Source organism: Anopheles marshallii, chromosome 2, assembly GCF_943734725.1.
Source record: "Anopheles marshallii chromosome 2, idAnoMarsDA_429_01, whole genome shotgun sequence".
Lineage (NCBI taxonomy): Eukaryota > Metazoa > Arthropoda > Insecta > Diptera > Culicidae > Anopheles > Anopheles marshallii.
Window position 1 is genome coordinate 27231618 of NC_071326.1, and position 144179 is coordinate 27375796.

The 144179-nt window shown below is 43.3% G+C and overlaps 5 protein-coding genes across 5 annotated transcripts; 2 read left to right on the forward strand and 3 right to left on the reverse strand.

Annotated features, from left to right (window-relative positions):
- The first annotated feature begins 27533 nt into the window (after positions 1–27533).
- On the forward strand, positions 27534–28153 carry LOC128708198 (probable 39S ribosomal protein L49, mitochondrial). Its single transcript, XM_053803159.1, has 2 exons — positions 27534–27623; positions 27686–28153. Exons 1-2 carry the CDS (start codon positions 27534–27536, stop codon positions 28151–28153), a joined length of 558 nt encoding a protein of 185 aa, XP_053659134.1.
- A 324-nt stretch (positions 28154–28477) lies between these two features.
- Positions 28478–29330, reverse strand: LOC128707944 (breast cancer metastasis-suppressor 1-like protein). The gene is made up of 3 exons (XM_053802902.1): positions 29132–29330; positions 28817–29061; positions 28478–28744 (listed from the first exon to the last, which is right to left on the reverse strand). The coding sequence occupies exons 1-3, from the start codon at positions 29328–29330 to the stop codon at positions 28478–28480; spliced, it is 711 nt and encodes a 236-aa protein (XP_053658877.1).
- Positions 29331–32284: 2954 nt separating this feature from the next.
- On the reverse strand, positions 32285–61877 carry LOC128708378 (uncharacterized). The gene is made up of 16 exons (XM_053803354.1): positions 61812–61877; positions 61443–61622; positions 61297–61354; positions 54855–54985; positions 54098–54763; positions 53761–53885; positions 40687–40817; positions 39868–40613; positions 38013–38213; positions 34625–34805; positions 34333–34547; positions 33972–34262; positions 33016–33901; positions 32819–32950; positions 32551–32732; positions 32285–32464 (listed from the first exon to the last, which is right to left on the reverse strand). The coding sequence occupies exons 1-16, from the start codon at positions 61875–61877 to the stop codon at positions 32285–32287; spliced, it is 4371 nt and encodes a 1456-aa protein (XP_053659329.1).
- Positions 61878–63842: 1965 nt separating this feature from the next.
- Positions 63843–74228, forward strand: LOC128710372 (mitogen-activated protein kinase kinase kinase 10). The gene is made up of 11 exons (XM_053805424.1): positions 63843–64521; positions 64595–64757; positions 64825–64991; positions 65062–65237; positions 65523–65543; positions 66150–66347; positions 66427–66574; positions 67922–68104; positions 72068–72620; positions 72697–73043; positions 73114–74228. The coding sequence occupies exons 1-11, from the start codon at positions 63843–63845 to the stop codon at positions 74226–74228; spliced, it is 3750 nt and encodes a 1249-aa protein (XP_053661399.1).
- Positions 74229–125502: 51274 nt separating this feature from the next.
- Positions 125503–135187, reverse strand: LOC128717796 (uncharacterized). Its single transcript, XM_053811473.1, has 8 exons — positions 135073–135187; positions 134763–134962; positions 134166–134379; positions 133546–133864; positions 132759–132883; positions 132586–132627; positions 129954–129980; positions 125503–125642 (listed from the first exon to the last, which is right to left on the reverse strand). The coding sequence occupies exons 1-8, from the start codon at positions 135185–135187 to the stop codon at positions 125503–125505; spliced, it is 1182 nt and encodes a 393-aa protein (XP_053667448.1).
- Positions 135188–144179: the final 8992 nt, after the last annotated feature.

Consider the following 144179-nt stretch of genomic DNA (forward strand, 5'->3'; position numbering starts at 1 on the left):
TCAACAGGTTCTCGAATATGGAACGGACTTCCCAACCGGTCACCACTGCCACTTCTTCCCCGGAAGAGCTGAGCAAGAAGGCGAAGTAGTGGAAAATAAATAAAAAAAAAACAATTTGAAAACTTCTGCTCCAGTGTCACCTACGCCACCTGTTTCCAGCCACTGGCCAGCCTTGTCTTTCGAGTTAATTCACTTCCCGTTTCCGGTGGAAGATCTTGCAGCAACGGGGTGCGCCACGAGGGATCGACACCGGCAAACGAAGCAAATAATTAAAATTTCCTGACCTTGCCCGGGAAAACTCAATTAAAAGTGCCACTGGATACGCAGCAGCCCTTTTTTGGCGCTTCCGGGCGACGGTACAAGGGTTAGCGAGAAAAGGGTTGACGATGGGTTTGGGGATAATTTTTACGTTGACTCAATACTTCCGGCCCCGAAGCTGGACGCGGGAGTTACGCTTCGAATGGCTCTATTTGGAGGGACGGTTTTAGTACTGACGCGGTAAATTGGATGATTTGCAGGCTGGATTTTGGTGCTTATAATCGATAGAAGCGTAAAATATTATCGTGAAATGGATATAAATGTTAGAGATTGAGGGAATATTAGTAAAAACTGAAATTTAAGTCCATGCATTTTGTTCGCGATTCCTGTTAGGTTTGGCCAACCATATAAACTGATCATGTAAGCTGTTACAAGGAAATCATTTCACCGAAATCAATTTCCGATCACGCAACATACACAAAACGCAACCGGAACCTTTCGAGTGTTTAACGAGCAAATCCAAAGGGTCATCACTAGGGCGCGATTTACCCAACCGTTACGGGTAACGCTTCAGCTCCAGCACAAGGTTAAAGAACTGCCGAACACTTACCTTCGGCCCAAGCCGTCCATCTCCAAGGGACAATCGTGGGTCATCGAGATAACCAAGACAGGTGGATTCTAAAACTCACGTCCAGCGTGTGTCCCGGTCCTAGACAAATAGATTTGACTTTCACCGTACGTTCGCCGGTCCGGTATGGGTGGCGCGTTTGTGCGACCCGAGATTTCATCCACGCAAATCACGTATAATGTGACCATTACAGTGACCATGTTTGGCTTGCGAAGGATGCCCATTACATCGCCAATCCGACACCTTTTTTTTCTCGTTGAACTGTGGCAGCCACCCGGGGGACCGGCTGTTATAAATCAGAACCGCAGTGTTTGCGTACTGGGCACCCGTATCAAGAGCCGTTGGGAGGAGGCGTGGGAGAAATCAAGAGGTAGCGAAAATATAAAAAAAACATAGCAACTTAGATGGCCACCGATGACCGTGTCCAAAGCAGTGGCAAGCTGGGGGTGTGAAAAAGTTAACCCTCATCCAGACCGGAGAGTCGTAACAAGTGGCGAATGAATTTGAAAGTCAACCAAGCGGAGATAATTTATGTGGGTTTATGATAACTTTATTTAACTTTGGACACAAAACAAAACGAAGCTATTACATCGCTTAAGTTTTGCAGGAGCAGAAGGATCAGTGCAAAAGGCGCAACGGTGGCCGCTGGTCAGCCGTGACATTATTTTCGAGAAGAAGCTAGAAGGACGCTTACCGGCTGTAGGAATGCTCCGAAAGATGAACTTTTATGAGGCCTTTCCTTCGGCATAAGCTTACATTTGCTTACATTTGCATATGATCCACATATGATGGTTTATGGTAAGCGGGAAAAATAATAGCTTCTTCGCCTGTAACTCACCTTCCCGCTGGCTTCATCTTTACCAAGGTAAAGGTTTGCATCCATTGCGCCTATGCTGATCGAACGAAGCGTAAAAGGATGCGAATTGGGCGACATACATGTTTTCGTGCCCAACCAAATGATCCGAACGAACGAATATGAGATGAGAGCGAAAATAATATGCATGTTTGCCGTACCGCCATTGTTCCGGTTGAATATGTTTTCCCGGGATAATCTAGCGACACGAGGATATCGAGTCTATCTTTCGCTCTGTGCAGCTGTTTTGGATGTGGGATACTACTTTTCTTGTCTCCAATGGGACGTTAAATAGGTTGCTGGCGGGTTGCATGATCTATGCATAAGCAAGGTTACGGCCGGTGAGGTCAAATTGTTGGCACCGTTTGGAAACAGGGCGAATATGGCCGCAGAATAAGGGTTGGCCGTTATGGAAGGTATAATATTACATTTTTTTTTGTAAATCCACATCCAAAAGCAGAACGTGAAATAACGTGTGTACAGTGTGCTGAATGAGGAGTCCATTGTACAGGCAGGATTATTTTGTTGTATGATATTCACCGCCAGGTGGAATTATTATCATCTATTATCATATTTTTGTTAGCTGTCTTTAAACATATTAATGCTATGTATTGTTAATACTTTATGAAATTCATCATAATCCTTACTTTCTAATCTAAATATTAAAGTAGCAGTCTATACATTTCAATTGTTCAACTTTGCTACAGCAAAATTTTCGAATCAAAACACCTGTCGTGAGGAACTGAGACAAATTAGTCCCAGTACTTACATACGCCTCTTAGAACTGGACTCGGTCCAAAACCGACTAAACCTTCTTAGCCGCGTTTGATAGGAAGGTGTTCTTAAGGATTTTTGGTATGTGTCGAAGGATATTGAAGCAGCCTCCACAATAACGAACTCTTCGAGCTGTACGTTGAACTTACTGTCGTACAACTAATTAGACTCGCCAGACTCAGGTAGGTTGATCACGTCATCAGAATGAAACCGGACGACCCAGGACGTAAAGTGCATTTTGGTTCTCCAGATGGATAGTCGGGATGGGTCCATTCTGAGATGGTGTAATGACGTTGATACGTTAGTCAGAAAGGCCGCGATTATGAATTGGCTGACGATAGCTCGCAATCGACTCGAGCCGTTCAGAGATCTCCTGCGGCAAGCCAATTCCACGAAACGGTTGTAACACCGGATAAGTAAGTTAAAACATCAGATAATTGTATCAAAAATATAAACTTAAAAAAAAACTACTACAAATGGAAGTTTCACTGTACATCGAAGGATGACACTTGTCAGCATTGGCTCCCTGTACCAAGGACTGACTATTCGAATACGTGGTAAAATCTTCTTTGATTCACTATCAGGACTTCATGTCTGAGCATTCTATTTCTGGTTTTTGTTGACTTATTCATAAGCTTTTTCGACTTATCTAGCTCAATCAGGAAAATTTTGATTTCGAAAAATTCAATGGAATTTAGTACCTTATGTAGTGTGATAGACCGGTGTCATTTCCACTAGCGCACAGAAGCGCAAATTTAAAGTTGAGTGTAGTTTATCATTTCAACAAAGAAATTTAGCTTCGTAAATCGTTATACCAAAACAAAAAAGGAATAGTTCAAAATTGTTGGCTGAAATTGGTCGGAAAACAATGAAATTCTTAAGAAGGGTCTACTCCAATACCCAAATGAATTAGAATAGATATGACCGATATCTAGTATGACCGGAGAAGTTCTTTCGAAGCAGAAAATAACACACAGAACCTCTCTCTTCTTGGCAAAACGACCTACTAGGCCTTGCCTGCTTTTTCCGGCTTACTAGATTTAATTTTTTCCACGTAGCTGGATAGTCAGTCCTTGCTAGGGGGGATTGGTCCGGATGGGATTTTCGACCGGTCAAGTCGTGTGAAGACCGGCCCTACAACCAATACACCACCAGGCCGCTCCAATACACAGAATCATAAGGTCATCAAACCTAGCTGATTATTATCGATAAAGAACACGAGTTGATTGTTGTGCCGACTAAATGGTTCTTCCTTTAAAAGTGTCGCAACAGTTCATTAAAAGAAGAATCAGTTTGTGGAAGTTTGTTGCTTCCTGCTGGGATGTTGTTTGTTGGCACAAGCTTTAATTATCAATTAAACGATGTGTAGGGAAAATTATCGTTCTATCATACACGTAAACCAAATCATGTATGCTGGAAGGAAATTATTCAGCCCAGGATATGGTTCGGTAAAAAACTAACACACTGTCATTACGAAAGTTTTCCACTGCGATGGTGTCATAAAACCGTACACCTAAAGACACACCGGAAATAAAACACCTGACGGAAGAATCCGTAAAGATGGTAATGAAATGCAACCCATTTATCAAACAAACCCGGTGACAGCGATGGGAGACGAGCCGGTTTGTAACATCGGTGAGTTTTTATGACCGTCTCTAGCCGAACCTGCGCGAGCAGCTGTTGGGCGTGATGAAATGAATGGTGCCGAGTAAAATCGTCACGTCGGGCCACCCAAACCGGGTGGAAAATTGGGAAGCATTGCTGATTTCATCATGTTCTGAAATTTTAATGATTATTTCACCAGCTCCACAACTTGACGAACAGTGCAGATAAGACAGCGCCGTCTTCGCAGTGCCTTAAAGATGGCTTAACCTGCGACGGGTGTTTTTAAGAAGAGTGAACCAACCGAATACCACCAGAAAAAAAATAATACAGAACGTGCCTGACGAAGTTAGGAAATTTGCACGTGGTTTTTCCACAGCAATGAGATTTCAGGCGTCCCCATTCGGCGATGCGGCCCTTTTGCCGTTCCTAACCACCGGTAACGATTGTTCTAATTAGTCGCTTTATTTAAATTAACTTTTCATTACTTAATCTCGGCTTGGTTAAATCGGCTACACCGATGTGATGGAAGGACTCGTTTTTTTGCGGGATGGGAGCTGAAATGGGGGGCACCTCGTCACGCTTCACCGGATCTGCCGGAAACGCTGTTGCCAAACTTCAAATCGAGCGGCAAAGATGTACACAACCGCGTAAACAGCCACCCGGAAAGATATGCGAATGTGGCGAATGTTTGGGCAAATATTTGTTCCCTTCACTCCGCCAACCGGCGCAGTCACACAGGTAGCAAAAAGAGAATTGTGATTCCGATGCCACCACCTTGATGATGATTGTTTCGCCCCGATGGGGCGAAGAGAACGGTAGTTTGGTGTACCGGTCGAGTTGAGCAGGCACGTGCACAAATGACTGTATGCTGAAATATTTATAACAGTTAATTAAATTAATTTAAATTACACCCAAAAATGGGGTGGAAATGGAGGAAGCAAAACGCGAGCGAGTGAAAGAGGACCACCTTCCTAACTATGTCGCTTGTGCCGGTCCTTTCGCAAGGAAATTTACGGTGGGCTTAAGAAAGTGAGAAACGGGAGGATAGAAAGAAAAAAAAAATACGGAAACCCTCCCCGGTGTATGTCTTCAACGTTTGCGCCACCAAAGGAATGACACCTAACGGTGTGTACGTGCGTAATGGGTGAGAGTGTTTTCCTTCTAGCATTTTCCTGCACTGCGGGTATGGTATGTGTATGTGTGTGTGTGTGTGGTGCGTACGATGCACGAGGAAAAGCAGTGCATGGAGCAAAACAGACGAGTAGCGCATTGCTTAAGCTTCCACGCGGTACTGAGGGTAGGCAGGCAAGTATGTTGCAAATTCCTTCCATTGTAGGGGTTTATGGACTTCCATGCGGGTGGAGATGAAGGGAGTAAAGGACAGTAAGCAGTGCAATTTTCCACTGACTGTGTGATGTGAATGTGTGGTAGTGAAGGAAGGCAGTTAGTGTCAGCATGAGAGAACAGCTTCATTCGATAGCACTGAGGGGCGCTTAGGTTAATTTAGGCAGTTTTTCTTCGTTTCGTTGTATAACATGTTTTTGTTTTATTTATTCTTGTATGAGAAAAATTTCAAGCCAATGAATACATAAAATAACATTGTTATTTATGTGTTGTTAATTGTCAAAAATATCAGTGTGCGGTATTGTGGCTCTTTTGATGATAAATCTGCCATTATAAACAGAAGTTACAGCACGAATGTAAATTAAAATATGTTCCATCTTATTTCTATCCTCCTGTCTTATATATCAATTTTAAAGACATTTTTATGAAAGGCTTCAAATTGACAAATTTTTGAACCCTCAAATGTGGACAGTAAATCGCAAGAATATCATATACTACGACAAAACATTCGTTGTGAGATATATTGTTCAAAATTTTGATTTTACAATGCTAAAAATGTTTCATTTGTTTGTTTGTTTTTGTTGGAAACAAATTAATGTTGTGTGTATTGTGTCAACGATCCATTGTTACTGGATTATTCCGATCCGGTTACTTGTTTGATAGCCCGCGATCTGTCTATTGGTTTGACTAATTTTGTTCGTAATTCGGGAGAGCATTAGGTTAGCGTTAGAACAAATTATAATAAATTACAGCTAAGGGACTTTGTATAGAGGCTACGAAAGCTGGATGCAATAAAGGGTAATAAAGAACAATAGTAACCTTCACGTACAAAAGAACATTGAGAATGGAGATTACACTGGAGATTGGGTGATATTAGCCAGCACTGCTCTGCTCGAATTATCACAATTACCGATATAGATCACTGATACTTCTGGCAGATCACAATATCATGCCGGGCACTGGTCTAAATGCTAACAATCGTCATATAGACACAATAAAATACGAAGCTCGTTTATGGCTGTTTAATCGCAGTAGATCTCGCATCAGTAGAGTTGTACCAGGGTTTGCTAGGCTAATTTCGCATTCACTATTTTATCCTGGGCCATCGATCATAATTTCGCATACAAATTCCAACAATAGTTATCTTTAACTCCTCGAATCTTTTAATTTCCCTAAATGCTTGACTCTCGTGACACGTGACGTGAACGTGACTTGTTTGATTTTTTCTGTGATGGGGAGTAGAAGTTAGTAACGTCCCGTAAAGGTTCAAGATATCACACAGAACATAAATGACAATATTTAGAGAAAAACCGATGGTGTATTTGGTGTTTGGATCTTCACACGGCAGGGCCGGAATGAAATCCCATCCGGATCAATCCCCCGACCGCGGGACTGACTATCTAACTGCGTGTAAATTAAGACAAAGAAAACTAGAAAGGGCTGGTCTAGACCACTTGAAGTTGTTGGGCCGGTAAGGAGCATTTATGGAGAGACATCTGTGAAGCGCTGTCAGAAATACGTACACCAGCGTTGAAGTTGTATAATTTAAGTACCATGAAGATAATCTAGACTTCAGTGAAGTAACACATTTTAATTTTGTTATAACTATTTCTGGATAAACTAACAATCTAACAACAAATAACATATTTATCTGCTACTCGTTTTCGTCACTTTAAATGGTATTTGCCACCATCTTCTCAATCAGAATGCGTCTCCATCCGTGTTCACGTATGCATCGGCATGAGCAATGGAGCAATGTATAAATAAATGAATATCGGAGGTACGCAAGATGCAACTAATAGCATCCAATAGCGCCGTAGTCGTGAAATTGAGGGTTCAAAATTTTGGCTACATTAGCTATTCAAGGCATGTCACGAGAATTTGCCGAACTTTCGTACAGTGGAGTCGTACGGGATTGTAACGTAATTGAACGCTATCCATCTTATCCGGCGATGCCAAGGTTGGAAAGGGAACCTGTGTCTACCGACCGTCGCGCAAAGTGGCCGTGCCACACTAGCTGTGAAGATACACATTGCCATAACGCGAACGGAGCGCGAAGGTCTAGTGATGTAAAATAAACTCCTGCCGGAAACTTTTATTGAGGTAGTTCCGTCGGCGCTGGCAAGAAGGTATTTTCGACCGTCTTTAGCGTAAAGGCAGAACGAATCATCGTAGGGCAGCTTGAGGCATGTGTTAGAACATGGATTAGGTACAGCTTTATAAAACGTTCCACTCAACTCCTTTCGCACCCTTGTTGCTAGAAGAAGTAATTTCACGAACGCGGAGGATGCGTACAGTTCGCGTCAAGTTCTTGCGAACGCACTGTCGGGAAAGCATCGTCACGAGAACGGCAATGTTTTGCGCCATGTTCGAAGTATGGGTTCATAATTTCAATATTGAAATTTAGCTTCCAATCCTCCTCACGTTGGGCGAGTTGTTTGCCGGGCGAGCTCCGAAAAAGCTATTTGTCTTTGAATTATGAAATGCAACATGTGGAATCGATCGATGGTGCGGTGCCCGTAACGTTCGAGAATTCATACCGCTACTAATCCACTGCGTAAATAAACCTAAGCGCAAAACTGTTTGCCTTTGAGAATGGTGGGAGGGGGTGGTGAAAACGATTACAATGGATTGGATATACTCGGGAAAAAGGTTGTGTGTATGGAAAATTGCTATAAAAGTAAAAGCAAATTGTCTTAAAGTATGATGAATGTCTGTAACGTATTAATCCTAGCTTGGTTAGGAAATTAGTTACAAGCTTCTGGAGTGAGTTAGCTTAGCTAATGCTTATTTTATTGTAATTGGCTAATAAAATTTAAGAATAGTAATAGAGATACATATTGAAAAATTTGTTTGGAAAGTTTCAGCTTTGAACATATGAGAAACATCAAGTCAGGTACACAGCTAGGTCTGAAGATCACAAGAGCAGCCTCGTGCTCGATATCTTTAGAATGTGCTGCGAAATAAGTATTATTAGAACATCGACGTTCAATTGATCGTATTGCATGCCAACACAACTGAATCATACACAAAGAGCAAAGCTTACTATCCATCAACAATCCTAATCTTTAGATCAACCTGATCTTTAGATATTGAAGATCATTGGAGATCCTTTATCAACTAATGAATTACTGGGCCCTGCAAGAAACAAAATGCTTATAAAATCCTTTAAACAAAAATAAATCTCGTTCTGTATGTCTTGAATAGATAGCTGAATCTTGCGACAGTTCCCTTGCGCATCTTTCCTCATGTACATCATCTTGTAATAAAATCAATATCATCACAATCAGCATCAGTTTCCGAAGGCAAGTCAAAACGACTACCATCGTTCATAATGAAGCTAGCAACAGCTTCTGCCAAAGCTGATCGAATCATAAAATTCATCTCCAACAATAAAGCACCATAAAACACTTCACCCCAAACGGGCATCGGGTTGGAAGCACGGGGCGGTAGCATCTTGGAGCGAAATTCCATCCATTTGTCTTGGTCAATTGAAGTCAATCGTCGTTTTGTCAGCATGCGGGCCGGAGCCCTTCCTGCCCAAATTTGACCACGATCATCAAATGGCGACAGCTGACGGTGCCATTTCGAAGGGCAAAATTCGAACAAAACCATTCCGCCAAGCTGCTGTCAGTCAATTGGGGCTAGGCCAGGACTGCTGGAAGGCAGCCCGAAACAACTGCTCCAGTTCGGTGATTGTATTGAAATTGAATGCGAATAGTTCTTTGCTCTTACGAACGATACAAAACGAGCTCCATTAGGCAGATAATCAACCAGCTATTTATTAAAGTACATTGGCTTTTCGGGGTGGAGAAAAGTTCAGCGAAAAGCCTTCCCGCCCTTGGTGGAAAACAAACGGACGGATGGTTCTTGGTAGAAAGTGTACCTCATCCAGGGGAACAATTATGGTGCTGTTGATCCGAAAACAGGCTGCATTTTTAATGAGTGGACGGTGGCTTACACGTGGGCTGCTGGCGGATGAAACGTATTTGATACTAAGACCGTTCTTGGTGATGCTTTCTAATGCTAACAGAGCGCAGACCGGTGGGCGGTAGGAGATAAAACTGACAAGCATTTTAATGCGTGCTTGGAGGCAAAGTAAATACTCTTTTTGAGATATAACTCATGCCGTTAATAGTGCTTGTTGTAGTATATGAAAATATTTTCAGATTTTTTTTGTAAAATAACGCGACTCTCAACAGTCAGCGAAGCACCATGATGGCATTGATTCTGTGAATAAAATTTACGATTTTTTTTTTCTTCATGACGATTTATGACACTTATGGAGCAAGGACTAAAGGACGAAGAAGTTGCACTAAATTATTGTTGGACCAAAGTACGTCAAAGCACGCAGTCTTAAAAGAATAATAATGACAATTCAACAAGCGAGAATATTAAGAATTATTATATATATTATATCTCGTGAATTATATAATCGGTTTTTGTAGCTTAAATCAATCAAATAAACTAATCATGTAACTAGCAAGGCGAATCATACATTATTCCTTAATAACTTAGAACGCCGCTCTTAACATATGTAAGGTTGATAAGAAATAATCTATGTTCACATATTTGCACATGTTCCCAAATCGGTAGAAAGCGGTCGAAATAAAGCGATATGTTGAGATTTCTGTATTTCTTGTGAGTTGCGAACTTTGGCCCCCTCATCCGCTAAATCCGCTTAGACCGTTAAATCCCTCCACTGGACCTTGCAATTATTGGGATCCCGATAGGATTCGAGAACGGATGTTTGTCCAAAGCACGCTGCAACTAAAGTTTTGGCAGATTACGTCATTGATGCAAGATCGCGGTTCGTGTTTAACGATTACAGCACGGACGATCGCTCGGTGTGGTCAGTATATTGGTCTCCTCCTAGGTAATCTTTCAGATGCACACTACAAGAGTCTTAAGATAAGGATCACATTTCGCGATGACGTCAGCGGACCAAGTACCTTCACACGATAAAGTCGAATCCTTTGCAATGTGTCTCATACAGCATTTCTTTCCATGTAAACAGAATCAATTAAAAACCACAACAACAAAAAAAAAAAACAATCGACCTTAAAAAAGTGCCCAACAAGTCCATCGTTGTAATCACCATTCGCTTCATTTGATTGCCATTTGTTACGGCTAGTTATCGGCGTTGGGCGGCTGTCACTGTCACCGCTAATTTCCGCCGATCATCAGCTTGACGCCACTTGAGCTTACACTTTTTATTCTGTCCATCGAATATCCCTCCCTCCTGCATAGCCCTCAAAGCGCGTGGTTTGGTGGGGAAAAAATTATAATTACTGTACCAGATGAGCAATTAAGATTTGGTTTGCTTTATCTGTCGCTACCAGATTTCGTGACGGTTCCATCTTCGTACCGTTCTAGACCCTTATAGCTACCGAAGGAAAGAAGTATAAATTGGCCGAAAAAAATGACCCAAACCCGGCCAACGAAGGATACGATATAAAAACTCGCCTTGCCATCCCATCTTCCCAGTGAGTAGGGATGCGGGACAGCGCACTCGGTTTTGACACCAACAGACACGGCCAAGGACACGGGCTGGTTCGCTGTTAGATAGCCGGATTTAAATTTTTTCTTTAAGATTTTTTATTCTGCCCCGTGTCCTTGAACGTCTTCCGACGGAGTGAATGCAAAGACGCTTTTCCATGCCCAACTCAACCTCAACTCCTCGAGGCGCTAAGGGTTTCTGAGTTTTTTTCTTTCGGTAGACACTTCCTTTCAGCCGACAATTCTACGCAATTTGCATAATATTATCTCGTTTTTCTCGTACTCGTTCGTCGCTTTGGGGTAGGTTTCGGGGGGTTTATTTCACTGCTCCATCTTCCACGTGCGTAAAACCCACGGACCGTTCCGGCTTTTCCCGCTGACCATTAGATCCTGCCGGTAGCTGGCAAATGGCGCTTCGTTTCCTTCCGCGTCCTGGGCTGTGGCCGGTTCGGGATGCTTCCGTCAAAATTTATTTACATTTTTATGCTGCTTGCACTCGCCCGGCCCCAACCTCATGGATGGATTCGCTTTTCAATTTCCATTTGCTAGATGACATTTCCGACCGATGCGGGGGCCTGCTTTATGGCCCCGCTGCAGCAAACCTTGGTTGTGCTTAAGCAGCGCTACAAATCCACACCAAAAACAAATTCCGCAACCTTCGTTTTCGGTACGTGAAGTGAAGGAAAAGACGTTTTTAAATCGTTCTGCTTTGCCGAACTGTTCGAGGCGTCTTCACTTTCTTTTCGCAAACATTCGGCAGAAGCATATCGTTCGAATTGATTGTTTTTAATGGCGCCATCGGCTGCAAACGTGACTGGTGTTTGGAGACATATTTTTTGGGGATTGCACCGCAGGATGAATTGGTCGTCGGAGGGGACGGAAACAAAGAGCCATAGTGCTCGAAGGATGGAAAATCGTGCTGAAAAACGGGAGGTAATTTCAATTAAATGTCGAGATGGTAGATTAAAGAAATATTATTAACGTTTGGTCCGATGTCCGATGCAGATTTTAAATGATGTTTTTACTGATTGATATTATCAGCGGAAATAATTATCTAATACAAGTCTTATTGAATATCTGTAGTTGCTCGTGTTAGTGCAACAACAGAACTGTTTGCATTAACTTATTACATCCCGGAGATACGAAATCTTTACCGAAAAGGCATGAAGCTTCCTTCATCAATCTGTTTGTAAATGTCCCAAAATGGGGGACAAAACATTATTTCCATTGGACCATATTCAGTACTCGAGATATCTAATGAACAAAAATTTAATTTTTCCATATAAAATTCTTTATTTTCTTCGAATGCTTAATTTTCTTTGCTCAAAAATATACTGAAAAGCTTATCTATAATCATAATCAAAGCAAATTTCATCGATTTAGATTAACTTAAGTAACATTTTTTTCATTTTTTTCAGATTTTTTCTGAACTTTTGGACTCTATAAAAGATTACATAAACAAATAACGCAAAAACGCATAAAATTAACCCACGATGGCATTATTTCTGGCACTAAAGACACTCCAAAATTGTCATCCTATACCATACCAAAAACTGGCTGGGCCTTTTAGTTTAATAAATGCAGCTTTTTTTAAAATAGAGTATTTTTGTGGATGAAATTACATACGTTTTATAAAAGAATAAATCACATTCCGCAAAGAGATATACAAACTTCGACAAAATACAATTTTAAATTTAGAAGCGTACGAACATTAATGTCGGGACCAATAGTGGTGGTAGTGGAATATAATACCATCCTTAACAACAAATTAAATGCAATAATGATAGTTATAACAATACGAAATGTTCTCTGATTTTCTATCGTTTAATCGTGTAAAGTATGATCAAATTATGTGTTAAATTAGTTGAAATACTCAACTTTTCCAACAAGCTGGAAAATTATAAAAAATTTCTTAGGCTTACATAAGGAAAATAATCTTTTTCTTAAGCTTATAAATGAAAGGAAAATCATTAAAATTGTGTGAAGTCTACCCTGCGGGTGTCGGCAAAGGTCATACGCGTAGCACAGGCATGGTCACGGTTCAGACATCCCTAGACACTTTGTATCCTTTTACATCCACTCACATCCTACTTCGTTTCATTTCATTTTATTTTTCTTTAATGCCCCTATTTTTTCCTTTTTTATTTCATCTATTTATTTACTTTTCTTTTTTTTTTCTTGCCTCCTTTTCACATTATCATTATTATTATTATTATTTCATTTTTTTCCCAGAGATGAAAGAAACTCTAATGTTTCAAAGTCTCTAGAATCATTAAAAAAGGTGTAGTAAATTCTGCCTTTTTAATGACAAACAAAATTGCCTTATTGACCAAATGATGATAACGAAAAAAACAAGGAAATATGGGTGGCGTCCATGGATACTTGGAGCACTGTTTTGGTTGGTGGGCTACTTCAGTTGATGATTGCGTTCAAAGCTCATCAACAAAATTTGGTACAAAAGATCAACAAGCACTTGTTGGCGGTAAGCGCGTTTTAGATTTCGAAGTTCAAACAAACGATCCTCACAAACCAATCTCCTCAGTAATAATCAATAGCATTTTTTTTGTAGTACTCAAAAAACACACGACACAACTATTCGTAAGAACAGTTCACCTACACCCATCAATCTCACCAGAGCCAGATGTTACAGAGAGTTTAAAAAAACGCACGACACAACTTTCAGCATACTGTCATTGTGTCAACAACAGTAATCCAGCTAATTTGTTGCTCCTCTAGCAACCTGCGCCAGAAGCCACTGAATAGATGAAGGAAAATCAGATAGTAGACTCGCTGCGCTGGTAGAATTTTAATGGCACAATTTGCATTCCATCAGCAACTCGCTGACCGATCGCCAGCGAGAAAGTTTCAACCATACCGGCAGTGAAAATGCTAATTCGGACCAGTGTTTAACTGTTGTGCGCACAAGTGACCGTGCTTTTTCGCATCTTTTTTTGATGTTGCGTACAGCTCTCATTACCCCAGCAAGCGATAGTCATTTATTAGAAAGTGTAGAACGAACGATTTCGCGTTGCATATTTTGAGAGTATCAAGTGGCAAATTTGTAATAAAACCATGAATGAGAAATCTTTCTCATTAAATTACACTCACTACCTTAAGGTGAAAAATGTGAAACCTCCTAAAATAGTGTTTAAATACTGCAGTGAATTTTGTATAAGTTTTCTAAAATTGTAGACTCCTTCACACGTGACAGCAAATATTTTTCACCTACATTCCACAGCCTTAGTCCCAGCCGATTGGCTCCTAATTGCGGTCTCAGCTAAGGACATAACTCATCGAAGCTTTCCAACAATTTGCATCAGGCGCTTGCGGAGCGATCTGCTGGAGACAAGCAAAACAAAAGCAGTAAGTAAGAAATATCACGAATCAAATCAACCACAGCAGCCCCACTGTACGGTCACGTTAAACCTTCCACCGACTTTCCCTGCCTTTATGCCCGACCCACGCCCGAGCGAGTGGTCCCACATCGAGACATCGTATCACCCGGAAGTTTGCCGAGAAATTAACATATTGTCATCGTTACCATTACAGGTTCACAGAAGTCATCTGAATTATGTGCAAAACCTCACCCACAACCACAACCACGCAAGCCAACCGTACTGGTCAGGTTGAACTTTTACCGACTCCTCGCTCTCCCTCCTTCCCTTTGTGTGATATGATGTACATCAACGTGGAATGCCTTTTTTTAACTGTTGGGTAGCATGGAACCCCAACGTACAGAACCGTGGCGATAAATCAACCACCCCTCGAGAAATGCTCGGCCGATTCTCGACGTCTAGCGACATTTGCTTCACCATCGGTGGTACACGGTAAAGTGAAAAAAAAAGCGGAGAGAATATTTTATGACACCAACCAACCCGCGCCCGCGCAACCATGTCCAAAAGGATCTTCGCCGACTGGTGGCAACGATGGCGTGCTGTTGGCGTAATTGCAAGGATTTGGTTTTGTGCTCCTGGCGTCCCATAACGGACTGTTTACCTGATCGAGAGCCTAGGTGAAGTTGTCCGCTGGTGATGCTAGAATAGGAAAAAAAACCACCCTCCCATATCTCGCGTGTGTCCATGGGACGCATCAGCCATCGGGGCACATTGATAAACATGCCTTTGGAACGCTTGTGTGAAAGCTGCACAAAAAAGCTTCCCTGCGTTCACTTGCTTAGCGATTGTTCCAAGTTTATCAGCGTTCGTGCAAGGGGGAGAAATGTCTTGGCGAAGAAAGCCCACAAGGAGCAAGTAGTTCGCAGCTTGTAGCACCATTTTGTAAACCTTTCATCCCTGCTACCTGTCTTTCAAAATTCTTTTGGTTTGGGAGATTTTTTTTATTCTCTTTGGTGAATCATACGCGTATTTACTATTTTTTGCTACTTTTAGAACAGAGGCTCTTAACTTTCTGTGGACAATGGTTAGTTAGTGAATGATGTTTTATTCTTGATATTTTATAAAGCAATTTGCAGAAGAATAAATATATTTATTTTTGTACATTAATCGCAAAATTAATGGTTTCGTAGGTACTTTTAATTGATGGAAATACTTTTTCATTACACGATATCATCAGCAATTTATTAAAGGACTGAATTCTGCAAAAGAGAGTTATCATGACCTTGCAAGGGATATTCATACAATAGTTTTGTATTTTGTGATGCATATTTTATTAAACTAAAAATACAATAATTTACTGGGTTTAAAACAATAAACCGTACCCAATACAACACCGTCCTTACCAACGATCGACGATTAAAGTTCGTCACTCATGGGACCCTTCCAGCGTCCCGGTGTACACATCAACAAGGTGACCATCGAATGTCACTTGTGGCTCATCGGCTGTACACAGTAGCAATCCGCAAGTGACCTGTAGGTACAAGTAGGTTCGGTAGTTGCAATGATTCCAGCAGGTGCACGCTGCCATAAGCGACTCCGACCCGTGAGTGCAACGAGTCCGGGTCAGAGTTGGGTCGAAGTAGCTTCGCTACTTGCAACGATTCCAGTAGCTTCCATCTGCCATAAACGGATTTTGGATGAAAACTTCATGATCTTGAAGGTCTCAGAATCACGTTTTGAGGGTTTTTTGTTAGTAATAGATGCCCAGTAATAATAGTTAGTTAGTAATAGAAAACATTTTGATGTTTTGGTTGTATAACTTAGGCCAACAATATACCCAAAATGAACCATTTTGGTTATCCCGTCGAGTATCGCGCCCTTTTGTCCTGGATCCATGGGCAGGTAGGTGGATGGGTAGAGTAATAATTATGACAGGATTATCGTCGTCTTATTAGCATTTAGGCTAGTTTGAAATTTAAACGGATTCAAAAATATGAAATAGAAAAATTTGGAATTACAATTGTTAATTGTAGTGTAATAGAATGGACAATTTCTCAAGTCAACTAAATTGATGACCAACGGCTCGCATAGTACATCTCCATTGAGAAACACTGCAATATGCATGTACTGCTACACATCTTCTACATCACCCAAATTCTACATCACGTACCACTTTCGGGTCTCTTCACAACAGACACACTTGCGCGACCTAATAGAATGTACACAAACTCAGGCAGACATTTTACTTTCCGTCGCTTTTCCCTACAATTTTCCTCCACATAGGAACGTGTGTGTGTGTGTGTGTCTGTGGGTATGAGTTTTTTTGGATTTATTTTTCATCCCATGACTTTGTTCCGTTGTCCGGGTGAAGTAAATTTATACTCGACGGAGCAATAAATTTAAAGTACGCGGAGAGGGTTTTTTTGTGTTACTGTATCGAACGTACTTCGTGGAGCTCTGAATTTTTTGTTTGTTTGGCTGTTGAAAGTGAAAGCACCCGGGAAAAGGGACCCGATGGTGGAGCGAAATGATGCATGGGTGACTTATTGGATACATGGCTGTGGGTGTTTATGTACGCGAGCGAAGCTACGGAAATCGTTTGAATGGTTAATGTTTTCGTTTTGCACGTTATTGGGTTAGATTGTTGGATTTAAACCATGAGTTTCAGTAAGCCGGACAGAAGAAATTTGCATAGGTAAGATAATTTTGTCGATTGACGTTGATCGGGAGTTATGAAAGGTGTTGCAAACTATTTCACTACTGTGATCGTAGTTACTGACAACCAAACATAAACCAAAAATAAACTATTTTATCCTAATGGTACAAAATATTAATTCAAACGGCATGAAAAGTTGTTAGAACTTGTCCCAAGTTCTAGTTAGAACTGTCCCAAAAATGGATCGTTGGAGCACAGTTTTATGTTTGCTTTCTTCAGAAATGAAGTTATTTTATTTTTTTCCCATTTTAATTACATTCTTCTAGACGCAGCCCAACGGTGTACTTCGTATCAGCAACGGTCTTCACACGACAACACAGAGACAAAATCTTAAAATTTTTGCCCATAGCACTGTCTGTCAACTGTCAATCCGTCGATACAGTCTTGGCCGTTCTAGTGAAGAAAATACAAAATTCTTTAAATTTTGTTCAAAAGTTTGTTTATATGGTTGTCTATTATCATTGAATAATAAATTAAATAAACAACATAAAACTCGTCAACATGGAAATTTTTAACGCTTGATTGTACTCGAATCATAAATACTGGTCGCTTAAGTTTACGAAATACAGGGACATAAATAGGTTAGGTTATTGGGTGTTAGAACCGCTTCGTGGTTTTAAATGGTTAAACCGAAAATTTTTACGTACAAAATGCAATTGGTTGTAACGGATTCTTTATAGTAACTATAATTAAACAAATTCGCTGTGGCTTGACTATAAATAGTATAGTAGTATAGTAGTAGTAGTATAGTAGTAGTAGTATATGACTATTATAGTATGAATGAACTATAATTAAACAAATTCGCAGTGGCTTAATCATAGACGTTTTATTCCTGAAGTATCTCGTATTTATACTTCAAAAGCTCTGTCGTTTGGAGCGGTCCGATGGTGTATTGGTTGCGGCACCGGTAGTCACGCTACCTAAAGCAGGTCTAGTAAGCCAAAAATGGCAGGCACTACCTTAAAGGTCATTACGCCAAGAACAAGAAGATGAATACGAACAAGCCAAAAATGGCAGGCATGACCTAGAAGGTCGTTACGCCAAACTGGTAGCGGGAGAGAGAGGAAACAAGTGATCAAAATTCTTACTGAGAGGGTCGATCCAGGCGGGATACGATCCACAATCTTCACTGTACTAGTCAGCAAGCAAAAGCACGAGACCACGAGTCATCCCCGTGTTGTCTTCTCCAGGGCGCACTCCAGGGTCGACTATAATTTAGTACCAGACTGCTGAGCGGTTTGCAGTGGAATTCAGTATCTCATTGCTGTTCAATCAGTTTATTTTAAACGGGATAAGGTTTTTATGAACTGTATTAATACGTTTTTACTTCTTCCAATGTTTCGTTTCGCGTTATTGCGACATTTCATTTCATCAAACAATTTGCATATCATTGCAATTTGTTTACAGGGCTTTCGGAAGGTTTACAAACAAACGGTATCATATTACAATAAAAAGATATAAATCGATTGTGATTGCAATTGGGCCACCTCTCTTCCTTGTTGGTTTTTCGTCTCTAATTTCTATTTGCTTGATTATCTTGGAAACAGATTCGTTTGAAGTTCTTCCTGCCTAAACCAATTCCTCCCGCTGGGACAGATTGTTTCCAGTGACTTCCAGTCTTACGTGAACGTGAAGCACTACGAAAAGCAAAACAGCATTCGAAACGAGGAAATGCTCGTTGCGAGGAGGCAGCGACAACAGAAACCGGAACAAAAATAAACAGCCCTCCTGATAAGTCGGCAATCAATGTTTGCAGTTCGTATTATTGCGTGGAAAAGAGAGTTCCAAAAACTTCCCCGATCATCTTTCCCGATTTCGACCCATCGTTGTGGGGTCGTCGTTCCGCCGCGCTATCTGTTACTGGACTGTCTGTCCTCGGTTTTCCATGTCCTAGGTGCTGTGCACATTGTGCTTTGCAGCTTTCCAAAGCCAGTGGTCCGGGTCGTGTGTTTACCTTTTTCAAGTGATCCGATCAAAACCCGTCGAGAAAAGTAAATGTTGTCGTTTTGTTTCGTTGGTTTTTTTTTTGGTGCTGCTTCCATATCACTTTTGACGATCGAAATTCTGATCGAATCTTTAGGGAGACTATGGGGCCAGTTTTAAGCACGCTATGTTGAAGATGAGCTCAGTGGTGATGGTTTCCCGTATGAAAGACAATAACAAAAAAAAACCGGAACGTACACCCAGGAAAACTTTCCCAATAGCTGAAGATTCATCAAAAATCATATTAAACCAACCCAGGCAGGAAGTGTACCGTATGCTTTCGCCTTATGTGGGGGAATCTAATCGAGAACGGTGCTGCCGAAGATGAAACTTTTCCATGAGTGTTTTTTTTTTGTTGGGGGGATTTGCAAGCAAAAGGAGGTTTGAGTGGTCGAAAGCAATAATATTGACGGTGCGAAGCGTAGCGAAGGAAGATGTTGAAATTCATTGAGTAGGGATGTTAAAGGAAGGATGTTAAAGTGGAAAACAAAGCACAGATTTGCAGATTAGTATCGTCTATGTTATTATTTCGTGAAACATACGCACCGCATGATTGAGTAAATGTGGGCAATAAACAGTGGGAAAGCAGACAAAAAATTTGGGAGTAAAAGTGTTTTGTTAGGGTTCTTCCGCATCGGGTCTGATGATGTTCGAAGAGCAGCAGTAGGGAAAAGTTGTATTAATTGCAAAATGTAAAATGTATAAAAAAATGAATTAAGTGAAAAATGAATTACTTTGCACTATTAAAACGTACATGGACAGGCAGTTCTACGCTTCCTAGTGCTATGAGATGAAGAACAATAGCCCTACCAATATGTAACCGTACTGAGTCATATCTGTTCTCCATTTCCTATTTTCTCTCCACAATCTACTCACGAACTCTAAAAGAAGTCATTTGGAACACCCACAACATTCAATAGCCCTGCTCGAAGATGACATTCACGTCATCGTGTATTTGAGACTGAAAAGCGAGGCTTAAATAGTTTCAAAATGAGTCAAATACGTCAAACAATTAGAAGCATAGATTAATTCTTAAAGCTCTTTGGTCCGGCAAACCGTCAATATCTGACGGACGCAACAATGACATCTCTCCATGTGTCCATGTGGATGACCTAAAAAAATGGTTACGTGCTGGAGATATTACAGGTCACGCAAAATCGTCACATGCTGGAGATCCGTGAAACATTTGAAACAGATGGCCCGGCCCTGCACTATGAGATCCAGTCCGATCGTCTGTGGGAGTATGAACGCGATTATTGAAATGACTTATTACTTATTTACTTACTTATCCGCCGGTTCAACCGCTTCGCAGTCTTGGCCTGCTGCAGGAGTCCTCCAAACGGACCACGTTCGAGCGCCTTCGTCAGCCAAGCCTGGCGAACGTATCAACGTTATCACTCCATCTCAATTTCGGCCTACCATGCCTCTGTCCATGTGCACGACCCAAAAGGACTTTGCGGGCTGGGTTGTCCGGTGTCATTCTCATGACGTGACCAGCGCCGTCAGTAAGTTCGCCGTCAGAGCTCGTCATTGTAGTGGCTCCTCCAGTTGTCCTTCCACACATACGGGGCCTAACACTCCTTACACTGAGATTTATGTATTGGCTGTTAACACTCGCAATTGGTAATATGTATATCATCATCTTATAAACACTTTTGAAGCCGAATCGGATCTTTCCCAACCATTAGCAGCTTATTTTCCATCATGACAATGTCTGCCTACAACCACATGAGTTAGATATCTGAACTATGGAGAATATTAATTCCAGAGGTCTATGAAGATGGCCTATAGTAAAAGAGCCTACAGAAACTTGCAGTATATCAATCCAGCCAGTTCACATTACGAAAAAAATATTCCTAAACCATTTTATCTAGAAGTTAATTTTGACTCAGGACCTACATATAACTAAATCATCCTGTTTCAATTAAGTCATGCCCTTTTATGCCGATATTTTATAAAGCCTCAATGATATTACTGAGTGTAATCATTTTGGGATGCTGTCACTCATTATTTATTTTTGTTCTTCACCTTTTTCTATATTCTTTTAATGAAAGTTTTCTTTCAATGCACACACCAAATTTGACCGATGCATTATCTTGAGATAAGATAGAAAAACTGGGTAAGACCTTCAATTGAGAATGCAATGTATAATTGAAATCAACATGCCGTCAAATGTTGCCTCTGTGTCAAGAATTTTTGCCTCCACGGTATCAATTTTTGTCCTCAAAGTAACCATTTTTATATGCACATTCATGATCTAGAAGCAAAATTTTATGCCATCGACTATAATGTTAACAAAATTAATGAAAATTTAGAGCATCGCGATGGAGTATTTGGTACAGGTGCCCATTCCACATGAAAGGTTCTGTACAAAATCATATCCAGAACGTTCCTCCTTAGACACGACTGGCTACGTAATAAAATTAAGTGTAGTAGGCTAGAAATGGCAGATATGAGCTTAGAAGCTTAGAAGGCCACGCTACTATAAGAAAAAGATGAAAAAGAAATAAAAGAAAAAGAAAAGGAAGAAGAAGCAGCAGTAGCAGCAGATATGACAGTTATTATATCAGAAGACCACGTTACACCAAGAAGAACAAAATTCATACAATAAAATATTTTTTAATTGCAAAAGTTATTGCACTTTGACTTATCGTGTTATCGAGTTATCATTATATATTGTATCGTGTTTATTCAATTTGATAGGAGGTTTCTTTCACCTAAATGACACGACGCCCGACTCATCATATGGAATCTTAGGAAAGTTATAATTAATCGTGACTGGAAAATCACTTACAATCGGGGAAAACCAGTACGCTCTAGGTCAATTCGACAAATGAAACTCAACCAAACAGGAATTTTCCTTCAAAAAGCGACAGTTTCCTTGTGGCCTTGTGTAAAACCACTCTAACGGTCCACAAACCGTTCTTGCCGTGGTGAAGATAAACGGCTCCCGGAGACCCAAAAACTTTAACGCAAGAAAACCAATCGAATAGTTTTAATTGCTTGTTGAAGAGCTTTCAAAGTGGTGTTGTGGGTTTCCACATGCGTTTAATTAGCTGGCCGTACGACCCGAGAAACGTTTAATTGATCATTGAAAACGATGCATGTGTTGCGTAATGTTGATTGAAATTAATAAATAAAAACAAAGCTCAAAAGTATGTGGAATGTAATAAAGTTTAACTTATTCATCACTTCGTGTATAGGCTCGGATTGCACATTTCAAGTGGTGGTTGCTTTCCGCAACACTTCAAGTGGAAGTGGGCGAAAGCGTTCTCATAAATGTGAACACTTTCCTATTTGCAAATGCTCGGCCCACGGCACCATCTTCTGGCAATGCTTCGAGACAGAGGCACAAATTCAATCCATTTCCAAACCCACCCCGACGGTCCCGAGCACAGTTGGCCAACGGCAGATTCGAAAGCGAATCGAGCGCACGAGGCACGGTCGTTCAGACGCCCGATGACACCCTAGCATAAAATTTATCCCAAAAACATTATGAGGGGATCTTTGCGAACCCACCCACCCCGTGTGAAGCTGTGGATGCGTTTTGTGCCGGCAACCAAAACAAAAAAAGGGTGCGAGAAAATTCGTTCGTCCCGTCTAGCATGGTTCTAGCCTATGTACTGCACTGTGCGGTGCGGTTCGCTTTACATAACGCGCATAGGGTTTATGTGTAACGTTTGAAGGGGCTACAAATGACGCAGTTTGAGGCTGTGCGTTTTGCACGGCTTGGAATTCGGTAGAGACGCATCTTGCAGGCACCACAACACACCGCTGTAGGGATTTTAACCCCCTGGCAGGCACTGTAGCGTGTGCGTACCGGGACGCATCGGCTTTATTTACTACATAGAAGCAACAAGAAAGCAATTAAAGGATATTGCGCAGTGAGGGGCACCGGAAGGATCGGAACAGGGATCGGCCAGAAGACTTTCCAAAATAAAGTAAAGGGAAAAGGGACAGCGTTCGGTTTCGATGGGCTAACAACAGATAAATTATCCACTCGTTCCGTTGAGGCGAATGGTTGGTTCGGCTGGCAAGGACCTTGTTGCGTCGTCATTATTTCATTGTTTGGTATTGATTTTTATAGCAATACTATGGAATTTTCCTTTAAAATTTGATTAAAAAGCTATGTTACATTACGGTTTTGATAATTCACTTCTCGGCAATGCAATGAAGACTACCTCATCAGCACATCAATTTCTGTGGTGTGGTAAAGCAGAAGGAAAATCCCTCCAATCTAAGCTCCAATCGTTGTCGTTTCACTTTGAAGTGCTTTTCATTCGTGTTGTATCGCATTCGCGAGGCCATAAAGAAAGCAAAGATCGAATAAAAACTTTGCGGACAGATGCCTGGTCTTTATGGCAGGCGTCGCACTATTGGCGAAGGACTTCCACTTTACGACCGTCAATGACCGTACTGCTTCGGGGATGAAAAGCATTGCTAAGGGATGGGAAACATAAGTTATAAGTTTCGTTTTTGGGCCGCTTGGACACTTTCAAAGCATACATTCGAATAAAATATTTTTGCTAACACCTTGAAGTTGGTAACTTGAACGTCGCACGGAGGAATAACGTTAATAATAAATAATTCAAATTGAAGTTTGAATTAAGCTTACTTTAAATAAATTAATTACTAATTTGTCTGAGGTTCCGGGCAGACCCAAAGTAGTAACATGCGTCGAAGCTATATTCGAATCCCAATCTGATTCGCACCTGATACGTGTTTACTGAAGCGTTTAGAAATTCTAATCTGTTAACTATTTACTTGTGTTCCAATGATTCTGTATGTAATGTAGTCGACTTCGACAAGAATCGAACTACTTACTTACTTAACTGGCGCTAAAACCGCTTTGCGGTCTTGGTCTGTTGCAGGGATCCTCTAAATCGCTCGTGGTCGAATCCTTTCGTCTGCCAAACTATTATCCCGGCCTTTCTGGCGGACGCATCAACGCCATCACTCCATCTCAATTTGGGGCTACCACGACTCCTCTGTCATTCTGCACTTTACGGGCTGGGTCTTCCGGTGTCATTCTCATGAAGTGACCAGCCCACCACAGTTTGGCGAGCCTGATTCGCTGTACGACAGTAAGTCCGTCGTACAGCTCGTAGAGCTCGTCACTGTAGCGACTCCTCCATTGTCCTTCCATACATAACATACAAGGCCAAAAATCCTTCTGAACATCTCTCGAACGAGACTAAGAGGGTTTCGTCAGATTTGGACAAAGTCCATGTCTCAGAGGCGTATGTGAGTACTGGAACTGTTTAAGTTCTATATAGTGTTAGCTCCGTTCGTCGAAATTAACTGATAACGTTGTACAATTTTTTTATGCACGGTAGGATAGACGAGTTATGTTTCCCAATACATCTCTCTCTCTCTCGTTTGCTAGCTCACGATGGAGCACTTCGTCGTGACATGGGCATGTCAACAATTATTCTCCAGGATACTTGGTCCCTGGCTGCAGTTTTCCATCCATGAAGTCTTCCGATTTCGACAGGTTTTGCCTCCCCAGATCCAGCCAAGCTTGCCCGAGCCTGAGCTCGCTGCGTCCCTCCTGCGACTCGTGCCCAACTGGGGGTCGCTGTCGAACATTTTCTTTGAGGGGCATGAGTTCGGCTTCCTCATAACATGCCCCAGCCATCGTATCCTGCCGTCCTTCGCCACCGTCCAGTTCGTCGCCACATTTCCCATCTCACATTTCGTGCAGTCTCGAAGTTTTGTGGATCTAAGCAGAAGGTGTAGCCCATAGTATGCACCATTCCCATGTACAATGCGTCTTCGGATTTTGCTGGTGATGTCGTTGACCGAAGTAACTTTGAGTCTGGAACAACCAAACACAACCAAAGCGAAATCGATAATCAAAGCTATGGAATGTCTTTATCATGCTGTTATCTTCACCTATACAAGGTTTACGCAACTGGTGGAGTTTGAATTGAACAAACACAGAAATTAACAATATAAATGTTTCCCATCTCTCAACACTACGTCATACACCTGTGCTGTAGTACACCACGCACAGACGTAGAATACAATAACAAAAAGAGCAGATTATCAAAAGCGCCATTCCCGAGTGGCACATGGAAGGTAATTTTTACTCCAAAAAGCAGATGCGTATCGCCGCTCTTTTACATAGTTACTTCCATCAACTTCCCTTCGTTGGATTGGATTGGACACTATTGCGTATCGTTTTGCAGAGCGTTTGTTGGCCTGTAGTTACACATCGGATCGAGTTGCGGTGTCACGAAGAGTTTTCGTCGCAGTTGGAAGCAAAGTGTTCATAAAACGCCAATTGAGTGACGCAGTCGTAAAAGTGTATTATGTACGCTAGCATTCCTCTTTTTTTTATTTTGGGTTCCAATCGATTTTCGACGGAAATTCTGTTGGATTGTTGTTTTTATTTGGTAAGATGCAGAAAAGAGTTTGAACATTAATTAGAATAAAATTAGCATACACTTTCAAATTGCAATTGCGTCGTCGAATCGTCGCTGTCAACTGAGAACAACTTAGAATAGTGAGAGTACTAATGTAGGTTCCTCGCCTGTTCAACTCGTCGTCTGAATTACGAAAACTTATCCCCCAATCGATGAATACGCAGTTGTAAAATTGTGCAACACAAAAAAAAACATCTCAATACTCTACCAATACCCTACAACCATCATCCATCTAAAGGAATTTCTCACAGATGTGCTTAATCAGCGTTATCGATTGGTCTGTTTGAACTTTGGATTGTGACTTCGCTCAAGTGAAATATCAGCTCCAATACAACTACTAGCAAAACTGTCCTATTTACTGATAAGGCGTTCAATCAACTCGCAAAGAAAAACATGGCGTGGGAGTCTTAATTAGATAAGCACAGCCACAAACTCAATAGTCGACTCTCGCACAGTGACGTCCCGGCGCTCGACAGGAATCGACATTTGATTGGAGTTCGCGCCAGAGCTGGACCTCGTTTGCGCAGCCTACGCAAGCCTATTGATTTCAGTTACACTTCACCTAATGTGCTGTGCTCCATTAGAAGCCCCGGCACGTCCGTGTTCCATGTCACCGATCCTCGTTTTTACTGATTAATGATGAAGATAATAAAATAACTGATACATAAAGGGATTTGCCTCGTGACAGCACGTACACAGGCATCTAGTGCCCGTTTTGGTGGGGGGTGGGAGTGGGGAAAGGGTGGCCACTGTCTGTCTTCTGTCAGGACTGCCCTTTACGTTTTGGTGTGCAACGTACGACGATTTACGTTAAAAATCGATACACCTCGTTGGCCTCGGAAATAGAACCAGCGGTGAAGCTTTCGCTTCGCTTTCGCTTGCCATGTGCAGGAAACCGTTTCGAGCAGCGTTTGCCAACCAACCGGCTGCTTGCTGCCGACTCGTACATTATGTACTGATATTTTGGGAAATTCGACGTCCTTGAAATGGTTGTGGCGGAAAGGAACGTTTGGTCTTTTGGGAACGATTTTTTTTTTTTTGGGAAAAAAGAAGATCTGTTCGATATGCAATTCTGGCTGTTCAAAAGCAAAAGCTCCTTGGTTTTATGTGACCATTTGTTTTCCATTTTCTCCTGTAAGCTTCAAGCACATGCTGGCTTATTGTGTACATCTTGAGCAGACAGTACATAACGCTTATCTTCGCTCCACAAAGAATCCAGTTGGTGAAGATGAAGACACAATGAAGACAAAGCAAAAAAATGAGACCAACCACCTCCACCTCCACCGTTGGTGGTTATGGTGGTGATGGTGTGGAAAACTTTGTCCTAAACTTTCCGCGAAAAACGTGCCGAATGATGGAGAAAACGTAATGCGCTGCCATTTCCTTGCCGGTTCCGTGTTAGATTGAAACCAGGACAACCCGACAATGGTGCTGACGGTTAGCGTCAAATCTATTGGAAAGATAAATTGCTAACTGGCAAATATTGTACTTGCTGTTAATTTATAAGACTATGTTAGAACGTTGAGTCATGTCGGGATGCGAATGCGAGTGGGGGGAGAGTTACATCACGGGATGGAAGCTAATTAGGAGTGAAATAAGATTCTTGTATTGAACAAAAGAAGCCATTTAAAAAAATAGTATGAACGGTTCTATTTGCATAGTGAAGCGTGGGTTCGAATCTCGCATAGGCCGTGTCCCCCGCGCAGTATTGATGATTTACGTAAAGACATTTCCAGTATTATAACAGTGTCTACAAACGTAGACCGACAATGATTATTGACCCCAAAAAGAATAGCAACCCAAATAGTAGTCGTTTTTTGAAGTAAAATGATATGCTACATTGAGCTTATTTTTAAAATTATTCCATAACTACTTTAATTTCATACCTTGTCGTAATTTAGATAATTGTCTATCCAAAAGAATGTGCAATGAGTTTAACATTGGCTCCAAAATAATTTATTGCTACCCTTTCATTCTTTTAGATTTCTAACGGACCATTTGAATCAACGTCATTTCGCGTTGGAAAATGTCATCAGTAATTTCTCACACGAACACTTTGACAATCTCGAACACTCGCGGCGACACGAACAAACAGTTTGTTTTCGTAATCATGGCGCTTCGCATGTTGTGCAGCAAAACAACCAACTTTAATCGAATTCTACCTGTAAACTCTACAAACCAACTCCCAAAACAATTACAGGTAGGCTAGAAAAATCGTAACCCACGCCAGAACCATTTCTATTGTCTTATTTTCCTTTTTAGAATGTAACACCTACTACCGTTCGATGGTATTCTTTTCGATCGTCAGAACCGGTCGGTGATGTAGCGCAGTTTCCCGAGGTGGAAGTAGTAAAAAATCCACCGGAATGGAAATACGTTGAACGATTGCTCGCTCCTCGAACAGTACCGAAGCCAATAGCAAAGGAAACCTACCCTTCGGGGTGGAAACCAGCTAACCCACGACCCGAGCTTAAGTATGTAGTGCTACGGACGAAGAATCATATGTTACCAGTATACATACGCCGTGCGTTCCGTGGTCAGCGTCGAATAACAGCGATCCGGCATGTCGAGGGCGATATTTGGCAGTTGGAGGCTGAATTGCGATACCTCATCGAAAAGCAGCTTAATCGTCCCATCATCACACGGGTGAATGAAATGAGCGGTCTGATTGAGCTGAAGGGCGATCATGTGGCTTTCGTTGAAAAGTTCTTGCTAGATAAAGGAATGTAAGGGCATTTGGTAAATACGTTAAATACAGTATGCATCTTAGACAGCTTGAAACGATTTTGGTTGGTTTGAATGTTTCGGGATGTGGAATGAAAGTAGCAACCGTCCGCATGTTCCATATTAAATGTAATATTTACCTTATAATAGCTTAATTCATTATAAGAAACGGCATTTAAAAAAAATGAATGTACACACATGTAAAATCCGTACGTAAGTCTGCGATTCCGCAACATGATAGAGACTCGACACCAAACGGAGGGCAGAAGCGATACTATCCGACGAATGGCGTAAACTGTACAAATGAGTAAGTTCTTACTGCAATAAATATCAGGTAGCGGCAGCGGTCGAACGTTTCAGCGCTTTCCGAATCGAAGTCCAGTCCTCGAGAATTTCCTCCTCGCGCAACATGTACACGATGTACGGCCCAGACACAGTTACAGCCTTCTTGCGCCCCGGGCCCCGGACCTTTGCCGTTCGCGTGTTGGTGCCCCAATCGGCCCACGATATGTCCACATTGTGGCGATCCTCCTCCAATCGGCGCACCTTCTCCATCAGCTCATCGCAAATGCCATCATTGGCGAGATTTTGTTCACTCTGCACGACAGAAAAGCATATTGTTAAATGTATCTCAATATGCTTGCTAGGGTGTGTGTGCCGTTATCTTACCTCAAAATGTTGATAGCATGCTTGCAGTTCCGATTCGAACTTGTTCTTAATGTTATTGACACGATATTTTTTCATCACCTCAGCAACCTCCTTCCGACTGTCCATGTTGTGTTGCAGTTGCTGCAACGGTATAACGTAATCCTGCAACCGGCCACCCCGGATTTGCTGCAGCTTATGGTCAACCTGCACCATGCGTTCCTTGTACAGTTGTTCCTTTAGGATGCCGAATTGTTTTTCCAGGCTCGCTGCAAAGTACAAGGTGCGATTACTGAACAAAGGTGCCCGGATCAAAACTAAGCCAGAGGTATTGCATACTTAGATTATCCTGGCAACTGGTACGCCTTCGTTCACATTCCCCTTCGGACATTTCTGAGGAATCGTCCGAATCTGGTTCGTCCGCTTCCTCCGCACTGGAATCATGATCCTGCCCTTGGCTGGATCCGGAATGCTCGGACTCCGCTCCAGACAAATCACCATCCCCGTCACTATCGCCATCGGTTTTCACTGGAGGCATAATGGGTTTGGTCGTAACAGGCTCTCTAATTAAGCAATTTATTCACGACAGGGAGTTTTTGTTAAAATTTTGGTCTTCTTTACGCCAAGCTACTTTGTTTACAGGTGTTTACAGGGGGCGCACTTTTTTTCGTTGACGCGTTTGACAGCAAGCCAGCCAAACAACTCCACGACGTCACTTTGACAGCGACGTTTGACAGTTCAAAAGAATCCATATTTGGGCCATTTGGGCGATGATTGCAATGTTGTTCGGTGCGTTGAAAATAATCTAGCTGCACAGCAGAAACGCCAATAGTTGGGATTAGCACAATGTATTGCAATGTATAATTTTCTTTGTGAAACAATTTCTTAACAAATTACGAAACGAACAACGATCTCCAAGCGATCGGTCCAGTGCTTTGATATAATAACGTCCGGAAGAACATGCCACAAGCGATGAGAAATTGTGCTCTTATCTTCTGCTCCAATTTAATGGATCAAAAACGAAGAAAATGGTTGGGTATAAGTAGAAAAAGATGCTTCAGTTAAAAACATAACCACTGTCCGTAATTGGAAATGCTGGCTGCAGTAAAAACTAGCAAAGTGATAAGCAGTTCCTAAATGAGTGAGTTTTGCTTCCGTTTACCACAATTTGCATGATCATTTTTCTTTCTATAGTTCTTTGTATATCATGAAATCACTCCGAGAATGCTGTTTTAAACGATTTGTTGTTTATTCTCCTAGTATCATCCGTCAGTACGTAACTACGAGTAGAATTAGATGCAATTTGTATGGATCGCTACCACCATCTCGTACGATCGTTCTGTTTGCATATCAATTGTATTGTAAAAAAATACTACTTATCAAAATAGTTAAGACGCGGGAAAATGAAGTAAAACAGCTCGGGCAAACATAACCTCGAACGCTTCATCTAGCGCTGGATCACTACCGTAGAAAAATACTTGTATCGTTCAAAATAGTTTTTCTCGTCTACTTCCTGATGTCACGAACTGATGATACTTAAGATAAATTGGTAAGTTTAGTAAGTATCTACTTCGAACATTACCTTTGTGTGGTACACCGTTTGTTTCTTAGTAGCCCTTAGTGCCCTCAGCAGTTCCCGTTTAAGCTGTGTTCGTAGCTCCAAACATCTGCACGAATCAGTTCATATGTCTGGAGGGACGAGAAATGGTTACAAATGTGGCCAAACTAGTCACACCAGTAGACAAATAGGGCTGTGGTGTTATGATACCAATTCTTGTAAGTGCTCGACTTGGACGAATTGTATGGCGCCGTATGCTACAGGGATAATGTCCTTTTCAGTCCGTCCGAAATGGGTGTACCGCGAATCATGTGTTAAACTGATCTCAATGGCTAACCTATAACTTTAAGTCAAAATATGCCCCTTTAGTCGATAATCGGACGGGGGAATTTGTTTGTTTCGTCTTTCCAAACTAAAAAAATCCCTCAGGTGGCTCAGAGGAGTAAGCTGGAACAGATTACTTAACATAGCACATATGCCTGGTACTACACACGTTTTCATTGCATTTATTTGTTCTGTCTCTAGAAGAAGGATTTCCCACGAATAATGTTCCTAGGAAACGAGCCATACGAGCATCGGCTGCAGCTTTATAATTATTTTGATTTGTTTTCGTGTAAATTTTTGAATCACTATCCATGTGTACCTAAATCGTCCACTTTCTCTCACACCAAATGGGGTGGGCGGGTTGTTTGCTGCTGATTATTTAAGTTAACCGTATGGGTTTTGTTTTCCTTTTTTGTCTGTATGTTTCTTCCCGCAAAACCATTTCTACTTCTCATCCATATAGTATGCTCTACGTACCTTGTTGTTGGGTTGTTTTGTGTTCTTTATTTCCGTAACTACAATACATTGGTTTGCTTTGAGTTTTCTACTATATTCTGGGGGGGGGGGGGCTTTTTTGAGTTTTATCCTTTCCATTTGTTCCTAATTTCCCCAATTTCCCACCACAACTACGCTGATAGTATTGTTACGACATTTAGAAATTGCTTTTTTATTGTGTACTCGGGTTTTCTCGTGCTCCTTAATGCATTCCTGCTGCACATCCTCTATATCCTTGCTGCCCTAAACGCATAGACTACAATCTGCCTCATACACACTCACACACAGACACATTTGCTCGCTCGTCTCCTATACTGCCACATAAAACTCTAGATAAATAAAACATTCATTATTCTAAAACAAAACGTACGATTACTACTATTAAAAGGGAAAAAGTACCTACGAAAGAACGAGTGGTACCACTGACCCTAGCAAAAAAAAAAAGAGAAGATCACTAAAGTATAACAAACCACCACAAAACCCCCCCACACACTCTGCTCAATCTTAGATTCCGTGTTTTCCACTTCCCCGACCCGTTCCGATTGCACGTACACGTACACAATTGGTTCCTAGGTAAACGTACAAACAAAAGTTTGAAAAGTAGTACTACAATTGTTATCGGCTTCCACCTGCCCAGCGAAGGGCGTAGCGAAATCCGCGTATGAACCGTGTAACGTGTGAGTGTGTGTCTTGTGTAAGTGTATGCTTTTATGTGCATTTACGAGCGCACAGTGAAAAATAAACGTAACAAGTTCGATAAAGTATAGTATTATCCATACATGTATATGTATCTATATGCATATGTATAATAAGAATCTATTGAGTTGTTGTTTCCTTTTTTTTGGGTGGTGGTTATAGGTCACGTCTCTAGGGCCTAGGTGTGATTCGCTCCGGCTACACCGACACATATGGTGGCCTACGCTTTCCGTTCCATTTTGTTCAACAGGTTTGCTTAAATTTTGAATACTTTCAACCGTTCTACTATGTGCTTCTCTGGCTTAGACTACTTCATCCCGTCTACTAGTGTTTCTTCGGACATGTATCATGCTTTGCTCCAGTAACATCTGCCAGCTAGCCCAGCTAGCTCAATCCAGTCCAGCTACCCCCGGACGTTACTAGTTGTGCAGCCAACTGCTCGGAACCCACTGTGGTTCCCGTTCTAGTGAGTTGATCTCCGCCAGCAGCTGATGATAAGCCCGCTCGGTATCGTTATTGATGATGATCATGTCGAACAGATGTCCCCAGCGGGCCTCCATGTCGCGTGCGGTCGCTATGATCTCCTTTAATTCCTCTTCCTGCAATAAAAGAAAGGACATTCGAAAAAAGGGCATTAGAAAAGGGATCGTTTTAGACTTGTTTCAGTTCGTTTCCTAATACAAACCTTGTAAGGTTCTCCGGTTCGTATCCGCTTTTGGCGCAACTTTTCCAAACTTGGTGGTGCCACTAGCACCGTGTACGGTTTCAGATCGGACGATCGAAGCAACTTCAAGCTCTGGGGGTGCAGATTTAGCACACATATCTTGCCACTAGCGACCACCGCTCGGATAGCTTCGAGGGATGTTCCTAGAATGAGGATCACAATTTAATGATCGCTTTTATTTCGTGGAAGTACTATTTAAGGAGGATCCTTCGGATCCACAGGTACATACCGTAATAAGCCTTCTCATATTCACCGTGCTCGACGAACTTTCGAGCCAAAATGTCCGATTCGAACTGTTGCCGCGAGATGAAGTGATAGTCCTGTCCCGGGACCTCTCCTTCCCGCTGGGCACGTGACGTATCTGCGGGGTTTAGAATTACATTACTACCACTTTCTACTGGAGCGTTGTGAACGCTGTCAACTTACGAGGAATAGCAGCTGCAAATCGCTCCGAATCTGCCATTAGCCGTTGCCGCAGTTCATGCCGTCCAATGTTCGGTGGTCCGATCAGCACTATCGGTCGCTTATGGGAGGCTCTCGGATAATACAGTGCCACCTCCTCGTACGTAAGTATTTCCTCCGGATCCGGATCGTCGGCTGTTGCCGTCGCGTACAGCGGGTAGCCATGTTCACTGCTCGCCTTCTTCTTCTTCTTGCGACCCTTCCGTGCACACAGTAACGTAGAACCGCCGCCCGCTTTGCCGTTGATGTCCTTGCGCGTCCTCAGCCCCACCTCACCGGCAATGGCAAGCTTCATCGATTCGCGCTGATGCTGGAACGATTGGCTCGGTATCAATCCGGCCAGTGTTTGGTCTTCCTCGCCCTCCCGGTACGCCTGCCACCAGTTCGGATCGTCGCGCGAAATCACGTGCAGTACGTCACCCTTCTGGAAGCTGATGCCCAACTCCCGGCACGGTATGTACAGATCATCCTCGGGATCGTAATCGAAGTGGGCTCGGACGTGCAGCACCGGTGGATCCCGCATCCCCAGCCCGGGCAGTATCTGGGGCACACCGGCCGGCACCACCAGGAACGTAAGCGTACCGGTCATCGAACCGAGCAATGCGCACACATCGTTCACCGATTTGCCGCGCATTTCGATACCGTTCACCTCGAGAATTTCGTCACCTTCGTGCAGCAGACCGGACTTTTCGGCGGCACCACCACGCACCACCCGCCCAATCACGACCGCTTCGCCCTCGTTCCTGATGGTGGCCCCAAGCGGTTCGGATGACTTCTCTATCTGGATGATTTTGATGTGGTCCTGGCTACCGTCACGCAGCACACCGAGAGGCACACTGATTGGTTCCCTCTGGAAAGGAAGCAAACGCGAATGTTGGTGTTACGGTGCACCTGCACTACTGGGTGGCTGGGTGTCTTACCTTAGCGATATTGTTATTGTTATTGTTCACTAAACTAGCGTTATTTGGAATTGATGGCATGACAGTGGCCGGTTTCACCGCACTGGTCAAGGTGTTATTGTTGATGTTGTTGCTGAGCGATGGCATGGCGACGGTGACCGGGCTACCACCGTACGAGGCAATCGGCGAACGATCCGTGGTCGATGCGATTCTGTCGTGTGCCAGCAGCAGACCCTCCATCTCGTACGTGGACAGCAGATCACACAGTTCTATTGCGGTTGGTGAGCCGGACTGGGCCAGCGATTCGACACACTGAAAGGTGAAGGTGGGTTTGCATTAGAATCAATGTGCAAGAGAGCACCCGGAGGGGGGGATAACTTACGTCCTTGGCTAACGCTTGAGCATTCGGGCAGATCGGGTTGGGTACTTTCGGGCGCCGCCGTTCCAGGACCGCCGTCCGGACGGCTAGGGCACGGGCAATGCCAGGACCGAGCAGTAAACTTTGTGCCGCCGTCACTCTGCCAGCGAGTGTCGCCAGACCGTGCTTGTTCAGGTGTCCCTGCAGTCGCTGCAGTGCCGCCACTAGCTCACTGTACCCTGGTAATGGTAAAAGGAAGGAAGGGGGTTTCGAGCAGGTTAAGTGCTGATCGTGTGCTAACCATGGCCAGACATACCGATAATCTTCTCCACCACCTCATCATCTGCGTACGCCTCATTGTCGACACCGACCGGTGGTTTTTCGATCGGATTGTCCTGCAGCGCACGAAGCCGCTGGGAACCACGCAGGCTGTTGCGCAGGAAGTCATTCTGGGCTGCTATCCGTTCCTCGTCCTCTCTTCGCCGTCGTAGTTGCTCCTGCAATGAAACATATGAGCGGTGATTAGTGTGCAGCAAGGGGCGGGTTTAACGAAAGCCTACACAAACACTGTCCCCACAGTCGTCGCGTAATGAAGCGCTTAGAACTTGCCTGCCTTTGGGTGTATATCGAGTTGGAAGACGCAAGGGCAACACCGTTCGTACCCTTGACCCCGGACTGTTGATGAGCACGGGCGATCATCTTCGATCAGCAAAGATGCAACGCGTGTTGCTTCACTGCACTTCAAAACACACTACCGAGCACGATCGTGCTGTACGCGATCGGCTGGAGATTGGACGCCTTTAAAAAAAACAATCAACACACCGAGTTCGCCACACACCGTAAGGTTTCGAATTCGCAACGAAGCTCACGAGCTGCTAGCAAACCATCGAGACAAGGTCAGAACGTGTATGGAGCAACCTTGTTCCCCCCGTTTGCACATTCGGCGTTAGATAGTGCGCAACGGCCAGTCCCCCACCCCGTTTGGACTGGAGAAATATTGCAACGGCTCGGAACGCGCGCACAACCGCGAACAGGAAGCCGTTCGCCAGCGAAATAGTTTCGGGAACGGGGCGAGACCTTATCGGGGAATTTCTCCAAACAAACTGGTTTCGACGGTTCGACCACTGCTGGCGTGGGCAGAAAGTTGCAAACCCGCTTGTCGCCAGCGCGCTACTGATCGCGCCCGTGGAACTCTGGTGGATCAAGCCGCCATATTGGACACAAGTTGAGTGAATGTGTGGGTTCGAAATAGAAAGTCAATTATTCCCGCAACCGTAGCAGCTGACCCAACCAGTTTGCCAAAATGCACACACACACACACACATACACACGGCGCGGAACTCACTAGCGGGGTGTTCTTCAGGTGGAAGAATGCAAAAGTCGGCCAGTCTGCCCAATGCGTTCCAGAAGAAGGTCACCAAATGTTCACCACACTTGCGCGACGAAACGCTGACGGATCGACGGTTTGTCGGTCATCACCGTGCAACTCTCGCACCCGTACTAACCCGAACCGGCCGAATGCCGCATGAGGGAATCGTAGAAAAGACAACAAACCGGTGTCCGGTAATAGAATTACATCATCATCACCCACCGCCGTCACTGCTTCGGCCAGTCCCGGTCGGTGACGAATCGCAACGCAAATTGTTGCGCCAACGAATTGTCTCCGGCCTGAATTTTTGTTACGAATCGCGGTGGGGCAAATTTGGCCTTATCAAACTCTGGACCGAAGATACCAGCTGAACCAATGCTGGTGTGCACACACTCAAGGTGGCCACGATGGGTAATTTAATTATCTGTTCTTCCCGGCCGGATCGATAGTCGACGTGACACGGTGTGGTGGCGCGTGTAATTACAGCGACTTAAGCTTACAGACACCGAGCGGAGAGGGGGAAAACAAAAGGGTTCCGGGATGACATTCGAGTGCACTGTAGTGTACTAACCACGGCAGCGAGCTGGCCAACTCTAGCCTATCAGCGATCACTAGACAACGATGACTACGCTACACCACCGCTGGAGAAGCACGGGTGTCTCTGTTGTTTTGCGCTTATCGGAAACAATTAAACAAAAAAACCCCGATTACGATCGTAAACTTGATATCGCTTCAACTGAACCTCCGCTTGGTTAGAGTATATGGGTGGGAAACGTTTATAAAAATCAAACCACCATGAATCAGCACCAAGAGCACACTTTATAAGCCACATCTTATCGACCACCCCCCGAAACTGTAAAGCACTTTCCAACCCACACGCGATACCGATGGACGAGAGATACCACCTGCCGACGGGACGGGGGTGTTGGAGCGCTGATTGGAACTTGGGGACGTTAGGGTTTTGCGGGTAATTCGCTTCCGATTTGAGCTGCTCGTATTTCCACCGTAAATTCATTGCGCATTCCACGGCTATCGGTTTGCGTTATGTGTGTGTGTGTGTGTGCTTTTTTCTTTTAATTTTCTTCTTCTTATTTATCCCACACCGAGCTCGGTTCCCGCGCACTCCATGCGGTTCCAGGTTTGTCTTTACGCAAGCACTGTTGTTGTGATACTGTCGCGCATTTCCATCGCGTACGCGGTGTTAGGGCTGTGCGTTTTGTTGTTGTTTTTCCCCCCCCCCCTCTCACTTTTATAACTCTTCCCATACGCACACACACACATCTGCATGGAAAACATGAGCCCGCTGGGTTTGTTTTGATGCATTGTGTGTCGTCTAAAACCCCGGGGCTGGAACCCGAAATTTGGTTGTGACCAACCACGCGGGCGGTGGAGAGTTTGAATTTAAAATTTATCCCACTTTTTTCTACACACACACACACACACACACTCCGCGTTGTTGTTGCTTTACCGTAAACAGTGCAATGTAATAATAATACAAAATGCCGGAAACGCGTGCCCACTACAAAAGGACTGGGGGAGCAAAAGAAAAAAAATGTGCGAGAGAAAACAATGTTTAAATAACAAAAAACTCGAACAAAAAAGAATGGAAAATGTTGCCTCATAATGAAAGTAACAATTTATAAACATACAACATTGTCACGAGGGAGGATAAAAAAAACTGCATTCACAACTTGCAACCAAATTATATTACAAAAAAAAGAACTGAAAACATGATTAAACAACGAAGCTTCGAATCTTCCGACTACTGCGGATGTAAACCGCATGTTTTGGTGTTGCTTTGTCTGTCCAGTGTGCCGTATGGTTTGGTGAATAGATGGGACCCATTCATGGGGTTTGAGATGATTGCATTCTCAACTTTACATGGGAAAGGTGAATTATGCAGGTGCTTATTGTATGCATCGGTGACATGGGAACGCGATTGCAAGAAGTCACGCACACCGTCAAACCGATGCATCCGCACACGCCCGCGTCAACAATTTCACCTGTCCTCCCGGGGCAGGTGTATGGATGCGTGCGGCGTGACGTGTGCAATGGTGTGCGTGCGGTCGAGTTTGTTTGTACAAATTCTAGCAAGCTATGGGGTGCGTTTAGTAGGGCGAGGGCTGTATAGGCACCAGCCGCCGAATGTGCTGCTTAACTAAATCCCCTAGACGGTCGATTGGGACACACCGGTGAGCGATGACTTTATCGCTTACTGACGACACATCCCTGCTAATGAGCGTCCCAATGCAGGCGACGTGTGTTCGAGACGTGTGAATGAGAAAAACAAAAACCGGGTGCTAAAAAGCATTGCCCGTTCGGAACGATCACTCACCTGGAACTTCTTAATGCTATCTAACTGCTCCGATGTCGGTTCCAGGACCTGGCCGATATGCTGGTGCTGTGATGCGATCGGCACAATCTTACGATCTGGCACTTGTGGAGCGGGCACTGGTGCGCGATTGGTGAGCCGGCCGTCCTTCTCTATCCGCAGATGATCCCGGGGCGGTGGCACCGGTTTCGTCGAACCATTAAGCTACGGAGCAGAGAGTGAACGGATTGGAAATTGGAAGATTAGGATCATGCGCTCATGGTGGGCCCCTCATTACAGTGCATGTAAATGGTGTCGACTACATTGGAAGTATTGTGCTGCACGCCACCACACTAAAAAGGTACGGTACACGATCATCACACTGCACCCGCGGTTGGCGACGGGACAGTGGGACAGCCACTTGTACACAAAGCTCGATCGGTAAAACATAACCAAAACATCTCACTACTTTACATCCCCTAAACTGTGGTCCCCTTTGAGAGGGTCGGTGAAACCGATCGCTAGAACAACACAGTACTAAACATATTCTTTCGCGGCGCGCCGAGGAATTAAGGGAGCGATTTCATTTGGGTGGTGTTGTACGGTTCAGTTTGTAGATTGCATTATCCGCATCTGAAGTATTCCGGGCGAAACTTTGCGAGGACAGTGGGAAGGAAGGCTTTTTAGCAAAGAACATAAAACAAACAAAAGATATTGTGCGGTGTAATAGTGTTGGGAAGATTGTTTCAGTAAATATGAACATATTAATTAGACACTTGGAAGCAAACTGACCAAAAAGATGAAACAATTTGAAAATATGTAACTAATTAAGAAGCCTTTTTCCTGAATCTGAATTGTTTTAAATCAAGTGACGAATTCGAATGCTGAGGCAACAATAACATTTTAAAACTATGTTGATAATATTCCAAAATCTACTATTTAGGATATACTGTTTTGACTCTAAAACAAAATAATAAGTCAAATGGTTACTACTAACTTCAATAGATAAATATTCACCCATTACGTCCCACGGGATCGAAATATTAATCCAAATTAATTAATTAATCCAAATGGCATTAAACATTGCCGTTCCTCTAAAAATGAACCAAAACAGGGGACTAGGACATTATTTCCATTTAGCCATCTTTACAACCCGAGATGTCTGAAGAATGAACATTAAAATTTTCCTTACTTTGTTTTTACTTGTCCTTGTTTTTCGATTTTTTTTCTAAAATATATTCTGAAGCTTGCCTTTAATCATTTTATCACAAATTTAAACAATTTAGAATAAGTTAATTAGCATTTTTTTTGGAAACTTTAATTGATCTTTTCTTTGGCTTGATTTTTCTGGAACTTTTCACGCGAGAGTGTTGCTGGTACCAAACACTCTCTTAAATTATCATCTGCTACCATCGACAACAAGCTGGGGCCATTTAGTTGAATAACTATTTTTTTTTTTTAAAGAATATTTTTGTGAATGAAACTTCATACGCTGGGATGTAATGGGTAAAACTATTGATTCAGACTAAGCTACTCTTCGATTCAACTTGTACTAACAAAACTGATTACATATTGTGAATGTGAGTGTCTAAGGATGCAACTAAACGTTACCGTGATGTTGAATTCTCTGTCCAAATCAGTACCGTTTTGAACATTGAACAAGAACTTATACTAAACGTGAATGGGGGGTGCATGCGTGAACGTGTGTATGTTTGGTATGTGTGTTCGGGAGTGTAAAGTAATTGAATTTACGCGCAAACTAGTGGCAAACAAATATAAACAACAGTTAACTCGAAAAATGCAACAGATAAATCAAAAATGAAAACAAAATCTAGCGGGAAGTGAAGGAAAACGGAACAAAAACAAAACAAAATTATACCTCGTTTCGCGCCGGCGACTGTGATTGCGGTATGGGCTTATCAATGGATTCGCTGGATGAGCATGATTCTTTCTTTCTGATAGCGTCTTTAATGAGCAGTGGTTTGGGCGGCGGGTAACGCGGTGGCCCCTTTACGATCTCAACAAAACTGTCCGGCACGTCGACGGGCAGCTCCCGGTGCGGCCCGACATCGTACACGGGCGGTCCGAGATCACCCGACGACGATGGTGACGTGCTGCGGTTGGTGCTGAGCGAGTCGCGCAGATCACCACCGGCGCCGGTGGTCAGCAGCGCACCGTACCCATTGTTGAGGGACGGTTCGTACTCGCTCGTTACCGAACCGAGCGACGACGGGCCCTTGCTGGAACCGCCCTTCTTCACGTACTCCTGGCTGCTGTCCAGCGAGGACAGGTGCCGATCACTGTACGTATCGAGCGGTTCCAGCTCGAGGGACACGCCGCCACCGTTCGCCGGATGATGGTGCCCCGGAGGCGGAGGATGATGATGGTGGTGGAGGTGGTGATGATGATGATGTTGCTGTTGAGGTTGTTGTTGCTGTTGGTGGTGGTGCTTCGCAACCTGAGGCATTGCGTTGGAAACGTGATTTACCTGGGCGGACGCGGGCGGGGCTGGTGTTACGGGTGCCGTGACCGCCGTCGTACTGCGTGGCGGTGGATAGCGCGGAGGCGTTTTGTTTCTGGCTATGAACGATTCAGGTACATCGACAGCCATTTCCCGGTGTGGTCCTAAAATCGGGGAAAAACCAACGTTAGTATATTGTTGTACGGCGGTGCAGCGTTGATTGCCGGTCGCACTTACCATTGTCCTGGTTTGCCGCTAACATATTGTACATTTCCAAGTCCTCCTGATAGTCATCAATAGGTATGGAGGGTTTCAGGGTGTCATCACCGCCCAGCACCACGATGCTGGAGCCACTGCGTCTGCGAGGCCTGCAAAGAGTTCAAGAACGAACCAAATCTTTGTTAGTTTTGTGTGACAAGCAAAGCAAGATGACGATCGTAGTTCGGGTACACCGTCCACTGGCATCAAAAGTACGCATCGCGTCATAAACATCTGTCTAATTTCTGGAAGTCGCATAAACATAACAATAACTCCAAATTGAAAAAGCACTCCTCCTGTATCTCTTCGCAGAACGATAACGATTGTTTGGCCATTCGTCAGAACCTTATTCTATGCAGAGGGCCTGGGTCGTTTGCTAGGCGGATATTTATCTACACAAGATTCTTCATTTACCAAAGAAAAAAAAATGGTTAACAACAGAAGGAGACTTGAAAAAAAATAGGAAGAACGATCATGCGATCGTACCGAATGATGAATGAAAGTTCTGTTACTTTCGGCACAGAGCACCGTGTATTCGGTCAAGGTATGCATGACTCCATTCCTTCCCTTTTCGATATGTTTCTTTATGAGTCAACGAAAGGAAAAAAAAGGAACTTCAACGGTCGGTTGTAGCATTTTTTTGTTGTTGTTGTATTATCTCGATGCTGTTCCATCATATGCTCCCGCTCGATCTACATTTGTTCAGTTGTACACTTGCCCGGTAACGGAAGGATGGAACAAGTAAGAAAAGGTAAAAATAAAAAAAATACACACGCTACAAATCCACATAACAACCGCATTCTTGGTCAATGAGGCAATCTACACGCTCCTGAGAAGAGGATCCGCTAGCAAAAACAGGGGGAGAAAGAGATGAGCCAAGCAGAACGCAAGACGCACTCAGAACTTCGTCGTGTTCTTTACGCTAAGGGTAAGGTTGGACCCCGGTACAGCGCACAAAGGGAGTCGCAACACAAAACCCACACACGCTCACACAGGTCCGGAATCCCGGGACGGAAACACCACGTCTACGTTCGAACGAGGCAAGACAAAGGTGATCCGTGAGCGAGCGCCTTCTGCCGTTGGCAAAGCCACGTAGAATACGAAATGAACCTGTGTGTCTCCTGCGTTTACCTGTTCTCCGCCCGGTACGGTGTGGGAATCTTAAATTATATCTCCGTGTCGACCTTAGGGCCGTTCCATATACAGGGTTCCTGCTCGCTCTGGTGCGCGCACTGTGCTGTGACTCCTGTTCTGTCATTTTTGCTTTCCTCCATTCCTCAACCGATCTGGTAGCGGAAAGATCCCAGAGTGACGTTTAGAACTTCCAGCGCACTTTTCGTTGGTTCATGTGTTCCACTGGCCGATGTGGGAAGATCCACCCGCTACCAGCAGGAAGACGGGCACATCTCGCCCGTGTTGTTGGTATGATTGTTTATTGTTTTATGGCCGTTGGGATTTTGCTGGAAGGCAACAGGTACGGGCGGGGATCGAGGGACGGAAATTTCCCAAAAAAACCAAGATTGCTCCCTGGTAATAGTCGCTTGGAGGTAATCTTCCTTCCCACCATCATAACCGTGCTGGCGTTGTGGCGTCGGAACTGGGTGGTGGTGATTTCGCTGCAAATTTTTGTAGCGCTCCAAAACTGGTAGAAAATGAAGATCGTGCGCAAGTTATTCAACCTGCTCCGGCACGTCTTCCACAATAAAGAAATACCTCCATTGTCTACCGTTCTGCTTGACATACACGATCGGTGGCGAATGGTGGCGCAAGGTGTCCATGGGGGGGTTTTTCAAGGCAGGGAGGGGGGAGGGTTAAGATCCAGTTTGTCAGTTTGGTCCGAGTGGTCGGAATGAGCTTTTGATGATTGTACCGCGTTATCTGCGTCTGTTGATCGCTGTGCGCCTTTGCCGCCAGCCCAAGAAGTCCATCGCCAATGCCACACACGCGTGGCCAGGGGCTCGTTGTCGCTATTTGCTGTGAGGGTGGCGGTGTAGGATGAAATTAATTTCACGGTTCACAAATAATTTATCGACTTCCTGCACCGATGTTGAACGGGTGGATGAGATTTTCGGTGCGTACAGAGACAGGTTGTCCAAGGTATTGCCGGCAGGGTTCGCCGGACTGTGGCGCTGGTTGCGGAACGCACAAGAATTTGGCTGTGTCCCTCCGCTGGCGTATGAAGCGTCGAGTGCACACACCCGAATGGGGCACCGGAAGTAAGTGAAACAACAACGAGATATGAAAAAAAAAGTGGCGCACCCCCTTCCACGCAACACACAATCATGATGCGTGATATGCGGCGTTGTTGGTCGCGGATGAATGCGAATTCAGCAATGGCGACGATCGGAGGAAGTGGCAAAGCACTGCTGGCACAGCTATGGAGGGAAAAAAAACCATCACCGTGGACACTTCCTCCTATCCACAGTCGTCGGGTTTCAAGTGGCGAGATCACGCGCAAAATTCGAACACGATCGCATCCGCGCGATCGTTCATCACGGCGGCACCCCTCGATTCGACCGCGGGGGGGGAGTGGGCTGCATTCAATTGGGACTGCAGGAGATTGCAAAAAACAGCTAGAGAGGAAAAGTCGTTTGCCACGCAATGCGGAGCATCATTTGGGGGTGTTGCTGGAGGAGGAAGAGACGCGCGGAAGCAATATCCACAATGGGCGCACTCGGGAGGGGCGGTACGACTTGGGACGTACTTCCGGTCCCGAGATCAATCATTAATCGATCGACATAATGGGCGCTCGGGGTTTTGTGTGGTGCTCCGGTAATAGGCTTAAATCACCGGGGGCGATTTTTTTTTTTTCGTTGTGTGTGAAAAGTTGACAACGATGGCAGATAAACAAGCGGAGAACACGGGAAACCGCTCCCAGTTGACTTCGACGGGGACGGAATTCGAAGCACAACAATTCGGCACGCCACACACACACACACACAGCCACCGTCATCGCTAACGTTTTAAAAAGAAATTGGGATTGGCCGTGGAATGAAAGAGCAACTTCCTTTCCCTGGTTTTGGGCCTAACAACGAAAACACTTCCACAACATGATCGATTTCTCGACTCGGAGGAAGAAAAAAAATACTCTAAACAACCGGGAATGCTTTCGTTGCAGCGTTGTTTGTTTGTTCTACCGATTTCAGGATCTTTAATCCCTAGTGCTGCGAAGGAATGAACTGTACCGGTCGTATAGAGTTACCTGTGTACTATTCGCCCCTGGAGGTTTTTTTTTTTTGGCAGACACAAAAAGGGACGAAAATCCATGGGAATAATATTTACCTCCCCCATTAAGAGGATCGGTGTCTGTGCCTCGACATTCCGTTCGACAACCAAGTGCACCGACGGGATTCCTGCGTAGGATTTGAAAAAAAAGGAAGGATGGCGTAGCTTCGTTCGCCCATTGTCAGCAATTGTGTATTCTCGTATGATGCGAGTGAGTACCACAAGCTGGCCAGTGATTGCATGTAACTGACGTGAGATTTCGAAAAAAAGGTCTGTAATACGTCATCGATTGGGATTAAGCGATTTTATGGCATTATATAAGGTGTGTAAGACTGGGATCTTTGCGGAAAAATGTATAAGAACTGGTACGTTATGTATTTCTGCAACGAAGATCTTATATCTCGATCGTCTCAGAACGATTCGCTTCGGTTATCATACAGAGGAGGTTAGACTTGGGGAACTTCTTGTTCGTATCATGAGCCTTTTGAGCATTTTTGGTCTATATCTATCTGGAATACCTACAACGTTTGTTAAGATTTCAAACAAGAATGAGCGTCTTGCTCTATCAAACTTAAGACTAGTGATTGTATGTAGCTGGTGTGAGATTTAAAAAGTTTGTAATACCATCGATTGGGTTTATAAAAGATGTTGAAGACTGGGTTGACTAGAAACTCTACAAAAAAGGCATGAAACCTTCTGTATTTCTGTAACGAAGATCTTATATCTCGATCGTATCAGAACGATTCGCTTCAGTTATCATACAGAGGAGGTTAGACTTGAGAAACTTCTTGCTGATATCATCCGGCTCTTGAGCATTTTTGGTCTGTGTCTATTATGTCTAATGTCTGGTTATCTATAGCGTTTGTATAGCTTTTAAACCAGAATAAGCGTCTTGCTCTATCAAACTGAAGAATAGTGATTGCATGAAGCTGACGTGAGATTTAAAAAGTCTCATGAACTTTTTTTGTCTATGTCTATTATATCTAAAATAGGAGGAAGCCCTATGGCATGTTGGTAGCGGCGCCGATCTTCACACGAACGGATCGGACACATCCCCCGTGTGCCGGACTGACTATCCAGTTACGGGTAAATAAAGTCACAGAAAACCAGACATGGCAGGCCTCGAGACCTCTTGAGGTTGTTGTGCCGATAAAGAAGAAGATTATATCTAATGTCTGAATATCTAAAGCGTGTGTTTAGATTTGGTTTCCGCGTAAATGAGCGTCTTGATTTATCAAACTCAAGAATGTTGATGTTGTAGCACTATTCGTCGTTAGTTTTTTTTTTAACGAATCTTCCTCCCCGGTGATCTTACCGGAAAGAACGACTTAGGTGGAACAGAGGATCACCATAAAGCTGGAAAATTTGTTCCTCTTTTCTACAAACGTTTTAATCCTTTCAGTGGATGACACCTTCTCGACACACACACACAGACGCGGTGAGCTGGGAGGATCACGACACCGAGGAACAATTGGAACAGAACTTAAGCAGCTAATTTACGACGCTTATCCAAAGGGGTTCCGGTGGCTCCATGAGACCTTTCTGAGCATCTCTAGAAAAGCCACCTTTCACCAAAGGCACCAGTAGCATTCTAAAGTCTCCCATCTTCAGCCTTGATCGCTTCATAGGATAGACACGCCATCTCCATAACAATGGAGTTTGAAGAAGAAAAGGGCAAAACGATGGCTCTGTCAAGGTATGTACGCCATGTGCAAAGGGGCATCATCAGCGGAAGGGATAATGGCTCAACTCGTTTACGGATCGATCGATGATCATAAAGTCATCTGGGCGCTGCGTTAGGACTTGGTCCATTGGAATGTTCGCTACATGTGTGTTTGTGTCGTAGAAGTTTTTAGAGTGAAAAAATGGCGTCACCCGACTCGACTTCACTGCCGCTATACGCTGCCAGTTAATTACCAATGCTTGAGGATCCTCATTTTGTGCTGCTTTGCGATGAGCGAAGGGGCGTCACACGATGTCGAGCATGCGGCAGACTAGCAGCACTTGTGTGCGTCGCCACTTGCATGCGTTTCTCACTGGTGGTGGTGATTGTTGTCGTTACCGTCGCAAGTGACGTGCACATTAAGCGATGCCTGGATGCACTTTTCCGATGCCGTTGCTGCTGCTTTCTGTAGGACAATTTGCCTGCTTGACTATTTTTGCCTTGCCGTTGCGTCTCCCTTTTTTGCCCGTCTCACTTGTCTTGTTCTTTTTTATCTGTATGCCGCTTCTGCTGTATCTGAAATGTGGCGTGCAGTTTCACTGCGCCGTTTTTGAATGTGTTACAATTATAAATTTTGTTTTGCTATCCTTCGCCAACTTCGTCTCCGGTTGCACTTAACGCATATATGCAACAACGAATATGATGATTGCACATTCGTTTTTTGCACATGTACGTATCGACTCATCCACATCCACTCACAACGCGGGTCGCTTTCTTCGCCCGGGTAGGGTTTGATTGCAATTCGTTGCACTTGTTTTTTTTTTGCTGTTCCACCCCCTACCAATCGGACTGTTTAGCGCAATTTGTTTCTTCTTGGCCAATTTCCTTACGCATTCCTAGGTTTGCCATACATGTACACACACACACTCATAGACGAGTTTGCTGCTTCAAGCGAGATAGGATAGAGGTTGGAAAGGTTTGAGCTAAAAATTCCAATTTAAGAAAACCACAGAAAGGGGTGTGTGTGTGTGTGGAAGGTACTGTTTTACATTCACAAACTGAATGGCCGTTTCGTTACAGGCCCCGCAACGTAACGGAAGAACTGATCACACCGGAGACGTGCTTCATGCGATTGATTTCCTTTCGAATTGGAAGACCTCGCACCGCAAAAGCGAACAATTGAACAACGATCTTGCACGGTGAGCGGTGTTCACCTTCGACCAACACTGAAACCCGCTCTTCTAACACGGAACGGAAACGATCACAATGTCAAAAGCGAAAATGGACCAATTTCGCGCCAATCCGCTCATTCATCAGCTCGCGTTCGTGCGGCGGTCACCAACATCTCCGTGCCAGACTTTCTCCCAATGTTCTCGCTAACAGAAGGATGACATTCAAACTAGTTCACAGTCACAGCCAAGGGCATGATGGGGCGGTGAATCGAGTACGAACTCTATGTTTTTTTTAACGTTTGTTTTGCAACGAGACACGGGATTTGTTTACGTTTTGCATCGTCCGCTACTTGAACGTTCGCAGCACCTTGATTGATCCAACACAACGGTCCCGCGGTCCACCGTTTTGGTTGCCAAAGGAACCATACACACACACACGTGCGCGCGCGCGCGCCCGCGAATACCGTTGGGTTCGGTTTCTCTCCCGTTGTGGGGACAGGTCAGGGATAGGCACAGCTGGAGCGGAAATGCAGCGAAATTCCAACGTCCGCGCGATTGTACGGTTCCGCCAGGTGTACCCCCGGTGCCTGCTTAAAACCGGTTGGCCAATCGACGGGGCAAAAGGAGCAGGTCAACTACCGGTATTCGCAGCGGTTCGTAATTACAACGCGCCTAGGCGGTCAAACTGTGGCGGTTATTTATTTACTTCCCGCAATTTCAGTGGATCTCCTTCCCTTTTGCGCCGTTCGATCGATCGTTTTGTTGGGAAGCGGCTGGGGATACTGCGGTCACTCTAGCAGAGATAGTCACTTAGGCTGCTGGACACACACACACACACCGCAAACTATCATCACAATCGACACACAATGACAACGATCCGGACGAAGGTGTGCGAAGCCACCGAACACATTGTGCAATGACCCCTTGTCAAACGGTCAAACTACCCAGCAGCCACACACACACACAGAGAGTGTCCTCCGAAAGACGGGACGCTTATCTTCAAACATCCAACGGCACCACACTTCAAACACGCACGGTACGCGACACTTGACCAACACGGTGTCGGGTCATACGGGAGGGACTGGCCCGGCCACTGGTGCGGTAGCTGGACAAACCCCGCACTTGTGCACAGGCAAGTTGGCACGTTCGCGAACTTCAGCAAAAAAACCACCAACCTACAAGCCTGTTCGAAGCCCTTTTCGAAGCTCCCGCCCGTCAACAACAAATCGTGCGGCACTACACACATACGACCGTTCACTTTCGTTCCGTGCCGAAGAATGAGAGTGTGCCCCTTCGTTGTACCGTGGTGAAACGCTACACCCTCTCCGGTCGGGAAGGCATGCGAAACGAAGAAGACGAGAAAAAGTGTGTGTATGCGTGTGTGTGTGTGAGTGTGTGCATGTTCCGCCGGGCAATCGGGGCGTTTGCTGAGCCTGCTTTTCTCCGCCCGCCGACCCGCACCTCCCTCCCCCTGTTCACCTGTTCAACCTGTGCAACCATCGTCTTGGCCATCTTCACACCCGCACCAGGTATGTGCGTCCGTTCGGATGGCATAGTGAGACAGCTAGACAGGTGATAAAGAGAGGGAGAGAGAGGCCGTAAATGACGGACGCGTTTCATAGTGCGAAGCCTTCCACGGTTCCCCGGGCCCGGGGAACGTTTCCTCATCGGAAGCGCAGACAGCCGTGCCGAAGACGACGAAGACGACGGCAACACCGTAAACCTGACCGTAAAAATCATCCGCTAGTTATATTCCATACACTTTGTACGCGTTCCTGGTGTTTCGTTCGAAAAAATTGTCGTTTTATTGGGTACAGAAACGTTCGTCGTACTTCATAATTGTGGCATCTTGTATGTAAATATTGACGGGTTTTTTTTTCTCTTTTGCCAGGAAGCAGAATTCAATTTGCCAAAGGAAATGTAAAGGATGTCTCGAAAGGGTAGCCGGTAGGCGGGCAGAGAACTGTTGACTTCCTCATTACTGTGTTGCTTTATCCGGATTTGTCCTCCGTGAGGGCAGCAGCTTTGTGCGAGTTTTGGATCAATTCAGCGTTTAAAATTGATCTTACCGGTGTTCTGGTAATAACTTCGAGAAGCGTAACTCCACTAAGACGTAAACATTAGGCGGCATATTTACTTAATCTTCATGCATCGTTTACTAATCAACACCATGTCATCATGGTGCGCAGTCAGCAAAACTCCCTTCACATTCAAAAATTCAAAGCCAACGGAAGCGAAGACGGGTACGTACGTTGCATGTAGCATAATTGTACCTTGGCCAACTGGCCAGCCAACGAGAAAAGGAGCGAGAAAAGGAAGCGGTACGGTAACTTTCTTCCATTCTCCTTTGTGCGCGGTCGAGGCTTCATGCTCATCTAGCCACCATCACCATCGCGCTAGCCACGGACACCGGTGGCAGTGCCAGTTGGCCGTGGAAGCCCCACACGCAAACACGCTTAAACCGTGCCCAATCACACACCTGTATGCGGCCAAGGGGTCTCGGATGCCGTCTGTTATGATGGATCTACACACACACACACACACATTTGTCCAACGATGGCCACAAAAAGGGATAGGGCAGGAGACGAAGTGAAATTATAAATGCGTTAGTCAGCTATTATAAAACCTCAAGGCAGTTGGAATGATGCTGTCCTGAGTTAGCATTGGATGAGTCTGATTCTGATGAATCTTTCAACTAAATGAATCTGAATCTCTTTTACAAAGCCTCATGGATCCTCAACGATTCAAGAATCAGACAAGATATTCCCCTGGTCATGATTTGTTGAAGATTCTTGAATCATTTAAAATTTGTGACCTCCAAGAAGGTCATTCGTCTTGTTGTCTCCCACGCCGTCATTAGTTGCCAAAATTAAACCCTAACTACCATTTCGGTGAAAGTCTTCAGGGGTTTGACCGGCCACTGCTCTGAGGATTCATGAATCTTTTGAGAGTCGAGTTCCTTATTTGAATGATCGCTCACTAAAGAGTCGTATGAATGAATGAACCTGAATCCTGACGGGGCAAACATATGGTGAAGTTAATGTTAAGACTATTTCGAAGTTAAATAATATCACTTCCGACATTAAGTGGTTCGAAACAAGTTGTATATAGGACGGATTTCGATGTACACAATCCGTCTCCTGAGACGTCGTGCAATGTATTTCTATTTAGACACCAATTCCACGCCAATTTTCCCGTTCTGCCAGATGCAAAGGCACAGGCAAAGATAATGTTTACCTTATCCTCGTGGCAGGGTCGGCCCCTCGTACACTCGTGAGCCCTCTTATCGTTATCCTTAGTCACCTAGGACCGGCCCCGGCGGCTATTAAACATTCAAACAAACGACACGACGTTCGGGCGCTGTGTGACAGACTCTCGCCATCTAATCCACCTTGAGATGGGCCCACGGTTGCGGTCTACTTGGGGAAATGGTTTTGGGCAGCAATAAACACATGCCGCTGTGTTGTGCTGAACTCTGCTGTGGGTTGTTGAGGTTGTCTTCCAGTTTTTTTTTCGAAAGGGGGTGGGGAGTTTTCTTTTAAGTCACATGTAATTACTATGTGAGTTGCGACCGCTTGGTTGATGGCAGCAAGAGTTCACAATGGTTTGCGCACGGAGCGTGTTTGGGGCACATCCTTTTTCGGTGTGCTCGGAGTGTCCACTGCATCCACTCAATTTGTCCGGGCTGGCAAAATTGGGTCGCCCCGGACATGGTGAAGCCGTGGAATTAATGGGTCGTCAGGTGAGATGCGAGATTCGTCAAACGAGTTGATGTTTGAGTCCACCGGTCGGAATGACGATATGAATAAGAGATAACCTCCGGCAAACATCGTTTCGAACGCATGAATGGTACAGGTCGGATGTGTGTACGCGACGGCACCGTGAAGCAGAAACGGACCTTTTGATACGCTTGGTTAGATGGGAATTTGTTTGCGAACGGTTTCCACCACCGTACGAGCCGAACCGCATTAAAAATGTCACCCCGCCAAGATGCCGAGAAGGGGTCCGGGTGGTATGGAGACGGGGGTTGGGTTTGAGAAAAATTGCCCAACAACGCACTAACACACAGCTGAGGTGAGTGATTATTTCCCAGCAAATGATTGATGCGCCTCCAACCGGGGAGCGCCGTACTCCGGGGCCGAATCCAGCGTTGTGGCTGCTGACGATCGAGCTGCTTCTAGCCGCACCTAGCCAGAGCCACGCTCCGGATGATGTATCGTGACGTGACGTCGAGATCCCGGGTCTCGGAGCTGAAGGAGCGCACCACTCGAGACGAACGCATGGAATCGGTTCCGCACCAACGTCAAGTATGTGAAGCGATCCATCCTCAGTGAAGAGGTTTGTTTCCTTGTACGTTCGCCGGGTTCGCCGTTGTTGACTTGCTTTCAAAACCTCTCCAACACTTCCACACTTCCACACCGAGGAGCAACCAATGACACCTTTTTGGTGTGTCGTCTTCTCCGACCTATTCGCCACCACGGGCCGAAAGACGAAGAAGAACCCCGGAGGACGTTTAATAAGATGTTGTGGATCATTGCTTTTACAGACTAAACAATTACCGTCACCGGGGTGTGTTCCTTCCCGAGCAGCTCGGCCGTCGTAGTTTTGTTGAATGGATGCGGGAAGAATTCGATTCCCACGCAAAATAATCCACCAAAAAACCAGACACACAGCGGTTACCGCATCGACACAATGGGGCGAGTTAATTTGGGACATAACCCGTTGAGGCCGCATACGGCGTTGGTCGGAAATAGCAAGATGCGCGGGAGGACGATTGAAAGGAAATAGTTTTCCTCGTACGTCTTGCTCCGCTCCTTCGAGGGTTTTTTTGTGTGTCCGCGGTTCACCATGCGTGTGTGGGGATGCTGCGGGAAGTAATCATTTTGTATCCTTCACAACCGAAGGGAGGGGTCGGAAGTCGGTCAACGGAATCTTCAGACACCGCCTACGGCACGACGATGCCTACAGCCGCCAATGCGTCGTTCGCATCTAAATTCCCATTTAAGACAACACACAACAGCAGCCCACATCGGCACAGGAGGCGGGTGGGTGGCTTGGAATTGTAACTGACTGCGAAATGAAGTATACAAATAACTTCAGCGCATCGTGAAGGTTCTGCCCACTGGGATGGAAAGGATTTCGCATTAAAATTCACGATTATTGGGGCATTGTTTGCAAGGATTGATGCACACAATAAAGATGGTATTTGTCCCGAGAAGTGGTACTTGCGAGTGCCATCTTTAGAGGGGGGGAAGAACATGACACTAATGCGTGGGGATTTATGGGGACATGATATTGAAACGCACCCAGGAAGTTCCACTGTATTTAGATTGCTTACAAGTTTAAATAACATACAGTCCCTTGAATAACAATAATTGTCCTAGATCTGTTTGTGTTCAACCTGTCCACGTCTATGTGTAAAGAGCGTCTTCGTTTCCTTACTGAAGACTACGACGTCTGCTTATGGAGAATTTCTCATAAAGTTTATGTAGAGACCGCAAAGGTCCGACAATTATACGAAGAAAGCAATAATAATAAATTCACGAAGAAAGTCGTCAATATATTGTATATGGCTGGCTATATTTTACGCACACATACGACACAGTAAAATAAAAGAGGGAGAATCTAAAACAACTGAAGCTTTCCAACACGCATCTTCCTCATCTTTACCGTCACAACATGCTTAAAAAGTCTAGGGGTCTGCCACTTTTGGCTAGCCAGATAATCGGTCTTGTGCACGGGGGGGGGGGATAGGTTCGGATGGGAATTTGGACCGGCCCTGTCGTGTGAAGACCGGTGCCGATACCAATACACAACTGGGCCGACTGTAAAACGGACTACTAAAACGTAAATTAGTTACTCGCGTTAGGAATTCTGATCCTAGTAAGCTGTTATGTCATACTGAAACTGTTCGTTCTTGAATACAATGACATTTCCATTGAGTCAAAAGTACCATACCACAGACATTACTCCTTCCCATTATTTTAGCTTTAACTAACGTTTGCATTAAAAAAATCAACGATGAAAACAAAGGTATTAAAAATAATTGAATGCAGTAAAGTTCGCATGAATTTTACGTGTAATAAGCATTCACGAAAAATGCTGTCAAGCCCTATCGGGGATCATACGCCAACTGGCCAGTACTTTAGCTAACGCCACTTCAAATATAATTGTTACCTTGTATCAAAAGTCACTCCGTGTTACTGAACAAATTATATCAAAGTTATTGAACTTGCTCCTTTGGTTGTCCAGAATTGTCCAATAAAATTGTGTCCGGAGTTTCCGGGTGCTATAAAGAGGGTTGGCAGTCTTCGTGAAAACGTTATAATATTAAAGAATCGCTCCATCTGAGCTATTGCTTGTTGACCAGATGCGTTTGGTCCGCACAAATTGTGTCACAAACAAAGGTCCAATCTAGCCCATTATTCTACTGCACTGGACAACTACTTTGGACGTTCGGGGGACACACAAAATTCGATCTTCATCTTCATCACTGCTACACTTTACGGTGATGTCTGCTAACGCGGTGTTATTAGATGTTGTGGCCAAGACAAGACTACTACTTGGCCCCTCTGATCTTTCTTAAGCTAGGAGAAAACCTTAAAGAAATCAAATTAAACCATGACGAATACGAAGATATGTTAATGTGTAAAACTTCTCCGTGTTCGGTTTGACACAAGCATTTTGAAAGAAACGTTGAAAATCAATTGCCTTACTGTTTAACGTTGAATAACGTTGTCAAATTTTGCCTGAGCATAGTGGGACAGCTACAAAATACAAAACAGTGCTGGGTTCTCTCCTCTGTAGTTATTTGCTTCCCTAAATAAGTGTCCAACGAGGGGTCCAAAATCAAGCGCTCATCCAACACATATCTGTCGATCGCTAACGGTCTAGCGCCAACCCGTTACACCAAGCGGCCAAGTCAGTCAGCTAGTTATATATAGTCGAGCAGATAAACAACACATGCCCGTGGGACACTACCGTGCAACTTACCGATTTTCCTGGCGAAGGTTTTGATCTCCCAGCAGAACTTCGGTACCACCGCGCGATATGTTACCACTCGACTCGTACTGCGGTTCGTCCTGTGGTTCGAGTTCACCCTCGGACAGTGTAGCCAGCTGGTGTTGTTTTGGGAAGAGAAAATTGCAATTTCGGTAAAATGTGGGTCAATTGAGTCTGGCATTTAATATATATTTGGGGTAGAGTAAGCTTTTTAGTTACACTGGAGGTTACTTCTACTGTTACCATGCCAGCAATTCCCTCCGTATCTACAGGAACGCAAGCTGTCTAGGTTAGAAATGAGATGGGGAGTGTAGTAAGCGGCCATTACCTCTCGCTTGGAACCATGACCGTTCGCTAGGAAGGTGTTAGTTAGATTACTATAGTAACTGTTGGCGGTTGAGTCAAGCCCCTGCGGCTTGCCAATATTGCTGGTGAGGTTGTTGTTATTTACAAGACTATGGTGCAGGTGGTACGCGGACCCGGACGCGGTGGCCGCACTAAGTGCTAGGGTGTTGTTATTGTTGTTCGGGCCCACCGGTTGGGGCAGCCCGTCCGGTGCGATCGTGGCCGGTGGTCCCTTGAACGGGGCTGTCCCCGTTGGCCCAACCGATTGCCGTACGTTCGCGTATCCACCGCCGGACCCGTCCGTGCCGACGTTCACCTGCAGCGCGGGCTGCTGCCGGACGACGGTGCTGCCGGTGGTGTTGGTGATGGTGGCGAGGTTCGTACGTTCGCTGCTGCCGTTGTTGTTTGTTGCGTTCTGCTGCGTCTGCCCACCGCCCGTACTGCTGCCGTTGTTGTTGATGGTATTGTTGTTGATGCTGTTGTTGGCCCCAGCGGTAAAAGTAGTCTTCACACCAGCCGTCACCGTCGTGCTGGTGTTGGTACCCGTAACACTGTTACTCGAAAGGGACGTCACGTAGATAGGGGACGCTTCCTTCAGGAAGCTCAAATCTTGTGTCGCAACACCTTTCGCTTGACTTTGCTGATTGAGCTGTGTTGTGGGAAGGGGTGGAAGAACACACCAGATTACACACCGTACATCCGTGACCCCCAACCCGGGGAGGGGAGTATGCGATACTTGCTTTGATCGAAAGCTGTGACATGTCGACCGGTGTAATCCGCTTGAGCGCGGACAATCGTTGCAGGCGCTCCCGGGCCTGCTGCTCGACCGCGATGACAAACGCATCCTGTACGGCATTTCCCAGCTCACCCGCTATTAGCCCCATTGGAACGGTGGCGAACAGAAGAAAAGACAACCAAAGACACACACACACAGCATGGTCAATCCATCATATCTTGGACGGCGCGTGGCGAAAGGAAACGGGCGGAGTACACGCGGTGGTTGTACCTCCCGGTTTATCATCAGTGTCGTATGGTGGGCCGTTATCTGGCGCATATGATACGTGTGACGCCCCCCCCCCCCCCCCCCCCCCCCCCCCCCCCCCCCTTGATGCCAGAACCGACACACCGTTCCCCGGGGGGCGGTCAAGAGAAACTGATTTATATGTGACACATTCCACCCGGCTGCTTCTGCCTTTGTTCGATACGCTGGAACGTCCAGCATTCCCTCACATCGGCGCAGAAACACAGCAGAACAGCTTCGCTTCCCATGCGATCGGTTCTATTTTAATACCCTGTGCGAGTTGATGGCCATTTTATCTAGCTCGCTGTGCTGTGTTTGCGGGCTTTGTAATATTAGTCCATTCAACCGAACGCTACGAATGCTGATGAATGCTTGCCCCGGGTTCCCCCCCGTTTTCCCCCAAGCCACGCCACCCTGATTGGGGACATTTTATTTATATGTTTCAAGGTAACCGTTCATCCGGTTGTAAAACAAGCCGAGAAATTACATCCAAACCCTCGTCGACTTTCCGCGCTTCTCCGCATCACCAGCGGAACTTCTGGCCACCGCGGGGAAGCATGGAGGAAAAACTGCACTATCGATCTTGTGGCACCATCAATCGGGTTGGGTGATTGCTTTACAAGCTTTTTTTGGGGGGACTGGAACAGATTAGAGCCTCAGCTCGTGCTGGAAACCGCATACGCATTCCGTTTCTGTTGGTGTAGTACCGACCGTGTAGCCACGTGTCCGTATCGGGCTCGGTCTAGGAGAAATCCAATTAACGACATCCGGCGGGAAAAGGTGTCACATTCGGGGGTGGGTTTTGGGGTTTTTTTTCTGTGGGCGATCGGCTTAACCGTCTGACAAACAGTGACCGTGTCGTATCGATTAGTGAAGTTGTGTTCGACTGCCATCTTCCCTCTTCCGAGCAGCACACTCAATTCGTTGCCCCATCTTACCGTTGGCTATTTCTGTGATCAGAATTCTCCACAGGGGAGGGGGTTCTCTGGTCAATTTAACCTCCATTCTTGGGGATGTCGATATTGCCTTTTTTTGCGCTACCATTTGTACTATTAATAGTGGGGACAAAAAAGGGTTTAACCGAGCAGCGTTTCGGGGATGGTTGGCAATCGAATTTTTCCAACCATTGTTTATAGGCCACAGTGGTCCAGCATTGGCTTACCGGGCGGTCATCGCATACATATATTTTTTATATACGGTTAGGGTTTTGTTTAACCGAAGATTAAGTATTAAACAGCGTATGATAAAACGTTTTCCATCATTATGTAAATATTCGTTGGATATTAAGATAGAACCAGTGCATTCCACTGTTATGTGATGCGGGAAGTAATAATGACAAATGAGACATTTGTGAGACATGGGTTTCCGCATAAGAAAGTATAATAATAAATGCTAATGTATAATAATGACTGCTGCTATTAGCTACTCTTACTCTATCTCTTTTGCAGTTGTTGGAAAGTTGCAGTTTGCTGATTGGATAATCGAACTTCAAATGCTTATAACTTAGTGGCTGCTAAGAGCAGTTGGCATTTTGCATTTTTGACTGAAGATTTAATAGGAGTTAAGCTTTATTACAAACAGCATGGCAAATGTAGGAGATAAAAGGAAACAAAAAACGAGATCTTCAAACATAAAACATATAATACTTGTAGAACTTCTTGGGCCAATTCTGGTAATAACTCTAGTGCTATCGTTAGAAACGTATATTCAAACAAAGTATATGAAAGTAGACTGAAAACTCTTGCCAACGAGGTACTATGTTCTAAGTAAATTGCTTCATAAGTCACAGACAGGCCACGAGATACGCGGCTCCTCTTACACACGGATTGCAAATTTGACAGCTGAGATAGTTAACAGCACAAAATCTTAGCAAAAAGGTGAAAAATTTGTTGAAAATACCTTCCTCTGTCACATAAAACACTTGTTTTTAATTTATTTTAATGTATTGTTTGAAAAAGTCGCCTGATTTGCTGAATATTCTAAGTGCAGAGAAGGAAGTCAAATATGTAATTTTGAAGTATAAACGATCTTACTCCCGCGGAAATATGAGATACGCGGATTTTTTCGGGTTATAGCGGTCCGCTATAATAGCGTATTTCGGAGATAAAGCCTAAGTGAGGCAAATAGCTACAACCGTTTCGTCACTTTTATGTTACTTTCTATTTCAGATGATTATATCATTTAAGTTTATGGATGTAATGGAGTCAAATTTAGCGATTTTTGTTAATAAACTATCCTATTTTCAATATACATGTGCTTGGTATTTCAATTTCCATGTAAGAAATTTTCAACCCATTGTCCGCCTCTGACCCATAGTGGCATAGCACGGAGAACGAGCCTTACCAGAACGAGGTGTTTATGTTGCGTACGGGTTGTACAGAATGTGCCGAGGTGGTTTTGCCCAACCGAGGCATTGGTACACTCCAGGTGCAAATAGTAAAGGCAAGCGCAACGATGATTGCATTGAAGCTGGAGCAATAGTTCGTGGGTGGTACACTTGGCTTACCGGCTTGGTAAATCGTTATGCGTTACAGCATGTAACGCTTCGTAGCTGCTGCAAAGTTTACAGCAATGTTTACCGATTAAACGATGCCCACCATCACCATTGGGGAGGTTAGTTGTGTTACTTGCCTAACGTAATCATTATCCCGTACTCAGAAAAAAACCCAATGCCAATTCCATTTAATGCATCTAAAGTGGTGTTAAAATGGGGGTTACATTATCATACCTATCGGACAAGTAGCGTACAGGCCGGGAGCAGTGTTTAATCGGCCTGTGCCGGGTACACGGGTGCCATCACGTTTTTTTTTGGGCCCCTACAGGAGAGTCGCATAAAATCGAACGATCGTAATTAAATGACACCTTTCACTAGTGACAGCAACAAAAAAAAAAAAATAATAAACACACAGACACGACACCAGACAGCGCGCAAACACAAACACACACTTGGAGCAAGTCGCTCTCAGCCGACAACCACTTGCGAGACCGGCATTGAAAGGTGAGGGTGGCTGAAAATATTTCATCTATTTCATAACATTTTCACTTTCCATGCGCAACCGTGATGATGATCATAACAACACCTCCCCCCCCTCATACGCACACACACTCGCAACTACACCGCGCGCAGTCGTTAAAACATTAAGTGCGGCCGATCGGTACTCAAACCTGAGCCACCCTTTTTACGGGGTTTTGTTTTGCCGGAGAGAGGGAGGTTCGGGTGGTACGTAATGATGGATTTTGTACACGTTTCACGGCACGTCACGTTTCACGCAAAATGGCCCCGCTCGGGAAGAAGTGTTTAGACGCGTTGTGGGAAAAGAAAAGAAATGAACCTTAAATTGCCTCAGCACTTGAAATTAACTTAACGAACGGAACACGGCCATCGATTGGAACGATTCATTTGCAAGCACTGGAGCACTGTTAACGACACTGGTGCGCCCGAGGTCTCGTGGCACACTGCACCACACACACACACACACCAATAGCTCCGATTTGGATTAATCATGCAGAAGATATTTGCTGCGAACCGTCACAATGTGGCCACCGTACCGCTGCGCACCGCATCGTAATAATAGCATTCTTTGCCTGCTGACTCACCGAGATTCGATCGCTAAACGCTTTGTGTATGTGCGAGCGCTCGCCTATCGGTGGTACCAACACACCCCGTCTTGTGGATCGTTGAAGTCTTTCACTGCACGACTTCCGATCGAGGGTGCTGATCGTCGCTAACGCACTGGACAAATAGTACCCACTCACCGTGCGTGGTATTTTCACATTTCTCTAGGCCCCGGTTGCGGTAGCGGACATGTGACGTCGACATTTTTTCAAGATACGAAACCCAGCCCGCCGCCAACCGGCCCCCGTTTAGGCCCCACGAGACCCGGACCCCAATATCGACGAGACTCTACCAATGTTTGTCTCTTTATCTTGCTTGGTAGGGTGAGATTCTGTCTCTCTCTCTCTCTCAACGCACCGATGATGGCAGCATCAGCAACAAACAACCACTACAAGTTGACCCGCAAACCGACGAAGACAGCAACATCGATCTCCTCCGACATTGATGACTCGACAACGGTGTGCGAGAGGGTTGCGAGATCTCACCCCGTAGTGTTCGTGATGTGAGTGTGTGTGTGTGTGTGCGCGTCTCCCCAACAACCGGAAAAGGGGAGGATAGACATAAAAGATCTTCCAAGATCACTGGAGAAGATATGACTAGTCGGACTAAGCCCGAACTGGCCGTTTCCCTGCGCTAGCGGTGCTCTGGCATTTCCACTCGCCTGGAGGTCACTTTGGTTTCGGTTTGGACCGTACCAGTGGTACGGTTTGGCCGTATCCAAACCCGTCAAACGGATGATTTGAACCGGAATGAAAGCATTTGCATACGCGAAGTGCAATTGGCCCGTCACTAGCAGTCGCCGAGGCTCGCTTTGCACACTGATTAGAGCCTCGGTGGAAGTTCCAACAGGTGACCCAAATAGATCGCACTGGATGTTTGTTCTTTCTCGCTCTCTTTCTCTCCCTCTTTCGCTGTGTACTGGCCGCAATTATCGCCGAGGAGATTGAGGTGATAAAAGTGGCATATGATCGAGACAAACAAGTTGGTTTTTTTTTTTGGCTGCACAAGCCAAACTTCAGCCAAAGAACCACCAAACTAAAGTGCCCCACAAGAAAAAAAAAAAACACCCCTTTCGCACACAACAGGCCAGATTAAGCAAACAGGCACGTAGCGGTGCGTGTTGATTGCGCACTTCTGAGCAGAAACCGCGACGCACAGGAAGAATTGCTACATAACACCTTCAAGGAATCACTTCGCTTCGTCCGTTCTGAGCACGTTTCGGACCCGGGATGGATGGCGGATAGGATTCGATGCTTACTGGCTACGATCGGGATCGGTTCGGTACGGATGCACTGTGCGGCACGGGACTTTTTCGCGACCTTTACCCGGTACGGTCGGTACGGGCGCGTTACTACGACAGGGCGACACGTCGTCCACTACGGTATTCGACTGCGGCTGCGACTGGACTGGCGTCAGCGGGTGTGTGCGCTGAGGTTACGCGTTCCCCCGTCTACGTTCGGCTCTTCGTTCTCGCTCGCACACTTCCCGGGTGTACCACCTCTGAAACAACCCTTTGCCCCCCCCCCCACCCACCCCTTCTCCCGCGCCGTCTTACGTGTGTTGCGCTGTGCCTATTTTGACGTTCGGAAATGTTTGTGGAGTCGCAAACATTTGCCTGCCCCGAACCACGAACCCAACAAGCGGGGGGGGCAATAGGCGGTTGGTCAATTCCGCGTCCCACCTCACCCCTCCCACCCCGGGTGTGTGTTTGTGTGTGTGAGTGGTGGACCATTTTTCCTTTACCATCGACGGAAAGGGGTGGATCAGCGGATGGTGATCCGAACAGTGATCGTGTGGTACCGCGCGCGCGTGTGTGTGTGTGGTGGAAAACCTGTTGCTGGCTGGTTCACAACCACCACCAGCGCACGGTGCACGGTGGTATGGTCGAAAACCCGTTTTCACCGTACGTACTGTACGTGTGGAAGAGATCCCCAATCGTATGTGCGTATAGGTGGAGTTTACCCCTTTTAGCTCCACATACTGTTTCAATCACAATCTACCTCCGTTTACTCACTCCCTTTTCGTGTCGGTTTCGTTTGCCTCACCACTGTTGATAGTGTTGTTGCTTTTGGGTTGGATCTCTACTGATAGGTAGAATAGGTTCCGATGTGTGTTGTAGAGATAAAATATTGCCTATACTTTTGGTTTTAGTAAATTACATTTGTCCCAAGCTTAGTAAGTTGGTCCATTGGAAAAGAACAAAAAAAAAATGTTTCAAACAGGACGATTGAAACATAACCTTATGAAGGAAAAAGGTTTGAGAGTTTAAATATTAAACATGCATGTATGTAAGCATGTAGAATTTCCTATAAGATGGTTTTAGATTATAAAAAAAAACTCCACATTTAAGCGATATTGAAAACTGAACGAAGATCGCGATCGTTTAACGGTGGCGCCATCTATCGAGCGCTAGCGCAAGCAGCACATTTGAAATCGTTAGCAAACGAAGACGCACGCGTTCGTTTCGTGCAAATGGAACTCGTCCCGTAACACCACCATACGACACTGGCAACCAGAAGAACAACCCATTCAGATCAGAATTTACCTAAACGAGAATCACTTCGCCTTTTGACGCGCAGCTTTATCATGCACGACTGGATGCACTGTAAAACACGAGGAAGAAATTGAAATATTAATGCACTCCTCGGGTCGGTTCGGTGCTGGAGCACGGTGTCCACACGTCCGTCGTACCTCGTGTATGTGCTTGATAACCTCCGCACGGGGGGAGTCTTCCAGCTTGCGCTCGTTAACGTCCAATATCTCGTCCGCCACCTCGAGGTTGTCCTTGTCGGCCGGGCTGCCGTAAAGTTTGATTTTGCCATCCCGACTTTCGACCAGTATTATCACGTACCCGTTGAGCTCTACCACCTGCTGAATTGTTAGAAAAGATGGACAAAACAGGTTAACGCGGGCGTTATAGCGCTGTGGAGGGTGGCCACATTAATGTGCGCTACCAACACGTGAGCTGTACGGGACGTGTAAAACGTGAGCTTTCGCGGATGGATTTGCATGAAAGGTTAATTCGCCATCAGGAACGTTTGGAAGAAATGCGTGTCCTACCTTGCCCGAGGATGATGCGGTCGGTGGCGGACCAGCAGCTGGCGTGGTCGTCGTCCTTTGTTGCATGCTTGGTTACGGGATTTTGCATGTGCCACCGTATCAGCTCGTCGGTTGGAACGCGTTATCGATTTTCTCACATGGATGTAAAATGCAACCGCCCCGGAATGCATTCGAACATTGGCAATAGACGGAAAATGAGGCGGAACACAAAATCAACAAATCATTTCCACTGCACTGATATATATATATATATTTTTTTTGCTCTCCCTTTTCAGCTTTTCCACGGTACTATTTGCACTCACACGCTCCGTTTACACGCGCGTACGCACACACACGTGAACAGCATACACACACTACTGATAACACCAACACACTTTTGCACCGCCACCTATACACAGAAGTGTAAAGATTTTGTTTGCTGGAATGAAGATTTGCACTTGTTGGAAAAAGGGAAGCTGCGCTAGTTTTTTCCACGGGGTTTTTGCACGATACTAGCAGGCGCTTCCTGAGACACACTTGGTATTAATTGGTGGTCGGGTTTTGATGTTGAACGAGTCGCTTCTCCACTAAGCAACTGATACGAGATGGGAATTTTAACGTTAATTCACACGATTTGATCTGCACGGAAAAGGGCAACCGGATAAGACAATTTTCTGCGTGGACCACTTTCCCACCCATCAAAATGGGACGTTTCCGCGTGCAAGAGCCTGGTGTGGAGTCACTTTAAAACAGGACGATATCCCTGGTTCGCTGCCAGTTTGATCCCGACTGACCTTGTTACAGCTCGCGACAACTATTATGTCCACTGTGTTTAATGAATGTAGTTGAATCTCAATAACCGAAAACGGTGTGTGGGAAACTTAAGCAAACCTTCGCCAGAAATCACGCAAAAAGAAACACCGAAAATGGGCAAAATCTATTTCGACACTGCCTTTCCGCCCGTCGGAGGACACGGGAGAAAACTTATCAAACCTCGAAGGATGTTGTGCCCGAAAGCACAGCAGATCAATACTCTACAATCTCTCGGCGGACGCGGTGACGATACCTCGACCGTGCAGCCCCAAAGAGAGCCATATTGGTTGATTTTCCACACCGTTTTTGGAACTCGCGAGAGCGGCCACCGGAGGATGGTTCTCTTGTTTAGCGTTTCAGGACACGCGAGATACCGCTGGGATGGTGCTATTCTTGGATGCTGGAGAGTCTTGGATCCTGTCACTGTTGTGAAAGTGTGCGTGAGCCACACGCACACACACCCACACACAGGCATATATGGGGGCCACGGAACATCCACCCAAAGGAATTGTTCGAGTTTAATGATGTTTCGCTTTCGGACTGCTTATTTTTATCCTTGAGAGAATCTACGCAATAATCATAGCGCAACGACTCACAGCGTTTTATTTACTACATCACGCATATGAAAAGTTGCACTGAATCAGAGAGAAAAGATAAATTTCACCAGCATCCGATTGTGTGATGAGGCACCCTGTGTGAGGTTATGTCAAACGTCATGTTGTTCGTGATACCAACATAAGCAGACGGCCCGCAGCATAGCAGTGCTGCCAGAGAACGTAAACAGGAATCTGTTTATTATACTGCACACGATGAGATGTTTAACATTTCCTTGAGAGGTTTTTCCCACAATTATGCTGTATTCCAACAATGGTGCTTAGGAGTATTATGTGTCCATTGTGCCCATTTGCGAGAAAAGTTGAAAGAAGTTACGAAAACAATCGGACAGACAGGGATTGACGAAAAGTGGTGCGTTCTGGCAACCGTGCCCCGCTGTCAAACATGGTTGCTGAAAACATGAAAATTGTCTGCAAGTGTTGTATTTGTTCTCGGATAAAATGAAAAAATCTATACATTCTGTATGGTAAACGGACCGATATTGCGTGCAGTGTCGTCAACAGTGCGTTTGGGTCCGCGGTGGTGATATTTCGGGCGCGACAGCAGTGTGCAGTGGCGCTACGAGATCGATGTAAAATCTTTTGTTTTGAAACGGTGGCGGAGTATGTGTATAGAGCCGAAAGAATGTTGATACGGTCGGGGATAGAGTCGAGCAGCCAGCGGGAACAGCAGGACTGGGTGACCATGTCCCCCTTGTGGACGGCCCGCTACGACTACCAGGCGCAGGGCGACGACGAGCTGTCGCTTCGCGTGGGCCAAATCGTGTACGTGCTGTCCACCGACAGCTGCATCTCGGGTGATGAGGGCTGGTGGACGGGCAAGATCGGGGACCGTGTGGGTATCTTTCCCTCGAACTTCGTCACAAACGAAGACCCGGCCGTGCTAAAGGTGCAACCCGTCGAGATACAGTTCCACGAGCTGGACCTGAAGGAGGTGATTGGTGTTGGGGGCTTTAGCAAGGTCCATCGTGCCTTTCTGAATGGGGAGGAGGTTGCCGTAAAGGCGTCACGGCAGGATGACGAGTTCGAGGTAGCCCGACAGAACGTCCTGCAGGAGGCGAAGCTGTTCTGGTCGTTGAAGCACCAAAACATAGTGTCGCTCAAGGGCGTTTGTTTGGATCCGAAGACACTCTGCCTGGTGATGGAGTACGCGAGGGGAGGCTCGCTCAACAAGATACTGGCCGGAAGGAAAATTCCTCCGAACGTGCTGGTGGACTGGGCGATACAGATCGCGCGCGGCATGAAGTATCTGCACTGCGAAGCTCCAATCTCCGTCATTCACCGAGATTTGAAGAGTTCTAATGGTAAGCAAATCGATAGAAACAAAAACACGTCAACGAATGCTTGTTACGATGGTGTACAATGTCTTTGTTACAGTTTTAATTAGTGAATCGATTCAACATGGGAATCTGCTCAACAAAACACTCAAAATAACAGATTTCGGGCTGGCCCGAGAAGCGTACCGTACTACTCGAATGTCTGCAGCCGGCACATTTGCCTGGATGCCACCGGAAGTGATCAAATCGGGAACATACTCCAAGTAACGTGATGGTGAGCGATGCCGTGCTAGTTCGCTTCTAACTCGATTCGTTTTCCTTTTCCTTTAGGGCGTCTGACGTGTGGAGCTACGGAGTGTTGCTGTGGGAGTTGCTCACCGGAGAAACTCCCTACAAAGGCTTTGATTCGCTGTCCGTCGCCTACGGTGTGGCGGTAAATACACTCGCCTTACCAATTCCAAAAACCTGCCCCGAATCTTGGGGAAAGCTTATGAAATGTTAGTATCTTCGAATGATTTTAATTTCTATTGCCGATCATTATAATGTGTGTGGTTTCACCTTCTTTAGCCTGCTGGGAAATCGATCCGCATCGGAGGCCTTCGTTTAAGGAGATTGAAAAAGATCTTGACATTATCGCAAGGTCCGGTTTTGCTCAAACGCCCCACGAATCATTCCATACAATGCAAGACGGCTGGAAGAAGGAAATCGCGGAAGTGTTACAAGAGTTGCGTAAAAAAGAAAAGGTAAGAAGGCGATTGTCACTCATCCCCGATTGTCCTTATTGGTTCTCCTATCAGTATGTTACAAAGTATGTTTGATATTTCAATTTCTGAAGTTGTGCGTTTCAGTTGAGAATTATTGTTATGTTAGAAGTTTCCCTATTTGATTGACTGGTAACTGAACCCTTCCTTACCTTCATTTAATCTTGTTTCGCTTTTTTTCGTTTTTCATTTCGATTCCGATCATTGCGTTATTACTTGTCTTTGATTTAATGTCTTCCATATTCTGCTGCCTTTCTTTCTGCTTAGGCATTTAAATCTTTCGAAGAGGTAAGACGTTTTGCGGACATTTGCTGCTGCGTATTTTACTATAGTTGACTCTCACAATGATTATGGTTTTTCGCTTTTTCGAGTGATCGTTTGATGCTTTTCTTTCGCTACATGACATGGAGTTTTGTTTGATATTTTTGTTTCTGTTTTAATGTGTTTTTTAATTGACCTAAATGATAGAAATTTGTGTGTTTGTGCCTTCACCGGCGTGAACTTTTGCTTTATAGTGAAGGAAAGGTGGTAATTTTTTTTCGGATTCGTGGAAGAGATTGACGTAAACAATGTTTCTGTGTGTGTCACAACCTCATTATTACACTGCTAACCTTGGTATATCGGTTTAGAGCGGCCGATGCTTGCGTATATATTATAGAAACAAGACAGATAAGTAGGTTCGAACTTTGTTTTTCTAAATAGTTTGTCTGCCCGTCTTTGCTGATTTTATTGCCACTAGTAGATAAAAAAATACCATATTTCGTGTAATCTTTACTCATGTTTTAATGGAATGCCTCTACAATGCTCACCGCTCAGCTCTGATTCCACGCTTTTGCCTGGTAGTTTGTGCTGTTTTGTTCTAATGCACATTTGATTACTTTCCCCCTCTCACAGGAATTACGCAGCAAAGAAGAAGAACTGACGCGTGTCCAGCAAGAGCAGCGCTGTAAGGAAGAAAATTTAGCCAAACGAGAGCAGGAGCTACACGCCCGCGAAATCGAACTGTTGGGCCGTGAGCTAAAAATTCTTATCACTCAAAATACTCCTACACCGAAGAAGCGCAAGGGGAAATTTAGCAAAAGTAGAATCAAGGTAAGACGACGATAGTTAGGTGTCGTGAACGCAAATACTGATCGTTTTTTATTTCGTTTGTTGATGATATTGTTTGTAGTTCATTAAAAAAGCACCGGGACAAATTTCGTTGCCATCGGATTTTCGTCACACCATCACGATACAGCATACGGCCATACGTGATGAAAACCGTCAGCGCATCGACACGCCACCCGGGTCTCCCGCGACACGACTCCGGACGATTGTGTGTAAGTAAACATGTAGTACTGCTATGCAACTGACTAACAATACCTTTGCCTTAGCTTTTCAAGTTTTTTTTTTACTTTCACAAATCTACAATATGCACATTCTTGCTTTCTCTTGCTCCGTTTCAACATCTTCCATGTGTATATTTGCTATGCTGTGTAAATGGACAGAGAGGAGAAGGCAAGAACTGTACTACTAACGTCGAATTGCCTTAGATCGTTTTTCTTTTTTTTACGTATAATTCTCCTAACACGCTTTTCCCTCGTGTTTGACTTAGCCCCCTCTGTATGGGGCTGTTTATTTTTATATCGTTGCGTATACTAGGATCAAGACAAAACGAAACGGAACTATGAACAAACCACATTCCAGTTCGATTCTTAACTATCTTGTTTGTTATCTTTGCGTTCCGGATTAGTTAGGTTAATTCACCGTTTTTTGCCTACTCACGACGCTTCCGTCATAGATTCGCTTTCGTTTTTTTCCCCTTCAACACACTACAGCAGCTGTGTGACGTGTGAAAATACAATATTGACTTGTACCGATAGTGCAAGCGTTTCGTTTCGCTGTAGCCAACGCGTTTTCATTTGCATGTTCTTTTTTTGTTGTTGTTTTTAAACAAAATGCGTGATTTATTAGTTTGCAAAACTATCGTTATTTCAGTTTGTGTGAGGAGCGTTTTGTGTGTATCGTTTCGATATTTAGTTGCTTTTATCGGTATCGACTTTTGTTTATAAAACAATAGCAGCAGATACGGAGCGAAATCGTTGACCGCGATCTGTCGTTTATGATAAGATGGTTTGATTAGCATTCGGATTACTTTCTCGGATGTGCCGTAGAAGCGTGATGCGTGTGTGAGATAAAGTTTTTGAGAAGTATTTGTTTCATATCTTTACCGAATGTTTATTATGTTCCCAATGAAAATGTGTGTACAGAATTTTCCAGTTAAGCTAGTTGAAAAGGATCGCGTACTACAGTTTGTCTCAAACCAATCTATGGAGTCGTTTTAGTTTGTGAGTGAGATTGAGCGCATGAATCGCAATGTGTGAATCGATACAAAAAGTTCGTTTTCTCAGAAAGAAGAAGATTTTAGCTCCGTCATATTCGACGGTTGTTTTCGTGCCAGATGAAGGAACAATGCTTCCTGCATCCTAACGTCTAAGAGCAATCTACTAACCATTCGATGGATACATTGCTTTAGTTCGATGTGCGTGCAACATGCTAACAAACTAACCCTAACCATTGTTCGCTTGGTGCGTACCAATCGAATGCTGCTGACGAATAAATTCTCATTTGAAATAATGTTTGATCATGGCATGACTGTCAACCCGCTGCACAACACCGTGATGCAGTTCCTGGCGATACTATCAAGGGTAAGACCTGGGGCCCATCGACGCTGCACCAGCGGGAGCGGAGCCACTTGCCGACGATGCGACCGAGCGCCCGACCGCAACAGTTCAGCAAGAGTGCCCCGAATCTGGACAAATCCCGAGCGACAGCGATGTCCGCTAGCTCGTCGCGGCACGAAATTCTAGGTAAAAGTCACGACGATGGGCTGAACGCCATCGAAGCCAACCGTAACTATAGCCGTACCAATACTACTACTACTTGTTCTAGTAATGATAATAATAGCAATATTAATCGTAATCGTATGCATAATACCTTCCAACACTACCACACCACCGTACCCCGTACTGTCGATAGCAACAACGGTGTCTGTAGTAGCAATAGAAGTAATCATCTTCAACATAGTAATCCTCATCATCCCCATCATATTCACACGGATAGTGGTAGGGCACAGTCGGAGGCCTCGGTACTAGTTCCCAGCTGTGATGGTAGTGAGGAGTGGTCCGGCCGCGGCCGGTACGACGGGAACAAAGGTTCACCGCAGGACGTGGTAGAGTACGATCGCGTGTTCTACAAAACGCTGCAACAGAGCATCGAGAACATTTTCTCGCGCAAGGAAAGCGATCCGAATGAATTAGACTATGCGCATTCGTCTGCCGGGTCGCAATGTGACACTGTGAGCTCGTACCGGATGTCCGGCTCTCGCTCGAGCGATAATTTGACGTCCTACTGGGCCGGCCAGGAGTGGAATCGGTCCCAGTTCAAGCGTGAAAACTATCTTGTCGGTGCACGGGAATCGAATGGTGTTGGTACCGATGGTGACAGTGCTGGGGAAAGCCGAAGCAGCACGGTCAGCACCGCGGAAACCCGTAGTGTCGGCCAGTTGCAGGAATCGTTCGGCAACTTAGAACTGAGCGGTAGTGAGGGTGGTGTCGGTGCCGATACCACCGACAGGGTTGACCCGGAGCGTGATGAGCGAACTTCAGTTGTTCATGCGCATGGTGAGCAGATGTCGTCGTCGCGCAAAAGCTCGGTCGTTACGTTTCGATCCGATGTGGATGTGCACTGTTCGGATTATGAACCGATTGCTGGTTCGAATCTGTTGTGGCCACCCTGCCCGAATCCACTTTCGAATGGATCGGGTGAAGATTCGTCCACCGAGGTTGGACGTGCGCACGATAGCTTCCGCCGGAAGCTGGGTCGCACGAAGAAGAAACTCAAATTAAGTCATCTGCTACCGTTCAAGCGCAACCGACCCAACGCCACGGATCGAAGCGACAAGACGCGCCGGCTCGTACACCACACAAACAGTATTTATCTGAGACGACCGACAACGGTTAACAGCAGCACGACAACCGAACAGGACCAGCTGCTGCTGATCGATGGCGAAACGGGCGGTGTCGAGAATGAGTCTCCGTATGCCATGATCCGGCGCACAGATAACTATCTGATCGTGCAGAGCAACGAGAACTATCTGGGTACGATCCGCCGTCCCAGTGATTCGCAGAACTGAGAACGTATCGTACGCTTGTTTTGCTTCTCGGTGTGGAAACTACTGCCAATGCAGCATTTTATGGGACAGAAGGGAATCGAATCGAACGACCTCTAGTGATGCGAAGAGTTTTTAGCACTTTACAGAGCGCCAGTAGGGTTGCTTATTGTAGAGGAAGCGGTGTGTATGTAATATGTGTGCTGGATGTTCGGTCCGGTTGATGGTTGATATTTTATCGAATGCTCTGTAAGGGCAACATTTTAAAGCTTGGACTGCATTTTCATCTCTTTTTGATGAATATGAACTAAATGTTTGCGAGGACGAAAGCTTTTAGCAGTAATATAGATATTTTATCCATTATACTAAGTTCCACTTGCACCAGCAGGATTTTTAACTGTATATATTCAGCTTGCGGGCGTGAATATTGTCGACATATCAATGGACCCTTGGTAAAAAAAGTAACGCGCTTGTAAAAAGCACAGCAGTGTAATAATGTTGCATAGCTGCAGGCGTTTTTGTTGCAAATCGTTTTTTCTTTCGAGTTTCATTGCAACTTTCTCCTGAAAGTCATGTGACTAGACGGAATGATAAATCGCTAAAGATTGTGTCAATTAAAAGTAGGTCACATTATGTTGTGTCCCCCGTGTGTAAGCCTGTTAACGGGTGTGTGTTTTTTTTTATTTTACTTTTAACCGGTCCTTGTGATACTCATTAAAATGCAACTTACACCGCTGTTGGAGCATTAAGCGTATTGTGAATGCGTTTTGTTAATTCATCTGTAATGTAGGATTCGAAGCGTTTGCTCTCGATCGTTGCTACTCTGGTATACTAATCGTGCAATACAAGTTAATACAAAATCTAAATCCATTCCTACAATCCTCCTCCCCACACACACACAAACTCCAAGGAAAGTTTGTTTCATCCCTAGTTGGCTTACCAGTTCGGTGGTGTTTCATTGCGCGAGAATGGAGATTATAGGTCAAACTGTATTGGTTTTGTGCCACCTGTGTCAGTTTGGGAAATGGGCTGACAAACGAAAAAAAGAAACACCCCAACTGTAGTGTTAAGAAAATGTCACTGTCATTAATCAATTTTAACCAGAAAACGCGGTGATTGTGAAGCATTGGATTAAGGTATATATGGAGTTACATCGAAACAATCTGTAAGCGGCTGGTCGTTTAACAGAGCTTTAAAGCTGAAAGATCTTCCCGGTGATGGGCCAAGCATTCACTCCCCGTTAGCAAGCTTTTTACTATAATGAAACAGAACAGTAGCGACAAAATAGCAAATGCGTCTGATTGCATAGTGAATTTTTTTTCGTTCTTGGCAAAAACGTTGGAAACAACTGATGAAAAAACAAGAAGGTACGCCTTGACGTGGAAGTAAAACACGGCAGTTTGCTACCATTGGTATGCCTGTAAGAAAGTAGATAAATAGAATGAAAGGCACATTAGAATGTAATAAAACTAGAAGTTACTGGACATGTTTGGAGCTGGCATAGTCACGGTTGTCTACAAACGGCAGGCAGTAGCGGGCCCACAGGAAGGTTGACGCTATCATCCGTTTTCATAAAGACACTCTTTATACACTCACTCATACTCACAAATACGTACACGAAACCATTGCCGTTAGGGAAAATAAATGTGTTTACCTTCCTTTGTTTTTGTCTGTTTTCGTTTAAGTTGTACAATGAAATTGTAAGCTTTTGAAGTATCTGGATTTTTTTGTTAGGAGTAAATTGTCTTACCCGTACTATCGTAGCCGATGAACGAAATTGCGTCATTTTCGTATAAAAAGTTTTCTGTTTTAAGCAAGTACACAATTTGTAGATGATCACAGTTTTATGATTATGATTATTATTTTTATTTGGAAAAATAAAAAAAAAACTTTAATGCATATCAATTTAAATGAATGTTTTAGTTGTGTTTTTTTTATTATTCTTTGCTCGTCAAGTGTTTATTTGTTATTTATATGATTTTTTTTTATTTGGTTTTGAAATAATTTTGTCGTTGCTTGATGTTAGTTTTTTTCGATGTAATGTAAATTGCTTATAAAAAGCTTCAATTTACTTTCTCTATTAGCAGCTTTGCTTGCCTAGTTAGACGGTTTTGGGAAACCTTTTTCAATTTTTTTTATTTATACTAGATAAAGGAGCCTTGTTTTGAGGTTTTTGGGACTATAACCAGAGCACTGTAATGTTTCAAGATAGTATTTTTAATTTAATTTTTTGTTTCGTATGTTGATCTCGGTAATAGAGTTATTTACGTTTGTTTGTCCTGCTTTGACAGTAATAAATGATAACGCTTAAATTGTTTGAAAGAAACATGTTCAATAAACCGTAGCAACTAGTGTTATTAATTGGCGGAAATTTTGGTTGTGTTAAATACTACTTGGTGTTCGTTTGTAAATGCGTAATATTAGACACATTTTACATAGATTAATCTTATTGCTTGGTTAGAACTAGTATTGCACTTGCAGCCGATGAAAGAAGTACAGCGTATGTTCGTGTAATATTCCTGTCGTAGAATATTGCTCGTTGTCTCGTCGTTGTTTAGCGGGGTAAAGGAGAACGAGCGTCTTTGGGCAACTGATTTGGTATTTGGGGTCTCACGGTATAGTAACATTTGCTGTGCTACGCTTCACCTTGTTTCCAATTCAGATTACGATAGCGAGGATGCGTGGTATGCTACGGCGGCAAACCTGGGCACCGGTCCCGGTACAGATATGTCAACGTTGAGCGTAACGCCCCTCTGCTCTAGTCTTAATCGATTCGGTTCACTGCCGAGCACCGTACCGATGCCTACGTTGTACGCTTCCGAGGGCCAACGTAAGCCCAAACCGTCAATCATTGAGCTGGTGCTTTACAATATGGCCTCAATGTTGGCCGGTGTGGCATCCGGGTATGATGTGCGTGTCTCGAACGTAACTCCGCTACATCCGAAGCTACATCCCGGTCCGCTGCAACAGTACGAATCGTACTCACAGCCCGCTAGTCCTTACCATCATCAGCTGCAGGCAGTGCACGATTCGCATCCTCTACACCTGGATGGGTTGCATCGGTTAGAGGCGATGCCGCCGCTAACCAGTGCACAGTCCCTGGACAATGCGCTTAGTCAGGAAGTGTACGAGGAGGAGCTGGCACAGGCTCAGGAGGATAGATTGTATGCGCAGAACAGTACACCGTTCCACGAACCGGTGAGGCAGCAGACTAGGTTAGTATAGGAAAAGTTCCCAAAGAATTCCCACGTGGATGAAACTTTAAACTGACTGTACTATCGATCATTCTAGGAAGGTACCGGGTCAATCAACTAGTCCGCGGCAAGATGAGCGTGTGCTGAAGTACACGGACTCACCCCAACATTATCTACCTTCGACGATATCAACGACGAGCGGGCTCGGTTCCAACTACACCCCATCGGGACCAAGCTCATCATTCAGTGTGGGAGCCGGCACGCAACCACCGACACCGTCGCCACGTCGGAAGTCCAGCGCCACATCCTTCATGGACTACGGTGACCTGCCGGAAGAGCGTGAAAGTAGAGCGGGTCTCTACATTCCGGGCGAGTACGAGGGATATACGCAGCATAATCCTATCTTTAACACAAGTAATCGCGGCGCCTCCGGTAGCTACATTGGTAAGCAAATGTTACATCAGTCCAGTTTAGTGGCCTTTATGAACACTTGAATTATTGCCTCCCCGCACAGGATCGCATTACTTTCCGTATAGACCAGCGATTAATTTCGCGTTCGAGCGTGAAACGAAATCGTACGGTGGTGAACCGGTGTATGAGGATCACCATTACGACAGTGCCTCGTACCACGATTATGCGTACGAAGGGACCACTGGGACTGCGGGTGCTGGTGCGGGAAGTGTGAGAGCCACGGGCACTCGCGTTCCAACGATGGGGATCAGTGCGACGGGCCATCGAAGAACACACTCGAACATTTCCAACACCATGCACAGTAGTAACGTGAACCAAGGGTTTCAAATGGAGGGCGATGACATGAGTGTGCGGCTCTTAGATGAGGCCACCTACAAATTTGGGGACCTTTATCTCGCCGGCGGTGGTACAGACACTCCCACACCTGGTCGCGTATCGATGGCAAGTACTTCGAAATTACACGAACCTCCGGTAGCCTTCCAAGCGACGAGTCGCATGCATCAGTACGAGAATATACCGAACTTCTTCCGAAGGCAGTCGAGCCTGCAAGCGCACTACTCATCGAGCAGCCATGGTGGACATCTGTCCGGTGAGTTCATGAGCGAAATCGAACAGGAAGAGCGTCCGTACACGGTGCTGGGATTGGATCATGGCGATAGTGGTGCATCACTTGCGGCCAGCTTAAGACCACAAGCGAAGTTACGCTCCAGCATGAAGAAGTACACACATTCCCATCCGACGCAGCAGCAACAGGCAGCATCTTCCACCTCCCAGGGGAAGTATGGTGCTGCTGGCAGTACAGGGCACGGTTACGGTACGCACGGTGCCACCTCTAGTGCAACCAATCCAACGCCACCCGACAGTCTCACCAGCGATGACAGTTCGTACCTGAGCGCGAAGGACAATTCGTCCTCAATTTCCTCCCAAAGCCGTGTGCGTTTCACACCGGAAATCGTGCTAGACGTAGATTCACCACTACAGTCACCGACGGGGTACGTGGGTATTGGTGCTACGGCAAGCACTGCCGGACACGGGACGAAAGATAGACGCAGTTCATCATCCGGTAGTACCATGCTTACCGCTACACCCGGTTCCGGAGCGTCCTCTACGTCGATTTCCGGTCGTCGATCAAATGTTTGCGACACGAGCCAATCCTAGCAGTACGTGAAAACTTACATGGTGTAGTGGGTGCCAAGTGCCGACGAAACCAACGCTTCTCTCTTTCGAGCTTGTCAGTCATTGTTGGGACGCTGTTGCTCACAATTTCCCTTTGGCCCCCTCCCGTAAACCAATAACGCCATTCCAGATATATTTTTGTTAGATTTATTTGTTGGGGAGGTGAAGAGGACAAGTAATTTCAAAGTGTTGTAAGAAACGGTTCTACTATAACCCCTCGATATCCATCAGCATCCACTAGCAAAGGAAAGCGATACCGTACACATGTCCGCTGTAGGGTTACCCATAAAATTGGCTGTGATAAACTGATAATTTGTAAAGTAGGGCTTATTTTTCTAAACAATCAAAACAAAGAAAATGGTTCTAAAGCGGCAAACAAAATGTCGGTATCGATGTGGCACAAGGCAGCAATGCTAGCATTTATTTAATTTCCTGTACTTCTCTAAATTGTATTGTGTGAAGAGGTTGAGTGACCTCAATATTGCTGTAGATAGACCTCCATTGATGTAGATGGCTCCATCGCTGGGAGTCTAGGCTTTGCGCGCCTAGAGATATGCAATACATATATTTTCTTAATCGACGGACAACCGCCCGTGTGTTGCCGGTGTACTTCGGATTGAAAATGTTAGCAGCACATAATTACCGACAGCAATAGTACTAAAGTTGCATACTTTAAGGTGCTGTGATACAGCTCAAGACACACTATAGCTTGGAAATGGCAAAAAGACTATTGCATTTACGGTGAATAGTGTATATTTTTCTCCTGCTTAAAAAATGTTTCTGTAAGTTCGAAACGAGTCATGTATTTTTAAGGTTTAGACTAACCTTTAGTTTGTGTTGCGTTAATTTAAAAATAATCATGTAAGCCTAATAAGAAACATTCCCGGTTAAGAGCAAATAATGCTATTTTTACTCAATTTCCTTACATTAGTATTACTGAAGATCTAGTATTACTATCTAGCTATTCGAATGTGCACAAAAGATTTGTTTGGATAGGAATGTCTGCATTCTGAGGAAGAACACAAAAGCAAACTAACTACATAACAGGACATATTATCCCCAAAGCAAACTTTACCAATCACATGTTATCGAAGGCACCGTTTGGAATCGAATAATCGGATTTGTAAGCGTCAATACTATTGCATACAAAAAAGGGGTACCAACACAAATTGTACTCGCCGCAAACTTTAACAGTATAATCACCTACAAGAATTAGTGGAGTACTGGCTTTAGCCATGGGACTGAACATGAACACAAGGATGTATTGATCAAGATCAAATTAAGAATTTGTCAACGAGCCAAGTGTACTTTGTGCATGGGTGTTATTTTTTACAACAATGGTTTGCAATGCATAAAGGGAATAATTAAATGGTTAATTCACTGTAAATGGTATTGGATTTCGAAATACCACTAGAAGAGGTTTTTTTTGCAGGGATATCAGGCGATAATTTTACAAACATCCAACCTAACAAGCAGGATAAGTAGACTGCCAAACATAATAACGAAATAATAATTTGTTCAATGCAGTGCGAGCAAAACAAGCAAAAGGGAATTTAGTTCGAATGGATAGAAAACCCGTATTAAACACAGTCTAGTCGTTAAAATTGTATCGTAAACTACGTGTACATAATCTTAGCTCCTATAATCTTGTATAAGACATGTGTAAAGGACAAGAGTATAAATCCGCGTAACTAACAAGGAATGTACAGCATTTCAGATTTGTTTATTCCTACCCCGTCACCGTACGCCAGTTGTTTCTGAGCGCAAACCCTGCCTGTACTCTACGTGCCGTGTTGGCCGTTGGTTCAGTAGACATGTAGACATTCGTCGTTTGGTAATCTTAAAAAGCATTCCCGCTGTACTAGGGTAAAGGCACGCGTTGTAAAAAAAAAAAAACGATGCTGAGGAGTGGTTTTGAATTCAAAACAGTCATAAGAAAGAAAGTTTGCAACGCTAATTGCATACTTTGTGGCGCATTTGAAAGGAGACGCCTGTGAACCATGCATTCCGAAAGATAGGTACGATGAACTTTTATTGAGCTTTAGTACACAGTTTGCTTGACATTTTCAACGGCTGGGGTTTGTTGGGAAGCAACTGTCGATGTGTGTAAAAGAATCAACAAAAGGCGAAATGTAAAAATCGTTTCTTTTTCGGTTTTGGACTGAGAACAGTGGAAAAATAAATAGAAAATATATATTCATTTAAAAGTAACGAAATGAGTTAGCGAACTGTACTTATCTTTTCAGTATTTTAGTTGTTTGCATTATTTAAGTTTTGGAGTAGTCCATAGTCCAGTATCAATGCTGCGGTGCCATGAATGTATAATGAGACAAGCATGGGCGGTTGTAATTTATTTCTCGCAGTTCCGACATCCCTTCACTAGGCGTAGATAAAGCGATCAATTATAGCAAACAAATTACCTCATAAATAATCATTTTTCTGATCTCATTTCCATAACTGCATTCCCGTTTTGTCGATAATTGAGAATGTGTACATTGTTCCATGTTCCGTCCCATGCTGTACGTTGTACAAATTAAGAATGGTATGTGAATCAAACCGGGCCACAGAAGAGAGAGAAAAAAAAGTATGCGAAATATCGTACCATTATTTCAACCTCTTGGTTTGAATGGTTTTATATCATTAGTCACATACGATAGAGCACACACAATCCACCGTTCCGTGCACATCCATTGCCGACGCTGACAGGCAGAGATCGATGTTTAAACAACACCGGAAGCCGGCGCTCGCTTGTGATGGAACGTCCAGCCCGGGCCACACTAAACCGAGCGTGCCGAACCATTTTTGTGTGACTTTTATATTTGCGTGGCTTCGAATTTGCATACGAAGCCAACACCACCGTGTGGTGCTCTCGCCGCCGCCACGTTGAGCCATTTTTTAATGAAGTGTAAACGAGGAAAATTAATTAACGCACCGAAATTATGACGACGGTCTAGTGACAACGCGAACCGTGTGCAGTTCGTCCGCAACGGAGTGATGCTACATGCGTACTTTTTTCCGCTTTCCTGTATTGTTTTTGTTACTCGTTTTTGGTGTCTCGTTGCGTTTCCGTTGCTGTAAGCGTCCGCTATCCGATGGAGTTATGGATGCTGGTGGTGAATCAGCAACATCGGCAACAGGATCGGGGGAAAAAATAGCGAATTGTGCATGGTTACCGCCGACCGAAAACTGTCACTTTGCGCACGAGCTTAAATTACGCGACTGCCATCGGATTTGGCTTGCCAGTGGAAGGAGAAACCGTGCATAAAAATTTAAACGCATAGCATTACAAAAAAAAACAAAATGATACCCTCATCCGGACATGTTAATTATTACTCTCGTCAAACAATTTCCTTACCGGTGGGTGTGTTAAATATTTTGAGTTAATTAGTAGTAAATCGGTAAGGTGGTGGTGGGTTTTAGAGGGGCACCGGTTGTACCAAACTGATTTGCCACAATGGCAAATAAAGGAGCAATTTACGCACAATGCATCGAACTTACTTGCACACCAACGTTGTAAAACACGGATCTGCCGTAGATGAGCAGATTGGGTGCGATAGCTGATTAAGGGATTAAAAACAGGGATTTGTCTCTGCTTCTGTGCAGTGGGATAATCACCTTCAGAAATGGGCAAGTGTATCCTCATTTGCTAAATGGGTCAATGTGCTGCTGAAGCTGATTGTGTGATGACGATGATGATGATGGTGATAAGCCTATCCGGTTTACGTAGGTGTGAGATCACTTTTACAGTGTGTTTGACCATTGCGTTGCGTTAGAATAGAAGCTTTTAGTTTCACAATTTAAATTAGACGTTGTTATTTGATTGTGTAGGTGAGTAAAAGAAGACATTTATATTACTAACGTACATTTTAAGTGCAATAACGTAAAATTTCTGGAAAGTTTGTTGGTTTTAAATAAAAACAAAACTCGTTACAAATAGCACGTTAACATGGATACAAAGTACATTGCTTGCTATTTTGTTATTGCAGCGATTTAGGCGTTGATCATCAGAATTCACGATCGTCTTGCCAAGGCTTACTAAGTCTATGTTCATCATATAACCGACTAGTCACGCCCTTGCTGTATGGAGCAAAGGCTATACAGGGTACAGGTCGATACATAGCCCAATTCCCACGGCTACTTGATATTTTGCTCTATATGCATCGACCTGTATGTATATTGATTTTGTTGTGGAGCTCGGAAGATCATGAACATAGGATTGGTATTTGGTGATTGGTGTCAAAGCTTGTAGCACACTTACGCTCACATACGACGTACGTTGTGAAATCCTACTGCCTGCTGTACTACACTACTACTACAGCCTACTGTACTGATTACTGGACAACACGCAATTCGTTGAACACTAAACGATTGCTACGCGACATGCCTTTCAATGTAATTTATACAGCAATCCGCCCAAAAGTATGCAATTCGCACAACAATCAGTCTGCAACTATCTGTGTCTATCGTTTTTGGTACATAGATCGGAGTTTAGAAATTGCCAAAGCATTCAAATGATTAATTGGCGAGTTTTGATCCAACTATTTCAAATTTCGATTCCTCGGTGAAATTCTCCGAATGCATCACATTCTTTCAGATTGGAGCCTGGACTGACTGACTGGTGTTTGAATTGGTATACAAAAAAAAAACGGGTAGACCAAACGATTGAATAAATTCATGTACTTCAATTAAAATACCATTCGGGGACCAGTTTGGGAATGAAATTTATATTAAAGTTCAATTTGAAATGCCTAATACGCACCAATTCCTCCGAATTCCTCCTCCAATATAAGCACACATTAATTTCCAGACGTTCTCGATACGATCTCCAAATCTCAGCCAGCTTACATAAGTGGACCCAGCTGCTGATACGTGAAGGTAAGACCAAACTTCCTTCACCCTTTCTCAAAAAAAAAAAAAGAAGAGGTACCAACATTAACGTTGAACGATACCGTAGGGTCGCCGCCATGCCGGGGATAAAGTCCTTCCTTGAATTTGAATTTCGAGACCGAGACCGCTCCGGTGTGCCCGACGGGGATTTGGTAATTTGTGTCGTTTTGGGTTTGCTTTCGATTTCGGCTAATCAAATTTTACTTACCACCGGGAACGATGGTGCACCATCTCGGTCACCGTAAGCGAGTAATACTCCATACGGAGGGAGACGTCCCGTACCGTAAGGGCGTGCCCGGATCGGAATGGCTCGACGGGTTTTAAATGAATTTGGCAACGGTGGAGTTTTTAAGCGTAGGAGCGCGGGTGTGCCGTGGGTTAAATGAATTAATCAGCTTGACTGTTTGGCGTTTCGGCGAGTTGGCTGTTCGGTAGCGAATTTTGCCCCAGCCGATTTCGGACGATTTTCCGGGTTGCTGATGATGCTTGAATAATTGAGCATGTCCGGTTTGGGTGGAGGTGGAAGAATTTGGACGTACTGGCAGTAGCATTGCCAAAGGTGCGGAGTGTCCCGCTAGGCTCTGTTTGAGACGTCCAGACGTACGTTCGGTAGTTCCATTGAAGACACAGGGAAAATGTGGTTTGATGTGTTGTCTCAACGGCCTATTATATAATTTGGTTCTGTTTTGGAAAAATCACATTTCGTTACATAATTGAGCTTAAGTTTAATTTCCTAGTAATCGTTTTCCATTTCCATTTACTAGAATTCAGATATGGTGTTGAAGTTGAAGTTTCTTCGCCGAATAATACTTACGTTTTCACCAACATTTCATGATTGATGTCATGCACGAATGAAATTTATTGAAGAGACTTACGCTTTTCGAGCGAGACCTGTTAGCGTTTGTTTCGCATTTAGCTTACTTGGAACTGTTTACAAACACCGTTTTAATTTTTTGCATGAGCCGTTTTATTACCAGAATCAATTAGCAAGGTAAGCAGTATCTCCAAGCAAAAGTTACGATTTTTCGTTATGCCTCAGCTTCAGTTGCACAGGTGAAATTATGTATTCTGGCCACGTATTTTAAACAGCCGAATCAAACGTCTAGAATGGATTGAATTGCTTTGTAACGATGACGGCCAGCCACATTAATTAGCTGCTCAGCCGAGAATGGTCGGAAGTTCGAATGGTTCGTTCGCCTTTTCTGGCGCTTCAACACAAAATCTGACCTCTTTTCGAGACAATTGAAGTCGAAATTGGAGCGCATCAAACATGGCGTAATGAGCATTAAGGTAAACATGCTTTTTTATTGGTTTGTGCGGATTGTACGGCGTAAAAGTTTTTCGTGCGGTTCGATATTTTGTAACAAACTTTCACCGTAGTAAAACAAAGTATTTAAATTTCATTGCGGAGCGTTTCCAGCGCTTTCAGAAAAATCGCCCATTGGGAAGATCGGCAGCTGTTGAGTGGAGAGCCGTACAAACGAACGCGGATTTTTTTTTTGCTTCCCCTGGCCCATACATCCCATTTCGGGGCCAGGTTGGTTCTCGTTTTTCATTCACAGCACGTTCATCCATTGTTGCGTTCATCCCGCGCAAACAGACGGGACCGAACCGTTGCACCGGGAATCAACTATCAACCGCCGAAAGCATTCACGTTCGTCACGACCAGCGCCGGTGCTCGGAAACGAATCAATTCGGGGGTATCGCTTTCCCGTTTGGCTTTTGCCGTTTTGCTGATCGTAGTTCTATTGGAAATCAATTTGTACCCGTGATTCAGCCCGTGATTGGCGTGTGTCTGTATGTATGTATGTATATATGTTGTGGCGTTTGCTTTGTGACTCGTTTCCGTATTGGAAGTTTTCGGGGGGGTGGTGACATTTTGCGACCGGTGAATGGAAAACGTTGTTGATGGAGACAGAGAAAGCTGTGCCGTATGCTGGCCAAGAATGCTACATTGTGCGCATTTGATGCAATTCGTTTGGTAGATGTGATTCAAGTACAAGTTGATTTTTGGATGTAGTTTTTCATTCGCTTTCATCGTACCTGATAGGAACAATGACATGTTGTTATAGCTCCGTTTTTTTCCCCTCACATAGAACGTTTAATCTTGAGTTTATTTTAAAGTTTGAAGTTTTTGATAAATTTGTTTTTTTTTTAAATCACTCCATAAACTTTGAGGTCCGGTTTATATAGTCTTATAAGCTTTTTTAAGCTTAGCTTTTTTATAAGCTAATTACTGAATAATTATTTTAATAATTGAACTTTAACTTTAACACCAGCTCCAGGGAATATCAACAAGTTACCCGTTATATCTGTTCATAATGTATCTTTTTGCCCAATTATGTATGATAATTTGTTTCTTAAAATCAAAAATATTTGAAAATTCAACCGAATTTGTGGACATTTTTATTAGAATTACGGATTGCAATATGAATGATAGTTAGCAATAGTTTTGTTATGCCAATTGTGCCGTAAAGTATGCAATCCGTAATACAAAATTGCTTCATTACTTCATGGTTTGCTCCGTGTTTTAACACGCAATTACTAACTAATGTTGCCCATGCACTCATCATTGCACACAATAAATATTCATGTTCAATATGCACCTGCAAGCATTTCGCATATTTCACCGTACTAGAAAGCACGAACCAATCTTCAATGCTACCAATGGAAAGCATAACTATGTTCGCAAAAGTTTATCGCCAAAAGTTGTGTTCGCCGGGTGACACAATGCAGACGTCTGTTGCCACTGTATTAGCAGCACGATGCGAACGAGCTGTCGAAAGCTCCATTTTCTGTAACGAAACACCGTCACTGGCATGGGGCTTGAAGGCATCGGGTGGTCTGTAACGCAGGAGCATATGGTAATTATTTGGGTGACAATTTGCTGTTCATACGAACGCGTCAAACTTTACCCATGTCAGGCAAGTTTTCCGCACACTGTTTGCACTGTTGCTGATTGACTCGCACGGCACCACCCCAACCGTCCCTCGCATGGCCAGGCGTTGTGCTCACCTGTGCGCTAGCGTTTCGTCGTTCCGCAACACGTTATTAACAGTTTGTGAAAACATTGAACTGTGGTTTTGTAAACGGGGACCGGTAGTATGTAGACGAGAAGTTGAACTTTCGATCGCTGCTGGTAATGGGAAAATGAGAGCAACTTAATTATAAGCTTCTGTTGGAGGAAGGGGCACTTTGTGGTACGGTGCGGTTAAAGGGACATTCTGAACGTGTTATTTACATAGTGCATAAAAAAGGAAGCAAAACATTATTAATCTACTTAGTAGTTTGCTGGCAGTTGCTAAAACAGCATGCACGAGATAAGGGTTAAAGCATTTGAAGCGTTATCGTTTCGAAAATCTATACAAGCTGGAATTAATTGCATTACATATCCAACAATTGAAAAGCTCACCCAACAGCACATCAACAAAAGTCGGTTGGACATTTATTAATTTGCTGTATAATGTGGCTATTTTTAAACGATATGCCACACCGAATCAGCGTCAAGCGCGGGCATATTTTGCATAGCCACTCCAGGGCAGGCCGAAGCAACGTGGTCAAAGCGACGAAGGTTTGCCGGGCGGACAACAAATGGTGTGAACCGTGCTCGCCACCAGAAGCATCTGGATGGAAAGATAACAAACGAGGTAGATTAATTTATGAAACGCGCCTAAACGCTATGAATTATGATCCATGCATCGAGGGAGGCGGCAATGTGCAGGGTTGCGAGCGTTGAAAGCTGGTTTCTTTTTGGATGTAGGTAAACCGTGGCGAACGAGCAAAGGATGTGATGATGATGAGCTATTTGTATTAGTTTTGCAACGGCATGGTTTCCAAATAAATAAAAGGGTAGAAAATAGGCTGTTACAGGGTAAAAATGCCGAGTAAATGAAAAACTAGAGTTATTATTAAGCCCGGGGGGAGGTGTTGAAATTGTCTTTATGCTTAAACGTTTTGCCAGCTTTCCTTTGTATTGAGGTTAGTAATTTATTTACTATTTTTTCATTTCTTTACTGGAGCATGAAACGAAGTGAACGGTTTCCATTACTTGCACAAATTTATGTTTCATAATAATTTTAATTTCTTACATCACTGTACTCTATCCTATCTTCTGAAGATAAATCTTTGATGCTCCTGTTACTACAGTTTTCTCACTCTCTAATGCTCCCGACTGCATACACCGTACGTTAATCTGATTGCCTACATTCCGGCGCAAACATTTGTCGTATACTGTTGCATGCGTTTGTTGATAAATCCTTTTTATCCACGCCAGATTTTTATTACCAACAATGAAACATAATTAATTTAGCTAATTGTTTTTATGAGCTGGATGTTTTCAAGGTGCTTTATTTTACATTTCGGATGTTGGAAAGTATGCTGGCCCAAACGTCTGAGCTATAGGGACATTATTGGGACATAAAAGAAGCACTTCTAAACATACGTCATTAGACAGTGTCGACAAAACCGTTGGTTCGATCCAAATATTTCGTTCAATATTTTTTCTTTTGGTCAAGTGACGTACGAGGATATCTCTGTCCTTCCTTATATCATCTGTAAATTTTAGCTCACTAGACACAATTCCGCCATTTAATCGGATAGTCTGTCTTGCGTATTTGGGAACGATCTGGATGGGATTTGGTACCGGTCATATCACGTTAAACATCGCTGCAACTACCACCTTTACCACAGACTGTAATGTAGCAGCACGTTGTGGCGGTTACCACAATTAAAATATAAACTAAATCTTTGGATCGTGCCAATCCTTGGGCCATATGACCAAAGAACGTTTATTTTAAATGTCGTCTGTAGTTGTCAAATTGTCCATAAAATACTTTCGTACGCACGATATATCCAAACGTGTCAAGTTTCGTGATCAGCAAGAGTGATCCAGTGGTGAACAGGTGTCACCTAAAACAACCGTACCGACAGATTGCAACAGTTAGATAATGGGTTCCAATTTGAAACCGGCTGCAATGTCACTAATCAAAACGTCCTATTTGACCGTTTTGCTATCGATGGGATGTGATTAAAGTTGAGCAAAACTTTTTGTGCTTTTACGGGTGTTTCCTTTTGGCACGATATCTTGTGTGAAATATTTCGACCAACTCGAGCGAGGATTCCAGCGAGGCGCTAGGAATGTGGCCCTACAAAAAAAGAAAACGAACAAAAATAATAGAAAATGTATTCAATAAAGGATTTGAAAACTGCAACTCGTTACGGTACGTTACGGCGGTTCTAATTTACATAGCCAACTATTCTGAAAAACGAGTTTGGCACATAAAGTGCATACAAAGTTCGTTTTTATTTCGTTGAAACATTTCTCGTTCCACGTTACCCTTTCCCATCCTCCGGGTTTTTTTTACCTTTAAGTCCCTCACGCGAACGAGTGTTTCACTTCAATCGCAGATGTGTTCATTTAGCAGGCCGTCCAACAAGGAGAAGGAGTAAATTTTACCAATTCCAACCTTCTGTTCGGCCAAACTAACGTTCGGGGGGTGGAAGGTGGGAGTTAACGGGGGTTTTGTAGCCCTTTGAACGATTGACGGTTGGAATGGAGTATGAAGAGGAGGAAAAAAAAAGCAGACAAAAAACAACGAGAACCCACTCACAAAATGGTAAATGTTCATTTGGAATACTAATCGACTCAATTTGGAATGGGATTCGATTGGAATTGCATGCAGGAATGGAATGAAGGAAAGTGCCAGTGTTTCGGAGCGGGTCAAACGGTGCCCAACGGGGGGTTCACTTAAGGGTAGAGAGTTAATGGGGGCTTTAGTGTGGTTTTAGATTTTTGGAAAGATTTGTTTCCAACAAGCAAACCTATGGCGGGTCTGTAAAAGATTTTTCCGGGCGATATTTCATCGGAATTGTTGATTTCCGGGGAGGGGCTCAAATGGAAAACATAACATTAAATTTTTTCCGTTTATGGAACGTTTGATTTTCTTTTAAAATATGAAAAGAAACAAAACTACACACACAACAGGTGTGCGTAACATTCATTCGGATAGATAAGTATTTTTAGCGCTGAAATACATGAATCATACGTTCAGGTGCCTTCCGCGTGCTACTTTTGTAACAATTGGAAGCATATTTCCACCAGCGAAAGTAGGATTGTTTCATGATCCTTTCAATCAATTCCATGAATTTTCATTGATATGAATATGCATACGGCATTTGCATGACGCACCGGAATTTTCCGTAAACTTGCAATAGTTGATTTTGGGCGTTCCCTCGCGTCGGAGGGAAAACGTATCGCGCTCGTTCACTAGAATTGGCCGTAAACACTGAACCATTTTCATGGAACTCTTGAATGTAATGGACCCACCATTCTCGTTATGGAGACTCGGGGAAAATGATTCTTTTTCCCACTCCACTGTATGCGTTCCGTTCACCTTCGTAGCAATGACAGTGGCGAAATGCTGTCGGCATTTATGATATACATAGTATTACCAGGAACTGCACTTACATGTTTTTTTTCCCTTTGCAATTCCATGGAAAAATGGCAATGTGCCTTGTGACATTATGAGAGAAAGTTTCGTGGAAATGATAACTACATTCCCGTCGAATGGTGTTCCTCTATACCAAAACTAATATTCATACCGACGGATGTTTCGTGCTGTATAATCCGTACGGGCACGCATCGTTTGTGAAGATGGCCAGAACACACCGATCGGTTGGAATTGGAGGGTGATGTTAAATCCACTTTAAAATATGCTCCCGACCGGCACCATCATCGTGATGTGAGTCATGATGCTCTTTCCACCCACCATGCTGGAAAGCGAGAGTATGAAGGATTACGCTTAGATCGAGTGCAAAACTGGCTGATTAGAGGGAGCCCTCTCGTATGTTCAATCAAAATCGCTCGTAAAGCGACACATAATGTGGTGTCTGCCGAAAGGTCACGATAGCGTTACCACCGAAGTTGCAAAGTTGCTGGTGGATGCTTATGGTGGGACTGTTGGGATTTTCCACCAACTTTTTATTTCCACCCACTAAACTCTCCCTCCCCGGCACATGGATTGACTTGCTTGCTGTGTGCTGTGCACCCGAGTGTGTCGCGTAAAATCTCGAACGCGTATCTACCACCAACGGCAAGCCCTGTCTGTCTTGTTTGCGAATGCCGGGTTTCGTCTTGTGCGTCTTAGTGTCGGGTAATGTATCGCTGGCGGTGAAATTCATCAATGCCGACCTTGCGGGCTGTGGATTTGAAACGTCACTCAGCCCGGTTGGCTGGTGTGATGGCCGTCGATGGTTCAGCTCGATTCGTGCGAACCGTTTATCGGGCACCATAAATCTCGGCAGCAGAAATTCGATGCTGCGTTCTCCCATTTTTATGTTGCGTTCGATAAGCGAACGCAGAAGCTTGCCTGAAACAAAACGACACGGAACGAGGAACCGGGGCATTGGGTGCGGGGGGGGAAGGACATAGAGCGCAGTAATGGTGGTGGCGATGATGGCGTTGACACTGATGTCAGAAAGTAGATCGCAGTATGATCGCAAATACAGGCATCAGAAAGGCATAAAGTGCGAGGAACCGAAAGCGATAAAGCCGGTGAGTCGCTTTGTTATCGCCAGTTACAGCTGCAGCCAGTGCCAGAAATTAAGATGCTAGGAGTGCTTAATCAGAACATAAATAGTTGCTAACTGGCACTGGGTAGTGTTGGTTGGTTTTTGTTTTTGGGTAACATATGGTGTACTATTGTAAGCGACATTATGGTTATGGGTTTTCTTATAGATAAATGCGTACGAGAACCAGTTTCAGCACAACCGCAAGGGAATGAGCGAAGGAAAGCTATATTTGGAAAAAGATTATGATTAAATGAATGAATTTTCTTAGTAAAACCAACAAAAAATATAGCAGAACAGAAGAAAAGCAAATACCGTTTTAGAAAAGCTTAGGTTCGATAACAATCCGATAATTGTTCAATAATACCTTTCTAATAATATCAGTGATACCAGTGCGGTCTGATAAGAGCCTGTTAATCAGTCCAACAAGAGTACAATAAGAGCCCCATTTCAACCGGCCGATAACAGCCCGATATAAGTTCGATTAAGGATATCAATAATATCTGTTATTGGCTGCTATCGGGATGTTATCGGGCTTCTAAAGGATTCTAATCACACTCTTATCCGACTATTATAGGGCTCTTTTTGGACCTTTATAGGACTCTTACGAGCTATTAATGCGATTGTTATTCCACTGTTATTGGGCTCTAATAGGATAGGCTTATCACAACTGTGGTGTGATCTGCGTGGTGTCAACGGTACTGTACCAAATGGATTCAATTCAATTCAATTAAATTTCGTTGAAAATTACCATTGAAAATTCCGGTAAAGTTGGGCTCATTCGTTGAAGGTAAGATTGCAATGACAGAGATAAGATAAGTGTTTGTATATAGAAAAGTTTGCCAATTAATTAACACCACAACGAACATATTGTTTATGTGTATTTTTAATTTAGGCAGTGCAATAATTGGCGATTTAACCTACGGGTAACTTGGAATTGACCCAAAGGTTCATCGCTGGGTTAAATCAGTTAAATTCTGTATCTCAGTTCTCAGTAACAAAAATGAATATCACCGATGTATTGATTTCAATAATCCTTTTGCCAGTTTTTAAAACAAATAAAATATTTTCATGCGAAATGAAATAGAAACAGACGTTACCGTTAATAAATAATTCTCAGTAACGAATAAATTTTGAAATATTTAAGCAATTCCCATGCATCCACCTCAATTGCACGTACACAGTAAATAATAGGAAACGATGCCATGCGTGCATAACACAGCGAGTGTATAATGTTGTGTCATGCTGGTTGCCAATGCAATTACGAACGTGCACTGCTGCTCTAATGACCTTCGCATGCATACTCCACCAACGTTGCAACCAGGAAGTCGACATAGATACATTCCGATGCAATGCATTCGTATCGACAGCAGTTCCTCGCTCTTACCACCGTTAATGATAGTGTCACACAGGAGACACACGGAGCGTTTGCTAGTTCACACATAAAACAATATCTCGATGACCATATTCCCAACATGTTGACACACGTGTTTGATGATCGACCGCATCGGCGCAACGATCCTACCGATCCTTATTGTCGACTTCATTACCCAGCTGCCGAGTGCAAATGAATCAGTATTCATGGCTTAGTTCACACCCGATCGATTCCGCAGGTGTACAATTGCGCCCCTCAAAGGGCGCAGAAGGGCGACACGGGATAATAGAAAATGTTTATCACCGTATAATATTTTATGACGAAGCACACGTGGTTGGCAGGATAATAAATTCGCAGCAGGATTGTGTTGTGTTCCGGTTGGCTCCGGTTCCGGGGTTACGGCGGGGCGGGATGAGATTGTACGTAAACAAAGCGGACAGAGCCCGGAACCGGGTTGTAAGTTCTGGGTCGCGATTTGTGGACCGATGAGCGACCGCCGCGAAACGGAGCTGCTGTACAATATTAATGATAATATTGACGCTGAACGCTTCCGACAGCGGTAGTTTTGTGGCTTTCGTTTAATGAAAACTGGGGTCCGTTTTTCTGTTTTTATTTTTCGGTTGTTGTTTTGGCCACGAACCTGCCGTGCTGATGGGCGAGCATATTTAACGAGTTCGATGCGCGGGTTTGCATATTATTCCACACTGTCAGGTACAGGAGCTTCATTTCAATCATGCCATCCTGCGCCTGGATACCGGCAACATGATTGATAGGAAATGATTTCCAGTAAAAACTTACACACCCACTGTTCGTCACGATGACCTCTTAGTGTGAGCTGACAGTTGAAGTTTCTTACGACTTCAATCCCATATCATCCCAATGGGTTTGCTGTGGTTGTTTTACTTCTTGGAAAGATTGATCGAGTAAGTCGGAGGGGAAAAAAAGGTTCGATTGAGCAGCAGCACCTATTCGCTGTGCGTCCCATAGCGGTCGAAACCGAGTACGTCTCATAATCGAATGCGAAAAGCTAAATCCGCTTTTGACCGGAAAATGTCAAAATCCCTCGATGTCGACCTGGCCGGTCGAAGCCGTGCTTTACCTGTGGGCTGTGTGGAAGCAACTTCATTGTAGCTCGAAAGACAGCAACGAACGAATGTTGCATTATGTGTTTAACCACCGCCCCCAACCATGCCCGGATGCCGGTCAGTCGGGAAAAGCTCCACACGAAATGTGGCTCCGAAATCTATGGATGGGGAACCCACTTCTTGTACCAGCACAATCGTTTGGTACCGAAATAATAAAAGAACGGCAGAGCAAAACGATGCTCGGATGCTGGAATACACGGAGACCGTTTCTACCAATGCCGCACCAAAAGACCTCACGTCCATTTCGTTTGGCACTGGACTTTGGCTAGCGAATGCAAGTATTATATTTTCTTTCGCTAGAGAGCCAAGCAAACATGGAACTTGGCAAAACGGAACTGGCACAACAAAAAAAAAAAGCGAAAGGGAGCAAAATGTCATGTGGTCAATGGCATTATGCTGGCGATGTCAACATGATCCCGAACGGTGCCTCTTCCTGGCGGACATCGTTTTAAATCGCTCACCTGAACAAAAGCAGTTTCAGAAAGAGTAGTTTACCGAGAAAGAAAAGGTAAAGGATTGAACGGCGAGAAACTGCCACCAATCCCAGGTGACCGGTTTGCTGAGCGACGCAATTAAGCCGCTAGCAGCGCAATGTTAAGAGAAATTTGAAGCACGAATTGCATAAGGTTAGGCGCTTTCCTAGCAGCGCAGTAAAGTTTAAAGAACAAAAGTATGCAATTTTCCTTACAAAAAATTAAACCTCGTCTAACTTTCATGCGAAGGGACTGCCTTTTGGGCATCGCGTTGTCGTTGTAATCGAACGAAACCGATGTCCGTTCCAGAGGCTCACGAGGAAGTTGAAATACAAACAGTGAAAGGCACACTTCTCTGACGATTGGCTTTGCACCGATCCAGCGCCGTCCGACCGTACAAACGAGTTGAAGATTTCTCGGAATGCTAATAAATCAAGCCCCCGTGTACGCTCGGGACTATTGTCCCGGTCGCCAGTGCTTCACGAAGTGTTTCCTGACCCTTTGAATGAACCATGAACTAGATGCAAGCCTCGTGCAGTGAGGTTGAATTAAAGGATAAGGCTTTGCGCGATCCATGGCTTTATAGATAAGAGGCCGGATTCTGGGAAAAGATCGCTGTGAACGTATCCATTTTTGTAGGTGGTTGGATTATGTGTTTGAAATTTCCATTAAAAGGGTCTTATTTTTTCTGAACTCATTAATTTATAGGATTAGTGGGCTTTCGGGGGTTAGCGTCTGCTAAGATGGGATTGGTTTAGCCATCCTAGAAGATGGCATTGTGCAGGGTAGCATTAACTTGACGATGGGAAAGGTCGCTATATTTTCCCTACATGAGCTTCGCATTGATCAACAATTAAATGCGATGGTTGTATAACTCGTTTCCATTTCCTTTCCTTGTGGATGACATTTTTTTCACGCTTACCTTTCAACAAAGTCCGATGACAGTTAATGTAATTATAGACCGGGACTAGCCTGTCCAAGCGTGTTGTCTTGGTCGTGAGCTAACTGGTGCAGGGTACAAATAGAGACCACGCCAACGATGTGTCTGTAACGCGCAATCCATTTTCCAAAGCTCACCAGCAACCGTTACAACCCGGAAAACCACAAAACCCACGGAGCCCGCCTGATAGTGCTGTCGAAAGTTTTAATGGAATAATGAAACCCGGGTCGAAGGATTTGTTTTGCCACCCGCAGGCGATGGTGGAAAATTTCGTAGTTCCACCAAAGAAGTACAGCGAGACATGGTGTGTTGTATAGTAGGGCGAGTTTGTGTAGAATCCCGGGTCGGCCCTGGAAGACAGCGGGTGCAGGCCGGGGACGCTTTTCCTCCCCGGGATGTCGATGATATGTGTGACACTATTCGCCAAACCGTAAATGTGATTACCGTGTGATGGAAATGTTTAAACTCGTTACAGGTAATTGAGTTCGAGAAAATTAATCAGCTCAAAGCCGTAACCCGGTTGATAATGATGGTGGTGGTGGTGGCGTTTGGTGACACTGGTGGCTGTAGTGAATTGTAGTGTCGAGACGAGTAGCGTGAATCGTAGCGGTTGGGTTCTTTTTCCTTTAAAGTAACTTTCGGCAACCGCGATTTGGTGGTGTGATTATGTGGTATTCCATTAGACTATTACTCTTTTGGGTAGACGGGTGTTTCACTTGTGGCATTTAAAGATTAGAGCTAATTTGTATGGTGTAGCGACAGGAAGGTGATTAGTTATCGCCCGAAGGTAGAAGGTAACGATGTGACGTTTCCGATGTGATTCCTGAGCGTTGAGTGTGTTAATTCTTTCTTGGGATTGGATTAGCTTGTCGTTGATTGAAATTAACGACATACATTTTTTTGAAAGATTCGTTATCTATAACTAAACATGTCATCTTTTGAAAAATATATCCTTTACAGAACGAAATCTTTCTAACCGAATTACAAAAATTAAGGCATTTAAGATAATTTAGAGAAATAACCCTAAATAGCGTGACTAATGCCAACGAGAGGTTTGGTTTAGCTACTGTATAAATTTTTAATTATGGTTATGAGGTTTACTCATGTTTCCAATATTGTTGAGTGAGTTAGTTAAATTTACACAAATATTCATTTCGTATCAAGGTCTAAAGCTACAGTTTTAGCTTCCAGATTGTTCGATTGTTAGACGAATGCGGTATTAAACCTGTAGATTTCTAAGTTGAGTCACAATATACCTTAAAACTTAAGGATTGCTATGGCAACTATTTTATAGAACATCTCTTGTTTTATTGTTTATATTATATATTTATGTTTTATGTTTATGCACATATGCACATATGTTTTATGCACATATTAAGCCTAGGCTTACCATGGATTATATCCTAATCTATGCTAACCTAACTTTGTATTAACTTAAATTTGGAATATCGAACAAATCTACAAGAAAGCCAGGTGAATGAATCAATCCAAGAAAAATATGTAGAAGAAGTGAAATAGAAAAAAAAATCAAATAAAAAAAAAACAGGAGAAAAGAGTAAAATAAAATAAACAAACAACAACAAAATTTGTTTAGTAGACGGACAATGACGTAGATAGGAACATTACACTTGCATACTTTTAGGCGCTAATTTTCCTTCGTTGATACTTCGATCTTAGGCCAGAATAAAGGGAGATAATGATGCCTGAAACCTGATTTACACTGGAGTCGGTATAAAGCAAAACTGCTAAGCAAGCCATCGTTAGTTAACTGGGCAGTGGCGACAGATGGAAAATATTTGCTTATCGCAAAATTTGGACATTAAAGATGCCAATAACTTTAAAAATTGATTCCAGCACAGCATGGCAATCGTGTAAAATTAATAAACAGTTTGTTTTATAGTGTGGGTATGAAAACATTCAGCAAATATGTGATGAATGCTCAGAATGTGATGCTGTCCGCAGTTCGATCCAGAACGGTACGTAGCAACCACTAACTGAACGATGGAAAATTAGTTTTTCCATTAGAGTTTTCCTGACAAACTCATTAAAGTAATTTGATTCGTACTAATGCTGGGTGGATATCGAGCAGTGATAAGGTGGTGATATTTACTATTTCATCGTAACGCTGTGATGAGACACGCTTGACAATCGCCATCTGCAGATGATCAAATGGGACAAGTTCAAAAACCATTCCTGTCACCCGTTTGAATGACACCATCACATCGAACTATTGTACTTATTTCTTCCAAAGCAATCACTTTAATGGTAGTTTATGTGATTTGACGAAATAATTACCCCTACGGTGCTTTGAGGTACGTACGCGCAATAGTATAGCGTGTTCGGCAGCACGACGGTCTCTCAAAGCATATTGTCCGCGGTGTGTACGGTCGTAAAATGTAATTTGATTAGCTCATATCTCCCAGGACTCCCGGTGATGTGCACGTGTCGTCACGCAGTGGCAAAGCGCAAATGTGACCGTGCTGGTGCTGTAATTTGCATCCGACACAGTAGAAACTGTGGTGCGTACGTGGTACGCTGTTTGTGCATTGTGGTGAGATGGCATGGGTGCCGCTGAAATGGCACTTTTCAACTCATTGCAAAATTCATGAATTTGAAATGCATTTAATAGTCGGAGCAATTTCAACAATTTGCCCGTACGGAAAAACAATAGTTGAAAGCGAGTTTTGGACGCGGGTGGTGTGGCGTGACGAGCGAATCGTTTTGGCAGCGAGCCAAAATGATGGAAGTGTTTCGAAATCGTTCTCCGTTCTCGTTTAAGATGGTGATGATGGCGATGTGAGCACCATTTCACTGACGTTCGACGTCGACGTGGGAAATTGTGTGTGGGGTTGGAAAATTTATGCTATTTTAAAAATATTTTCCAAACGAAGCGTGTGGTGATATGTTTTTTTTGTGCTGAGCGTGGTTTTTTGGGATGTGGTTCATGGAAGGTACTGACGTTCGGCAAAATTTAAATAATTTAATCCATCGCATGGGAACTCCTTTTCAATGGAAACCAACGATCCGAGAGGGGTTAAATTTTTCGGAATATCATTATTCTTGTTAATATTCAACCTTTCGTTTAAACGTGGGTCTACACAGGTGTCAAATTTCATTACTTCGAACCCCGGTGGTTCAGGAACAGATGCACGTGGACCAACAAACGTATGAATGTTAGCTCTTTTGCTGTTTGAACAGGCGGTATGGTTACATTGGTGCATGGCTGCGAAGGCGTAATTGAAGGAACTTTGTGTGATGGTGGTAATTATCAATTTCAACACTAAGTGCATTTTAGCCAGATTTTTTATGCGAAATGTTTTCATTTCATCCAGCGCAATGATGTTGCGACAAAAAGGTAGTTGTAATTCAAAACTCAATCAGGAAATGAGATTTTCAACTAGAAATGTTACTAACCTAACAAATCGTCCCACGGATTCACGAGAAGTGAACATAATGTAAGCGCCTGAAAACATGCAATCTTCATAGCAATTGTGCTTAATAGTATAAAAATGAGATTTTTTTGTTTTCAAAAAGCATTATTTAATTGATCGAGACCGAGACCGAGACCGAGAAAAGATACAATCAACTAGTTTATCGGTTCACAAATGAAAGCAATGAAAGAAGGAATGTGCATTTCGAAACACTATCTTGCCGGATGGACAAAGGGATTCTGGTGGACCATGGTGAATACATTTACATCTATTGGCTGACAAAGCAATACTGGCTCATATGGTTTTGACTGCAGCTAGCAGGAAAAGTGTTTCGACCACTGGACACCAGCTGCCGGGCCTACGTAAAGATTCATCCATTCGATAGACGGGTTTGACCAATGAAACCTGAAGACAGACCATCAATCCAGAGCCTGGTGCACGACAAAACATATGGGAAACGCTTTCTAAATGTAGATTGCTCATTCAATATTTGATTTTGCAAATCACTTACTCTTGTACCGAGGTTTTAGGATTGGGGTTTCCAACAGTGCTGCTGGAAGCTTTTGTATCGGAAAGAGTTAGTGAAAGTGGTAAAAGAGCGTTTGTGATTCTTAAACAACAGATCACATCGGTTATTTTTTTATTGTTCGCACTCACCCGCCGAATAAATCCATCAGATACATTTTAGCAACATTCTTTTCCAACTCGGAACCGTTTCTGCAAAATATCTGCATCTTTTTCACCGACCAGCAAAACATTCCAAACCACCTTTTTTGCATTTTTATTTTTGCAATAAAGAAAAACTACAGTACACGGAATGAATTGTACTATGCTGAGGGCGAAAATATGTTTGCTAAACTATGTTATTTGTTGTTTCGTTTCAAAGTTGGTCTACCACGAATCGAGTGGTATTTGCCGCGGCACTGCACTGCTTCTTATATCTGCCTCACGTTCTATTCACTGTCTTTCCTTCCTTTCGCTGCGCTGCGAACTGAAAATAAAGATTAAGATGGAATTTTTTTTTTGTTGTACGCAAATGGAACAATCATTGTCAGCATAAATTAGTGTGTTAAAGCCACCTTAAGAACTGCTATTTAATTGAAATTTAGCCCAGCCATAAGGTGCGCTCTTGAACAGTGCCGCTCCAGTGGACCGAGTGTGGGATGAGGTGCTGAGATGCAAAACTGGCAAATCCTGCCACACACACATCCTGCCCGAGACATTTTGAATTATCCTGCAGAAACCGAGCGGTTCGGGATTGGTTTGTGTTTCGTTTTTGCTTATCTTCACATGGGAGGTGATTTTTCTCTTCGAATTCTCTTCTTTTCTCTTTCCTTTCCATGCTGCAACCTATAGAACGTGGGCGAGGATGTGTGACAAGCGATGTGCAACACTATGCGTTAGAAAGTCACAACGGACATAGAGCTAGAGCGGCAAAAGGCAAAGAAAACACACCGGGCGAGTGAAAATTTTTCGCAAACAAAAACAAAACAAAATGAAGGAAAACAACACATACCACAAAGAAACTTTCCATTTACACGCCAGCAATGCTGTGGAAACTGGGAAAAGTTTTCACCCAGCTCCGAAAACCTCCAGCGAAGGTTGCTTCCCATTTCTCTTTAAAACTTACCCACTGCCCACCCACCGCCAGATGGGCAAGATTTTGGTAAGAAAGTTTTAGCGTGCATAGATTGTAATGTAAGATATGTGAGGCGGTGGGGCTTTCTCATACACTCGGCTCATTTTCAGCGGTGAACTTTCGGGCAAACGGTTGCCGGTGTGCCTTGCTGTTGTTCCGTTTGATGCGGGAAAAGTAGAAGATCAAATGTAATGTTAAGCTTTCATGTCCTCCTACGCCCTGCTCAACGCTAGCGATTGCGTGGTAGAAATGAAGCAAAATAAAAACATGGCCACGTTTGTATAGACGCGATAAGCGTGCTTTATGGGTAATTGAACAGCTGCGAAAGATTACTGTAAACGTTAAATAATCAAAGCAAGAAGAAATAAGTGTTTTTTTGACGTACAACATATGCTACAGACTGTTTGTTCGTTATACAGCGCCTTGCGGTCTTGGCCTGCTGCAGAAGTTCTCTAACTCCTTCAAGAGAGCCATTCTGCCAAACAATTATCCCGGCATTTCTGGCGGATGCATCAATCCATGTGGATGCCTTTAACGAACTTTACGGGCTGGGTCGTCCAGTATCATTCTCATGACGTGATTAACCCAGCGGAGTCTGACGAATCTAATCCGTTGTATGGCAGTGAGTAATGGCTACACCATTGTCCTTTCACACATTCGAGGCCAGAAATCCTTCTGTGCATCTTCCTCTAGCCTAAGAGGGCTTCATCCGTTTTGGACAAAATCCACTTGAGAAATTTCAAAATAAAGCTTTTAACAGCTTCTTCGATAGGCTGGCTCATTATTCATTATGATCATTATGAACTGACTTATTATGTATTGTTTTTTTTTTTTTGTAAAAATACCAGCGTTTTTACACAATTGTTTAAAAAATAACGATAATTAGATACGTTGCATGTCAAATTCAATACATTGGGCAGTGCCAAAAATCTCTGGCCAAAAATTTCGTTCATTGCAGCTGAAATTTGTCTCACCAAAAATCAGCAATCAGCGTCAATCAAAATATGCTGTCAGTCAAACTCTCAGCTGCGATCTCGAACTCAGTCAATGAAATAAACATTTCAGTGATTTTGCGTCAAGGGCAGTATCGCGATGAGTTTATTATCTATTTTTTTTTTGTTTTTGGGCCTTAGGTTATGATGTTGTTGAAGCGCGTTGGCAGCAAACAAACGGCTTTTCATCATACTTAATCAAACCAATTACAAACACGAGCCATAATTGATGTCTTTTTTCCTGCCCGTGTGTAAGTGTGTTTCGTTTGTGTTGTTTGCAGGAACCATTACAGGTGCCTGCTTCTTCCTTAAGTTCCCGCTTTTGCTGCAGGCGGCAACCACAACACTTGCCCACAGGCGGCACTTTCAATGATCGTTTCGCTTTCGCCTAAGCTCGCCACTGCTCCGCTCACTGTGGTGCAATGGTTTCGTGCTATGTTTTCGTTCGGTTTACGCCCGGCAAAAGCATATCCACGGAATGGAAACAAAACAACACTCGCACCGTCTGCACGATGCGTCTTGGCGTGTTGCTCAATAGCTCCCGGGTTGATGATGATTGTGCTTGTTTTTGGGTTGAGGGAGCTCTTTTTTTATCGTTCATCGCGCTGTAACAATGCGAAAAATAAAGCATCACAGACACTAGCCGTGAAACAAATGCTTGCGTGAGAAAGCACGCAAACCGCCGCAATTTGTGGCAGAGGCATTGGGTGTTGCAAGGAAACCGTAGTTTGGAAGGAGTAAACAGCGGGAAGAGTTTGCTAAAGAACAACAGACAGTGAAAGGGAACATACAAAGAGAGAGAGAAAACAAAAACAGATTGTTACGGAGCACCAGGGCCGAAAGGCAGGCAAAAAGCTCACGGGTGACACAATTTTTCAGCGTACGATGGAAAACATCCTTGCGCTTTGGGGCGTTACCGGGACATGCAACTTTCACCGTTTGCTGAGTGCCATATTTTAAAATTGTGGAAATGGTTTCTGCAGGTGTGCGGATGGAAGTTTTATTCTCAACATCGACAGAAAGATATGAAAATGGTTTGGTAGGCGAAAAAAAAACACACATTACTGCATTGATTACTTTACGTCACTCAATAGCAGATGTAACGTACAACGAGTTCGCGATGATGTGCGGCAGGAAGTTAAGGAGATATTAAAGAAAGCTTATTTGAGATTCAAGTTTTGAACTGAAGGCATGTCAAGGGTTAATACTGGCTATTTTCGATATAACTTTGATGAGCAGAGTAAACCTATTGATAACGTCTTCTTAGTAACGGTTGAAACTTTAAAGGCACTCAACAGATCTGGATTGTACAAGATAAAATATTATGTCAGATGATTATAATATTGATCATCATTCTAGTTGATAATGTACTTTGCTCCAAAGATCGTAATGAGCACTACTGCATGAGCAGTTCTGGCGTTAATGTGCACTAATATTAATACTCACATCCTTAATGCTTGCAATATCTTGCAATATGTCCTGATCTAAAAGACTAAAACCACTACCACCATTTAAACAAATGATGATCTTGCACTCAACCACCTTTCAAGCGCTTTCGCTAATGCAAATCAGGTAATTACGGCAGCAAGCATTATTTAATGCCGAATGTATTGCGTGCAACTAGATCCGTTCCATGTTGCTGCATTTCGAGAGCAACATTTGTGCTGGACAAACTATCTAAACTGTGCACAGTTACACACGCGGCGTATGCTGTCAGGTCATTAATAATAAATTACCAACGTAAACCGTCTGTCCTGGCGATCCCATTCGAATCGCGACCGTGACCAATTGCGGTGTTTCGTGATGCATGTTCAGCAATAAACTAGGCAACCGCAGCGTTGACGGTAGCACTAAATGTGTACACGCCGCTGTGTGTGAGTTGCGGATGGCTGCATGTTTAGTGACCAAATTCCTTGCGCCACACGTCCACATCGGCGGCATCACTTAGTGTAACGTTATTGTGTGATAATTATCCTCTGCTGGCTGGCCCAACCGGCAAAGATTTGCTGATCCGCCCGCTTCAGGCAGCCATCACTGGGATGGGGTGGTCATGGGGCGCATGGCAGGCAACCCCGGGATGAGGTGTCTTGGGGAGAAGATAAATTGGAAGCCTTGGTTCGGGGCTCACAGTCCACAGGCAAAATGCTTTCAGTGCAATCCGTGCAATGCTGCACGGCTTTATAGTCGCTGCTGTGAAGGATCTTCGGTGTGAACTACTCGGAGGTTAACGGAGATCTTGTAATCCGTTTAGAGTGCTCGTGTTTCAAGACGCTATTACCATTGCCGTAATGCATGCCTACTGCGGTTTCTGGGTACGAAATGGTGGGTGCGATATTGGCGCAAGGCTGTACTATTGCGTTGATCCGGGCCAGATTAGACACGTCCTTCAATCCATTTGAAGTCATCGCTTCAATTTACTTCAATCATTTGCTTGTTACTCGCACGAACGTGCTGTGCTTGTGTCACTCTGGTATGGCCCCTCTAGCGTTGCCTCGTCTGCCCTTCTGCAAGGATCGGATTGCAAAAGGCACGTGATGATGACTGTTGCACTGTTATTTTTATTGCCCGCTCAAGTTACCCAAGCAACAGCAAACTTGAACTGGGCGTATATTTCAATGGAATATAGGTGGAGACGCTGCCCCGCCGGAGTTGCCTCTGATCATTAGCAAGTGTTGGTTGTAAATAATAGAAACGAGCACGAACTCGTTCGTCTTGCCGGTTGGGCTCTTCCAACATTCTCTGGCACTGGCCGGCCGGCAAGGCGAAACGCAGGCCCGGTTGATTATTTCGTTTGAAATAAAATGATGTGCAAACGTTCTTTGCGAGCTTCTGACCGGTCCGCCTTCACGAGGAAGTTTCCTCTGTTGCGGACATTGGCATTTGGGATGTAATTGAAATCGGCAGCCGGGGTTTTTGGTTTGGTTTGGTGTGCCGGTATCGTCTGCGGAGCAATTTGCTGCTCGGCAAGGAAATATTCATTATCGACAGGAAGCGAAGGTTGATTGCTAGCCGGGAGGAGTTTTGGAACGCTTGTCCCGATGCGCGTGGGCGCGACCGTTTGAAGTGGACGAGATTTATTCAAGTCATTCACGAGGTTGCGGAGAACGGCGATGTTGGATGCTGTCAGATGCTGAGATGCTGTTTGCACTGGGGTTTACGTCGAAGTGAAATTTGCGGCCGATATGCGAGGGATGCGAAGGAATAAAGCGCCATTATTTATTTGTGGAATTCTGAGCGTTTGACTTGATACCATTTGCTGTGTAATAAGGTTGAAGCAATCTACAAACAGGGCCGAAGATTGTACAAGAACGTTTTACAATGCTGCTCTCGGTGTGTTGCTTCAAGCGATTCTGCGCCTAAAGGTATGCTATACAGTAGTCGATTTTTCATTGGGTATTTGTTGATAGATTTAGGAATGTTTTGCTCGTGACGGAACATAAAACTCGAGCTCACCAAGTCGTTTTTTCGTAGAAATTCTATATTACTTGTTCAGGGAATTGAAAAGCACGTTTTATATTTATACACAAAAATGCAACAAATTTATTAATATAAGATATTTATTCAGCAACGAAAACCATGCAAAAACTTCAATTGGAAATATGTTTAAACATCCAATCAACCAACATATGTCTGGTGATCGAAATACATGATTAAAATTTTACAGACATGTTGATATGTTACACGGTTCTCCCACGAGAAGCACAATCAACACCACATTGCACACAGTACTTCATATGCAAGCTTCATATGTAAACGAGGCAACATGGCACCGAGTGACAAAATGGCGTTCGTTTAAGGAACTCGCACTCGGTGCAAACGAAAAACACTATGCGAGACACGTACCCCGGCGCACAACCCGGGGATGCTAATGTTTCAGCTCGCAGCGCATCGGTTCATTTGCTGGCAACAATTAAACAACAACGGCTATTATTTGCTGGCGTTGTGTACGTGATCGTAACGGATGGTGGCGGGCCGCAGTGGGACAATTGCCGAGGTACCGCTGTTGCTGCAGTCGAGTACTCTTCCATCCACTGACGGTGGAGCAAGTTTCCCGCTCCGATTATTCCACATTCATATTCAATGAGCTGAAGGTTGAGGCTCGTACACACATACACCGCGTAGTCGCATCCGAATACGAAGGCAACAGAAGTACTTGCAGCAGTAGCAGCACAACAAAACAACAACTAACGGCAACAAAAAATCAAAGTGTATGGCACAAAACTACGAAATTGCTCTGAAAGCGAGAATTCCCCGTCGAGGAATATTGAACCGATTTGCACAGTTTATTCAAATCATTCATTCATGTGTTATTTTTAAAGTGGCCGTGGCAGGATTTGGGCTATGAAAATAAATTGCCCAAACGGGTCGGAACGGGACGGTTTCGATCGTCCTGCTACGGATGCTGCTGCTTGTTGAAGTTCGTGCTGTTGCAAAATGTGCAATGCTATAAATATTGTAGCGTTGTAAAACTTTTCCCAAGAAGCAGGGAACTGCACTTGTTGCCGTTTTGTGTGAAGTGACTTTAATCCTTCGCGGTAAACAATAGTGCAACATTGCTGCCTGGCGACGATACACAAAGCCGATGAATATTGCAACATTTTCAATGGATAATGGTTAAAGTTAAATAATTGGGATGTTGGCCAGGGAAAAAGTTTTCTTTGGGAATAATAATTGTTGAGTGGTTCCGTTGGAAATTGTAAAGTAGTTGTACAGCATGGTGGAGAGCGTATATTCTGATAGTTACAGAGTGTTTTTGAAAGCAAAGCAAAGGTAGAGAAACAATTATGTTGTGATATTATTTACAGAACTCATTCAGGGTATTAGATTTACTGTGAGCTGTCAAAGTACATCGTACTTTTGATCAAGAATGTATAAAAAATAATGTTATGAAGTAGAATTTGAATAAGTAAATAATCTTATAAAATTCGAGGATCTTAAGCTTTTGAGAGGATCAAAGTAATTAGTATCTACCCTAAAAATAGTACCTTTAGCATACTCTCAGGCGTCAATAGGGACCCAAGTTGTAAGCAATGCATACCTTTTGGCGCTTTGTAAACTTTATCTGCCTCGAGAATATGCGTAACAGTTGATTGCTCCTTACGGTCGAGATAAGAAAACGAATTAGATTAAACCAATATGACAGTATGTCTGGTAGTTTCAGACTATAAATAATCCCAGTAAATTAAATCCACGGTAAAGGTAACCGAATGGGCAGTCCATTTGTGAACGAAATGATTACATTTACAAATTCAGGGAACGCTTCATCATCTGTTATGATATCACCTTTCTAGTATCGTTCTCGGTACACGGGGCGATCCTAATTCCTTCCGGACGGGCCGTCACATTCTTGCGACGGAGTGCGATAAATATTTAACGACCATATGCTGGAGGCTGAAACCATCTCATCGCCGTCGGTCCATTATTTCGTTCGCAGGCGCGCTGTCCACCGTGGTTTGTTCGGAATTTATAGAGTGAATTTAAATTAACCTTAGTGTCCCCGGGAACCGTGTGCCAATCGCTTTCGCTCCTGATGTGTAGCACGATGGGCTGCGATGCCCGGATGCGCCCCGTTCGTTCGCACGTGGGTGTCTTTTCCGAATGAACCATCTACCAGCACCACCATGCGGGCATAAGTTATTTACGATTTAAACTTATTTCAGGCTGCAGGGATCCAAAACCACGCGTGCTCATCATTTTCGGATTTTGCATTGCACGAAATGCTCGCCGTCAAAGCTTATCCATCGTTAGGCTTTTGTCGTGCGTTACGGGTGGCGTGCGTGTCGTGGAATTTATCCTTGTGCAAATGATGCTGCCTCTGCTGCCGTGACTTTTGGTGACAGTGACGTACGCATAGATCGGGGTTGAGCGATCGTGGTGTGCAAGGAGGCCGGGGGCCACCGGGATGGAATAGACAAACAACATTCCCATGCAACAACTGTCATAACGCAAGCGAAAACGCGTAGGCTTAGCATTTTGGTTTTGGGAAAGTCGCCAAACGAAGCCCTTTTTGCGTGCGTGTGCCTCGGCCAGCAGGTTCATATTCCGAGGAAACTGTAAGCTTGGTTTGTTGGCATTTTTTTTCGCTTTGTTTGCATGCAAATTTAAACTGTCACTGTGAGTAGTTGGCAGCGTGCGAGCTGTGCGGAGGTGTAACAGGATCGTGCTCCAGTGCTGTGCCGCGTGGAAGTAAAAGTATTCTTGCTGGCGCTTGATGCTATCGCACGATCTTTATGGTGCATGAGATTGTGTGCGCCTGGCTTACTGGAACTGGAACCCATTGGATGTATGGAAAGCGTAACAAAGGAAAACGAAAAACAACACTCACTAAAACAGAAATACAAATAGTACAACGCGATGTAAGCATTTTTCCCAGCCAAATAAGCTTCGACTCCGAGTTGGACCGTGCTGCAGAACAGATGGCTCACTGGAGAGCGCATAGGAATATTTTTAAAAACGAATTGCAACACCACCGAAATTGAGGTTAGGTTACGGTTCGGCCTGTGTGTTTGTTTTTGCAGATGGTGCCCGCCCGAACGTCTGGTCAGTTGTGACTTTTGCTTCATTTAAAGCATAGAGTCAATTTATATGACAATGTGGTCGCTTGATATTTTTTCTCTGTTTCGCTAGTTTCCACTCACTCCATCGTTTTGTTTTAGTAGTGCTTTTGTGTATGCAATGAAATAAATGGGATGGAAAAGAAATAAACGTTGCGGGAAGGAGCAAAAACTAGATCAAGGAGTATGTTTTGTTTTCTGCATGCGGTCAGGATGATACAATCTTCGTGGTTTTAAGATTATGAGTCTGAGTAAATGGAAAAGTTAGTATAATAAAGGAAAGTTCCCACTTTGGCATTACGATTGGCTTATTATTGGAACAAATGTTTGGCTATGCACTTACTCATCGGCCAATCTAATACGGATAGTCAAATGTTTTTTTGAGCTGCAGATGTATTCACATATATTGTACAGGAATCATTCTTGCCTCTGATGGTGTTGACCTTAAACAGGCTTGCCTTTATTGGACAACTTAACACTGTAACTACCTAGCGTTTAGGGAATTTTGTTTTCAATTGGTTAATTTTACATTTAAAGAGCGAGATTGTTTTAAAGTTTTTTTGGTGAACTTACTATCGTAGGTTTTTTTTAACCTTAAGAATTATGTGCCAAAATGGTTGGTCGATTTGGTTTCTGGTGGTTGATATGGTTCCATCACACATTCAATGCACTGAAGTGTCAAATACGCATGGAGAATTACAAATATTAATTTAATTTGTATAACATTAGGCCAGCACTGATGTTTTGTGTGCTATTGAAGAATCACCCTAATGTTATGCAATTTAAACTAAGTCTAAGTCTTAAGTCTAAAATACCTGAAAATAGATGTGAAATTTATTTTCGAGTACATCAATGGATGTATTTACTTTTTTCATTTTCTTTTATAGTAAGAATTGAATAAGCGAAAACAAGCTGGTAACCAGTACTAAGGAAAACAAATACAATGGCGCCTATGATTAGGCAATGCGTATTACAATAAAAGATTGAATGGATTAACAGCTTTACTGTTACGAAATGATGGAAGTAATATTCGTGACAGGATTTAAAAACTAATGTAATTAATTAGTATTTGTACCGAAATAAACTTAAGATGATCTAAGCCAAATCTTTATTATTTATTATTTATGGAAGTAAATTTGAGCTATCGCGCACTAGTGTTCAATGGTTGTTAAAAATGTAGTATTATAATGTGCTTTAGCATAGACCAATAGATAACCTCTAATAAAGTAAATTGATCTCAATTCTACGTAACTTTTACCTTGCAAACACTGTAATTGGTATTTGGAATCATTTCTTTTGTAAATAATGCACTTTTCATAGCATTTACACCTGTGAATGTTTAATCTGTTTAAGTTCCTGGTAACCCTTTTCCGTTTCACGCTGCATTGGTGGGTTGGGTAAATCCTCTTCAAACGACAGTTATTACATGCAATCAGAAACCGGCAAAGCTGCAACAACGCAAGCCAATAATTTTCCACGGTACTTTACCGTTCTTAATACCATGTCGAACATCGTTTAAGACCTACCATAAACTAGAAAATAGTAAAATCGGTAATCAATGTTAGCTTTACCCAGCACGGAGCAGCAGCACTCAGCGGTTGCTTTCCTTGTGCCCTATTGCACTGTCAGCTGCAAACCAAAGCGTTCGAGCCAGGCCGTACTCGCATTGGACCGTGGTGTGCCACGATGGTTTTACCAACACGGGCGAGATGTACACGGTCTCGTGCCTGGATCCATAATTATCGTCCTCATATGGTGCGCAAATGGGAAAGTAATGGTTATTTCGCTCTCGTTAAAGCGTTTATGAGCATTATAAAGATTACAGGCGAAGAATAATTGAATCAGTGAGAACGTCCACGTCCAGCATTCCGGTTATTGTGGCTTTGGGTTTTGGTACCACCAACAGCTGGGGGTTGCTGCACACGTTGTTTGCACCGTAAAGTATTATTCGCTGGTTGTTTGTCAGACTTAAGGTTGAGAAAGTGTTACCTGGATTTAGAAGTTTGCCACCGAGCAGTGGATATGGTTGTGTAAAAGTGGCCAATAATAAGGTACGAATGAAATGCGGAATGCGCTGCGAAAGGTGCTCGTTTCGTGTTGCAACACTTGATCAAATGATTTCCTTTGCACATGACGTTGCATTGCTCGCCCCCATAGTAAGTTAAGCGAATTTATTGTTAGAAATGTCCAATTAGTTCCTTTTTATATTAAAAAAAAACAAATGAAATGATTGAATACGCCTAAAAGTATGCAGACACTAATTCATGCACTGTATAGTATTTGATTTTTTATAGCTTATATCATCAGATTTCGCACAGCTTATGTATTATGCATTTAAAGCATATCATCAGACCATTCTATTTAATACAGCAATCGACCATTCCTTTTCAGGATCAATTTGAAGGATAAAATTGAAGTAAATTATTCAAAAAATACATCTTTGAAATGTCATTACTTAAACTACTGCTGTAAACATGTTCCTAATTCAGATAAGCGGTGAAGATGCGTTCATATACCAGGCGAAACATGAACAGCGCATAAACCACTATAAATCATGCATTAAATGAGCACCGGCCTTTCGGAGGAAACAATCAGTTGTACAGATGTCTAAGCTCAACCCTTCCGTCTGATTGACAGCTCTAACAGCATTTTGAAGCAACTAGTACCAGGTGTTTTTAATCCGATGATTGTGGCGTCGACGAGATTGGCATAGTTTCTTCTACCACGGACGCCACTCCAATGTTAGACAATCTGTGCCAGTGCCCAGATTAATGGGTTTCCGTCATCTATGCCATCGAAATGTGCTCGAAACGGGCTTTGCCGTTGGCGCTACCGTAGGATACTTTTCTTGCTTGCTTGCTGGCACGCTGTTGAAGGCAGCGAGTTCCAGTGCGCTTCGACATTGAGACGATACTCATGTTCACCATCAGCTGCATTCGCCCCGTTGACTGACAGCATCCGGACGACGAGTGACGAGCATTCTTCCTGCCCCGAGATAGTAAGCTGATGTTGTCGAATAACTTTTCGAACTCGTATAATCAGTTATGATGAGCGAGTAGACTTTACGGTGGATGGCACATTGTGGGAGATTGACAAACGTCGTTCGGGCCGCAAAGACAGTCAGTTGGCGCTTGGCGTTTCAGGATGCTCCTGTTGGGCCGTTGATGATCGAATGAGTTGCCTGCATATGTCGATGGCATGGTTGAACGGGAGCGTATTTTTTATAATTAACATGCAGGTCTTTGCAGGACATTTGCTACGCCGGAATGTTATGCGACAAATGTGTTAGTTGAGGAATTTGGCCGGAAGTTAAAGTGTGATAAAACTAGGCTTGACAATAGCAGAACGGTGAATAAAGTGGACTGAAATTTTGAAAACTAAGATAGAAAACATAATAAACAAAAATATAGCTGAATAGATTAATACTAAAATAGAGTCCCTCGGGGAGTTTCCATTCGGGTAAATGCATGTTTAATCAAGCATGATACTACTTATTTTTGTTCGTTACTAATGAATTCCAGCTTTATGATAATAACCTTGAAATTGAACAAAAAAAGAATCCAATGGTTCCATTTATTCCATCATTTCCAAAAAAACGGATTTCATTATAATTTGAAGCTTGGGCGTAGGAAAATTGTACTGTTGCTCGCATTTAGGTTTTGCCGCTAGGGATGCTGAGTGGTTTATTTGTTATACGTATTTGCATAAAGAAAACAATATCGCCTTTTCTATCGTTCAGCTGCGTGTTGGATTTGTTTTAGAAAAAAAAACTATGAAACATTTTTTAGCTTGAATTCCGTAAAAAAATGCAAACAATCTTCATCCGCCAAAAGGTGTTATTCAAATTAATATTGGTTTGAAGTTTGTTGCACTCTAGGTTTCTTCACTAGATAAACAAGATTGGTTATCTATGTACCGATACAACCCATGTTCGACGGCTGCATAATTTATTGTACCGCCAGCTTACAGATGAAAGTACTGTTCCGTCCCTTTGCAAGAACCATGGTCCCGTTGTTCGGTGTTGTGCTTCGCCAAGTATTACAACCTTAACAGCATCGAATGGATGATCTGCAGTCAGTCAGACCATCTGTCACTTATTTATTGCAGTCGGTGTTTGGTCGATCTATGGGGGACTTTGCAATGCTTGATTTGATGCTTCTAATCTAACTGCAGACACACACTTTCACCATTCAATCTTTACACCACCAGCAAGATTGAATATTCAAATGTTGTTTTGTAATATTTTATCCGTGCACACTGTACCTAGAAGCGGAGCGAAAGACAGTAAACACAACCGACAGTAGTTTTAATCAACGTAAGAAGGCTCTATTGTACAGAGAGTGATGTAAAGCGATTACTTAATGCTCAAAGCCTTGGATTGGCCTAACTTTGATTAAAATGTGAAGAGTTTTATAAATTGTAAAATGAAATGTTGGCGATAATAAGGAATAATATGTAAAACCTGTATGAATTTTTGAATGAACCTGTGTGATTTAAATGAGAATTTCTGGAAAAATATAATATAAATCGTAATTTGTTGTGTGCTTTGCATATGCTCAGGCGTTTTCTTGTGCTCAAACACTAAGAAGATAAAAGCTCCTAATTTATGCAATCCACTGTACGGGAAAATCTCATCCAGAAAATCAATCGCTTGGCGTTTCATACTAGAGAAAAAGATTGCAATCGTTGTATCGCTAGACAAGAGAAACAATTTCCATATAGTTAAGCCGACATTTACCTGACAGCTCATTATTGTCGGTTTTGTTATGCATTGATTTTATTGCTATCGATTAAATTAAAACCGTCTGTCTGGACAAGATTATTTTTCTCTCACGACCTAGCACAATCCATACCACCCGGGTCAACCAGAATCCACCGGGATCAGTGAAATTGAACATGAAAGCCGTGGGCAATGTCTTGTCATTATTTGTCATCGGATGGCAGCGGATGGCAGCGCACGAGCGGCGTAACTGTAAACGGGAAAATGAGAACGCGGCTGAGTGGTGGTAATCATACCGGGTGCGTTTTCAGGAGGATGGCGTGTTGGAAGCAATGTGTTGAAATAATTGACGCGATAAAAAGAGTTCCCTGTGCGTAGCACGGCTGTGGAATGCGCGGTTTGTAATGTAGATCTCACTGTGGCGATTCATGGTTCTTTCGGACGGGCTTGGGATAAAATCATTCGGAATGAATTTGAGTTGCAGCAAGATCATGCGCTGCTCAAAGCGCAAACTCCACGAAATCTCTCCTTTTCGGCCGATAAACATTGCATTTCCTGAACTTTCGCAGGTTTCCGGTTGTTTTCGGAGTGCTGTATCAGGTGGCTCTCTTCTGAAACTGCACGTGAAAAAGGTGATAACATTAAAGATTGAATGAACTGTCGCGAGTTATGTGCTATTCCTTAACGCGTGACCAAGGAAAATTTGTTATCTTCAACTTAATCAAATAATATATTTAGCGCATTAGGAACGATTTAAGAAAATACAAAACGCTGTTTAAGAACGCTTAACTTTAATAGCATGATACACAGTGTCAGTGTGACAGTTTGGAATTGGAAATCAAATTAAAAAATGGTAATCTAGTCAATCTTTCTCAGATTACGACATTATCCATTACAAATCGCTCTCTGCCATTGCATACGATACGTGCCTTTTCTTCGACTTCAATCCGCTCATAGAAATGGTGGCAGAATCGAACGGGGAAAAAGATTACCGTTGCAACAACTCACACATACGATTCAGCACGTATTGAATTGCACATGCAACAGCGTGTGCTCCGTCGCTGTTGTAATTCCAACCGGGTTCTCCACTGAGCCTTTTCATTTTCAATTTGATGTATTTTTGAGCGCCCTTCGTTGGTTACTGCCAGCAGCCAGCGAATACGAAATGGGGTTTTGCCACCAGATCAACAAGGGCGAGCAACAATGTGTAATATAATCAGTACTATTTAAATCTTCGTACCAAGCCACAACACTATGCTTCTGTCCTTGCCAGACAGCTTCAGTAGCGTGTCTCGTGTAACGTTTTTACTGTGCCCATTTTATGCTGCGTTCCTAACAGATAACACGTTGCGCAATTGATCTATAAGATTTCACACAATTCAATTACCTTCAACTAATTGTTATTGCCCCATAAACACATTTACGGCCAAGGAGTACGATTAGCGGTACGGAACCGGCCATAAATAAAATGCTCATTTCACCTTCAACCTTTCCCGCAGCGGTTACGACCGAAAGAAATGGTCTAAAGTACTTGAACGGTACGGTTCCTTCCCGTCCCGCCCGCGACGAAATGTTCATCCACAAAAATCAGTTCACATGGCACAATGGAGAAATACCCCGTTGTGCCGAAGGTTTGCAGCAAAATATCACGGCCAATGATTATCGATGCCGTAAAGTATGGTATGTCCCGATTACGACAAACAATAAAAACTTTCCAAAAACAGCCAACCCCGGAGCAACCGAGAGCATATGTGCACACCGGTTTTTGCTTTACGACGATAAGACGTGAATGTGTGTGTGTTTTTGTGCTTTGTTTTGTTTCTGTAGTTGTTGGGTTTTTTTTTTGTCATGCCCAAATCGACACTAAACAAATCGGGTAGATGAGGCAGCAAAGAAAAATGGTAGAAATAAAGGACACAATCCAAGTTAGCACTGACATGGCTGTCGTTTTAGAGTTTTTCCTCTACGGACAGGTTGTGTGATGAGCAGTGCAAGCCATTGTGTAGGTTATATGGTTGTGTAAAAAAAAGGCGGTTTCATCTTTTTGTTAACGATTGTTCCGATGAGAGGGCATGAGCTGAGAATGTTTCATAAAACTCATTGAGGCTTATGCATGATATGGAACGGATGGATTACGAAAGTTTTATACGCTATAAATATATTGTTTGCATCCGTCGTTTCTTGTCGTTGTTAGTTATAGCCAAGAAAGACGATAATAAATCTATACTTGTTTCAAGAATTGCATAACCCTAGGGGATGTATTTAGAGATTTTAAGCCTTCGTTTGTTCCATTCAATATGGAACATCCTGAACGCCTTATTAGGTTGAGGAAAAACAAGAATTCAGAACCAGAGCCAGAGAAAGTTCGATGTCTCAATTTAGAAAGAGTAGAAGAGTTCATGAGCTGTCCGATAACCTTCTAAAATACTTCGGGAAAAACGATGATCAAGCAATGCAGTGCATCCGTTACTAATCCTACTTCATCCCTGCCGTAATGATATACGATGAGAGAATAGAAATTATTTCCCTAGAAACCATTCAGAAGATCATTCTCCGCCACCATGAAGGGTGGTTAATCCTGTTCCAAACTCTTGTTGCATGAAATAATCGGCAAAGCTCATTTCAAACATATTGCACGATTCGATTCACTCGAGCACAACCACTTCAAACGGCAGAATGAGGCAAATTGCTGAGAGCTGTTGTGCTTGAAACCGTATGACATTTTTCACCGAGTTTGAAGATTTATGCCATCGAATGGTGTCGCTTCGTCGGAGAGCGGACGAAAGTAAAACAATGTTGTACTGAAACCCGAAGTCTCTCGAGATTTCCACCGACAGAGGAGCTGTGCGAAGCAATTGAAACAGGTCGATGCGTCTTTACTTACCAACTCGAATAGAAACCCTAACCTCTGGTGCTCTGGAACGGCGAACGCAAACACTTACCCGTTCGGTGCAGCATGCTGGCATGCATGAACTGTGCTGTACTGACTGCACCATGAACAAATCAGTGGCTCCCGTATGCAGGCTGCTTATCATTACACTTGACTGCAGTTGCAGCTTGGGGGAGCGTTTTCTTCGAGCGAGAAGTACGGTTAGGTTGTCGCTTTGGACAGAGTCAGTTGAGCTAGCAGCAGTGACTCTGTCTTTACATCGAATCAGGCGTGCGGAATCGTTCTGTTGCCTGGTGCAACCGTGTTGTGTGTTCGCTTGACAGAACGCACCAAATCGAAATCGTTGTCAACGTGCTGGTCAAGACCGCAGTGTAATGGAATGCAGGGTGTGCTGGGCCGCCTACTCACCGCAGGCTGTGATCGTTATCACGGACGTCTTCTGTCATCGTTCGGTTTTTGGTAAAAGATGCACGGCTGTATGCTCTTGGGTGTGTTTGACTTTTGGATAGGCTCCAGTTTGTTTATTTGACCATATCAAACAATGATACGTGCCGTAAGGGAAACGGATACCATCGTAATACGCAGCATACTAATTTCATTGTTGCGGGAGTAACTACAATGGAAACCGATTATACCAATTTAAAGCTAGATGGAGCATTGCTTTTTTATGCAAATAAACTCAAATACTTTCTTGAGCAACTTGATGATGTAAAAAGTGTAAAACAAAATATACTTCGATAACAATGATTAGTAATGCAGATTGCATACTTTGAGGAGATGTTGTCAGTGTAGCATTCTACCTCGATTCAAATACGACGAATATGCGCTAGAAGTTATGCAATCCGTAATACAGCAGCAGCTGGAAAAGGGCAGCTGTAAACTTTATTTAGATTAATGTTTGAGAAAATTACATTACAAACTTCATATTTTTAAATTAATGATCACCAACCATAATAAAATCTATGGAAACGTTTCGTAGTAGAAATTACATCATCTCCCAACATGAAAGGATAGTATCGGTTAAAATGAGCCGTTATTTCCCTTCGATGGCGGTATCGACTCCGCGAACGAAAATGGAATTAATCGAGCGAAGGTGCAAGATTATCAGAGTGAAACATTTCTGAGCAAATGAAGCTGCCGAATAACTTTCTTAATTAATTCGTTCAAAAACGGCAGTATGGCAGTACGCACCAAAAAGTGAACCAGGCGCACAGCGTAAAACTGTGGCGTGCACGTGAAGGAATTTCTGGCAGAAGCACAACAATTTATGCCCGATGGTAATTAAGTGAATGTAATGAATAACAGCCAGCGAGTCTTTGAATGTGGCTGGACCGCATTTCCCGTTCGTGAAAATCAGTGGGAAATTGAAATATTGGGCGAGGCAATTGTACCATTTTGCGATGGTATCGAAATAACAACGACATTTGCATAACATTTCCGTTCAGCATTCATTGGTGCTAGAGAAAGCGGTGTAAACCATGATGAAAATTTTGAATAATTATTTATTAATCGTTTCACAACATTCGTGGTAGGAAACGCAGTCGTTTTGTGTTGGCGTTGTTTGAATACCATTTTCCGCAAAAGAAGCTGTATAAAGCTGTTATTGTAATGCATTAGCAAATGAAGAGGTTCCTCTTTTGGATATCTGAAACAGCTCCCATGACAATAACAATCAAGTTGATTGTATGCTTAGCTGGAGCGTGTTACAAACGAAGGATAGGACAAAATTAATAAGCGAAAAGTCTATTTGCTTCCGGCGTAACCAAAAACTCAACACGACGCGTAAGGCAAACCTCCGGAGAGCTGATTGTCAACTCAGTGTCAAAATCCTATTAGCCACAGCTTTAAATGCAAAGCATCTGGTACTCTGGTTGATATTTCAATTAAACTTATCACGATGAGCACTGGCAGCGTTTCCGTTTTACCCGTGGGGCACGTTGCGGTATTTCGGTCGCCTTGTTGATGTTTGAACAGGCGCTAAGTCAATCAGTAGTCAAAGCTTCGGAAAACGATAGACGGATGAATAGTGTTCCCAGGCGACAACCTTATTAAACGAAGCAAACAGGCGGGACGGCTCACATAGAGTTGGTGCGATTTTTTTTGTGATAAATTAAGTAACGTAAATCGTTTTAAATACGTAATTACCACAAACATGCGATAGGACTCCCGTTACCCCCTGCAACTATGCAATTCGGAGTACAAAATAGACCTTTTTGTCTCGTGAAAACACGACACTGTCATCTGGGGGACCTGGGAGAAAGAGAAACTTCATCAGGGATAAAATAAACTTGTTCGCATCGTGAACCACAAGGCGGCGATGGTAGTAATAGTTTAGCCGAAATTGATTGAGCGGTGTGCGTTGCTAATTTGGTGGTTTAAGTTGCCGCATGGTTTGTTGATCGTTTGGTAGTATTTGAAATTGTGGAAAAAATATTTCATTTAATTAACACAAGCAAAACAAATTTTGCTTAACAACTTTGTTTGTTTATATTAAGTGTATTTTCCTCAAAGCTCCATCAGTGGATGTGGACCTGAGCTCAAACGTACGCTTCTCATGCATATCCCAAAGCTCATGTTTTTTTTTACCTTTTCCTCCCGCACATCAGCTTTAGCGTTGTCCAAATTTATTCACACCACCCTTCGCCGGCGTTTGCTGCATCACGAAACGAAATTGGCCCGACACCGACCGTCCAATATTTGTCCGGTCCGCATATTTATGGCTCTCGCTGGCTGGATTTTACTCTCTCTGCTGGGAGTTTCACCGTCGGCCAAACAGTCGACGACTTCATTGCCACTGACGAGAGAGAATCATTTTCGGGGGCGCTGTAGTTTCATAATTAAGAAATTATGCGACCCCGAGGCATAGCGTCTCATATGAGCTATCGACGCCACGTGCTGTTGTGAAGATTGGGATGTAGCGCATTTAATGGCTACAGCCGACACACAGTGATGTCGGGAGCAAAAAGAGACAGAGTGGAGAAAAAAAAATCCTCGGCTAGTCTATAAAACCTGAAGATAAAGCCGAAAAGCGCAATGATTTCTGTTTGGACAAAGGCGCACGCTACCGGTGTCGGTGCGTAGCAGGCGAAAAGCGAAACTTTGATGATAGTTTCTTCGTAACATAAATTGTGGTTTTGCACAGGGAACAAGGTCCGTAGCATCATACATTGGGTACGGTAGATGTGGACCTCTACCTGGTTTGGGCTTTTCGGCAAACGAATCACTCCCGGAGGCATCTATGCAAAGTATGAACCATTCCGATAGCTTCGGGATAGGAACGGATATGCTGATTTGTTTGCAGGAAGCTTTGGAAAGCATCGGTACTTGCTATGTTGGCTTTTATCATTAGCCAACTTTTGGGTTTTGTGACATTTAGCATCTAACTTGTATTTTAAAGGACAAAATATTCAGAAAAGAGTCATTAGTTTTGCAGTATGAATACGGCAACATAATAAAAACGTTTGTCAGAAACATAAAATTATTTAAATTTTAAATAAGTTGATTTACCTATGGGCCGAAAACTCCCAAATGTAGGCAAACTTTAGGTTGTAATGAATCATTATTTAAAACATTTATACATTTGTTGAAGTGTTCTATATTCACCATTCTACAATTGTATTAATTTTAATGAACGTGCCACATGATAAAATAAGTCGATACGGCCAGGCCGTTCTGAAGAAAACAAAAAAAAAGAGATCTTTATTTCAGTATGCCACGTGATCATTTATTCGCTTTGACCTTGAATTTAATTGAGTTAAAATTATCACTCAAAACGATCATAAATCTTCTCTGATAATAGCTGCAGAAACGGCGTACCCTTTGTCTAACGCTGCTTAACGCAAATTAGCTACCATTTCATTCGAATCGAGCAAATTGATAGTCCTGACGTTTGGAACATTCATCTAACGGTTTGTCAAGGCGGGATTGGATCCGCTTCAATAATCCGACACCTATTGTTATTCTGTTGACATAAATTCGAATTTGTGACGCATTTTAAACAATATCTATCAGTCAGCGGAAGCAGCTTACTATGTGTGCCAGCTTGTGATGCCACACAGCATGTCCGGTTGCTTGCTTTCCAAGTTTTCGCTTCAGTTCCATCCCTTCGCCATCGTCTTCGCTTCGGTTTGGGCGGACAAAAAATCCGTTTTGTTTGATAACCGTGGGAAATTCATGCCGAGAAGGAAAACCCGCTGTGGACACAAATTTAATTTGATATGTTTCTTGACATTGTTATCTTGTTACGGTGGAGACGTCTGGTCGGTCTTCAGTGTGCAAAACGCACGCACGTAACTCAACGACAGTGATGTACCGAGGGGTTGACGTCGAATGAAAATAGAGGCGAAAGTTTACACTGAGAAAATAAAATATATGATAATAATACCAATCATTTGAGCGTTTTTTACGTCACAAACGCATGCAGAATGCGAGAAATTAATTATTTGGATTTTAAATCGACAGAAAGAGAACTGAATAACTGAAATCTTGAAAAAGAGCTCCTGGTTCATTCAAATCAGCATTTGTTGTGTTGATTGTATATCTTTAGGCGTTTTTTTCTTCATACTGGTGGTGCACAAACTAACAGTCATATCACTGGCACAACACATATTTGATAAACAAACAGTCCCGAAGTTGAACGGAGAGTTGCTAGTTTTATAAATCGTTTTAACTTGTGTTATTACTATTCCTTAGGAATATAAGTAAAGTTAAAGCGTTTTTTTAACAGTAAAAGCTTTACATTACGCACACGCCAAGCGCACATCGCCGAATTGTAGGTGGTAAAATGTTTTGTCGTAAAGTTTGTGGATTTCTTATCATTCCATTCAGCCAGGACGCACCAGCGAGCGTTCTGCTTGAGCAAAGTCAAATACCAAAACGTCCTACCGCTTGGCATGGCAGCGTTGTACGGTGTAGCCTGTGCCTGTTCATGCTGCTGGTGAATAAAATTGTGAACATTATGTAGCCGCAGTCACTTTTGTGCTCATTCGGTGCAGGGTGTAGCTGCTGAATTATTTATTTTTTGTTTAAATGTGCGAGTGCTGAAGAAAAACAGAAATGATGGTGTGGGAAGCGTGCGAGGTACTGCCACCGGGGGCCAAGTCTGATACCATTTATGGATTGCGCTTCGAATGGCAAGTGGAAGCTTTATTGTTTAGAAGAAATATGAACGGTTCTAGCAGGCGTGGTTTAATCGTAGGCTAGAAAGGAAGTCAAATCTCATTTGACTCTGCCGATGTTGGACGCGACTGTTTGTTTTGTTTTTTTGCCCACCGTTGATGATCTCCATCCATCTTGGCGAAAATTGTGTTTCGTTGCAACGCTCCATAGAGGGTGTGCTTACAGTTGTGCCACGACTATCTGAGCGTGAAGCTTCTGCGGGCTAAATGAATTGAACATTCAAATCGAAGTATTTACTAAGCCATAAAAACAACATATGGTACGATTATGCAAATAATCCCCGAAAACGCTCGCCAACGCAAATGGTAACAATTGATACGGAGGAAGCTGAAAGCTGTATGGAAAAGAATTCTGTTTCCAAGAGCTATTACCAAAAAAACATTGAAAGGGTTTGTGCGATGGAAGCGAAATCACCATCGTTCAACTGATTTTTATTGCCTGGGTGCTATCGTTGGAGACATGACTGGGAGCCTCAAAATATCCTTTTTTTTGTTGGAATTGTGCTAAGAAAAGTGAAGCAAGTTTTGACGAGCATCGAACCATTTGTTTACGCGTCAAGGACTTTTGGTTATGCTGGCAATTAAAATCACTCAACCATTTAGCAGAGTATTAGGCTTTATTACATTTTGATGGCTTTAAAATGGGTTTGAAGGAAAGACAGGGGCCAGAAAGATGCATTCAATGTTGAGTCAGGTATTGGGCATCAAGCACAAGCGAAGGGCTGTTTGCCTAGGTCAAATGAAGAAAGGCTGAAATGTAATTGATGTTATGTGACCTTTCAAAGATTGTTAATAATGCATTTAAGTCACCGGTGAGCTTTCACTCTGTGTGTATGTTTCTGGATTTTATAATAGTAAAACATTGTAGGTAAGTTAGCAGCAGGATACATTCGGTAAACGCCCAAAACGCCTAAATGTATGCACAAAAGTCGTAGTTTCAAAACATGATAAACAGCTAAATCTTCAATGATGTTTCATTACTTTCAGATTGTTTTACATGATTCATAGCAACTTAAATGCTAAATATCCTTTGTATTTGACAGTATGTAGCATTAAAAATTTCAAACAACTTGGAGTTTTGCAATTAAATGATTCATTAAATAAATCCATCATTTTAATTTCAAATGTCCTACCCATCCGTCACAACTTAACGCTAAAATATTAAACGATTTCTACCAAATTCCTGGAAAAGAGAGCTAACCGTTGAAATAGTGACACGCTCCCCCTTTGCTTCTTTTAGAATAATAAGTTTTCGTAGGCTTATTCCACGAATGGGCAGGGTAGCGTTTTCCACCGAATATGCTCATCATCCTATCGTGCAATCGCAATATTGTGGCGGTTGTTTCTAAAATTTTCCAACCTTCTGATTGTATCCACTTCTGGTTTCTTATCTTTTCCTCGGGTTATTTGTTTTGCATGGTCATTCATTTCACGATTCTCCCGCTGTTAGTTTAAGACCCCACGGTTCGGGGGCCCCGTACTGGTCGCGCTGTTAAAGTAAACCGTGCAGAAAAGATGTCGTGCCGTAGAGGAGGTGGTAGCAAACAACAACAAAAAAAGCAGTGCGATTTTTGATCAAGCAACACAATGACAAGCGATAAAGATTGCAACGGACGGATGAAAAATGAATCCACCGAGCAAACACTTTATCCGTTTCGTTGCCGAGCGAAAAAAAAAACAAAAGAAAACAAGCAAATGGAACCGTGCTGGTGACATTCCGGGTGTTTGCGAATCCCCGGAGACTGTCCTGCAGAAAAGGGTGAACCGAAATGGAACGGACTACAGTGGCTGAATTGTTGTGCGAAGGTATTACTGTCGCATTCTTTCCTTAGCTAGATTATGCAGAAAAGTCAACTAAGAGTACAGAGTACAGCTAAGATACAGTGATATTACATTTCTGAATTCCAGCCACCATTACACAAAATAGTTCAGCGAATGCTTTTTTTTTTTTACAAAAACACCATGAAAAGAAAGAACGCAATTCTCGAAAGGTGTTCCAATGGAAATGGGAAATATTGTGGACAATTTAATTGAAATAATCGCATGGAATTATCTTTGCGATCAGTGAGGCGAAAGCGAGCGAAATTAACCACAGAGCATAATATTCAAGCTGTATTGCTCAGCGCATTCACATTGGTGCGATAAATCATTGCAATGCAAATTTCCTTACCGTGCATGACATCGGATTTTAAACTTGTCTTTTCCTGTCCCCGTCCATCGTAGATTATCCTTTGGGTCAAGTGCTCGTCTTCAGCGCGCGCCGAAAGATCTTCTGAACCTCTCGTACAAAACCGCCGATTACTCACCGAAATATCGTTCCTGTACACGGGCCAGAAAGGAAGCAGAAACGGATAGCAGCGCAAAATGGAACGATTATCATCGGGCTATTCGTAAAAAGTGTAAGAGTCATTATAATTAAAAACTTTCCCAAGGGCTTTCCGCCGCCCCGATGCCGACGGTCAGCTGGTTGGAAACTCACCCGCAGGAGTCTTAGTCGCATCTTTGAACCGACCGAGCTTTTACTGTGTCGTTTCGGTTTTGCCGACCTCGAATATGGTGAATCATCGTCTCGATCATCCGGAGGAGTATAGAAACGGAAGGGGAACGGTGGGGGCACAAGTGGACCATGAATAGCCGGTTTCAAGGTCCGGAAACGGATGCATCCTCTTGCAAACTTCTCAGCGACTGGTGACGATTAATTTCGTTAGCATTGAGCAATTAAACCACCCAAGGATGGGAAGGATAAGTGTCCGGAACCCGGGTGAAAGCAGTGAAGGAAATGAGAAAGCATATCCCCCTTTTTTTTGTTTCGGAATGAGGGCTAAGCGAAGGTTCGTCTGCCTTGAAGTGCACACAGAGAAAGGATTAAGTTTTCCGATAATTGTGGAGAGCTGTGTAAAACTATTTGCATTTTTTATCTCACCCGCAAGGCGAATCCGCATCAGTACGAACAAATTGAGATGAATGCAATGAAGAGTTGGTACTGATGCGATACTTCCACATTCATATTTCCGGGGCAGGTTAATAAAACATGGCATCGCAAGGGATGGAAATACATAAAACTTACGTTCCAACATGTAACTTTTAGGTACGGAAAATGTTGACAGAAATTATTTCGCGTTCGTAGTTTGAATTTCGGTTCGGGTTACATGCACTCGCAATGAGAACACTTGCAAAATTCCGGGTAGAATAAAAATCTCAAAAACAAATGAAAACACACTTCATCCTACGCGTTCCATTCACTTTCGCGTCCTTGCGCTATGAATGTAATTTTCAATTTTCAGCTACACTTACCGCACGACAAGCATAAAATAGAAAACTTTTCTCATGGATTTCATTGCAAACGTAGTGATAACGGGAAATTCCCCTTCCAACAAATACATAAACACATACCCTTACTCACACCCACAGAGCTTTAGTGTTGTTGCTTGCCTGACGGAGTAAACTAAGCTCTGTTGCAAAAGTCACGCTGCTGGAAATGATTTTACCCGTCATGTCAATCCACACACACACACACGCGCGTACACACATACCAAAAAATAAAAACAAAAATAAACTCTTTATGCTACACTACAAAAATGGCCGCATTGCAATGGATGCATGAACGAGGAGCTTTGTGACTCTCGGGTGTGCATGTGCGTGATAAACAACCGCCCAGGATGGATCGGTGAACTTGTTAATTAATTTTCGTTATCTTCAAGCACAACCCTTGCCGGCGCGCGGAGACGGTGGGAATGGCGAATAGCGCCAGTGCAGCAGGAAACACTTATGTGCTTATGTGAAAGCTGATTTATGTGGAATGATGATAATTATATCGTGGCAGTGTGTTTGTTTAGCTAGTGGTAGGTTTTATTCACACTGTTTTGATTTATTCATAACAGTTAGTTCCATTATGCCACTCAAGAAGGATCAAGGTGGTTGATTCATGAGGAATGTCACGAATGAAACCGCATCAATACCATAATTGCCTTCATCAATATATATGACAAACGTAATGGTATACCCGTAAGCAGACCCCGTAAACACTAGTGCACTACATCAGCCATAAAATCAATCCCCCTTGGCTACATCAATTCCGGAACGATGTTTCAATGACACAAGTAGGAACATCAATGCCGAAACGATGTTTCGATGAAACAAGTAGGCATTTATTTTCGCCTGACGATGCTTGGGGGAATTAATTGAAGGATAATATCTTGACGTTTGCGCTCATTCGTTTGGCCATTTTATGAGGCATCATTCTTCAGGCGGACGCATCTTTGGGTGTGCTGAAATCAATTAGACGTCGCTTGGAACAAGGCAAGTGGCGCAGAATAACGATGCACGATGAGTGATGCGAGCGTCTCGTAGAAACGTAATGCCCGTCGAGTTGCGTTCTCGAGTGTGCAAGGAACTAGTCTCAGTGGTGTGCTGCCGAAAGAGCACACTGGGATAATTACTAATGGAAAAGCGATCTTTTATGTTACTCCAATTATGAGGCTGTATATTTCTATCCAATTTACATGTGATGAAGATTATAACCCTGAAACAGAGTAATATGGAGACGCCTGGTACGTTCAATCCTTTGAAGTACCAGGCGTCTCCATCAAATGTACAATTTTAATGAACGCATCATCATTGTAATTAATTTAAATAAAATTAAGGTTCTTTGAAAAGCTCTTAAAAAATAAGTTTAGTGCGTAAGGAAAAACATAACGCAACAATTGTGCGTTTCTCAACAGTTGATGTTCGTTATAGCAGTACTTTGACGATGGTAGAACCAGCACTTCTGACAAACAAAACACAGACACACACGCGTGGGTTGTGTATTTTCCCAGTAAATCACAAACATGCACGAGATAGAGAGGTTGCCGAGCGTGCTATAAATCATAATGTCAAGATATAGCATGTTGTGGATGATTTTGAGTGATAAGAACAGCTGGTCAAGCAGGCACCGGAGCAATGTGCTCATAATTTTCCGAGCACAACCTTACCGGGCCCTGCCGCTTCAGCGGGTTGGATGAAACATCTTTTTCAATTAGCACAAATATGATTTGGTCCGTTGTGTAGAAGTCGACCGATGCCGTCATGATTTCAGTGAAATGAAGCGTGTGTGGCATTTTCTGAACGGAAGGAAAACCCGCGGTAACAGGCGATGGGGAGAAAATTCGTAATAGATATGAAGTGCGACGCATTACGGAGTGAACGAACCACGAGAATGTACGCTATTGAAAGGACCTGGACACATTCATCACCTATATGGTATGCGGGATGAACTGCAGTCCCAGTGTCAGTCAGTCCCGGTGGGGAGTTTCAGCGCAAAAATATTTGTGGAATGCAGAACGACGCACGACCTTCGGGCGAAGGGAATGCCTTGATGAAAATATACACAACCTTGCAAGATGCTGCATTCTCCGGAGGGCACACATCATCGGGCAGAGTGTAAGCGAATAAAGGCCAACGCCAAATTCACTTCCGTGCGAGTAGTTGATGGAAGGCTGTGGATGAATCTTGCTTTTTTATGCTTTCCCATTTCCCTGCCTATGGTTAGTTGCGTTTGCTTTTTGCATGGTTGATCCAGAGGTTACTAGGTCGTATAGTACTATTAAATGTGTTTACAAGATGATATGGTTGCTGGATGTTCGCCAAGCGTTTTGTTCCAACAATATTCACATCGGAACAAGTGAAGTGAAGAAAAATTCTGTTTATAAAGGTGAGAAAACATCCGTTTAAAGGAAAAACAATCGTGATAAAGTAATTGTTGCTTAATTTTTACTATGACATAACAAAAAGTATGCAACATACCCCTGCACAGGTGACATTGCACATTTATATTGCATAACTTAAGGCGTTCTAATATTGAGGTAGATCATCCCAAAAGTTAGAAAGCTTAAGCTTAAGCCGGTATGTGTCAAATAATCGAGCAGATTTCGAGCGGCGAATCGGTAACGGGTTGCATCAATCACATATGGACATAGATTTTTGACATAAAGAATGACATTAGGTATTCTGTACCGAGATTTTCAGGATATTTATTTTTTTTATTTTAGTTTAAAATTGTATCTACATTTGTTATATACATAGATACTTATAATAATTAATCTTATTTATATCTCAGTCAATTGAGCCGTCTCAACAAGAAAAGCCGGTTCAAAAACCTTTATGAGCATATTAATCCTACTCGGTATTTACATGTCTTTCAAAAGATTGGTTCAAGCATGTTCAAACCGTTTTTTATACTCATACTTATGGGAATACGTAAATACAAGCTAAGAAATTTCCTCAAGTATCGTGAGTAAAAAACAATTTTATGTGATTTATAAAGGATGAAATTCCTTTATTTCAACATTAAAAAAAAACATTCAACTTAAAAAATTATCAATTGTTGAGTCGAGCGAAGAACTCAAGAATTCAATCCGATGCTGACAACTAACCCGTCACCCGTCACGCCACATGTTAAAAAAAATCAAAGGATTATATCTCATTCGCTCTTTCGTTCTCATTCGTTTAAATACTGTGATTAAAGAAACATCACAGTTTTGTTGTGTTGTGTAAGTTGTGTTCAAAGTAGGCGGTGTAGTTGGTATGCGATCCGTATGTAGCTAAATCTGGTGTATAAATAAAAGGAGAAATCACATGCATGTCGCATTTTCGAGTGTTCAGTGTGTTAACTGACAAACGTTCGAGTTTGAAGCATGATCCTTAGAACGACGTTGCGAATATATCCGAAGCATTTTACTGTATCAACGATGAAGAACATGGCAAGTGGAAGACACTGATACGGCCGGACTCGAAGAATATAATCCAGATTATGACGGTCATGGTGCGGCACTAAAAAAACTTTTTTAAACAGTGATTGACCATCGAAGCAGCCTATAATGCTGATAGATTGATAAGAGCTGAACGAATTATTTGCTGGCTTCCCGTCAGTATGGTTATGACGTTCTCATTACGAGCGATGATTGCTGTACCATGAGTAAACCAGAGATCGAGAAGTATAAGGAACGGACGTTCAGGGCTTTGAAGAGAAGAGCTATAACGAACTAACTGGCAACGCTTAGAGTACGGAGGTTTCGTTGAACATGTATTTCCATACACCTTGCGCTGTCGTGTGAAAACTTCTTCGAATCATTCCCCTCGTGCTATAGCTGTATTAAGGAAGGACACCAATCAAAGAAGCATACTTCAGCCAAAGAAATTGTATAGCACTCTCAAGCATCCCATTATCCAAAACTGACATTCCAAATGGTGCAGGTAATTAAGATCTCTGTTTATTCTTAACAGCACATGCTTAATTTTAAAGCAGTCGGTGAATCTCGAATCTAACAGAATGCCAGGGTCTTTTATATAAAATTCCATGTACAACGGTAAACCGCAACGGGTTTAATTAAAGTAAAGGACTACAAAATGTTAGTTACTCTAGATCGCTTAGTTTGGGTTCCGTGTTGTTGAAGTTTGACATCAAACGGTAAAAATGTATAAATGCACGAAACAGTTCCATGAAGTAGAAAGTAATACATCACCATATTTTTTAAAAGGATAGAAGCTACGAGGGTGAGCTAAATTAAATGAGCTTGCGCATCACAACGCAACAACAAACGGTATGTTCATATTCTGTATGCTATTACAATCGAGAGAAATAATCGGAGGACGCAAACTTCGGTTCAGTTTTAAAGCATAATTTATGTTTCGTGTTATTTTCAAGGCAATATTTAAGTGATGTTTAGACTTTATAAACTGTGAACTGGAAAACTGCAAGTAAATTGAAATAATAATTTACCTTTTTTGAAAAAAAATTTTTTTTAACTGATTTTTTTATAAAAATAATTATTGTTAAACACCAGAACACCAGAACTTAAAAAAAAACTTATTAATTATGCGTATTTATGTTTTTTTTTTCCTTTTTTAACATCCTAAGCCTATGGGAAATATGGCCTAACCTAGTTTAAACCTGCTAGAAAAATGCTTTGTTTTGATATTTGTCGAGCAGTTGTCGAGAACTTTCATAAGCAAAACAATCTAACCATCGATTCCCAGGCTTATCTGGCTTGGCAGTTTGTATGGGGAGCTGTAAGCTTATAAGCCTGGAAACGTCAAAACGCATACAAAAAACTGGCTTATCCCGTGATCTACCCCATTGATTTGGAATTCATTTGAGTTCTCTGCAGCATGTTTGAAAATTGAAACTAACTTTGCACAAAAATAAATAAAAACATGACACCTGTTTTCTTGTTCTTTAAATTTGAATAAAGGTTACAATACATGTTGCAACAACATCAAAAAAAGCTCCTACCAAAGGAACAAATTGGGACTCTTTCCTATTTTACATCACCTTGAGAGGGCGATCTAATATGGGATTGTCGTAATGGGAAATAAATCATGCAAATGTAAAACAAGGCAACAAACACGGCCACCGAGTGAAGGTGACGATGTCAAGGGGTTTTTCTGGTGTACGGTTTGTGCGAATTGTTACGGGCCCTGCCCAACGGCAGGGAACCTGGACCGTTTGTGATGGGAAGATGGACAAGGGTTTGAATTATTCATACGAGATCAGAGTATCACGCTTGTGGGAGCGGACGTAAATGTAAATTTTGAAATCTTCCATAAAACGTATAACATTATCCTGCATATTTCTTAACCTTACTTTTTCCTGCATCCTTTTCAAGAGCTTTCGCATTTCATTTCAGCGAAGGGCATTTTAAAAGATAGTTCAACAACGCTTCTTTTTTGTCAATTTCAAACGAAAACACAAAGTAAGCTACTGTCAATGTTATAACAATGTAATGTCCGTATTGAAACTGGAAACGACTAATAGTAACCAATGCTTATGCGTTCTGTCGTTTTAAAATGAAGTGCATTTCATTACAGTGAAGGTTCTTTACTGACAAAACAGCTTGATTAGTGCAAAGTTGAAAAGCAATCAAATCGCCAGCAAACGAGTCAATCATGGTGGTAGTAGCAGTATCGCTTGCAGCTACAGCAGCAGCAGCATCAACTTCTTACATTGCTTGCTGAAGAAAGCTAAATCTATCATATTAAAAAGTTGGACAATAAAGCCGAGATGGTTAAGCAATAATGGAGCAGGATGTGGTCTGTAAGCAAGCAGGCATGGTACCTTGGCATACCAACACAAACACGCACACATACACACTCACCCATAATGGAGGCTTTAATAAAGGCAGTGCGATGGAATCCAAACTTCCCGAGCAACCAGCAGATTCCAAAGGCGAGCAATCCTCATTTTCAGCATGGGCCACCATAAGTTATCTATCAGCTTGATAAATTTAGCTCGTTTCCAGCCTTCTCCTCCTAGGCCAGTTCATCGTGGGAAGGCAGCAAAGGAAGCCGACTTTGTGTGTGTGAGTGTGCGTTTTTTTTTCGTCTGTGCCTTTTCCCATCTCTATTCGTCTAAGAGATTTTTCTTTTCATCTTTACGGTTGGTTGTCGTCGGCGTGATTTTATTTGGTGTTCTCTTTCTTCTTCGGTTTCTATTCGTGGGTTTTCACTTGCTTATTATCAGATATCCAGCCGAGAAACTGGTAGCATTTTTCGATGGCAGTTTTCCCTACTTCCGGCTTCCGCGATGATCCGCCACGACCCGGTCCAGCAGCAGTCTTTTGAAAGTTTGCTTGGAAAATTAATCACGATAAGGATAACAAAATCACACACTAACACACTCACACTTTCACACGCACGTACCAGAGAATCCGGGCAGGAAAGATAATGTACCTTCCACATTTCACAGCTCTTGGTGGTTCACGCTCTATTGAGAGAAGAATGAACCCGAAGAGTTTTGCCGCACGGAAGTGTGATTGCTTTTTTTCTTCGGTTACGCTTTTCCCGGGCGTTGGCACTTGATCGCGATTGGGTGTGTGTGTGTGTGTGCGTGTTTGAGATTTTTTTTTTAATGCTTCTTCATAACGCTGACAACAAGCTTATAAGGAACGTGAGGGTGATTGGAAGCAGAGTAAAAACCGAAAAAAAAACACTTCTGGTAAAATTATGGCAAACTGATGCGGAGGCAAAAACTAAATGCTTATGGTTGGTTTTTCCTCTTTGTTAGGTTTCGATAAAAAGAGGACGAGTTTGGCAGGGCCCGGAAGCTCATCGAGGATGTGTTAATGGGGCGAGCAGTGTTTCGACGATGCTGTTCCACTTGTACCGTCGCATTACGCGCCGATGAAGATGACGCAATGCAAGATCCATCGATTTTTGCTTCAGTGCTGATTAATTTTGATTGGAAAGTTTGTTTTATTTTTTTATTTTCTTTGGAGTTTCATTCAATTAGCTACGCAGTGTGCATAGCGCTGATGAAATTTGGAGAAAAATTAAATGAAAATTGGAAGGTTAATTTTCAGCGGATGGAACGTCTGGTAACGAAAGCAAATAAGATAAAAGCGTTAAGATTGCGTCACTGTTCATCATGGAACAGATGCAGTATAGCTTAGAGAATAAATTGGATACGGATTTAGAAAAATATTTTTTTGTATTCACGATTTTGATGTCGAAAAGTAGGCATGGTGCTGTGCATGGAGATTTAATTTTCTTTTCAATTTTAATGGATTCGGAGGCCGGGATCGATGGTGCATTTGGTAACGATGCTGATCTTCATACGACAGCAACGGTCCAAAGTTCCATCCGGGCTATCATCCCGTATGGTTCATATGTTTTTTATGTCGGTAAAAAATATATCCCTCGTATAACGGATTTAACCAAATTTTCAACAAAAATTTTACTAGAATTTATGGAGAGATGTTGTAAACGGTACGGTACATAAAATACATAACTTTCAAAATAACGACAATAAACAAAAACCATCTATAAACAAAGCTTCATTGACATAGTGAAAGAAAAAAACGTGTGATGTTTTTTTACATATCTACTTGTCATCTTTAAGAAAAATGCTAAAATTCCCGTCAGTTTTAAAAATGTAATTTTTACATTACCAAAAACTCATAAATATTAGCTTCAGTAGAAATAAAATTATAAATTGTCTTTATTGTCATTAAAATTTACGTCAAAAATCGAAGTTAACCGGCATGTTAGTAATCATAGCGTCGTCCTGCAGTTAAATATCAACCAGAAAAAATATGCAAATTATTTGTGTAGATTTATATTAAAATTTTATCTACGAAGTAATGACCAAGTGTAATGAATTTGACCCAATCTTTAAATAGATAAAGGCATGGAATGAAAAATGCGTCAAATATGACAATGTTGTACGAAAACGAAAATGGCGTGGCCAAACTAGGACTCGAGCTCAAGAAGGTTCTAGTGTGCATCATGAATTTTGAAGGGAAGAGCTTCGTTCTATATGAGTTGTGTACGTATATCTCGTCTAAACTGGCGGATTAAACCGAAACAGCAAGAATTGATAAATAGAAAATTTGTTACATTATCTCTTGCATCTTATTTATCTTAGATAAAGTACATGAAGTCTCCATAAAGTACGTACATCAACAATGGCTGTATTAAAATTACGAATTTGCAAATTATTATTTGTATTTGCATTCTTAACTACTGAGCCTGTTACTAAAAATATATTCTAGCACACTATAACGAACACGACAATTTACATAGTCATGCTTCAACACGAAATTCGAGCTATAGAACTATTTTGGTACCCAGTTTGTCCGTTTAGTTAAATCCTTTTCGTCGGTGCCTAGTTCAAGGTCGCTCTTCAACAACGTTGTTTAATTACATGATAAAAAGCGCAACTTCGCACAGCCTGTACAAATACGTTACAGTGGGTTTTGTTTTTGCAAAACGTAATGCGAGCAAATGTTTCACAAAACCCAACGTAAGCGGATTTTCCACGCCGGAAGGAATAAACAACCCACTTAAACAAACGCGGCCCCTGTTTTTATTCATACCGTTACGGATGGTCCGTTTTTCGTCAGTGCATTTCCAGCGGCACTAGAATTGCTTGCTTAAAGGATATGCCCGTTTGTCTATGCACGTGGCAGCGTGTTTGTGTGTGTTCGAAGTTCGACTTCCACCATAAATCATTAGATTGCAGTAGCCACGACTAAAGTGCAATCGAACATTGCGATCCCATAGCGTAAAGGTTCCTTCCGAACGGCAGGCTCAAGCGTATAAAGTACAGCCGCGCCCGATTGATTGGCCGGTATGGTAGTGGTGGCTTTCGGGCGGCTTTTCAAGCGTGCACGGTCGCAACCACTCGACTGGCACATTACGCATTCCCCAGGACACACAATGACACATAATCTGCTGCTTGATTGAAGCACATTTCATGCACGACGGTGCAGCTCACAGGTAGTTAAGCGGTATGCAAATTAAGCACTTAGCAAGTGATTAACGTTCTCGAATAATGGAGCTTTTTGGAGCTGTTGCCAAGAGTGAGAGAGAGAGAGAGAGAGAGGCAGTTTCACCGTGGGAAGCGTACGAGGGTGTCAGTTCCGAGGAATTTAAGCAATTGTGCGATTAATGTCACTTCACCGGGACACTGCAAAGGGTAAAGCAATCGGTGGAAACGGTTCGCAAGCGAGAAAGCAACAATTTCCGACTGAAGGTGACTGGTGCTGCACGAGGATTGTTTAATAGTAATGCATGAAAAGTGCATGTTATCACCAAATGACACTCCATTACATATGGGATTTTTGTGTACCATGGTGCACCTTTTCAAGCCACATCCAATCGAGCACCCGGAATGGTCGAAATACGCCCAGAAGTATGCAATCATGTACCCAGCAGCGGTACGAGCATCGCAACGCCAATCGGTTGGAAAGGAAAAAACTTATGACACTGGCAACCTTCCACTCGGTCAACACACACACACACACAACCATGAATCAGTGCAAACCCAGCCGAGATGAATGCTTCATACTATCTGCAGTACGACGTGCTTGGCTTTACGCGACCGGGTCTGGCTTCTCGGGAACCAGCTGGCCGGAAACAACTGCTTGTGCCCGTGCGGCTGAATTTAGAGGTGGGTTTAGTTGACCCCGGCGGTGGATCGCGTTCGCTTTTTCGCGAACAGTGAAACTGCTGCAGGCACCAGCAATCTATCGCCTGCATCGGGGCACGTGCACGGGATGAATTATGCCTGCGGTCACGGTGAATTATCCCTTGCTGCACCGGGTACCCATGCCCTTATCTTCAGCCTGCCGAAGGGCAAACGGTGTGTTTGGCTTCGGCTGGACATCGAAAAGTTTAACGGAACGCAATTTAACGCTGCCGGGCATTACTGGTATCTCTAATGGAGTTATCGTATGATGGCGATTAAATAGTTACGTGTTTAGCGGTTGTGCCGGTTTGCTTTAAGCGCCAAGAGAGGATGGGAAAGAGGTTTTTTTTTGTCACAGGTAATCGTTAAAGTGGAATTAGATGTCAGGAAACGTTAAGAATTATACGATTAGTGGTTTTGTATCTAGCATGGACAAAATAAACGCACATGTCTTTTTGAAATTTCGCAACAATGAACAAATGCTATGCGATCAGCGGATCAACTTATCAGCGGATAACTCTATGCATCAATTTTACTACGTACGCTGTTCTTATTGGAGCTGTCGATTACCATATTCTATAAGTCAATTAGGACCCTGGCATACGCTGATGACATAAACATCATTAGTTTACGATTCTCCTACGTATCGGATGCTTACCATAGGATCAATCAGTCGACGGAAAACCTCTAGATGGTGTTAGAATACCCGGGATAATAGATTGGCAGACGACGGTGCTCGATCGGATTTGAAGAAGGCCAAGCTAACACTAAAACCTTCTGAGCGTCTGAAGTATTTAACCATTTTTTCCTTAAATTTTTCTCCACGATCGAAACTGTAAACGTACAAAAAGTTTCCAGTTCAACTATTCCCATTCATCTGTGAGATATGGTCTCTATGATTGACGCTTGGTGTATGAAATAGCATAAAAGAAAATACTCCGAATGGAACGACAAACAGAAACAGCTCTTTACCTATTGGAAAGATAACAGTCGATTCTCCTTTAAAAGCTTTCCTGGACGTTATTTCAACATAACAATAGTTGCACTAGCTGTTCCTCATCCTTTCAATCAATCATATCCACCAACTGAGCGACAATTGTAAGTAAAAGATTTTATTCAATCGCCCCACTGTTGGGTAAGGATGAATGCTTTGGATATTTATGTCCGTATCTCGATCACTGTCAGCACCACAACTGGGAAACTTCACCTCCACGGAACCAGTTACAGAGATGCTAGAAAGGAAAGCAAACTGAAGTCAAACCAGTGAAGGGAAGTAAAATAATCAATAATTCCCTCTGCCCTGTAAGCAATCGGGAAAGAAAGACAGAAAAGACAAACGGAAAGTTTTCTTGATATAATTTTTCATCCATTTCAGCTTCTGTTCGATTGTTGTGGCACTAACCGATCGTTGGTTGGTGGGGTAGAAAAAAAAAAAGCAAGGTGAGAACTTTTTCGCTAGCCGGCAGACACAACTTACCTTGACGATAATATCGGTGCAAAAGAGAAAAGCGTCTTTTCTTTTCCGTTCTTCATTTGCTGTGACATTCATCGTGGTCGCAGTTGTGGTACGATTGGTGGTAAACGGTCACGTGCCAGTCATTCGAGGTTTTGCACCGCCATTGACAATCATTCGCGTGTTTCGTGCCGGCAGCAAGGAAACCCAAAGGGATGTCGAGATTGAGATGGTGAGAATACAAGAACAGTAATGGAGCGCTGATGAGGCATGAGCCATTCGATGAAAAATTATGCAAAACAAAGTGCGATAGCGATCAAGGTGACAGATAAAAGGTACCCACCACCTTTACACGGTACCGTGCGTACAGCACGTAAGGAGAAGCAAACAAAAAAACAGCAGTAAATTGAATCGGGAAAAGAAATGAGTAGACAAAACTTTCCCGCTTTATCTATCCTTTGCCGTGGACGATAAAGCCACCCGAGACTCGTGCAATTGCGCAATATTCATTTGCAAATCCTTTTCCGTGAAAACGTGCAAATCGAAGACTTACGATATCGCTGCATGCTTCCTTCATTTCGCTGATTCCAATTTCCGAAGCAAAAGAGCAATTCATCCGTTTACCTTTTCCGCGGGAAGATGGTGCACGAGCCCTGAATTTAATGATGCAAACCCACTCAACCGATTTGCGAAAAATCGATCGCAAATGAAATGTGCAGAACCACTTGAAACCCGCGCTTGAAGTTGGTTGCTCGTTCTTTCTTTCGCCATGCTTGGCTACAGAGCGCTGGCCGATAAATGCGCTGCTGTAAGCCAAACCACGCTCCGGCGGTTTTTGGGTAACGGGTGCAATTGGGAGAGTGACGTTGTGGAAGCAAATGAAGAAACTTAAGCTATTAAGGAAAGTCGTCGCTAGATTGCATATATCAATTTTGAACGTAAGGAAAGCAGGAAAAAGTTTCAGAACACTAGAAACACTGCAGCAGCAGTAGTAGCGCAGCAATACCACAAAACCGGTGAGAACAGTTGCATTTAGTTAAAGCATGGTTTTGTGTGTGAGTGTGTTTTCTTATTTCGTTGGCATTCCTTGCAAGTCGTTCTCCATTCGCTCTATTTTCTATTTCGTTTATTCTACAAAGTAACTCAGGCAATCTTGAATGGTATGGCGTCTTAAAACCAGCAAAACGAAAAGCCATCCATCTGTCGTCGAACGTTCGTACACTTGCTACAAACGCTGTTATTCCAGGAACTCGGATGGTGAAGGATTTATCTGTTTGAATTTGAAATAGATTGAATGTGTAAAAGCTGCAGCACTGGTTTTTCATTCGTATTGCTGTGTTCGGAAGCGAGATAGTATGGATTCCAAAAAAAAAAGATAGTCGAATGTCACAGTTGTTACTGGGATTGTAAGTGTTTGATTATTTCATTACTTCGTATGTTAGTATGTATGTGGCGAGAATATGTTTTAATAAGTTTGTAGTAAATTTGGTGGTTACAATTAATATAAAAAACATGAAATTATATTGAGAAATGTCATTCTTTGTGATATATTGCACAGAAAATAAATAATCAGAAGCAGAAAGAATGGAGCATCTGTCAAATTTTGAACTAAGATTTATTTGAAATGCGCATTGCGTATCAACAGGCGCTTAACGCGAATTATTATTTAACAATGAAAAAAAAAAATGAAAAATGGAGATAACTTAACTAAACTGAAATGCGTTTATTAACTGTTATCCAAAAAGTATCTTGTTTCAAATATACGGCCTGATTGTTCTCATGAAAAAAGGAGAGATGTGTGCATTTTATGTGATATGTGCATTTTATGTGAAACATTAAAAAGTGCTACTTATCTGCTTCTTTGTACATTTTTTTGGAAAAGTAGGAAAAAGAAATAAACTGTGCTACATACTTTTTCGAATAAATATTTATTAAACACAAATCATCAGTATTTATAAAACATTGCCTGAAGCGAATAATCTTATATCACAAAGCTCCATAAGAGTGACCCTAGACTATTCTGCTTACCCCTTGCGCTTAGAATTAAGCAGGAAATGAAAACTTCAATATGGAACTTATCACAGATGACCGTCAAAACCAAACCAGATTCAACGGTGCGCATCAGTTTATTGCCACCATTGTGGAACGGACGTCGATTCCCAAAATTATGCTGAACAGCGGCCGGAGTTTCACCTATGATTGAATGGAGCGCCGTAACGCAGAGGGAAAAAGTGCCGTACCACGCCAAGATCCGAAGACAATAAAATTTTCATTATCGCACTGGTTGAACTGAGGCTGACAGTAATCCTATTACGCATACGTACCGTTCAGAACCTGCACCTGAGCCGACCGACTCTGCCTGCCGGCAACGGTACAGTTGTAGACGCCATTGTGGACACGATTTGCCTGCAGAATCGATATCCGGCTGATGAGCCACTGCTTGGTGCCGCTGTGAAATGGGGAAAGCGAACGGGGACGGTTAGAAGCGATGGTCACGAAAGAACACGTCCACACGGTTCGGCATAATAGTGGCGGGAACGCGTGATGGGTCCGAAACGGATCGTTTGAGTCCGACAAACGCTCTTGCTTTGATGGTGACCTCGTCATACTGTGCTGGCGAGGAACGGTGGACAGAATTTCATTTGATGCTGCTACCGACGATAAATTATACGCATTTGAATGGAACGGAAGTGAATGGCGCGCTGCACGATGGCTACAATGGTGCAGTTTGGGGTTGGAAAAGGACTACAGATTTGGGCATTTATCAATAGTAGCAAATTGTATGGTCGTGCAATGTACGTCTGTAAGGCATTCTCGTATGAATTAATGTTCCGAAAGTCCAGCACAGCACGCAATAAGTTGGTGTACTTTAAATAAATCCTAGAAAGCATCAATATGATCCCTTTTCATAGCAATGGTCGATTGAATAACGTCCGCAAATTGGACGACTTGTAAGTATAATTTCGCGTTATGATGACTTTCACATCAAGATGTTATCAACAAATGGGTACCATCATAAGGCATTCAAGTTATCGATAAACGATAACATGACACAATCGTGTGTCAACCTATTAGCACCCTCATTCGCAAAAACACATGCCCCTAACTCACCTAAAACTCATCTTGACGTCCTTCGGCAACTCGGCGCCGTCCTTGGTCCAGCTTATCAACCCTCTCTCCGTCGAATCCAACAGTTTGTTATCGTCTTTGGTGGTTTTGGTGCCTTGTTTCGCCATCTCGTCCAACGTGTTCGCCTGTGCACCAACGGAAGTCCTCGAGCGTTGCTGTTGGGCGACGGACTTGGAACTGGGCGGAAGACTCGCCAGATACGACGTCGACACTTGGCAGGATATCTCGATCGTGCTGCCCAATTTGTAGTAACGGTCGAAGAACTCGTAGCCCATCTCGTCCACTATTCTTACGGCTGGTTCTTTGGTGAGTGGAACAGAATGTAATGGAATTGGAAAGGAAAATCGTTTAAATCGAGCAAAAGCGCAAGACGATGTTTGAGGCAGTTCATTAAAATGAGAGTTGAACAATGTACTCAGATGAGTTATTGGTGCTGTTTATTAACCGTAAAAGCCTTATTCTGAATCAATGGCTGTCTTCACATTGCATTTGTGATGATTTTATTTAGATTTCACGACTAAAACAATCTCACATTGTAAAACGAGCCCTTCTTTATCACTACAAGATAGTCTAAGGCGAGCGATGTGTGTGACTCCACTTACCCAAGACGGTCAGATTCGTTGCAAACACTCGCGGAGGATGCGTCGACACCTGGCACATGTACAGTCCAGCATCGTCGGATTTGATCGGGTTGATATGTAGCCTCCAATTATTGGGATATTGAAATTTGACCTTTATCCTCGGGTCCCCGCTGTACGTATTATTGCCAACGGTGAGTAACGACACCTTATCGGTGGTCCGCCGTATCCACATCACCTACCGCGTACGAAGCACCGGTCCGATACATGCCGCAAACGTTGTCGGAATATAGAGGGGAAGAGATAAAACACACCATCACTACCGATTGCAGACGATTGAGAAGGGTAAGTGTGCGGATAAGATTAATTTTCGCCAGTCCACGGGTCGTCCGTCCGTAGCATTCTCTGGGTGGAACTGATTCTTTCCCATCAATTCCACCATCGGACCTCTTCGGCGATAGCATGCCGAGCAACTAGGTCAGGGTGCTAAGAAACAGAATATTGCCACGATTTCATGTATGGCAAGATGTAGGCACGTCCTTTCTTTCGCTGCTTGGGATCTTCGGCCGGATGGTAGGATGAATAATGAGCGGTAGACAGAGCGATGGCGATGATGCTTACCGTTTTATCTTTAAGCATTCCTACCCTACAGTTGAGGATAGCCTCCGTTGATAAATGATATCCAACCTGCAAGGCCGCCCCGGAAGTCACGTTGACCGGTTCCTCGAAAAAAGGACCCCAATGACGTTCGTGATGATGCTTGCTTTGATAAGGCATCGAATGGACAATTCGACTACGCCGCACGTCAGGTAAGGTAGGTACTGTGAAAAGTAAAGTTAAGAATGCAAAATTAGATTATAAAAAAAGAAAAAAAAAAATAGTTGTATATTTTCGTTGGATTCAATTCTATTTAACCGTCTTGAAAACTTACCTCGTTGAGTTGAACCATATGTCTCTGTATAGCTGACTATCGACGAATTGTTTTGGAATGTACAGAGTTCAACCCGGGTTATGTGGCGTACAGGTGAAAAGAATATGTATTCCATAGGGCATGACAGTGTTGGAAGCGTGCAGCGTTCTTAGAACTAGTTGATGTTTATCAAGCTCATATGCTGCCATCATGTTTTTCATTGCATTCCGTTCAAACAGATGATTCTCTAGAGAATATGATCAAACCTTCATCTAGTTTACTGCCAGTCCCACGAAGGAGAAAACTGTTGATGGTAGAAAATGTTATGTACGTAAGACTAATAGCATTTTACGTTGGTTTAGGTTCAATGTTGTGGAGGATGTTTGAATGTGCGAGAAGTCGAGCGTGGAACACATAAAATGGAAACACACACCAATCTCTATTGATTTACATTTTCGCTTGCATTAAAATAATTAATGTTCCGCATTTCTTCGGTTCGCAAGTTAATAAAGCAAGTCATTTGAAGATAATAATAGTTCAACAAGGAGAGTATCCGTGCTGAACATCTCCATTTTAAATGATATAAGCACACGCGTAAAAGTAGAAGAGGATCTTATACATCGATTCGAATAAAAATCATCTTCCATCCTGAGTTTTTCACAACAACTCAAACCTCAATGCCTAGTGAAAGCACTGAAAGACTGAAAGCAAATAAATTTTCCCCTTTTTACCAACTCATAACCATCTTCAAAACAAACAAAAAATGCTTCTTAAATGTCAAGTAAAATCATCTCCAACTGATTCTATTTACTCGAAAAAAAAAAACGGACAAAGAAACTCTCGGGTTAGAATTTGTTTGCAGAAACCCTTGGCTGGTGGTCATAAAAAACGGTAGTTGACCGTACCAAATGAATTCACGTGCCGCTTGTATGATCCCGAAGATTAACTTTTAGCACGGGTCCAGAAACCGAGGCTTAAGAAATGGTTTGTGCGCAAGGCGTTTCTTGGAAGGAAGGATGCCTTTGAGGAGGACTACACTGTTTGAAGTTTAGGTGCATTATTGAACCTTAGCAAGGGTTACGCTTTCAACGAAGCCATTGTTTAGATGAAATAGAGGAAGCTGGGTTTGTGATGTACAAAAAATAAATACAAAAATACATACTACACATGAAAGATCAAAAGATACAGCCTGTTGGATGTTAATGTATCATACTAAGGGAATGTATATGTTGTAAAGTCTACAGCGCCGCAGCGTGACATGATTTATCTTACAACATGGACTCATTTACTCTTTACTGTCACACATTCGGAAGGCTCGTCTAAACGCAGAGAGATAAAGATCCTCGTTTCGTTCTAAAAACTTTGTAAATGGCTTATGTGGGATTTCGTAGATCGAGCCGTGCGGAGGTGAACCCAAAAACTTGCCTTACTCCATCCGCCCATTAAGCGCTGCTGCCAAGAAGCAACCCGGAAGGTATGATGAAAAGGCACGATTAGGACACCGCCAACCGGCGAACAGCCTTCAGGAGCCGAGCGTGCCACAGTGCAAGGTACAAGCCTTTCGAAACTCGACTTGCCAACCATTGAAACCCAATTAGTTTTCTCGATGAACATGTCAGATAATCCCGAGCTTCTACGACCTTCCGATGCTTGTTACTCGCTCGAAATTGAAACGATGCAAGGCGCCCAGATTTTGATCTACCACTGCTTGTACGTTGACATATCTCTAGCATCGTTCTTGGTTGTGTGAAAGTTAAAGGACACGGTTTTAGGTATCCTAAACGATGCGTATGGGATTGCTGCCACTTGGAAGGCATATCCACTCATAAGTCTCCCGCTAGCATAAAAGGGAGAACAAATTAAACTTAGTTTTACTACAACTCGATAACTGGTTTTGTGCTGCAACCACACCGAGAGTGATTTGGTTTTGGGCGAAATGTTCATGTACGAAAGTTTCTGCACTTGGGTAGTGAAAATTACATGACAAAAACATGTGAAATTGGTTGATGTAGAGTAGAGAAGCATTTATTTTTGCGGTTGGTAGACTTGTTCGAAAATTGGTTGGTCTGTTTCATGGTTCGTAATTCGTCTAAAAAGAATAAAATGTTTTAATGTGCTTACATTTAGGCGAAGATGAAAGCGAAGAGAAAACAGTCGTGGATTTACAATAATTAAATACAATTGTAGTTACATAATGTGAGCTATATTTATTTTCCTTGCACAACTTCCAAAACCAGGGAGCAGACACGTTGAAGTACACCATCCATGAAAAGTGTTTGTTTATCGTTTATTAAACAATCACGATACACCAATAATCGTGCCAGAGAAGCGGAAAAAACATCGACACACATATGAAAGTGCTTCACATTTCATTGGATAAACTTTTCCAATCTGCTCCGATGGAACCTTCCGGCGGCTAATGGAAGAAATCTTTCAGACATTCTGTCTGTCTGTCTGTTGCGGGCAAGCGAGCGTCGACCATTTTTATTAGATCCCGTTGGCCGGCGGTAACATGTGATGACCGTTGCCAAATTATTATTGCATCAATGGAAAACAATACATAATACCCGAGCTACAGCTGGAAGACAAAAGGTTAAACGAACCCGGAAATGAGTTCGCTCTGGAGCGGCTTGTGCTTCTTGGACGAAAGTGGCGGAAATTCGCTCGATACCATTTCGGACAATCAGTTTGCTAATGCTCAGGAAGTAATTTTAAGCCTTGTTGAAAATTTCTTCATTTCCTTCATGCCGTCTCGATACAATGGAGCCAATACAGCTGAATGCGGGGGTTTAGATGTTAGATGAACTTTGCCCACGGAAACTCCTGTAGTTCACACAGTAATGGAGAAAGGGAAAAACTTTTCTGCCATCGTTTGCTTCGCAATGAGCGATCGATAATATTCCCCACACTGCAAATATCTTTTTATCTGTTACACCATGTTTAGTCGAACCGAATATTCATGCCTGGGAAAATGAGCACGAGGCGTATGTTTGGCCAAGGGTCGAACAGCTGAATGCTAATTTGAAGGGAATTTGCGCTATAAAGGCATTATTATTTTCGACTTTGCTAGGTAAATTGTGTGAGTTAGAAGCAAAATGTTGCAACGTTTATACGACCCTCCAAGGAGGGGCAAACTTGGCGCATAGTAAATAGCAGAACAAGCGGTTTGTGGAATAATTTTGCTCATACATATTAAACGATCGTTTTGAATCGGTCAATTATCACTAACAGCAGCAATGAAATGGTCAAGCCGCTGTTTTGCATGGGTGCTTACAGCAGTTCAACAATTACGTTACCAGATCGTTCGGTATACCGTAGAACAACTCATTCTGAAGTTAGCAGGAACGCCAAGATGCGTTTGAGAAGGAAATCCTACGTTCAGCTGAAACTGGTAAAAAGCACCTTGCGTTACGGAATCTGTAGCAACTTTTTGTTTGGTGTCTGCACCTCTATGAGGTACTTTTTCTCGCAAGTTTACTTCCTTTCTGCTGAAATTTCTTTCTTCCTTAACCGAGAAACAGCGGGGCAACTTTTATCCCAGGGCAAAAGTATGGCTTTTCTTTATCTTCCTTCCTGTCTCGTACTTCGGCTGTAATGTTCGAAACGTCGGAGCTGTAGTTTACAAGTTTTAGTCATAGGATGAGATCATTTATTTTAACCGTTTTGTCTGTTTTTCTTCGTCACACAATTCGAATGGTTTTGGGGCCACTCGTTACGGTTCGCGTGCAGGTGCAGGTTGGTTCTGTCGCGGAAGCTGTGGGAGGTTCGAAATTTAGGTCATCTCGCCGTTGTTTTATTGGCGAGCATTAGTGTTACTTATGCCACAAGAAATGGTACACATTAAAATGATAAAAGAGCTACACCCTTCCCCGTGCGGTCGCGTACGTAACACACTGACGGGCGGTGTGAATAAAATGTGAAATTTTGTTAGCGAGGTTTAGCAGTAGCTGCATATTGCTTGCTGCGAAGTTTCTTCGAAAAGCGGAAGTAAGCAACATTACACCGTAGATGTTGCTAAAGTTTAGTTTCCCATCCTCCAAGCGACTCGACCGCTTTACCCTTCCGATACCTTCACTGATTGGCAGTGAAAGGGGTATCCATAAATAAATCGCTACCATAAATTCTCGTTATCCACAATGGCGTAAAGTTCGTGCGGTGCGCGGTTGGTACTGTTTCCGCGCGGTTCGATTATTCCTACCCGAACGCCGGGACACTTTGTCGAGGAGGGCAGTTTTCGGGTGCAGACACCGAAAGAAATAGTGGAAGAAAATGTAGAAACAACCGTAGTGAAATATTTAATGTCCGTGTAAGCAACACGACCAGGGATGGTGTACATTGAAGGGATGGGTCCTGTGTTGACCGGCGGGCCGGTTTGGAATCTCTGCATCCACACGTCGGATGTTGATAATGATAAATGATCAACGCCAACAACGACACCGACCAAGAGGAGGTTCGTACCGGTTATATACGTCTTTGGTTTAGTAATAGCGGTGTTTGCTCGGTTGGTACAAAGTAAACGCAAACCGATACGGTTACAGAATGAAGAACACAGCGATCAGAATAAGGAAGAGTAACTGGAACGGAAGCCACACATATAGCGTTGATAAGATGTGACAATTTTAAACGTGACGTTGTATGTTTTTTGAGCTGCAAAACAACTGTTTGAATTAAAGAATTCATTTTTTGCAGTATATGTCTACTTGTCAAAAGAACTTTTGATGATGTTTCAGTCCTTTAATTAAGCATGTTACGCTTCAATGTACTCTCCTGTCGAGTAAAATATTTCACCTCGAGTAGATGTTGCAACAACACCTTGAAAAGAAAACATTTCCTTTCGCTGGCTGTAAAACACACTGCCTACCATGTCGAGCAAACAGTTTATGTTACAGTAAAGCAAACATTCGCCCGGTCATACACCGTACACACACACACACCGTACAGTGCGCTCCGGTAAAATCGGTGAACCTTTTCCGAAAGCTTTCGAGCGACGTTGGTTTAGGCTCGGTGATCGGGTTTAAAGATTTATGGTGTGGTTCAAAGTGTGTGACTACAGAAGAATAAAATGAAGTGTTGAATAAACGGAAAGCCACAAAAAAGGTGGGCTGTTTGATGGCTTTCCAGAAGAAGGTATGCTTCGTATTGCGGAGGAAGTGGACAAATTGAATTTCAAGAGTATTACAAGCTATTTGTCGAAGAAAATCGATTTTGTGTCATGGTGAGCTTCGAAACGTAATTGTTGTCACAGCATAGAAAACATGTTGTGTTAAGAAAATTTGTTTTCTAAAGCAGTATGACGATAGGCTTAAGAATAAATAGTACTTAAACAATACGCACCTGAATTGTTTGGTAATATATTTTGCTGAGTAAAAGTGTTTGAATTTTTCAGCATCATATACACGTATTTTAACATCACGTATCGCAGCTAATGGTGGTACCGCAAAGGATATGTAAATGGCACGTGGGAAGGTCGCTGGAACGTATCGTCCATACAGACACCACAAAATGTTTTGATGGTTCCCCGTGGAGCGTCGGGCACGAGCGTTCCCTGTTTGTTCATTTGCATGAGGTGTGAAAGTATTCTATTCCACAAGCGAGCTTTCATAGCGAGTCATGGTGAATCATGCTCCCCAAGAGCTCAAGAGGGCGCGTACGTCGCTTGTGGTACGTCATGGTGATGAGATCACGAACTTACACCGGTACGAAACTGCCATCGAGAGGCATCCCATGACCCTATCATTCCGCACATCAAACGCCGCAATGGTTCTGCCTGAAGCTGACTCACTAAACGCGACTCATTGGTCGATACGCGATCAGCGGTCCAGCGTCGTGCAAAACAAACCGATCGGTCTACTCACTGCGCTGAAGAAGACAACTAAAAACTCCACCGCGACAACTCGTCAAACACTGGCAATGTCTCGAATGTTGACCCACTGTGTAAACGCAACGTGAACGGCCACCCTCAGTAACGATTCAATCGTAACTGACCTTCCATCGTTGCCCAGTAGGCCATGCCAATTCGACACCAAACAAATCGTGCTCACGGTGAAGATTTCTCCAGCATCCACGGAGATCTCACGGGTCGGGTGAGACACTCACAGGGAGTGACCTCGTGGAGTCTGCGCGATCCGAGGATGGCCGAGGTATGCCTATTCCCTTTGCTTATGACGAAGGAAGTTTTGATGAACAGCCAGCGCCAGTGCTTCTCCTGCATGAACATGATCCCGTCCCGACAGCGACGGCCGTCCATTCCTCTACACGCATTTCTGTGGGAAGCAGAGTAACTTAAGGCATCGTTGTAGCGTTTCTTCCCTTGGTCCACACCTTAGTCTACCCATTCCCTCTATCATTACACTCACTGTCATTTATGCACCGGTCCATGGCTTTTAGTCGCAGCATTGTGGAATCTTCCCATGGGCCACCCTTCTTCTGCTCGCTGATTCGTTTCTGTTGTCCTTGAGTTCAGTAAGAATTGCATTCGCCTTGCGAAAGATGATTGTTTGGACTGGCTTGAGTGGTGAGGCACTGCACGAGAGTTTTTAGCGACGTTTGCATGAATGACCACTGTGCACGTTGTTTTCTCAGAACGTGGAGAGCATCGGTAAAAAGGCACATGATATCATTCAATACGTCGATGAGAGTGTCAAAATGTCAGCAAAGGAGGGACGGCTTCCGGAAAGAGGTCAAAGGAATCCAGATGGAATTTATCCTTCCTCCTATTATCTGTGTGCTATTACATTGTTGGCTTGATCGTAAAGAGGGCATTCGATGGACGATGTGTTTATGCTGATATCATCATGCGAAAGACGCTTCTACACTGCCGTAGGTGAGATGTGAACGCATCGCTGGATCGCTGGAAGACGTTTTGGTAATTTAAGGAGTTGTATATGATGAACCTCTTCCTGTCCCATATATTGATCCGTATTACGAATACGTCAACTTATACAAGCTACATCGGATTGTTTATTTTGCATCTTCCTGGAACTCGGATGGCATCTCTCGGAACCCTTATAAGAGTTCAATATTTGCTATGGTAAACATCCACCGCCTTCGGTTCGAACTGAATTTGCGTTCGTCCTCGTGAAAGTTGTCTTTGTCGCCGAAGGTGGTGGAATTGAATTAAAGGTATGATACATTCCCCGCAGTAAGTTTGAATATTTATGTCACTCACCGCACCCGTCACCGTCTGGCCTCCAGCGAGCGTGTGTGTGCCTACGGTATGCAAGAATCACACGACGTAACGTGTGGTAAATTGTTATTACATATGTAACGTGACACTCTGTTAGCGCAGTCGAGTACGAAGAACAGCACCCGTTCAGCTTTAAGACATCGAAGATTTTCCAATCGAAGATGTGCAAGAAAAGCTTACACGAGTACAGGGGGGCAAACACTCGCCCACACAGACACCCAAACACACGGAGTGTGGATCCGGTTACATTGGGGATGGCGATATGTGTTGCCCAATGTTCCAATTCGTTTGTTCGGGGGATTTTTTCTTCTGCACCATAGCCCAAGCGCATGTACGAAGCCGAGGAAAGGGATGAAAAACGAGCCAAAGTACCTTTTTCTTCATCATTGGCAACAGCAGCTATGATTCGGCAAGATGTTTCCTTTACGAAGCGCTGGTTGTTTTATTTTATTTGATTTGTTTTATTTTTGTTAATTTATCTTCAAGATACCACATTTGTTGAATTTCATTTGTGTTCTATTATTGAAGGAGATATGCTTGGATACTACTACTTGGATATCACCGTGTAGGTTGATAGAAGACGCGATCAAAAGATAGCCTTTAGACAACACATTTCACTGAAATGTCAAAATACGACCAGTAGGGTCCTTTGATAGCTACGGCTTAAACTGATCAGCGAACAGTTAGTATCTTCCCGTGAAATGCATTCGGTCATGCATATGAGCATTCATCATCCACACAATACAATAGCGTAAATGATGATTGCCGTGGCATTGTTTACGGAAAATCATCGAGCTTGGTCCTAGTACTCGTAGCACATTCCACCAAACTACGGCACACCGAACCTGCGGGAACTTCGAAGCATCTTTGCACGCGGCAAACAATTTTAAGCTGCAGTGGGTAAACAGTGCAACCGAAAATCTGTGCAACTTGTGTACGGATCAGATGCACGCCTGTACAAATGTACGCCCCCGGGCCAGCAAGTGAAGGATACCCGGTGCCGCGAGTCTGCAACAGCGCTGGAGCACGATTTCGCATCGCTACCACGAAGCAGCGTATTTTTATCGCTGTTTACCTCATGAACAGCGCTTTTCCTTGTCCGATGAGATTTGCGGGTTTGCTTTACAAGGATTGCAGGCATGTTTTGAGTAGTATGAACTTGAAGCGAACGGTTTGTAGTACTTAAACCGGGAAGCGTGTTGTTTCATTGTGGAATTGTTATCAGCGGGAAAACTTTTGCTTTTATCTCTCTCTCTCTCTCTCCCTTTGTCTCTTAAACAAACTGATCAGTAATGTTCGAGTTGCAGTTCTACCATAATGAAGAAATCAAATATTATTCATCAAACACTTATTTCTTAAGCTTGTGATGAAATATGAAAGTGAGTTCTTTTGGATGGAATTTAAAGTATGAGATATTTGTGTTAAAAGCACGCATGCATATTCACAGCTTGGAGGAACGATTAAACTCAAATGAAAGCTGAATACTGTGATCCTTTCAACATCACATTAGATACTTGAGTAATACCGTATTTCCGACCTGTGAAACAAGTTGCATAGAAAGAAAACTGAAGCATAAATATTTATGACCTCCAGTTCCGCTTGTTTCTCAACGGTTAGTTGAAAACTTTCCCCACCGAAGCCACATTCAGACAGACGGAAAGAATTGTTGCCGTACATTAAGGGGAAGGGAAAACCAGCAAACAACATCCCCTTCATACGGCTTACTTTACTAGTATGTGATTTTTAATGGTGCAGTTGTTTTAGCTCTTGTTCTCATGTTTCCTTTTAAAATTCGGATATTCCAATTCTCTCTTTCGACTCAGCGGTTGACAAAACAAAAATCTGACCACAACTTGACCAACACCCATCCCGTGCACTCTCCTCGTCCTCCCATCCAAACACAGTCATGCATTATTTACACAAAACTTCCGAAAACTACTCG

Excerpts from the sequence above, each read along its gene's own strand:
- LOC128708378 (XM_053803354.1), bottom strand. The coding sequence starts at position 61,877 with ATGCAACAAAGGACGACGACCACGCCAGCTGCTGGTCCGCCACCGACC. Across the intron at positions 61,623-61,811 it reads CCGCATCATCCTCGGGCAAG|CAGGTGGTAGAGCTCAACGG; the intron begins GTAGGACACGCA and ends CTAACAATTCAG. Across the intron at positions 33,902-33,971 it reads ACAATAACAATATCGCTAAG|AGGGAACCAATCAGTGTGCC; the intron begins GTAAGACACCCA and ends CTTCCTTTCCAG.
- LOC128708198 (XM_053803159.1), top strand. The coding sequence starts at position 27,534 with ATGGCGCTTCGCATGTTGTGCAGCAAAACAACCAACTTTAATCGAATT. Across the intron at positions 27,624-27,685 it reads AACTCCCAAAACAATTACAG|AATGTAACACCTACTACCGT; the intron begins GTAGGCTAGAAA and ends TTTCCTTTTTAG.
- LOC128707944 (XM_053802902.1), bottom strand. The coding sequence starts at position 29,330 with ATGCCTCCAGTGAAAACCGATGGCGATAGTGACGGGGATGGTGATTTG. Across the intron at positions 29,062-29,131 it reads CAGTTGCCAGGATAATCTAA|CGAGCCTGGAAAAACAATTC; the intron begins GTATGCAATACC and ends TGTACTTTGCAG. Across the intron at positions 28,745-28,816 it reads CATGCTATCAACATTTTGAG|AGTGAACAAAATCTCGCCAA; the intron begins GTAAGATAACGG and ends TCTGTCGTGCAG.
- LOC128717796 (XM_053811473.1), bottom strand. The coding sequence starts at position 135,187 with ATGGAATACATATTCTTTTCACCTGTACGCCACATAACCCGGGTTGAA. Across the intron at positions 133,865-134,165 it reads AACGAATCTGACCGTCTTGG|AACCAGCCGTAAGAATAGTG; the intron begins GTAAGTGGAGTC and ends CACTCACCAAAG. Across the intron at positions 132,628-132,758 it reads TCAGGTGCAGGTTCTGAACG|GTGAAACTCCGGCCGCTGTT; the intron begins GTACGTATGCGT and ends ATTCAATCATAG.
- LOC128710372 (XM_053805424.1), top strand. The coding sequence starts at position 63,843 with ATGTTGATACGGTCGGGGATAGAGTCGAGCAGCCAGCGGGAACAGCAG. Across the intron at positions 64,992-65,061 it reads TTGGGGAAAGCTTATGAAAT|CCTGCTGGGAAATCGATCCG; the intron begins GTTAGTATCTTC and ends CACCTTCTTTAG. Across the intron at positions 73,044-73,113 it reads CGCCTCCGGTAGCTACATTG|GATCGCATTACTTTCCGTAT; the intron begins GTAAGCAAATGT and ends CTCCCCGCACAG.